Below are 131,734 nucleotides of genomic sequence, written 5' to 3' on the forward strand. Positions count from 1 at the left end.
AGGCCAGTGGGACGGGCTGTTTTTACAGCTGTGCTGAACTCCAACCTGAGAGCCCTCCATCCCACTCCTCACACACTCGGGCAACTCCAGCAAAGAGGGAAAGGACGTAAATCATGCCCTCCCACATGTGTTCCGAGCTCATTTGTCTCTGAGCCTCACCCAAGGGCCTCTTAAGTCCTGACTGTTAAGGAGTGAGCCAACACTGCCAGGAAAGGTGACTCTCCAGCATAACAGTGAGGCCTACCCCATGGGCAAATGGACCCTGGAGTCTACAGGTGTGCCTTGCTTTACACAATAGAGGCACTGACAAAACCCTAGACTGATGGGACCACACACTGGTCAGGGCCACCACCTCATCTGAGGGAAAAGGAGACTGCTTTTCTCATAAGTTTAGTGAACTAGATGGTCTCCACAACTCCTGCGGTTTTGACAGTCGTGATTCTATGAAGATGTATAGATATCAGATTTTTAAAATGCACTGTGGGAGTTTACCAGTAATAATAGAACTAACATTTCTTGTGTTCTTTCTGGACTCCAGACACAGTGCAAAGTGCTTGTCTTGTGTTCTTTTGTTTAGTCTTCAGAATCGCCTTTAGGGTCTCAGGTATTCCTTTTCCCCCGGGTCACCAATTAGCAATTGATTAGAAGAGCTGCCATGCTGCGCGGCAGAGCAAACTAGATGGCAGTTCCTGGAAACAAGCAAAGCCCAGCACCTCATACCTGGAGAGGTGAAGGGTCCCAGCTCACAAGGCGGCATGCTGTTCCCAGACTTTCTCTTGTGGGGACTTGTGCTCTGAGGCTACATGCTGTCTTGATTTCTCTTTGAAATCTGTGGCGGCCTTGCAGCATCTGCTGCTTCTTTTGTGAACTGTGGCCGAAAGGAGTCCCCGCAGAGGCCCAACATCTTCTCCCAGCACTCTGGTGTTCCTGTTTTGATCATCTGCTGCCCTGATAAGCCTTGCAGAGATCTCAGTTGCCCACCAGTACGCGGCCGTCTGTCTGGTGTCTGTCTGCTCTCTTTAACCAGGGCCATACAGAGTGGGAATACTCCTGCAGATAGCAAACGCACCAACGCCTCACTCACGTCTCAGTCATCTGGATCAAGAGCCCTAAATTCAAATACATTCATGAACATGGCATGTGGCCTGATGAGTGGGGCCCACTAGGTGGGCCCTTGGTGGTGCCACTCAGCTCCAGCCTGTTTGTTGCAAAAATTAAGCAGGAACCACAGGCCCAATGTTAACAGATCTTTGGGGGAGGGGTGAAATCTCTTCATTTTTATGAGTTGGCAACTATTTTATTTTTAAATCTTAAAAAACCATGTAGCCTAAGCTAAACATACCTATGGGCTAGGCTCAGTCCTCAAGTACCCGATTCACAACTTTCGATCTAGGTTTTGACTTGAGTGTTTTTTTTTGTTTGTTTTTGTTTTCTTTTTTTGTGGTATGCGGGCCTCTCACTGTTGTGGCCTCTCCCGCTGCGGAGCACAGGCTCTGGACGCGCAGGCCCAGCGGCCATGGCTCACGGGCCCAGCCGATCCGCGGCATGTGGGATCTTCCCGGACTCTGGCACGAACCCGTGTCCCCTGCATCGGCAGGTGGCCTCCCAACCACTGCACCACCAGGGAAGCCCTTGAGTGGCTTTTGTCTGGGAATTATCCAGGAAATCACCTAATTCTTCACTGTGCTTGGTGTGTGTATGGATGCAGCCCTTGCTCTTGAAATTATAACTGCCCCAGTGTTTGCTGAGCTGGGTTTGCTCAGATTACTGAGTGACTGGGTTGCACTGACAAGACCAATAGTAGAGAATCATCAGAGCTGGGTTCCAGTCTTATTCTACAAGAAACCGACTATGTGACATCACTCACATGAATCTCCTGGTTTGAACATCCTCATTTATGAAACGAAATCTTTGGTGGGAGGTTCCTTCTAGTTCCAAAATTCCATAAATCTATGGCTGTAATTTACATGATTGAATTACTTTCTTTTGTTTGTATCTAAAATATGTAGACTAGGTGCTTAGAGACTCAGGTTTATGGCACACTGTAGAAATAGATCTGATTTACTAGAGTAATGGGGACCTTTGAAGTATACTTTTTCCAATGGCTTCCCTGAAAAGAGAGGCTAAGTAAGGCTTCTCTCTAAAATGAAGTGCCACTTCACTTCCCCAGTGGCAAAAGTCATTTAGAATTTCACTGAAATCTGGGGAGAGTTGATGGAGGAAGGAGGACAAACATATCAATCAAGAATAGTAAGAATAGGGCTTCCCTGGTGGCGCAGTGGTTGAGAGTCCGCCTGTCGATGCAGGGGACACGGGTTCGTGCCCCGGTCCGGGAGGATCCCACATGCCGTGGAGCGGCTGCACCCGTGAGCCATGGCCGCTGGGCCTGCGTGTCTGGAGCCTGTGCTCCGCAGCGGGAGAGGCCACAACAGTGAGAGGCTTGCGTACCGCAAAAAAAAAAAAAAAAAAAGAATAGTAAGAATAGCCAAGGATGTAGAGGAATTGCAGCTCTTATTCATCACAGGTGGGCATATAAAATGGCACAGACACTTTAGAAAACAGTGTGGCAGTTCCTCAAAATATTAAACATAGAGTTACCGTGTGACCCAGTAATCCACTCCTATATATATAACTAAGAGAAAGGAAAACTTACATCTACCAAAAAAACCTTATACATGAATGTTCATAGCAGCATTATTCATAATAGCCCCAGAGTGGAAACAACCCGCATATTGATTAAAAATTTAATTAATTAATTAATCTTTGACAAATAAAAATTATATATACTTAAGACGTACAATGTGATATTTTGATATATGTATACATTGTGAAATGATTACAACAATCAAACTAACATATCTATCACCACCAATAGTTACCTTTTTTGGTGGTAATAACACTTGAGATCTATCTTCTCAGCAAATTTCAACTGTATAATACATTATTATTAGCTATATTCATCATGCTGTATATTAGGCCTCTAGAACTTATTTATCTTATAACTAAGATACCCTTTGATCAATATATCCTCTTTTCCCTATCCACCAGCCTCTGGTAACCACTATTCTACTCTGTTACTATGAACTTGACTTAAAAAAAATTCCACGTATTAGTGAGATCATGTGATATTTATTTTTCTGTGTCTGGTTTATTTCACCTAACATAATGTCCTTCAGATTCATCCATGTCTCAAGTGGGAGCACTTCCTTCTTTTTTGAAGACTGAATAATATTCTATTGTGTGTATATACCACATTTTCTTGAACCATTCATTCGTCAATGGATGCTTAGATTGTTTGATATCTTGTCTATTATGAACAATGCTATAATGAACAATGCTATAATAAACATGGGAGTGAAGATTTTCTTTGAGATTGTGATTTTATTTCTTTTGGCTATACACCCAGAAGTGAGATTGCTGGATCACATGGTAGTTCTATTTTTAACTTTTTGAGGAACCTTCACACTATTTTCCAAAATGGCTGTAACAATTTACATTCCTACCAACAGGGTACAAAGGTGCCCTTTTCTCTATATCTTTGCCAACATTTGTTATCTTTTTAATTTTTTAAAATCATAGCCATCATAACAGGTGTGAGGTGATATCTCATTGTAGTTTTGTTTTGTATTTTCCTGATGATTAGTAATATTGAATACCTTTTCATATATCTGTTGGCTATTTGTATGTCTTCTTTGGAAAAATCTCTATTCAGGTCCTTTGCCCAATTTTTAATTGGATTATGATGATGATGATGATGATGATGGTGATGCTCCTGCTGCTGCTGCTATTGGTTTGTATGAGTTTCTTATATATCCCAAATGTCCATTTGAATGGATAAATAAAATGTGGCATATCCACACAATGGAATATTATTCTGCAATAAAAAGGAATGAAGCACTGATAAGTGCTACAAAATGGATGAACATTGAAAGCATCATGCTAAATGAAAGAAGCCAGACACAAAAGATGTCATATTGTGTGATTTCATTTATATGAAATGCTCAGCAGAGGCAACTCTACTAAGACAGAAAACAGATTAGTGGTCTCCCAGGGCTGGGGAAAATGGGAGAAATGAGGACTGATGCTAAAAGATAAGAGGTTTCTTTTTGGGGTGATGAAAATGTTCTGGAATTAGATAGTGTTGACGGTTGCACAGCTCTGTGAATATACTAAAAACCACTTATTTGTACACATTAAATGGGTGAATTGTATTGTATGTGAATTATATCTCAATAAAACTGTTTTAAAAAAGAATAGTAAGGATAAACATATTTAAATGAAGGAATGGATGAGTAAAGAGTTAAACAAAGTTTGATGAGAAACAGGGGAAAAGAATGTTATATGACTAGGTTAAGTTACTAATACATCTCTTTAGAGATTCTCATTTTATTCTAAGAGGGGGCTGCTTTTGGAAGGCAAATTATGATTAGGGAAAGGGATGGTCAACAGTCAGAAATTGTGATTTTCACTCCTGGCTATGGTCTTAAGCACAAAATTGTTCTTCTGGTATTTTTAGGCAGTGCTTTGAAGCTCAGGCAGCGTGTTATTGTATTTTTCAACTCCATTTGTTTGAGTTTAACTGATTTGAGTTAGTAATGAGGATGCATTATGGCAAAAGGGACACTCATAACATCAGCACCAACAGGGCTGCCAAAACCCTGGAGGCCTTGCCAAGCCCCAATGAGCTGCCTCACACCTTACAAAATCCAAATCACAAAACAGGAAGAGAGGGGGACTTGCTTGTTTGTGCTAAGTTTGGGGGAGTCTATGTTTAAGTGCCAAAGGTGAAAACATTCTAGCAAGAAGTAGTTGATTCAACTCAATTACCAGGGCAATTTCAGTGGAGTGGAAATTCAGTCCGTGCTTTGTCAAATTCTCTAGGAGAAGGAACCACAAACTGGGATGTGTACAGAGGCCTAGCAGGTAAAACAGAAAAGACAACGTGGTCAAATGGAGGGCTCCCTGTCCCATCTCAAGGGAGTAGCCCCTGCTCCATTCATGCTGGTGTTGCTGAAACAACCAGCAACAAGAAGGAAGGACCAGTGTGGCTAAAACCAAACTTCTGATCTTCCAGAAGAAACTGAAGATGTGGATTCTTATTTTTATTTATTTTTTAATGAATTTACATACTTTGTTTTTTGGCCGCTGTGCCACATGGCTTGTGGGATCTTAGTTCCCCCACCAGGGATCAAACCCGGCCCTCGTCAGTGGAAGTGTGGAGTCCTAACCACTGGACAACCAGGGAATTCCCAAGATGTGGATTTTTAAATAGCGAACATGTCCTTTTTAAATGTTGCTGTCTCATTAGAATAAAAAAAGCAACGACCCACAGAATGGGAGAAAATATTTCTAAGTCATATATCTGATGAGGGACTTCCATCTAGAATATATAAAGAATGCTTACAACTCAATAATAATAATCCAATTTAAAAATGGGCAAAGCATCTGAATAGATATTTCTCCATCGAAGATATACAAATGGCCAAAAAAGCACATGAAATGCAGCTCAACATCATTAACTACCAGGGAAATGCAAATCAAAACCACAGTCAGATACCACTTCATATCCACTAAAATGGCCAGAATCAATAAGAAAAATAATAACGCATGTTGGTGGGGATCTGGAGAAACTGAAATCCTCATACACTGCTGTTAGGAATGTAAAATGCGTAGCCACATTGGAAAACAGTTCAGCAGTTTCTCAAAATGTTGAACATAGACTGATCATATGACTCAATATTTCCATAGGTATATAATCATGAGAAATGAAAACATATGTCTACAAAAAAACTTATACATGAATGTTCATAGCAGCATTATTCACAATATCCCCAAAGTGGAAACAACCCATGTGTGCATCAACTAAAGAATGGATAAACATTATAGGGAATATTATTTGGCAATAAAAAGGAATCAAGTTGATACATACGACACCATGGATAAACCTTGAAAGCAATATGCTAAGTGAAAGAGGCCAATCACAAAAGACCATATATTATGATTCCATTTATATGACATGTCCAGAAGAGGCAAATCTACAGAGACAGAAAGTGGATTCGTGCTTGCCTAGAATGGAGAGGATGAAGGGAATTGGGGAGTGATGCTAAAGGGTGTAGGTTTCTTTTTGGTGTGATGAAAATGTTCTAAAATTGATTGTGGTGATGGATGCACAACTCTATGACTATACTAAAGAACTGCGTATTTTCAAGAGGTGAATTGTATGGTATGTGAATTATATACCCATAAAACTATTATGAAAAAAGAATACAGTGAGGACCACACAACACTTATCTGCCAGGCTGCCAACTTCAAGTCCTCTTATTAAGGCTTGATCAAATGCATAGCAGGTCTGGAAGGGGCTGGTCCAAGCCAAATTCTTAGGAAACCAGAGAAGAGGGTGCTCTGCTAGTTCTAAAGTCACATGACCTTTCAATGGCTGAGCCAGGGCCAGAACTTGTCTCTTGACCTTGACCTCTAGGCCATGCTACCTCTATCCAAAGCCTAGGTTTTAGGGCATAGCCAGGAAGGGACTGTGAGAAGTCAACATCAGGAACAGCTGGATATACTCTCTTTCTTTTGCTACATTTTACAAAGGTCCCTCAAAGACTTCTTGAGAAAGGGATAAAATATGGTAAAAAGGAATCCTCTTTAAGGGAAGAGACAAACATAGTGCTTCCCTGAGTGCTAAGTTTTTTGTATAGCATGGGAGGGGGTGTGTGTTTTAGATTCCCTTACTCTGTATGTTTCTGATTCATTTACACTTAGCTCATCAATATGTTGTTTGTGCAAGAAACTTTTGATGTCCAAGAAAACCTCTGGGCCTCCTGAGGTTTTTTTTTTTTTTTTTTTGAACCAGAGAACTGAACTTTGCCAAGAGTAAATGGAACTCAGATATCAAGGGTCTGAGTTCAGTTTTCATTGAATACAAAGGGTGAGTGGATTCTGAACTGAGCCAAATGCATTCTCCCACCCTTAATTTACAGTACATTGTTTTGGCAGACTCCACAATCCTGAAAGTTGGCTTTTCTTCTCTGATTCCTTTCTAGGGTGTAACCACAAGCCTATCTTTCAGTTAACTTTACAGAAAATAAGACCATATTATAACCATTTATGAGAGCCTCACTCATCACTGTTCCTGTAACTATCAATTTTATTAGAACAAATTGAAATGTTTGAAAAGGTTAAAACCATCCTCTGAAGTTTGTAATTGTGTTTGATAGCTTACAGGAATCTCTCTTTTTTCAGTCCTCTCATCTGGGTGTTTACGAAAAAGGATGTTGCCCCTCGCCGCAATCATTGGTCCGGGCATCAACCAGTTATCAAGTTGAATATTGAAGGACTACTATTGCTTGCGGTGCTCAGATTTGAAGGATGGAACAGGCTCCCCATTCTCTCGTCAAAGGTGAAAAGCTCAGAGAAATGATTAGTACTTTGAATTTCTTTTAAATTAAAAAATAAATCTCACAAAAAACCAAAGCAGCAGAGCAAAATTAAGATCATCCCAAATTCTGCCACCTTGAGATAAGCATTATTAATATTTTGTGGATCGTCTTCTTTTTATTCTAAAAAATAAATCTATATCAGTATAGACATATTTATATAAAATTATAAAAATGGGATAGTCCATTGTTTTACAATCTATCAATACTTGTTCCATTTCTTAGTTTAAAATGATCAATATTAATACAATTATATCTACTTCATGCATAAAATCCAGTTGTATAGATGAAACCTAATTTACTTAAATGATTCAGTGAGGAGTCTTTTGATTGCAAGTGACAGAAAATCCATATCAAACTGACTTAAACACAAAAGGAAATTTTTTGGCTGACATCTGAAAAGTCTAGTGGGAGATCTGGTTTAAGGCATGGCAGGATTCAGGGATCAAATGATGTTATGAGGTTTCCGCTTCTCTTTCTCTCTGCTCTGCTTTCGGCTGCTTTGGTGCCATCCACATGCTGCACATAGAGGCAGCAGTTCCAGAGTGGATACATCCAGGTTTTTGCCTGGCAGAGGTGAACAGGGCTCTCTTCCAGCACTCACCATGGAAATTATGTTGCACCGGTCCCAAAGCAATTTCTGAGCCTATCCCTGTGGCTTGTGCCTGGAATCCAAGTGTTTCACCAAATAACACAGACTGAGAATGAGAGAGGGAGGGATGGAAGAAAAGATGGGTCCTTAGAGGGAAATAGGAGGAGGGTTACCAGAAGAATAATGGATGAATGTTGTGTGGCCAAAATAACAGTTCTGCAATTCATACACTTGAACATTTAGAAGTCATCTTGTATTGTTTCCTACGGCTTTTGTAACAAACTACCACAAACGAGGTGGCTCAAACAGAAATTTATGGTCTCACAGCTCTGGAGGCTGGAAGTCCAAGATCAGGGTATCCTCAGTGTTGGTTCCTTCTGAGGGCCAGGATGGAAAATCTGTTTCATGTCTCTCTCCTAGCTTCTGGTGGTTTGCTGGCAGCCTTTGGAGTTCTTTGGCTTGTAGATGCATTGCCCTGATTTTTGTTTTCATCTTCACATGGCATTTTCTCTCCAAATTCCCTCTTTTTATAAGGACATCAGTAATTTGGATTAGGGGTCCACTCTGCCCCAGTACAACCTTATCTTTACTAATTACATCTACAACAACCCTATTTCCAAATAGTGTCACATTTTGAGGTATAGGGGGTTGAGGCTTCAACATATGAATTTTGGGAGGACACAATTCAACCCATAACATGTTTCCACACAATGTTTCTGGCTACATTTAAACCCCATCCAGTCTGAGTTTGAATGATGAATCCAGTTGCCTCCCGTTTTCCACTGTGTAGACTAGGAGGTTGGATGAGGTGACCTCTAGGGTCCCTTCCATATAATTTAGTGATGATTAAGTGTTTGGGGGCTAGGAATCCATCCTGCTGCCTGAATGTATACAACACTCCAACCACTTACTAGCTTGCGGACTTTGGACAAGTGACTCAGCCACTGTAAATCTGTCTCCTCAACCAGTAAAATGAGGATTACAGTCCTTTGCTCATTGGGTTGTTGTGGGCTAGGCACATAGCACTCAGTAAATGTTAGTGTGACTGTTCCACCTCTTCAAACATGTGAGGACTGCAGAGATAGGAGAAAAGCCCGACATAACCTCAGTGTTCTCACCCTCTGCTGATAATTCGGCTCAATAATTTCTCCCTGAGGCTCTCCTGAAAGAAATTCAAGAAGGGGAGGGATGCTTTGTTATCCTGCAAACAGAAATTCAAATCCAGTTCAGAGAACACAAAGTATTTCTCTTTCTCGCCTAAAGCCAGATGCGATAAATCTTGAGCAGCCTCCTCTTAGGCGATGTGATTAGGAAATACCTGTTACCTTTAGGTCCCACTTATCTGTCTCTCAGATATCTCCTTTCTTTCCGTACAACTTGATCTTTCCCACCATCTTTTAGATGTGGGCTGGAACCAGTCAGTATATTTACATTCTTTTTTTTTTTTTTTTGGCTCCATAAATTTGGGGAAATGAAGCAGACGGTCTGCTGCTTTCCAAGGTGCCACATCTTTTAGTTCTTTTATACTTTTTCTACAGGGTCTAATTTAGCTTGTCTAAATGTTGATTGAATAACAACTAGAACTCTAAGCTCTTGCAGGCAGCATAACCTACTTGTGATACAGGTGTATCAGGGGTTCACCAAGGTCAAAGCAAGAGGTGCAGATAGCTTTTAAAAATGTGGTCACTTTCATTTAGCAAATATTTCTGAAGTGCTGACTCTGTTCTGGGAGCTGTTCTAAGCACCAGGGTCCTAACAATGAACAAGAGAGCGACCATCCCTACCCTTGAGTACTGCACATTCCGGGGACATTCACTGATGCAGAAAATATGTAATGAGAACTTACAGCATGTCAGGTATTGTTCATCATTAAACAACACAGATACCATTCCTGCACTGATGGCTATGGTGTGTGTGTGTGTGTGTGTGTGAAGTGTGTGTGTGTGTGTGTGTAAAGTAGGGGGCAGAATACAATACATATAAATACATTTTTTAAATCATGTTAAATGATAATAAGTGCTACAGTAAAAAACTGAACAGGTTAAGGGGGATTAGGAATGTTGGGGGTGGTTTACAATTTTAAATAGGGTGATCAGGGTAGGTCTGTTGAGAAGGTGATACTTTGAGCAAAGATTAGAAGGCAAGGGGAGGGAAAGGTGAGGAAGGGACCCTGGATTTGGGGGAAGAGCAAGTCCAAGGGCCCTGGGGCATGAGTGTGCCTGGCTTTTTCAAGGAAAGCAAGGAGGTCAGATTCACTGGAGCAGAGTGATCAGTGTGAGAACAGCAGGAAATGGTTAGGGGCAAATCAAGCAGAGATTTTAGCCTGAGTGAAATGAGGAACCATCAGAAAGTGCTAAGCAGAGCAGGGACAAGATCTCAGAGTTCAAAGGACTGAGCTGGCTGCTGTGCTTAGACTAGACTGTGCAGGTGCCCGTGGCACTAGGGAAGCCTGAGTAATCAATCACAAGGGTGAGAAGGTAGTGACGCAGACCTAGAGGGGGGACAGGTGTGGGTAGTGAGGAGCGGTTGGATTAGGGATCTGTTTTGAAGACATGGCCGACACGATTTTCGGACAGACTGAACGTGAGGTGTGAAAGAGGAGGCAGGGATGACTCCAAGATCTAGCCACTGATGTTTGGTGGAGCACAGTTTTGTTTTGGTGCATTGGGCCAGGAGTGCCGTTCGGACATTGTAAGTTTGAAGAGCCTATTGGCTATCCAAGTGGAGTGAGCAGCTGGATTTTGCCTGTGTAAGTGATCTGGGGGGTATAGTAAAGCTTCAGGAAGTGAGGTCGTGCTGAGGTACTTCCAGAACCGGCCACGTCCTCCTAAAAGCTAGAACATCCCTGAAGGGCAGCTCATCGAGCCGCAGCCCCTTTAGCCGACAAAGCCCTTCTTTTTCCTCCCTGGGGAATGGCGAGAAAAATGAACAGAACTGACGCGCCGCGGCACAGCCTCCACTCTCTCGCTCGCCGCAAGGAAAGACGCGATGCGGGTTGGGATGGGAACGCAGACGGGTCCCGGGGGGTGGGGCGGTCTGGGGGGCGGGTGGGGGGGGCTGTGGGTGGGCGGGGCCGCGGCGCGGGTGCACGTCACGGAGGGGGCGTGGCCGGCCTCCTTCCCTCCCGCAGGTCCACGGGAGATCAGCTGGTCTGCGCTGCCGTGACGTGGGCCGGGCACGTCACCGCCGAATGGCAGCCTCCAGAAAGGCACCGCGAGTAAGGTGAGGGCACTCTGCCGCGGAGCCGGTGTCCGGGCAGCGCGCGCCACCCCCGGCCCCGAGCGCGCATGTTGCACTCGGGAGGGCAGGGACGAGCGGGTGAGGAGCGGCGGGCTGCCCACCGCAGTCGGGCGCCGGCCGGGGCTGACCGGAGTCCAGCGAGCGAGGCCACGGGGAGGGAGCCATGCAGCCGGGCAAGTTCCGGTTCGTTTCCGGCGGGGTCGCGGGCACCCCCGGGCAGCCCGAGCCTGGTCCCCGGACGAGTGTGTGTGCGGAGATGCGGCGCTCGGCCTGAGGGGGCAGTGGCCATCGCCGCCCCCTCCCCGGCCCGGCCAGAGGCCCCGCTGTGGCAGGAAGTGAACCCCTCCTGGCCCCTCCCGGGGTTCGGGGAGGCCGGCGAGCCCCTGCCCTCGCCCCTCTACCCTGGGAATCTAATTCTCAAATTACAGTATGACAGTATGACACCTGCAGTTCGTCTTCCTGATCTGTCACTAGGATCGGCAGCCGCGGCCCTTCCCACCCAGATGGTTTCAGAGGCTGTGCACGGGAATACTTGGGCATAATCTCCAGGAAGATCCCACCAGTAACCTGCCCTGGGTTCTCCCTGGATTCAGGGAGGTGAGAAGGATAATCCCCTGGTTTCACATTAAACAGCGTTCAGCCTGTGCTTCCGCCACAACCAGGGTATACTTACCAGAGCAGCTGACAAAATGGGAGACTGAGAGATACGTTGAGAGGTCACAAAGGCCAGAAGCCAAACTCCCTGGCAATCCACACGGAATCAGCTGTCCTCTGACCAGTTGCAGCTTGAATGAAGAGGCTGGACAGCGTGGCCAGACTCACTTGCTGAACACAGACCATGGCTTGTGCTTGTGTTTGTGAGTGGACAGATCCCAAGCTGACCTTGACTTGGACTTGGCCTTGCCACAGCATTTTGGGGATGAGTAGAGGACCTTCCCGCTCGGTGGAAGGGTGTCTGATGTGCGGCTAACCTGCATGGGGAAGGAGCTGCCTATGTGTTAAGTGCTGGAAGTGGGGTCTGGCAAGTGGATAATGAGTTCTCTTTCTAGAAACTTCTAGGCCGAGAAGGAGCCTTTGAGGACCAAGTTGGTCTTTGCTGGATTCATAGAATCACAACATTTTAAGGGTAGAAGGGTCTTTCAGCATCAGCTGAGAGAGCCTCCTTACCTCACACAAGAGGCAATTGAGAGGCTGAGAGAAGGGAGGCCATTTGCCCCAGGCACCTCCCATAATGGCAGGATTTGAGTGCCATTCAGTGTAAACATGACTTAGTTTAGGTGATGGAAACTAAACTCAAATTGACTTATGTAAGGGGGTGAGCTGGCTTCTAGTGCAGCTGAGTCCACGAGACCACACTGGCATCAGACTTGGCTTCTCTCTTACACCTCTTGGCTCTGATTTCTTCAGTGTTGGCTTCATTCTCAGGCAGACTTTCTCCTTTGGCAGGTTATGACAGTTCTAGTCTGACAGCCCCCGCAAAAATAGGGCCCTTTTACCCAATGGTTGGAGCAGAAATTCCAGATGTGATCCTCACTGGACTGATTTGATCCTTATGTCCATCCCTGAACCGATCATTGTGATTTGGAGGGATGGATTGAGCAGGTCTGGATCCCAGTACTTGGTGGGTGAGTGGGTGAGACTCATTCTAACTCTGTGGACTGAAAGTGGAGAAGAGACGTTCTCGGAAGGAAAACCTAGGTGCTCTGATCAAAAGAAGGAGGGTTGGATTCTGGGTAGGCAAAATAACATTGCCCACTTCTTCATCCTAGAACTTGTTCCATTCTACCCTTGTCTCACCTCACAGGGCATGATTGAGCATTTTGGTCCTTGTTTTGCCCCATCCTGAATGATATACATGTACGATTCTCATCATGGACTGGGGGAAGGGGGAGAGTAACAACACTGCTGGGATTTCTTTAAAAAGAGAGAGGGAGAAAAATGTGCCATAACCATCTTATAGAAAGATTGAATAGGAAGTTCTCTGCATGCTTTTCTTTTTTCTTACCCATCTCATGGCACATCATGACACTGAGAAGGTGTAGGCTGAAGAAGTCCTGGGCAGAAGAGCACTGAGCTGGACGTTGGGAGGCCTGGACTCCAGTTCTAGCTGTGTCATCCTATAGCCCTGAGGCCTTGAGCTAATTGTTTGATCTCTGTTTCTCAGTTTCTTTCTAGAGGGGGGAGCTGAGCTGGATCATCCCTGAGGTATATTCTAGCTCTAACATTTAATGATAGCCCTGCTTTGACTGAGAGTCTGAGAATGTGTCTGTCCAAGTCAGTGAAGGGTAGATGGATCTTGGACTCTACAGAGACCAGGGTATGACAGGAGCGTGACCATTTTAATGTTTAGCTGCTTTGTGGCTCTTTTGATCCTTACAGGCAGGTGGAGGTGGTGATGCTGACAGAGAGAGCTTAAACTCAAGTTCTCTGTGACCATCAGCTGTCAGACCTGATTTCTGGTCTTGGCTTTGCAGCTCCTGATGTGTATGGCCTGTGGCAAGTTATCTTTGTTTCTTCTCTTGTGAAGTGAATGAATAGGGTTACTTCTGAATAACCTCCCTCCAGCTCTCTTGTCCTGTGTCTGAACCAGTCACTGGCACCAGTTAAATTTGAATAGATAGAGAAATTGACTTCCTTGGCTCACCATCTTGTAAATGTGCCATCTTGTAAATGTGCCTAAGTCAAGGGAGATCAGGTGAGAATGTGACTTGTATCGCTGTCCAAGAAAAGGAGGTTTCTTACTTTGTAAAATATAACAGCTTTATTGAGATATAATTCATGTACCACACAATTCACCAATTAAAAAGTACAATTCAGTGGTTTTGAGAATATTCCCAGAGTTGTACAGCCATTACCATGGTCAATTTTTAGAGCATTTGAATCCTTCCCAGAAGAAACCCTGTACACATTGCAGTCACTCCTCATTTCCCCAACTCCACCGCAGCCCTAGGCAACCATTAATCTACTTTCTGTCTCTATGGATTTGCCCATTCTGGACACTGAATATGGAATCAAACAATATATGGTCTTCTTTGACTGGCTTTTTTCCACTTAGCATAAAATGTTTTTCAGGTTTACTGTGATGTAGCATGTATCAGTGATTATTCCTTTTTATTGCCAAATAATATTCCATTGTGTGTTTAGACCAGTTTTATTTATCCATCAATTGCTGGACGTTTGGGTTGTTTCTACTTTTTGGCCATTATGAATAATGCTTCTATGAACATTTGTGTGTAAGCTTTTTTTTTTAAATTTTCATTTTTGGCATTTTAACATGGAGACAAAAGTGGTAACAATAGCAAAGCAAAAAAAAATAATAATAAAAAAGACCAATATTTAACTTTCCCATCACCCAAGTCTCACACTGAAGTTCTATTTCCGTGTCCCCCATAAGCACCACTGAACTGAAAAGTCTATTTTAAAGCACCCAAACCAGTCCAGACCCTCTCGAAACCAAGAGCCCCAGCCAGAGCTGTAGCCTCTCTTGGGTCCAAGCGAGAGGAAGGTTCCGGGAAAGGCACCTCATAACTCACGCAGCGCAACACCAGGGACGGGTTCAGGCACAGGGCACTTGGCGGGGAGCTGGGGTGGCAGTCACAGCCTCTGTGCTGACACGCAGGGAAGGGGACTTCTTCCGTGATCCCAACTATTTGGTTACACAGCCAAGCAAACGTGACTAGAGAGTTGGGTTAGCGGAACAGGAACCCGGGCCTCAGAAACACACCGGGCCCCTTCCAGCAGGATCCAGTGGGGGGAAGGGGGTTGGAATACAGACAGAAGCACAAAGGCGATAAAGGCTGGTTGTGTGTAAGCTTTTATGTGGACTTAGTTTTCTTCGGTATGCACTTAGGAGTGGAATTGCTGGGTCATAGGCTAATTCTGTTTTTAATCTTTTCAGGAATGCTAGACAGTTTCCCAAAGCTATTATACCATTTTACATTCCCACCAGCAATGTCTGGGTGTTCCAGTTTTTCCACATCCTTGCCCATACTTGTTACTGTCTGTTTTTTTTTTGTTGTTGTTGTTTGTTTTTAATTATAATCTTCCTAGTGGATGTGAAGTGGTATCTCATTGTGGTTTTGATTTTCATTTCTCTAATGAATGATGGTGTTGAAAATCTTTTCATGTGATTATTGGCCATTTGTATATCTTCTTAGGAGAAATAACTATTAAAACCTTTGACCATTTAAAAATTGTAATATTTGTCTTTTTATTTTTGAGTTGTAATAGTTCTTTATATACTCTGGATACTAGAATCTTATCATATATATGAGTTGCAAATATTTTCTCTCATTTTATGGGTTGTCTTTTCACTTTCTTTATGGTATCCTTTGAAGCATAAAAGTCTTTAGTGAAGTCCAGTCTATTTATTTTTCTTTTGGGGCATGTGCTTTTGATGTCATATCTAAGAAAGCATTGCCTAACTCAAGGTCAGGCAGATTTATGCCTGTGTTTTCTTCTAAAAAAACATTTATGTCTGTGTGATCCATTTTGAGTTAATTTTTGTATACAGTGTGAGGATAGACGTTCAACTTGGTTCTTTTACACGTGAATATCCAGGTGTCCCATCATCATTTGTTGAAGAGACTATATTTTTCTCCGTTGAATGGTACCCTTGTAAAAAATTGACAGTAAATGTGACGGTTTATTTCTGAATTCCATTTCTTTGATCTATAAGTCTATCCTTTTGCCAGTACCACACTGTCTTGATTACTGTAGTTTTATTAGTTTTGAAATCAGGAAGGGTGAATCCTTCAACTTTGTTCTTTTTCATGATTGTTTTGGTTATTCTGGATTCCTTGCATTTCCATATGAATTTAGGATCTGCTTGTAAATTTCTACATAGAAGCTAGCCGGAATTTGATAGGAATTGCATTGCATCTGTAGATTATTTGGGGGAGTATTGCCATTTTAACAATATTGTCTTCCAACCCGTGAACATGGAAAGTCTTTCCATTTATTTAGGTCCTCTTTAATTTCTTCCAAAATGCTTTGTAGTTTTCAGAGTATAGGTTTTTTACCTCTTCTGTTAAATTTATTCCTAGGTATTTATTGGTTTGATGCTGTCAAAAATGAACTTTTCTTAATTTCATTTTTGCATTGTCCATTGCAAGTAGGTAGAAATACAATTGATTTTTGTAGATTGATTTAGTGTACTGCATTCTTCTTCTTCGTTTTTTTTTGGCCACGTTACATGACATGCGGGATCTTAGTTCCCCAACTAGGGATCGAACCCGTGCCCCTGCAGTGGAAGCGTGGAGTCCTAACCCCTGGACCACCAGGGAATGCCCTGTATCCTGCATTCTTGATGAGCTTTTTTGCTAGTTCTGACTTTTTGTATGGATTCTTTAGGATTTTCTATATTGAAGATAATGCCATTTGCAGTAGAGATAGTTTTACTTCTTTTTTGCTAATCTGGATGCCTTTTGTTTTAGTTTCTTGCCTTACTGCCCTGGATAGGACCTCCAGCACAATCTTGACTAGAGGTAGCAAGAGTGGACATCTCTATTTTGTTCCTGATCTTAGGGAGAAAGCATTCAGCCTTTTGACATTAAGGTTGATGTTAGCCATGGCTTTTGTAGTATTCTTGATCACACTGAGGAACTTCTCCTTTTCTAGTTTGTTGAGTACTTTCATCATGAAGGGGTGTTGGATTTTGTCAAATGCTTTTGCTGTGTCTATTGAGGTGATTTTGTAGTTTTTGTTCTTTATTCTATTGACATTGTGTATTACATTAATTTTTTTTTTTTTTTTTTTTTTTTTGCGGTACGCGGGCCTCTCACTGTTGTGGCCTCACCCGTTGCGGAGCACAGGCTCCGGACGCGCAGGCTCAGCGGCCATGGCTCACGGGCCCAGCCACTCAGCGGCATGTGGGATCTTCCCGGGCCGGGGCACAAACCCGTGTCCCCTGCATCGGCAGGCGGACTCTCAACCACTGCGCCACCAGGGAAGCCCGACATTAATTTTTATATGTTGAACCAATCTTGCATACCTGGGATAAATTCCACTTGGTGATGGTGTATGATCCTTTTATATCTTACTGGATTCAGTTTGCTAGTATTTTGTTGAGGATATTTGCATTTGTATTTGTAAGAAATATTTAGGTACCTTACTTTTTTAATGAAAGAATATACGGTTCCCCCAGTAAAGGACACCTCATTCTGTCCAAGGAAATTAAAGTAGCAGCCATCTAAGAGCAGGCCTGGAGTGACTGGTGAAAATGTCTGGCTGTGTGGTGGACTAAGCACATAGAAATGTGGTAAAATTATAACAAAGCTATTTTTAGGTTCATAGCTGAATAAAATCTAAAACCCTTTCTATAGCCAACAACAGGCTCCTTGTTGCCTCTGATCTTGTCTCCTAACCACTTACCTCCCTGTCCCCCAACACACACATCAATACCACACTGGCCTCCTTGCTTTCCTTCAGGTATACCATGCCTTAGGGCCCTTGCACTTGCTGTTCCCCTTTTCTGGAGTGTTCTTCCCCTAGACATCCACATGGCTCCATCCCTCACTTTGTTTTAGGTCTCTGCTAAAATGTCATCTGTTAGTAAAGAGGCCTTGCCTGGCAACCCCATCTAAAATAACCTTTCCTCTTACCTCTCTGACACTGTCTTCCCCTTGCCCTGCTTGACTTTTTTTTCACAGAACACATACTCACTGCCTGATAGACCGTTTTCTTGTGTCTGTTGCCTCTCCTCCTATATCCTCCCCTTCTAGGATCCTCCCGCTTTCCCCTGCCCCACCATGTAAACCTCTTGAGGTCAGAGGTGTTGTCTGTTTTGTTCACTGTTGTGTCTAGAATAGGGCCTGGATTATAGAAGATTTTCAGTAATTCAGTAAATATTTGTTGACTGAATGGGCTTGAAAGAAAGAGAAATCCTCAGGTGCCAGAAATGTAGGGGAGCTTAAAGCCTGCATGGCAGCTGGTAAGCTGAGCCTTGAGGGATTATACATGCTGTAGGCCTTCGTAGTTGGGGTCCACGGCACCAGACTATCCTTGTATGAGGACAGGACACTTGTATGTAAATCTCCTTGCTAAGAAGTTAAAGTGAAAATTAATCTCAGAAGCAAACAGCAGTGACAGCAGTGCTTGTGCAATCCAGGATACGTCCATTCACGTAGATAAAATAGTCTGTGAGTCTCTAAGAAAAAGAATGACCCACCAAGAGGGAGCCAGCAGACGGAGCAAACTTGAGGATTACTATTGAGGGTCTGAAATGAACTTTAAAAGAAGGGCCCCAAATAATTAAAGCTAAGAGAAGGAATAGAAACCATAGTGAAGGAATATGACAGCATGAAGAAAGGACAGGCAAATTTGAAAAAGAACCAAACAGAACTGTACATGTGAAAAATATAGTCATTGCAAATAAAATATTTTTAGACTAGTTAAATAGGAGATTAGACATAGCTGAAGAGAGTTCATGAATTAGAGATTGGGACTGAGAAGGTTTACCTGCCAATGGTGTTGTATCTGCAAGTTTTATCTGAAACTTATTTATTTCATCACTGATACTGGGGTGAGAGTCTTTCTGACTCAGGAAGGAAAACGGCTGAGTCAAGTTGATGTTCCTCTCTGACTAAGCCTTGCCACGTTTACTAAGGTCAAAGTCTGCAATATCCTGTTCTTTCTCTTCCTTAGGGCAAACTACCAGGATTTTCAGCTGAAAAATCTAAGAATAATTGAACCTAACGAGGCGACACACTCAGGAGACCCAGGTGTAGAAACAGGTAATAATTTTGTCTCTTACTGAGATGGAACATCTCAAAAGGATTTTGGGTTCCCTCACCCCGACACCAAGTTGGGAGAGAAGAGAGGGTAAGGGATTAATAATTGATCATGAGTGGGGATGAAGGGATATATATCTGGAAATTAAAAACCATTTTGTCTTTTGGTTTCCCGGGTTGTTGGTTATTGTTTGTGTGTGTGTGTGTGTGTGTGTGTGTATAGCTATTTTTCAGTAGAAAGTTAGAGTTATGGTTTTTGCATTTCCTGTTCTTGGGATGGTGGTGATGGTGGTGGTAGTGGTAGAGACAGGTTGTTATTGAAAAAGTCCTATTCTGATTTTTCTAATGTCTAATATAATCCTTTATTGACCACCTTAGAGATTAGCTTTCAGTTTTCATCATAAGACTATGAAATAAGAAAAGTTTATGGTGTATTATTGTGCTTTATAAATTAAATGGGCATTCAGGAAAATCTTTTTGGGAAAATTTTCTGGAACCATATCCTCTTCCCAGGGCTGGTTAGTTATATTATTGGGTTGCCAGAAACCTGAATTCTGAAAAGTGGTGTATTTCTATATTTCTGGCCCATGTAAACTGGTGCTTTTCTGTGGACTACCCAGGAGAACTATAGTGTTTCCTTCTAGTTGACTGAAAAAATCAATCCGTGAAGCACATTAGAAACCATAACAGGTCTCTCTTTGGAAGGTCAATGCTGCAACTACATGCAATTTTAGGTCCTTTTTCTTTAAAAATGTAGATGTATCCAACACATTTTGGGCCGTGTTAGGAGGGAGGAGAGGAAGGAATGGGGAAAAGAGGAAGTAGGAAAGGGAAAAGTGATAGAATAATTGAATTTAGAGTTTGAAGAGAACTTACCTTTCTTTTTATTACATTTGAAGAAATAGAGGTTCAGGGAGCTTCAGTTGTCTGAGGTTGTAAATCCCAGCTGGAAACTGGAACCCACTTGTTTCGATTCCTTTGGTCTTAGAATGCTTTAAGAGAGCCTCTGTTATGTTCCCTAGATAATATGATCTAATAGAGCATGCACTTGGTAATTGGATAGAGCTTGGGTCCTGGTCCTGATGACCCAGTTGATTTGGGCAAGGATTTAACTCCTGTTTATTTATCTGTAAAATGGGAATAGTGAAATCTCCCTGGGGGGGATTATTGTGAGAATTAACCACTAATGTATGTAAAGCCCTTGGCCCTTGCTCAGCAGTGGGACAGAGAAACAAACCACCATCTCTAAATGCTGGAAAAGCAGCTCGGCATCTGTGCAAATGTTAAGATGCTGAAATTGGAGTAAACTAGTCCCTTCTCTTCTTATAACAAGGCATGTAGGAATCCCAGCTGGCGCTTCAGATTCAGATTCAAATAATGTTTCTTGAGCTTCTACAATGTATCAGATGCTGTGCATGGAGCTTTCACACATGCTGTTATGTTAAATTCTTCTAGCCACCCAGTGAGGTAAATAGGGTGTGCTCTTCATATGCTTCCAAGCAGTGAAAAGTCTTCTGTTTGTGATAAAGGCTGAAGGTTTAGGAGCTTATGTCTAAAAGCAGACCCACATATGCAAGAGACTTTCAAATGAGTCATTCTTTTTAAAGCATGATTTAAAAATACCTGGCAATGTATGGGCTAATTTTACATCATGGCCTAGGTTTGTTGTTCTTGGCTCCCCCCTTCCCTGCACACCCTGATTAGCTCTTGGCTGCTTCTAACGTTTCTGAAAAGTAATGGGATATGGAATGAGCAGATGCTATTATACAGCATCTTCTAGGATCCTAGCTTTCTTTCACTGAAGATTCGTTACTGTTATGCTGAGTCTGAAAAGATCATAGACACAAAGTTGTGATATTCATTCAGCCATCTTTGAGTGAGTGTATGCGTATGTTAGGTGCTTGGCTAGATACCTGGATTCAGAGATGACGATGACATGGTCCCTGCCTTAAGGGGAAGCAATATATACACCTAATGCACCATTTATCACATTGCTTTCATAGTTAGTTAATTGTGTATCTACCTCTAGTAATTGCAAACACCACGTTTACTATATGCCAGGCACTGTTTCTAAGTGCTTTGTATATAGTAGCCCATTTAATCCTCATAAACATTACCCTGTGAGGATCACCAGCCATAATTTTCACCTCCGCCATCTTGACTCATTAACTGCTGCCACCCCAGTGGCTGGGTCTTATAATTACACCTGCTTTGTCTCCTCCTCAGCTCTAGCTGCTCAGCCATTCAGTCACTTTTAAGGTCTGTTGGCCTTTGGCCGCCTCTCCCTCAGCCGCCTTTGCCCATTGTATCCTCCTCCTTGATAGGTGCTTCCACTGCCACAGCCCATTCGTTGCCTCAGCCACTGCCCCTTATCACATCTTACCTGTTGGTTGTGGTATTGGGAGTTCTTTCATTGGGTCTGATATAGGTGACAAGTGGCTGCATTAGACTCAGGACACCGACCAAATATGAAGGGTATGAAGGATGAGGAAGGAAGGCGCAGGAGAGATGTGAATAGTGATGAGGAGGGCAGGTGGCATTGTGGAGGGAAGTGTGAAGATGCCACTGTAGTGGAGTGAAACTGAGGATGCTGGTGATTCCGGGGAGGCCAGTCAAGAGGAGGCATGTAATGATGAGGCAAGAGATGGTGATGAAGGTCAGAATGTGGTGTTGAGGAGGCCGGTTGTGGTGACCAGGAAGCAGAGGTTATCTTTGACCGGCTCCATTTTGCCTTTGATGGTTTTCAGTTTGTAATTGAGGATTTTGTGCTTGCCATTAGTTCTGTTGACTTTATTGATGAAGTCAGTAACATAATACTGATCCATACTACAGTCAGGGCTATAAACACCCAGTCGGTGCCATCAAAATCTGCACGTCAGGATGTGCCCAGATAGAAGCCAAATTCTATGAGGAAATCAATGATCTTGAAAGAAAATATACTGGCTACTGTCATATAGTTGCTTTTTAAAATTCCAGATGCTCAGGCTGTACTCCAGACTAATTAAATAAGTTCCCCAGGTAGTTCTCATGTGCAGCCAAGGTTGGAATACTGCTCCAAAGGATGTCTACGTTTTTGCTTGACTTTTAAAAATGTTAGATTGCTCAGAAATATGGCTCGGAAACACAGATTTATTCTGAAGCTCCTGAAAGACGTCATAATAAAGTTTTCAGATGCCGGCAAGCTTATGAGGTCATAATAGGCTTCATTTTGAACCCAGTGGAGGTATTGACATATAAATTTAGGTCAGATTAGATACTTCGGATCCCTCTTTTTCAAGTACATGAGAAATTATAGGCTCAGTAGGTCAGATAAAAGGAAAGGATGCCCCTCTGAAAAGTATTCAAAAGCATCTGTAATGCAGGGATCATGGACATGTTTGAATCATGAATAGGACCATTTCCATTGTCTCTCTCTTTGAGTACTTCTGTCTTTCGGAGACTTCTGAGTGGGAGCCCTGAGGCCAGCAGCTGAAGCTGCCCTTGCAGATTATGAATAAAATGGGGCACTTTTTCAGTGAGTCCCAAGAGTAGTAGTATGGTACCTCATAGGGGAATCTATTGGAGATAACCATAAAGACTGAGGCTTTTATAGCCTAAGGTGCTGGTGATGATGGAGAAGCAGCAGATAAAAATGCTAAAGAAAAAAAACAAAAAAAGGATCTATACCTAGCAGAGTACAAGCCACAGTGAGCCAGAGTGTAAATTCTTGAAGATAACCTGTAGTACAATAGCCTCAACGTAAATTACTTACAACATTGTACATTAGGATGTTTTTGGTTAAGTCAAGTATTTTTTATTTGTTTAAAAAAAGGGTTGGCAAAATCCAAAAGTCTGACAACACCAAATGGTGGCTAGGATGTGGACCAGCAGGAACTTGCATTCATTAATGGTGGGAATGCAAAATGGTACAGCCACTTTAGAAGACATTTTGGTAGTTTCTTACAAAACCAAATATACTCTTACCATATGATCCAGCAATCATGTGCCTTGGTATTTATCCAAAGGGATTGAAAACTTACGTCTACAGAAAAACCTGCAACATGGATGTTTTATTTCTATTCATAATCACCAAAACTTGGGAGCAACCAAGGTGTCCTTCAGTTTGTGAATGAATAAACAAACTGTGGTACATCCAGACAATGCAATATTATTCAGCAATGAAAAGAGATGAACTATTAATCCATGAAGAGACATGGAGGAATCTTAAATGCATATTGCTAAGTGAAAGAAGCCTATCTGAAAAGGCTATATACTGTAAGATTACAACACTATGACTTTCTGGAAAAGGCAAAACTACGGAGACAGTAAAAAGATTAGTCATACCAATGGATTGGGGGGAGGGGAAAGACGGATGAATAGACTGAGCAGAGAGGATTTTTAGGGCAATGAAAACTATTAAACTATTAAATCGTAATGATGGATACGTGTCATTATACATTTGTCAAAACCCATAGAGTATGCAGCACCAACAGTGAACCCTAATGTAAACTGTGGACTTTGGGGGATCATGATGTGTCAATATAGATCATCAGTTATAACAAATGTACCACTCTGGTACTTAACTAGTCATTGAGTGGCGTGGAGCAGTCTGGTTTTGGTACAAACTCTCCTGTTGTTGCAGACAGCAGAATGCCTCCAAAGGTAACTTCGGAGCTGCTTCGGCAGCTGAGACAAGCCATGAGGAACCTGGAGTATGTGACAGAGCCAATCCAGGCCTACATCATCCCGTCGGGAGATGCCCACCAGGTACTGAATGGAGATGGGCTGGTGATGGAACTCGTCAGCCCCTCGTTTCTTTTTATTCCTTTCCCTCAGCCCCAATGTGTTTGTAGGATTCAAGTTGTCAACCCACATCTAAGCATGTTCTCCAGGGCTAAGCACAGGGACCGGTGTCCAGTAGAGTCTCACTGAATGCTTATTGATTTGGCCCTGGCTTCCTTATTTCCAATGTAGATAGCTAGCTTTCCATAAATTGTGGAAGAATTAGGAGATAAATGAACGGGCAGAAGTCTGGACCTTTCTGTTGCTGACGCACTTTACCCCATCTCCTTTGCCACACCACGTCCCCAGCAGAATTGTCTGTCCTGCCTCCCTTCTCCCCATCCAGACTGTCCTGTCCCACTGGCACAGCCAGAAGGGCAGCCAGAAATTCATCGTGGATCTCCACTCTAGCAGGTTTTAGGGATGATTCTGTATATTACCCCCATCACCCCCCCCCAGCCACCACCTTTGGTGGAAGCATTTCAATAAGTGCCCTCTATATCTGAGAACACGAGTGATTTAATTATGGGAGAGCCAGGTTTAGAGAGGTGGAGACTGCATGTGATGGGGCTGAAAAGCAGAGGACGAAAGGATTCTAGGATTTACTTTTTTAGGTCATTGACTCGGCAGGTATTTGGATGCCTACACCATGGTCATGGTACTGCAGGGTTACAAAGACGAATTTAAATTTGAATTCCTGCCCTCCCCGTGTTTACGGTTTAGTAGAGACCTGAGACGGTATACAAAGTGCTATTCTTCCATAGAGTCATCTACACATATACTTTTTATAGCCTTTGTTTATGTGCACTGCCTTAGGTCTGGCACATGACACAAAGATGAGAATGGTCCTGGTCTCAAGAAGCAGACAGTTTAGTATTGGAGTTAAGATATGCATACACATGTCTATATTGCAAGGTGGAATGTGGACGTGCCATCAAGAAAACCTGGGCAGAGGGCTGTGGATGTTTGAGGGTGAGAGGGGAGGGTGATGGAAGGCTTCATGGGCAGGGGAGGCATGTGAACTTGGCCTTGAAGGACGCATAGAGTTGGGTAAATAGAGAAGGGGGAAGGGATTCTAGATAGAAGGATTAGTAGGAGCAAAGGCAGAGAAGCAGGGAAGCTTAGAGTGCTTTTCAGAAACAAGGTGGTAAGTTCCTCTGGCAAAAGCCTAAGGAAGTAAAAAGCAATAGTCAGAAATACTGGTGTTCTACAATTCTTTAGTTGCAGGCAATAGAAACCACCTTGAAGTACTTTGAGCAATAAAAATGATGTTTTATAAGGATTTAGGGGCAGGGCCACTGTACTGGCACAACTCCAGGTTGTGAATGGTACTCTCTGGAGTTGTGCCTCAGGTAGGATGTCCCGTGGAACCTGAGGGCAAGGTGCAGCTGGCCCTCTAGGAGGACTGGAATGGGAGGGGTTTCAGCTCTTGCTGCAGATAAGTTTCTTTCTGTCTCAGGCAACAAGGTAGATAGTGAATAGATGGCCACCCCACAGTTTCTGCATATATATCTCTTTATCTGTTACTTTCAAGATACCAGATTGAGCCAGAACCTTAATTCCAAATCCGGAGTCCTGGGTGAGAACTTGATTGGTGTAGTAGCTTGGTGTTTACCCTTGGTCACTGTGAGTGTATAAGTACGTATGTGTGCGTGTGTGCTTGCTCACGTGAGATCACGTGTGGCACTGACATGACTGATGAGGGTCTGCCATGATGGAGGGGGTGACAGATAAGGGTGTTACTGTAAGCTGAAGCAAAGTTCCCAAAAGAGGTCTACGCTAGCTGACCTCCTTTCTGCCCCTCCTCCAACGGTGGCAAACCATATGGTCATGACAATATCAAGCCAGTGTTAACCTGGGGACAGCGTCAAGATTGGACCCCTGCTTGGAGGCACAGGAGATTTCCTGGCCTCAGGAGCAAATGAAGGGCTGAAATGAATAACCAAAGGGATTGGATGATTTGAGGCAACGGCATGACATTCAGGATATTTTGATGTTTAGAACAGAGTTTCCCAAACCATATTTTACAGCATTCCTGTTGTGTTTTGTAAGCTGTTCTGCAAAAATGTAGTCAGGGGTCAAGAAAATAGTGAAATGAGCTGAACAGTTTCTTTTTTTTTTATTGTGGTAAAAAAACTTAACATTTAACCATTTTTCACACCCCTGTACAATGCATCAGTGTTAACTGTGTGCACATAATTGTACAGCAGATCTCTAGAACTTTTTCATCTTGCAAACCTGAAACTACAGCCACTGAACACCTCTCCCTGTCCCCGCCAACTGCCATCCTACTTTCTAAGAATTTGACCACCTTAGGTGCCTCATCTAAGTGGAATCATGCAGTATTGTCTTTTGGTAACTGGCTTAATTTCACTTAGTGTAATGTCCTCAAGGTTCATCCATGTTGTAGCTTATGATGGGATTTCCTTCTTTTTTAAGGCTAAATAATAATCCATTGTATGCATATACTACATTTTCTTCATTCATTTGTTTATGAACATTCAGGTTGCTTCCACCTCTTGGCTCCTGTGAATAATGCTGCACTGAACATGGATCTGTAAATGTCTCTTTGAAATCTTGTTCAATTCTTTTGGATATATACCTGAAGTGGGATTGCTGGATCCTATAGTAATTCTATTTTTAATTTTTTCAGGAACCTCCATACTGTTTCCCACGGTGGCCATGCCATTTTACATTTACCCCAACAGTGCACAAGAATTCCAATTTCTTTACATCCTTGCCGACACTTGTTATTTCTTTTTTTTGATGGTGGTGTCCTAATGGATATGAGGTAATATCTCGTGGTTTTGACTTGTATTTCCCTGATGATTAGTGATGTTGAGCATCTTTTCATATGCTTGTTGGCCATTTGTGTATCTTCTTTGGAGAAGTGTCTATTCAAGTCCTTTGCCCATTTGAACAGTTTCTTAACTGTAGGATTTCTCAGGGCCTTTAATATATGAGTGTGCACTGTACAACTCTAAGGAACAGATGAAGTATTCAGCACTTTTCAGATTTAAATGTCCATGGAATTTCCACAGTCATCTCAGGAGTGGGGTAGGGGACTCTGTTCCATGGAATTCCTTAGTCTGTTGATCTTCAGTAGCACTTTTTGTACCACAGTGGGTTTGAACTTGCTCCTTGAAGACGTGAGAGGAAGGGGAGGTGTAAAGAGGAGAGGCCCCTGAAGATGAGGGTTTGGCAAGTGGAAGTGGTTGAAGGGGTGAAGGGGGGAGGTGGGAGAACAATGTGTAAGTGTAGGAGAAACAGCAGATCAGGCCGGAAAGGGGCTGTTGGCACGTGAGAAAGCCGAGGTGGCCGTGTACTGTAATGTTAAATTTAGTAGGCGGGGGAGGTAAGGAGAGACTGGTGGCGTTTAGGGTGGGGCTTTGGTAACACAATTCTTCCATTCACTTCTGTTCTCTAGATGAACAAGGTTCACCAACTTCATAGGAACCAAAGTTTCATCTTGACTAAGGGCTGGATGAGTAGGTAGGGTAGCCAACATAGCTTGGACCTGAGGAGGTGTAAGTAGCAGAGGAGCTGGGCATCCCACCATTTAAGAAGGGCAGACCTTGGCCTTGTCTTCAAGGAACTCCTTTTTTCTTCTCCTGCCTGGGTACCTCTGATGGGCTCTTCCTTGCCTCCTGTCAGGCCCAGGCTTCAGCCTTTGGACTTGGGCTTCCTGTCACATGGATTCTCTGCTGGATTCACCAGTGGTGTTTTTCATTCTCTGCCTTTCAACTGATTGGATGCAGCCCATGTGTATCGGTGAGGGCGATCTTTATTGGGTCTACCAATAAAAATGTTAATCTTTTCCAGAAACAACCTCACAGACACACCGAGAAATAATGTTTTACCAGCTGGCTATCTGGGAATCCCTTAGCAAGTCAAGTTGACACATAACATTAACCCTCATAGCACTAGCACACTGTTGTCCGAAACTGGGTCTCTCCTTTGAAAGGGTCTCACAGGCTGTCGTGGAGCAGCAGCCAAACTCCTACTAGTTCTGCTTTATTTATGAACCTTCACCTCCAGGTGAGGCCTCATTGTATGGAAAGATTTGACCTGTGAGTATTACTTGCAGTAACCTTTGAAGGTTTCCAGTTAAGGGTGTGCTGGAAGCTTTGTAGTGTTGGTATTTTAGTTTCAGTTTTCTTTTGCCTGGAGTTAGGATAAAATCTGTGTTTACTGGTAGGGGACGTTCTTGTAGCCAAGCCAAGTTTATCTTGATGTTCTTGGTCCTGGGTGCTGTTCCTGAGCCAACTTTTTTTGGTATCATAATGCTGGTTTTTGGTCTAATACCCTGATGGATTTTTTAAAATTCTGTCTTTGACATTAGGTGTGACCTAATAGACCCAAAGCAATTTCTTATTCAGCTTTGGGAATGGCAGCGACACTGGCCAAACCCCAGTGATGTTCCAGGTTTTCCCTCAGTGTTTCACCTCCTGCTAATGGATCTGGAATATCAGAATTGGATGGCTCCTCCCTAAATGAGGAAGTTGAAGCTCTAATCCTGGAAAAATGTGTTTTCCAGCAACATCCTGAAAACACAAAAAGTTAAGCCTGCTTGATATGAGCTGTCACTTTTATTGCAGAAGTCCTATTTGTTTAGGCTTCACAAACTTACATTCTTGTACTCTTGCTGTCCTCTTCTCTCTCACCTCCCTCCCCACTACCCCCCTCCCCATTTTTCTTTTATAATCTTTGGTTATCATTTCTATTGCTGTAGCTTAGCCATCTGCCTTACAAGGCGGGAGAAGTTGTGTTTTGCTTGTCTGGTGCATATTTCCTGGCTACCATATCAGGGCTAAGTATTGGGACAAATGTAAAAGGCAAGCAGTTAGCATATAGGTAAGCGTATGGGCTCTAGAAACTGTCTGGGTTCAGGTGGCAGATTTGCCACTTAACTAAGCTGCTTGACCTCAAGTAAGTTACCTCAAACTCCTAAGTGTCAGGTAAACTCTCTGCGTCTCAGTTTCCCCACCAGCAAAAATGGGACAGTGACGTATCTATCTCTTAGGGCTGTTGTTAGGATCAAATGAGTTAATAGATATAAATGCTTAAAGTATGTCTGTCACCTAATAAGTCTCATTATATTAGCTGCTATTTCTGTTGTTGTTATTATTACTATTATAGAAATACATGAGGGAAAATATTCCCTTAAAGAGGTTAAAGAGTAGATAGCCCCAGTCACAAATCTAACACAAAATGCGACTAGTAAATGTCATAGGAAAGAACTTAATCAGCACTGTCCAGTAGAAATATCTATGAGGCACATATGTAGTTTTAACTATTCTAATAGCCATAGTAAAAAAAAAAAAGTAAAAAGAAACAGTGAAATTATTTTTAATAATACATTTTTTTTTTTTGCGGTACTCAGGCCTCTCACTGTTGTGGCCTCTCCCGTTGCGGAGCACAGGCTCCGGATGCGCAGGCTCAGCGGCCATGGCTCAGGGGCCTAGCCGCTCTGCGGCATGTGGGATCTTACCGGACCGGGGCACGAACCCTTGTCCCTTGCATCAGCAGGCGGAGTCCCAACCGCTGTGCCACCAGGGAAGCCCAATAATATATTTTATTTACCCCAGTATGTCCAAAATATTATCATTTCATCACATCATCAGTATTAAAAATCATTAATGAGATAGTTTACATTTCTTTTTTTATACTGAGTCTTCAATTCTGGTATGTATTTCATTACAAAACATCTCAAGTTGAATGTGGAATGTTTGTTGGAAATATTTGATCTGTATTTAGATTTCATAAAATTTACAGTTGAAGAAGTGGCCTTACATACCAGAGTTGTTCTAAACATATTTAAAAAGTTTTGTAATAACTGAGCCTTGAGCATCAGTTTTAAAATTTATATTTAAATTAGTTGAAATAAAATCAGACATTTAGTTTCTCAGTCACATTGGCCACATTTCAAGTGCTTGGTAGCTACATGTGTCTGGTGGCTACTCTAATGCTAAGCGCAGATTTAAAGTGTGGACTGAACCCATAGGTGAAAGGGAATATTTTAAGCTGGCAGGGTCAAGGAAGGCTTCATGATGGAAATGTATTTAAATTGGAATGTGAACAGGTAGAATTTGGGTGCTTATAGGTAGAGAGGTGCAAGAAATACCATGGGCAAATCCATGGAAGTAGGAGAACATGAATAATGATAACCCTAAAGAAGAAAGAATAATAGGGTCTGGTCAAGGCCACTCAGGAGCTACCAGAGTCAGGAGTTTAGGTTTCTGTTAGACAGCAGGGACCCACTGAAGGTCTTTGAATAAGAGAGTGACCCGATCAGTCAACGGGAGCAGTGTTCAGCGTGGATTGGAGAAGGGAGACACTGGGAACTGAGAAGCCTGTTCCGAGGCCAGTGCAGGATCCCAGAGTCGGGGTACAGAGAGCCTGGACTTGGGTGCTGGACTTAGGAGCAGAGAAGAAGGGAAGGATTTGGAGGAGAAGCGGTAGATAGATTGAGCGAGGACCTTGCAGGCAGGTGACCGAGGGTACTGGGAAGTTAGGAAGCTGAGAGGGTTTGTGGCGCCATCCACAGAAAGAAATGAGAAGCCCCACGTTCCTTGTTTCAGCTCCTGTGGAGAGCAGGGCCCTCGTTGGGCTGACTGTTAAGTGGGACTCTGGGTCCTTGCCAGGGCTGTGAGGACAGGGAGGAAGTGCTGGCTTTGTGTGTGACCTGCCGCAGGAGCCTCCTCCCTCAGTAATAGAGAGGCTGCTGTGCTCTGGGGCTCTTGTTCCTGTTTCGTTTCAGGCTGGATTCAGGGTTGATGGAATTTCTCCTACGGGTTGGGGAGGGAGGGTGTTAGTGTACTTTGTGTACTTTCCAAAGCACAAACACACACACCCACACACTGTTGCATGCTGGAGACAACACGCACCCCGGATATGTAATTGTGCGAGGACTTGGCGCTCCAGGGGTCTGCTCCTCTCTGTCCTTTTCCACTCTAAGGGTTTTTTTCTTTTAAACTCAGAACAACGGTTGTAGTATTAATGAGTTTGGGCCCGGGGGCACTTTTTCAGCGAGGAAGTGTCCATTCTCTCTTGTAATCTGGGTGTTTTCTTGTACCTTCTAAGCCAAATGTTGGGATTTGCGGGCACGACTGGCCCCAAACCAGGAGAATCATTGGCTGGGGCCAGAACTGCACTGGCCCCACCTTTGAGAAATCCGAACTCTTCATCCTCCCCTTCTGTGAGGCCCCTCATCTGCTTTTGGGCTCCGCTTAGTCCACAGATCCCATCCTTGTGGGAGCGGCTCCGCCACCTTGAGCTTTTGGCTGTGTTTATGGTTCCTCCGTCTGGAAGACATGACTCCGATTTTCCGAAACTCTTTTTGATGCTACTCCCATTCCTCCAGGAGCTGGCTTCCTGTTTTTATTTCTTAAATAGGCTTTCTCCTGGGGTGGCGGTAGTGATTTTTATCCCGGAGTGATTTTCTTCACCGTATTAATTAGAGTAACGCTAGCTGTGGTAACACATCTCAAAGTTTCAGTGACTCTGTATTGCAGAGCCTTATTTCTTGTTCATGTAGCAGTCCAGAGTGTGTGTTCCTGGTTGGTGGCTGACTTTCTTCCACTAGGAAGAAGAGTGATTCAGGGATCCAGGCACTTTCCATCCTGATGCCACCATTCCAGCTGGCGGAAGGGAAGGAGTATGGAGAGGGTGCGTCCATCTTTAACTGCCCTGACTCAGATATCACTTCCCACCCACTTTCCGTTGGTGAGAACTAGTCATGTGATCCCACCTAGATGCAAGGGGGCCTGGGAAGTGAAGACCTGGATGGGAAACCGACCGCTCTTCAGTGACTTTACAGTAAGGAAAGGGTGTGAATTTTTGGGCAGCTATCTGTTTTTCCCACATACCTTGACTTGGTTTCATTTAAGAGACAAGAAAGCCAGTAAGTAGGGGAGCCAGGCTTGAACACAGGTTTGATTCCTGCATGTAGGAGACATCTGTCATGTGGTTGATGAAGGTAGAGGTGAACGGGGGGCAGTTGCTTGGCAGTGTGGCAAAGGCATGGGCTTTTGGAAGTCAGACCTGAGATCAGATCTCAGCTCTGCCATTTAGAGCAGTGGTGTCTTGGTTGCAGGGTGGTGGTAAGTAAGTAATTTACTTCTCTGAGCTGCCGATTCGTCTTCTTCTTCTTCTTCTTCTTTTTTTAATCTGTAAATGGGAAGGATGCTACCTTCCAGAGCTGCTGTTGGGGTTAGAATTAGGGGAAATGAAGATAGTTATTGGCAAGTAGTCAGTCCTAGCCAGTATTATTTGTTATCATCACCCAGGTGGGGAGCATGGATAAGTGCCATTATGGATGGTTTGGTAAAATTCAGAGGTGTGGGAGATCTCTGAAAGCTGGATGGGTCAGAAAGCTTTGTGGAAGAGGGCATGTTTGAGCTGGATTTTGAGACATGGCTGAGGCTTTTTTTTTTTCTGTAGTTTACTGATATGCTTTATTTGGCTGTGTGTTATTTAAATTGTTTGAATTAGATGCCAACGTTTAAAAATTGAGTGACCTCTCACGAACATACATATATTTAGTTTTTCCTGAAATATTGAAGGTTGGCAACACGTGGTTCACATTCCAGCATGACAGGAATCAGAGCTGAGTGGGAGCTGCTCTCTCTAGAAGAGACAGCCTCTTGTCCTGCTTTACTCATTTAGTTTACCTGCCTGTACCCTAGGGCTTTTGAGTTTGAAACCCCAGTTATAATCCCTTCTGGCCTTTTTCCTGTTGGATAAAGCATTAGTTTCCTGTTGCTGCTGTGACAAACTTAGTGGCTTACAACCACACAAATTTATTATCTTACGGTTCTGGAGGGCTGGAGCCTGCAGTGGTCAGCAGGGCTAAAGTGACTTCTGGAGGCTCTGGGGAGAATCCATTTCCTTGTCTTTTCCGGTTTCTAGAGGGCACCTGCATTTCTTGGCTTGTAGCCCTTTCTCTGTCTTCAAAGAGGTGGCTGAGGTCTTAACTACCGAGAAAGGTTCATCTCTCCTCCTGCTGTTCCTTTATTCTGCAAGTATTGGTTGCGGGCCTAGTGTGTGTCACCTGTGCCCTGTACAGGGACAGTGACAAACAAGACAGACAAACACCCTGATCTCATGGGACTTACATTCTGGGGAGCAGGACAATAACGGTGTAAAAGAGTCATTAAGAAGAGAAACATCTAGAAAAATGCACTGTACAGAGAGGTAGAAGAGGCTGAGTGGCTACTGTAGCTGGATAGTCTAGGCAAGCCTCTCTGGGGAGGTGACATCTGACCTGAAACATAATGATGGGAAGGAGCCTGCCATGCTACGACCAGAGGGAGACTTTTATAGGCACAAGGAAAAACATGTGCAAAGGCCTTGAAGCAGGAATGAGATTGGCAAGCGCAAGGAGCAGAAAGCAGGCGGTGTGGCTGGAGCACTGTGAGTGGGAGGACTGTGGGAGGAGAGCAGGGCCGGACCAGGCTATGCCTTGGGGACTGGCCTGGGGTTTGGATTCTATCCTAAGTGTGATGGGAAGTCACTGGAGGATTTTAAGCTGGATGCTAACATGATATATACACATTTTGAAAAGCTCACTCTGAGTGTGTGTGAAGAGTGGATTGTAGGGACAGTGGTCCAGGTAGAGATGGGGGAGGCTTGGATGGGGACAATTAGAGATGGAGAGAAATGGACAGTTCTGGAGAAAAAAGCCAATGGCTGTGTTTCTTTGCGGCTTTTTCCTAGTATGCCAAGACTTTGGCTTGTTTTAGGCCTTTTGCTGTTCTCTAGGGAGAATGTTCCCGGGCTTTTCCAGCTTCATGGCTGGGGGAAGAGTGGGAGGCCCGGGCCCAGTGCTTGTCTGGCCTCTGCTTAGCCTGTTGATGTGGAGGTGACAGCTTTGGTCAGTGATGTCTTTCTGGCATGTTGACCACTTAGGTCATGTCTAGACGTTCTTGCTCCACCCTCATCTCGATCCCAAACCAAACACATCCACCTGCTGTTAATTCCATCTCCCTTTGGAGAAACTCTTCTCCTGCCTTCGCTGAGAGGCAGCTCCAGGTAACCCCTGTGGGGACGTGAGCCTCGGCCCCGGCTTCCCCAGGTAGGGGTGGGGCACTCCTCGAGAGCTGTGTCCCTGCGTGCCAGAGCCCAACCAGGCCGAGCCCGTCCCCTGCCTCCCCACTGTGCGTCGGGTGGGAGAGCACCCAGCCAGGGGGACCTCCTTGTTGGTCCAGAGTGCCCCCTCTGTATTTTCCCCGTTGTGTACTCTGATTTTTAGCACAAGGTGTTTTTTTGTTAGCTGCTTTTTCACCACTCAGGAGGAAGAGATTAATATCGTCTCTTCTGTTGCCTATACGCAGCACTCCCAGGTTTCTGGTGAGTTGTTTTGAACATTCACTTACTGTTCCTCACAACAGAACTAGGAGAAGGGTAGGAACAGACTCTCCCCCATTTTGGCCTTTTTCTTTTTCAGTCTTGCACCATTAGTTCCTGGGTCATGAACAAGGGGAGGGCTCTACAGTTCATAAGTGATGCTGGAGGCCACTTCTTTTTATGTCCTTAGTGCTGTCTGGTCAATGTTCCCTTGTGTTTTCGGGATCAAACATTTGCTTGCCATTGCGGTCAGCCATCTGAAATGACCTGTTGTAGAAATGAGGAACTGAGGCTGAGAGAGGCGAGGAGACTCGTTGCAGACCACGTAGCTGGGCCTGCTAGAGGGCAGGTGCGACCCAGAGCTCTCAGAGCGCCTTCATCCTGCCGTCATGATTCTTTCTGCTGACCCTTCCAGCACCTCTGTGGGTCATGGTCTTGTGACTGGTCTGAGGCTGCGATTGTGGCTGCCTTGGTGAAAGGGGCAGCTCTCATCCACGTGGCAGGACTAGAACCTGGGAGCCGTTTTCCCCTACGTCGTGTTGACTGTCCCAAAATGCCTTGGGGTCCAGCCAGCAGCCCCCTTCTCTATCCTAAGCATTCTTAACCCTGCCAAGTCCTTTAGCTCAGGATAAACCTGCTTAACAGGAGAAGGAGCAGTGGCTCTGGTCTCAAGTAGACCAGATCCTGTCCCTGCTATTGACGTGTTAGTTACTTAAAGATTCTGTGTTTGAACCTCAGTTTTCTCATTTGCAATTGGTCTTATCCTGGAGAGTTATTTTGAGGATGGGATACGATGTGTTTTATGGGGGCAGCATGACACAGGGCTTCAGAGTTGAGGCTCTGAAACCGCCCAGGTTCAAATCCTGCCTCTGCTACTTATTAGCTGTGTGACTTTGGACAAGTTACTTGGCTCTCTGTGCCCCACTGGCGATTACCAGAAGTTACACAATGTGGCCTCGTACCCTTTCCCCAGGAATGGGAACCTCTTACCTTCTTAGCCCTAATCCCATTCCATTCAGAGGCAAGGGATTATCGGCTGGGAAGGACCTGGATTTGAACATGATGTTTTATTTTGCTGAAGCCTCCTGGGTTAGAGGAAGCATTTCCCTTTGTTCCCTAACAGGAAGGGACAGGGTCTGCGTGGGAGAGATTGGTGACACTGCCTTGGATGGGGGATACAAACAGGAAGTTCAGAAATAAGCTGATATCTAAAGAGACTTAAGTTCGAGAATTATTGGCACATAAAACAGAAATTCGGGCTTTTGAGAAAAATAACAGATGCCTAAATGTCAGTGGCAAGGAAGGGAGAAGGCTATTGGTTTGTTTTCTGAGTAACATCTCCGTGAGGAAAGAGCAGTTTTGATCTGTTTCTCTTGACTTGCTTTGTTCTCCAGATGAAAAAATTGAGATTAGGAACAGCCCTTTAGCCTGTAATTAAATAGGGTCTTCTGTAGTGTGCGCTAATTAAAAAAAAAAAATGTTCAGCTTGCCTTTTCAGCTAGATTGGCAGTTCCTTGAAGGCAGGTGCCCAGCTTTTGCCAGCCTTTGCAGTCCTGCTGGGCTGAGCAGGAGTCGGCATGTGACTGATCAAGGTCCAATTCCTTGTCCTTTTTGTTTTCCAGAGCGAGTACATTGCTCCGTGTGATTGTCGGCGGGCCTTTGTCTCTGGATTTGATGGCTCTGCAGGTGAGTTTCTGAATTCTCTCTTTGTTCTTTTGGTACTTTTGCTTGCCTCTCAAAAATAACTAGACCCAGTTTCAGCCTGTGATATAGAACCAAAAAAAAAAAAATGCAAACCAGACGTCCCCACTGAGCCTCTGCAGAGGGGATGTGGTCCCGGCATCCCCAGCTCCTAAGCTTACATTTTAGTGTCTCTTTTCTCTATGCCTTTGCTTTTCAAATCTTAAAAAATGTTGCTTAAAAAATATTTTTGAACTTTTTATTAACTGTGACATACATACAGAAAAGTGTATCAATTAACCTGAATACCCCTGTGTAACTAGCACTCCAAATAAGAAGTGGGACACTAATAGCATCCTTAAAAACCCTCTCCTTAGCCTATTGGTCCTGTGTAATTGTCTAAGCGCTTGACTTTTGGTTTCTCTGTTTTCAGTTTCAGCTTAAATAACAAAGATGAATGTTGAGCTACATTGTTGCCCTGCCCTAACTTTCCCAAAGCTGTTGTGCCCTTGAGTTTTAGGATGGGTTCCCCGCTTCAGACTCCCATCCTTCAAGCTGCTAGACTTGGTGCGAGCCCCTCTCCTCGCAGTTAGCGCACTGCTTCCGTTGATGTAAAAGGCACTTTAGGATTGGTTTTGGCTGACACCTCTGCTGAAAGCCCTGAGTTCTGCTGGGCCTGTGGGAACTGAGGGCAGATAGAGGTGGGAGGCATAAACTCCCGGCTGGTGACTAACTGCTGCATCACAGTGAACACTGACAGCATCCAGGTGGTCTCTCTTGGGGAAGGTGAAACACCTCCTTTAGGGTGTCTGGTGGGGCAGATGGCTGTGATCACTGAGCAGATCCACCACTATCTTGTTAATTACGAGACCCTTGTGGCCGCAGGTCCACAGACCTCTTTCTACTGGCCATGACTCATGCCGTACAAGCGGGGTCCTTTCTGTGCAGGGACCAATACCCAGGCTGACTCAGGACTGTTTCTCTCAGAGCTTGGCCCACAGCTGGTTTTCAGTGGTATCATCTTCTCTTGCCTGGAGGTTCTCTTGGAGTTAAAGGCCCCGCTGCCCCACCAGAGGCCCCACCGGAGCGGTGGTGAGGCCACACGGGATCTGGTGCCCCACACCGTGCTTGCCTGCCTGCTGCCGTTTTGTGCAGCTTCTAGGTGGCGCTCAGAAACCTTTCTCATCTCTTTGCTCCCCTGCTGTAGGCACAGCCATCGTCACAGAAGAACATGCGGCCATGTGGACTGATGGGCGCTACTTCCTCCAGGCTGCCAAGCAGATGGACAGCAACTGGACGCTCATGAAGATGGGTGCGTAGAGGCACAGCCACCTCACCTTTAGTTGGCCAGCTCTGGCAGGGGACCCTAGGGCTCCTCAGGGCTTCTGGATCTTACCCCTTCCATGGGGCCACGGGCCCCTTTTAGAATCCAAGGTGTCTTAGTCTGCTCAGGCTACCAAAACAAAATACCATAGACTGGGTGGCTTAAGCAACAGAAATTTACTTTTTCATTTCTGGTGGCTGGAGGTCTGAAATCAGGGTGTATTGTGGTCAGGTTCTGGTGAGAGCTCTCTTCCTGGCGTGCAGACAGCCTCCTTCTCACTGTATCCTTACATGGCTATCTCTCTCTGTTCCTCTGCTTAGAAGGCCACCAGTCCTCCTGGGTTAGAATTCTACCTTATGACTTCGTTTAACCTTCATTACCTCCTAAACCCCCTGTCTCCAAATATAGTTACATTCAATGTATGAATTTTGAGGGGACACAGTCCAGTTCATGGCACAAGGAAAACCAAGAAAATGACGTGCTGATATACACATACCATTACGCGCTCAATTTTGGAAGATCCTGGTTCAGGATACTCATTTCAGTGAAGAGAAACTGAGGGCCAGAGAGGACAGTTGCTTTGCTGCAGCTCACATAGCTTGCTGTGCATTTGATTCATGCACTGGGGCCTTTCCATTGCTCCTTGCTGCCTCATGATTCAAAGTGAGATAAAGGTAAGGGGCCACTGGCAACTGAAGCTGGGAAGCTCTCCCTCTGAGGATCCTGACTTGGTTCTGGCAGCTCAGCCATAGGGCAAGAGCATGGGTCTGGAACTTTCCTGGGCAAGTTGCTTCACCTTCAGTGCTTTAGTTTCCTCATATGTAAGGTGGAATAGTAATAGTAAGTACCACATAAAATGGTGAGGGTTAAAGAAATAATATATGGGAAGCATAGAGCTCAGTGTTTATTGGATAATAATTGTGTGTGTGTGTGTGTGTGTACACTCTTGTTTTTTCATTTAATTTTGTGCTGTATGTTTCCTTGTCACTATAATAGTCTTTTGAAACATGATTTTAGTGGTTGTACAAAGGTCTCTCTGCTGAATTTTCAACTTGGACAATAGAAGGAGGGAAAAGGGGCTACCAGGGCTGAGTGAGGAAGAGAAGATGAGGCCAAATCCCTGATATTTCTTCTTTGTAGTTGGAAGTAACGAGGAAATCAGGTTGTTACCAGACACGTGGTTCACAGAACAGAGGGCTGTTGACACTGAGTTGAGTCGAGTTGACTCCAAGATCCAAGCAGTTAGCCTACTGAGGTTGTGTGTGTGTGTGTGTGTGTGTGTGTGTGTGTGTGTGTGTGTGTGTATGTATGTGTGTTTCACATACTCTCCACATATATAAGTGTTGTTTGTCTTAGGGAGGGAGGAATTAGGGACGTTTTTATCCTGGCAGTGGATTTATTTTAAATTTCCGTTTCTCAAAAGTCTTTTTAAAAATATAGAAACATCAGGGCTTCCCTGGTGGTGCAGTGGTTGAGAGTCCGCCTGCCGATGCAGGGGACACGGGTTCGTGCCCCGGTCCGGGAGGATCCCACATGCCACGGAGCGGCTGGGCCCGTGAGCCATGGCCGCTGAGCCTGTGCGTCCAGAGCCTGTGCTCCGCAACGGGAGAGGCCACAGCAGTGAGAGGCCCGCGTACCGAAAAAAAAAAAAAAAAAAAAAAATATATATATATATATATATAGACATCAAAGCTACAGGTGGTTGCCCCAGTTCTCCCTCTTCTCTCTCTCTCTCTCTCTCTCTCTCTCTCACACACACACACACACACATACACGCGCGCACACACACACACACATACACAGAGGCACTTGGGGTTGTAGGGCCATTATAAATGGATAGGCCACTAGGCCTTTAAACTTTTTGATTACATGCCTCTGTTGACGGTATATGCACCCAGTCCATCTGTATTTCAAATACAAGCAAAGATTAATATCTTATTTTTTAAGAAAAATTACAAATGGAAGTCCTAATACTTTTTGCTTGTACCCCAGTGGATCATTCAGTGTGCCTCTGGGGTGTGGGTATCTCTCTTTGGGGCCTAAACTCCAGCTGTTAGATAAGTCAGCGCTTTGGGGGTCAGAGTGTCAGAGGAGCGAATACTGTCTGCCTGTCCTCTAGAACAGCCCCAGCAGATGAGTCCTTCTCCCTTCCAAGCCCCTCTCTAGTTTCTGCCCTAAGCCCACCTCCTCACTGTCTCTCCTGTGTAGGGAGATTCTGGTGGGTGTAGTTGGGGAGTGGTTCATCCCTGGGATTTTTGCCAAACATCTGTCTTCTAGGAGATGATATGACTTCATCCTGTGAAAGTTATACTAGAGGCATTAAAGAAACTTTGTTAGTGAGTGGCTTGTTTAGCGGTTTGAAAAAAATAGGAAAGAATCAAATAGCAAAATAACAGCTCAGTGCCAGCTTCTAGGCAGTTTTTTAGAACAGATTCATGAGCTCATTTCTTTTTCTTTTTTTAAAAAATATTTATTTATTTGTTTGCTTTTTATGGCTGCATTGGGTCTTAGTTGCGGCATGCGGGCTCTTTGTTGCGGCATGCGGGCTCTTTGTTGCAGCGTGCGGGCTTCTCTAGTTGTGGCGCTCAGGCTCCAAAGCGTGTGGGCTCTGTAGTTTGCGGCACACAGTTTCTCTAGTTGAGGCGTGCGGGCTTGGTGGTTGTGGCGCTTGGGCTTAGTTGGCATCGAGGTGGTTGAGGCACGTGGGATCTTAGTTCCCAGACCGGGGATCGAACCCATGTCCCCTGCATTGGAAGGCGGATTCTTAACCACTGGACCACCAGGGAAGTCCCATGAGATCATTTCTTTACAAACCTTTGAACTTCCCTTCTGTGGTTATGTGTTTTTCAGTACTCGCTAGGGAGAATAGTAAAACAGTACTATTTCAGAATATGTGAACTCTCACTCTTAATATTTTACCAAAATGTTAGTTGTTTAGCAAAAATTTGATGAAAAAAGTATACATCTGAAACATACAGGATATTCGGTCGAATTAAAGAAAAACGGGGATATAAAAATAACTTTAGTTCCTTTTTTTTTTGCTGTACGCGGGCCTCTCACTGTTGTGGCCTCTCCCGTTGCGGAGCACAGGCTCCGGACGCGCAGGCCCAGTGGCCATGGCTCACGGGCCCAGCCGCTCCGCGGCATATGGGATCCTCCCAGACCGGGGCACGAACCCGTATCCCCTGCATCGGCAGGTGGACTCTCAACCACTGCGCCACCAGGGAGGCCCTTTAGTTCCTTTTTTGAAGCTTATTTGGTGTCCTATGACTGTTTGCTCTTGGTAGTTGGCAAGCCCAGGGAGCCAGTTAAAGACACGATGTTGGGTTCCTGTGTGTCCCTCTTACAGTCTTTGCATACGTTTCTCTGCTGCCAGTCAGGCCTGGTTGTCTGGCGGCGGCCTTCACTCTGCAATGCTGCCCTACAGATAAGGGGAGTGCACTGTGGTGTGTGTTCCCCTTAGCTGGTGTGCGATGTAAGGGAGGCTCCCAGCTCCAGCCTTCACCATATCACCACCCACCCTCTCATCAGTGGTAAAGTGACCGAAGGCTGATACAAGACGACCTTCACGATGGCACCATGTACCTGTATTGCAGCGATTCCTGGGATGCCTTTACCAGGGGTCTGATGAAAATCCTGTTCCTTTTTTTTCCCTGTCCCACCCGTTCCTTATACACCATCTCACGTTCAGTTTTCCTTTTATAGCGTCTTGCACTTTTCATCGCCTTCCAGGCTTAAGGCAAGTTCAGATTTTCCAAGTGCTGGCAATTCTCTGTGAAGAAGGTGCTGAATAAAGACCCTGCTCTCACGATGTTGGTGAATTGCCTCCTTCTGGATAGGACAGTGAGCTCGGGTCCCCCTGGGAATTGCTTCTCATCAGTTCTTCCCTCTGTAGGTCTGAAGGACACACCGACTCAGGAAGACTGGCTGGTGAGCGTACTTCCTGAAGGATCCAGGGTTGGTGTGGACCCACTGATCATTCCTACAGGTGAGTAAGCATAGGCCCTTTCACCTTGGGTGAGGAAGTGAGTTCTAGAGGCCTCTCCATCCTCCCTGTTTGCTTGTGGGTTGTGGAACATCTGGGGGCTCAGCATGATTTGATGTCACAACAAAGGTCAAGGTGAGCAGAAGAGTTAGCACAGGGCCGCGGGTTAGCCTTTCAGAAGGTGCCAGGCTCTCAAAGCCCTGCTGCCTGTAAAGGGTGTTCAGTTCATAGCTAGACCACGTGTGTTTCCCCTCAGATTACTGGAAGAAGATGGCCAAGGTTCTGAGAAGCGCTGGCCACCACCTCATTCCTGTCAAGGAGAACCTTGTGGACAAGATCTGGACAGACCGTCCTGAGCGTCCGTGCAAGCCCCTCATCACACTGGGCCTGGATTACACAGGTCAGAACCACGGCTGTGCCCAGAAGGCCCCTGACCATTGGCCCCTTCACCGAAACGAAAGTCCTCTGAATCCAGGTCGAGCTTGAGCTGATTGGAGGATTTTGCCCCGCCCTGGCACATGGGGCATTTGACGCAGCAGGAGTTCAGTTTGTTTCCACAGTTGCCACCTACTTGCCACCTACTTTGGCATAGTTTATTCTTGCAAAGCTCTTCTGGGCAGACCTGTGGGTGCTGCTGAGATGGCTTTTTTACCGTTCAGTTGCTAACTGCCCCTCTTAACATGTCTAATATTGGAAACAGACTAGAGGTTTCTTTTCTTTTTTTGATTTAGTCACCTTGAGAGTTTTATTTCTTCATTTAAATTTTTTTTCCTTCTCACACATTTTTTAATCCACAATCAGTGTCAACAGCTGGTCGGGTTGTATACACACCCCAGCCTTAGCAGATTGTCTTTTGTTTTGTTTTTTAAATTAATTTTTATTGGACTGTAGTGAGCCTAGAGGTTTCTAGATTCCATTTCCTTTTCTTCTGTCAGCATTTGTAGGTTTACCTTCCCAGGCGCCCTCCTTCTGTCTGTCCTCTGCTTTAGTAGCTTTGGGGTGTGGGTGGGTTTCTTTGGCTTGTGTGATAGTGGTGAGTGAGGAGCAAGTTCTGTGAACGTTTTGTGGGAGATGAAAGTGTGATTTATGCCAGAGTGAGGAGTGCAGAGGGAAAGGCCTAGGAGGTGGGGCTGCAGGGGAGGGAGCCTTGCTGTGGAAACGGCAGAGGAGAGGTGCAGGGGGGATGTCTGGAATGTAGGCACATTGCCCAGAGGGGTCCTGGGAAGAAAGCAGTACAGCCCAGACTCTCAGTCAAGTTTTAAACAGCATTCCCGAGCTGGTCTTCAAAGCAGCGTTTAGTTGTGGGGACAGCCCCCAGCTTGCTTTCCTTGTGACACCCTCACCTGAGGGTATGACAGATCAGGGGGATGGGTCCAGTGAGTGGCCCAGGGTCAGCTAAACATTTTCCATCAACGTGTTTTGAGTTTTGTTCAACTGAAGCAGAGGCTCTGACCTATTGCTTATAGAAGGGGGGAGAGCAGGTGTGGCTGGTAAAACTTCTGTTCAGCAGACACATGAGTGCCTGCTGTGTACAGGACACTGCTAGGTGCTGGGCGAATAAGACAGATGCCTGCCATGTTCACAGGTGGCTGTGCCCTGCGTTACATGTGCTGTTTCATGGTTGTTTTTGTTGTTGGTGGTGGTGATGGGGTGAGCTCCTCTAGGACCCCAGTTTCATCCTGGGGAGAGCAGGGAGGCCGTGGCTGTGTCTGACAGTGCAAGTGTGATTTGGAAGTGGTTGTCACACTGAGTCAGACTGTAGAGAATTCCTCGGTCTTAGCACTGAAAGGCAAGTCTCGTATCTCCAGGAATGTAAAGTGGTAGGTGATATTCCCCTGACTTCTAAGACTCGGTGAGTTCTCTCTGCTGGGTAGTGTGTTCTCAAAGCTCCCTGTACAGAAGTGTAACTAATTGCTTGTTTTTTGGGGTTTTTTAAAAAAATTATTTATTTTATTTTTGGCTGTGTTGGATCTTCGTTGCCTTGTGCAGGCTTTCTCTAGTTGCGGCGAGCGGGGGCTACTCTTCATTGCGGTGCGCAGGCTTCTCATTGCAGTGGCTTCTTTTGTTGTAGAGCACGGGCTCTAGGTGTGCGGGCTGCATTAGTTGTGGCACATGGGCTCAGTAGTTGTGGCTCGCGGGCTTAGTTGCTCCAAGGCATGTGGCATCTTCCGCAGACCAGGGAACGAACCCATGTCCCCTGCATTGGCAGGTGGATTCTTAACCACTGTGCCACCAGGGAAGTCCCACTAATTGCTGGTTTAATTGTCTGTCTTCCCTTCTAGATTGTAAGCCCCATGAACGCAAGGACTGCATGTAGCTCAGAGCTGTAACCACAGTGACCAGCATGGTATCTATGCCTGGGAAGTGTAGATGCTTCATAGACATTTGTTGGATGAACAAATTAATTACTTTTTCTTTGAGGTAGTCAGGGCTCTTGACAGTCAACTAGCTTACAGTCACTTCTCATGGATGGGGCTTGAATCTGGGCCTTCTGTCTGCTCAGATAACATGCTCCCTGGGATATGGTGCTGGTTAAAAATGTTTGGAATGGGTTCTTTCACTTGGCTTCTGCAGGTCCCTGGGACCAGACCAGGGCTGAAGTCGCAAGTACGTTTGTTTCTTGCAGGCATCTCCTGGAAGGACAAGGTTGTAGATCTTCGGTTGAAAATGGCCGAGAGGAACGTCGTGTGGTTTGTGGTCACTGCCCTGGATGAGATTGCATGTGAGTGCTCTGGTTTCACTGTTGGGGTGTGTTACCCAGTCTCTGCATTGGTTCTCTGGGAATCTGTGTGTTCATGCAATTCAGCTTTCAGAGTGGCCAGGGAATAAGCAAAAGACTGTCACCAGTGGGGTATATGATATGCCGAGTAGGATGGAGAAGTAATTATAGGGAGTCGGGGAGGGGAATGTAGCTTGGTCTGGAGCTGTATTACAGCCAGGGGCTGATGTTAAATCTGTGATGATGTCCCCCTCTGGCCAGTCTACTCAGGACTGTGACACCTCTGAGGAGGGACATTTCCAACAAACTTTTGGTGCCTGTCAACATTCATGTGTCTCTATGGGTATAGAAATAAGATCATAGGAGATATTTTTTTCTTTATCCTTTTCCTGTATATCCCCAAGTTCTTCACAATGAGGATGCTCTAGAAATATTTCTACTTCAGAAAACTCAGGACCTGAAAGTTCTTCAACAAGCCTTTTGGTACAATAGCAGTTTTTTAATCTTTAGACCTTAAACTATCCCCATGGAACTGTTCAGTGCCTTCTAGAGCCTGAAGGAATCTTCTTATTGTCTGCTATTTTCTGACTGGATTTGACCCAGGGTACCTGAGACAAGGCACTGCCTTATCCTTTGATTTTTCTCACTAGGGAAAGAAAGCTTACTGCACAGTGTCCTAGCTCTCTAATCCCCAGGTCCAAACTTTGTCAAGAGTGTCAGTGATTTATATCCCTAGTTAACTAAATAACTTTAACGTCAGAGAAAATAACATATAAAGCTAATTTCTCTCCTTTATTATTAAAAAGACACACATTTCCATTGCGGAAAACCTGGAAAGTGCAGAGGAAGTAGAAAGAAGAAAAAAAATCACCTATAATTTTCTTACACACAGAGAATTACAGTTAACATTCTGCACATATGTAATTTTGTAGCTAGATTTTTTTCCAGTGTATCGGGATACTCTAAGCATACATAAGCATAATTTTAAGTGAATATGAAATATCTCATCATATGGTTGTATCATAATTTACTTAGCCATTCCCCTACATATGCCCTTTGAGTAATTTCCAATTTTCTCGTGATTTTGTTACATCCATCAAAGTCTTGGTGCATCACAATCCATGTCTTAGTTTCTGATAATTTTCTTCCAACTTCTGGTTGGCTTTAGAGGTGGTGTTATGGATTAGAGGGTGTATGCATGGCAGGGCTTTTGACCATTTTGCCATGTACCTGCCGGAAAGGTTGCACAGCGGTGTATGAGTACACCCCTCTCGCCACACCCTCGCCAGCCCCAGGTGCTGTCATTTTGAAAGAGTGCTAGTTTGGTCTGATAGGTAAAACATGTTGCCTCATTGCTTTACTTTGCGAAGCCATGATTTTAAAACAGAGGCAGTGCTTTTTACGCCAGGGTCTTCTCTGCACTCTGATCCTCAGTAGAGCAAGCATTAGGCAGCTGGAAGTCCTCGGACGAGAGCTGTGCTCTCTGCTGGTCCCTCTAGTTTCTCCAACACTCTGTGACCTCACTAGACCCCCTGACACTGGCCAAGGCAGGTCCTCCACCCAGCCGTGGTTCCGGGTGGGCCGCAGGCTCGGGTTTCATTTGTGGGCCGGAGCACCGCTGACTCACTGCTTTTGTTCCTCTGCTGGGGAGCCCCGCCTTCCTGGGGCTCTTGACCCTCGCACAGAGGGCCTCATCTGGCCTCCCTCATGGGTGGGTCTCAGTTTTTCTACTCTAGGTCGTTCCCCTCAGAAGGGAGCGAGTGCTTGGCTCCCTCCCCTGTATTTGGGAGTGCCAGAGCGTTTTTCTGTGGCACGTCAGGCCTGCTAGGCCTGGCAGGTCACTGCCAGGTGGACCATTTCAACTCTTGTCTGGAGGGCATTTGTTGGGTTTTCTGACTAATAACTCTTCCATCCCCTTCTCGGGATGGTGATGCGGTAGGCATAAGAAACAGTTCTGGTGCCATCATTTGGCGGATATGAGCAACTGCAGCTCAGAGGTGGGACCAGGAAGTGAGGCTCCCAGCTTCTCTGAGAGATGCCACCCAGTCCTTCCCTAGCGAGTGGAAGCTCTTCCCTTGCTCTACAACCTACCCCTTAAACTCTCACTCAGGCAGGTGACAGGCTTTTTTTTTTTTTCAGGGCTGTTCAATCTCCGAGGATCAGATGTGGAGCACAATCCAGTATTTTTCTCCTATGCAATCATAGGACTAGAGACCATCATGTGAGTGCTGGCCCTGCGCCTGAAAGTCCTTCCCCACAGCTCCTCGGAGCCCCAGTCGCCCCCTTCTGGCCCGGGCCCGCCAGTCTCGGCCTGACGTGCGCTAGTACGCTGCTTTTCTCCTGCCCTTTCCCTTTCCTGCCTCTCTTCCTTCCCCTTCTTGTCTTCCTTAACAATAGATATTTATTTATATCCTGCCTCTCTTTTAATCCTGAAAATGATTTGAAATCTCTGAAAGTCTCTGTAGTACTAGGAGATAAAAAAAATAGGTGGTCGAGGACATCAGAACAAAACTGGAGAGAGTGAGGCTAGTTCACAGAATTCCTGCTGCAAAGTCTTGTTCAGGCCGTACATTTGATTCCAGGTTTCCTAGCAGCCAATGCCAAGGGGAATATGGGCTCTGTTATACAATCCTGGGTCCATGATGCAAATAGCCCAGTCATTTGGAAGGTCAGAAGTGACACAGAAAACCCCCCTGAGCTGTGCCTTGTCAGTTTATCTTTTAAACTGCTGCTTGTGGCCGTGCTGCCATTGCTCTTCTTATTTGGATGGCTTTCTGCATTCAGACAACATATTTATTGAGTGCCTGTTATGTGCTGGGGTCTCTGTTAGGTGTTGGGGTGAATGAGACAGACAGGGTCCTGGGTTAGAGTTGCAGAGATGAGAGGTTTCCTGAGGGCATTTGGGCACATAATGGGCACTAACTTGTCATTGGGGTGGGTACGGGTGTTATTGGAGGGGTCTGACCTGGTCAGAGGAGGCTTTTGGGGAAAGTAATATTGAGTCAGAGATTAAGGGTGCATGTGGGTTAGCTAGGTGAGTGGGGGGCGAGGAGGAAGAGGAATGGTGATCTAAGCAGGGGAAGCAGCATTTTCAGAGGCTCTGGGCAGGAGAGAGCACAGTGTGCGTGGAGGACCCAGAGTGGTCCAGTGTGGTTGGAACCTGGAGCGGGAAGCCGGCCGGTGGGCAGGGCCCCCATAAGGAAGGCCTTGTGAGCCAGGTTCAGGAGCTTGGGGCTCTTGTCCTGAGGATGCTGCAGAGCTATTGAATGAGTTTTTCACACGGAACTACATGGTCAGGCTTGTAAATCATAAAGGATGTTATGATTGGAGTGAAATTACGGGGTGAATTATGATTGCTGCAAAAGATAAGGTGGATAGGGAAGACTGGAGGCAGGGAGGCCAGTTAGGAGGCTGTGGCACTGATCCAAGTGAGAGACGGTAGTGACCTGAACCTGGGCAGCGACTGGGCCAGGCTACAGTGAAAGCTGGAGAGGTTTGAGGGGTGTTTAGGCTATAGGTTCAAAGATCTCAGTGGAGGAGGGAAGGAGGAGCCTCAAGGAGGACAGTGCCCAGGTCCTGGCTTGGGGGGTGGGGTGGAAGGTGACAGCATGCACAGGGCAGGGAACGCAGTTTGGGGAGCAGGAGTTGGGAAAGGCATGGAGGAAAGAGAAACTGCTTGGTTTGGATGCCGGGAGGTAGAGCCTGTTGCTTGTGTGTGGGTCCGTGTTCTCGTCCTCTCACTCCCGTGCCTGCCTTTCCTGTCACCTCACCTGTGGCCCCTCTGCAGGCTCTTCATTGATGGCGACCGCACAGACGCCCCCAGCGTGAAGGAGCACCTGCTGCTTGACTTGGGCCTGGAAGCTGAGTACAGAATCCAGGTGCTTCCCTACAAGTCCATCCTGAGCGAGCTCAAGACCCTGTGCGCCAGCCTCTCCCCGAGGGAGAAGGTGTGGGTCAGCGACAAGGCCAGCTATGCCGTGAGCGAGGCCATCCCCAAGGTTGGTAGCCCCAGAGACCCATCTAAACCTGCCGCTCCAGCTGCCAGGCCCTTTCCAGTCCTGGCATCGTGCAGCTTGTCTTTGAAGCAGAGGTTGTTCAGGCAGATTTCCAGGACTGGCTGTTGGGTCAGAGGTGTCGTCTCCCTGGATGGGCCCTTTGGGCTGGAGTGTGAGGCTTTTAGAACCCATTGAGTTCTGTGTTTTCCAAAACGTGACATGAGAGATGATTTTAGGTGGTACACATTCATACTTAGGTTTATTTAAATGTCTCTGTTTTAAAAGCGTTTTAACAGTTACAGAGAATGAACTAGTGGTTACCAGTGGGGAGAGGGAAGAGGGTAGGGGCAAGACAGGGATATGGGATTAAGAGGTACAGACTACTATGTATAACATAAATAAGCTACAAGGATATATTGTATAGCGCAGGGAATATAGCCAGTATTTTATAATAACTTTGAATGGAATTTAACCTTTAAAAATTATGAATCACTATGTTGTATACCTTGCACTTATATAATACTCTATATCAACTATAAAAAAGTGTTTTAGTGTGTACTAGAAAAAAATATGATTAGCATATGAGACCATATATTATAAAAATGGTTTCTTAAGAGAGAGTTGAGTTCAGTAACCTATGTTGATTCAAAGATAGTCTAAAGAAAAGTCTTAGTAAATAAGGGTCCAGGGGGTAGCAGCTAGGGTAAGACCTGTGCAGGTGGTATGAGAGGATCTGAAGTTTGGGAGACACTACTCTACACCCACCTCTCCCACCACATTTCATAGTTAAGGACACCTGAGGCCCGGGGAGGCTTTGGGAGTTGGGGATTTGTCAAAGATCAAATGATACTGATAGTCCTGCCCTTGACTGAGCCCCTGCTGGGCGGTGCTAAGCAGCTGACACCTTCCCACTCATTTTAACTGAGGCCTGGCACAGGAGTTCAAGGCACCTTAGTTGTAGCCTTTTTTTTTTTTTTTTTAAACATCTTTATTGGAGTATAATTTCTTTACAGTGGTGTGTTAGTTTCTGCTTTATAACAAAGTGAATCAGTTATACATATACATATGTTACCACATCTCTTCCCTCTTGTATCTCCCTCCCTCCCACCCTCCCTATCCCACCCCTCTAGGTGGTCACAAAGCACCTAGCTGATCTCCCTGTGCTACGCGGCTGCTTCCCACTAGCTATCTATTTTACGTTTGGTAGTGTATATATGTCCATGCCACTCTCTCACTTTGTCACAGCTTACCCTTGCCCCTCCATGTTCTAGTAGGTCTGTGTCTTTATTCCCATCTTACCCCTAGGTACTTCATGACCTTTTTTTTTTCCCTTAGATTCCATATATATGTGTTAGCATATGGTATTTGATTTTCTCTTTCTGACTTACTTCACTCTGTATGACAGACTCTAGGTCCATCCACCTCACTACAAATAACTCAATTTCATTTCTTTTTATGGCTGAATAATATTCCATTGTATATATGTGCCACATCTTCTTTATACATTCATCTGTTGATGGACACTTAGGTTGCTTCCATGTCCTGGCTATTGTAAATAGAGCTGCAATGAACATTTTGGTACATGACTTTTTTTTTTTTTTTTTTTACCCTTCCCCCTCCCCATATCCTCAAGTCCATTCTCTAGTAGGTCTGTGTCTTTATTCCTGTCTTACCCCTATGTTCTTCATGACATTTTTTTTTCTTAAATTCCATATATATGTGTCAGCATACAGTATTTGTCTTTCTCTTTCTGACTTACTTCACTCTGTATGACAGACTCTAGGTCCATCCACCTCATTACAAATAGCTCAATTTCGTTTCTTTTTATGGCTGAGTAATATTCCATTGTATATATGTGCCACATCTTCTTTACCCATTCATCCGATGATGGACACTTAGGTTGTTTCCACCTCCGGGCTATTGTAAATAGGGCTGCTATGAACATTTTGGTACATGTCTCTTTTTGAATTATGGTTTTCTCAGGGTACATGCCCAGTAGTGGGATTGCTGGGTCATATGGTAGTTCTATTTGTAGTTTTTTAAGGAACCTCCATACCGTTCTCCATAGTGGCTGTACCAATTCACATTCCCACCAGCAGTGCAAGAGTGTTCCCTTTTTTCCACACCCTCTCCAGCATTTATTGTTTCTAGATTTTTTGATGATGGCCATTCTGACTGGTGTGAGATGATATCTCATTGTAGTTTTGATTTGCATTTCTCTAATGAGTAAAGATGTTGAGCATCCTTTCATGTGTTTGTTGGCAGTCTGTATATCTTCTGTGGAGAAATGTCTATTTAGGTCTTCTGCCCATTTTTGGATTGGGTTGTTTGTTTTTTTGTTATTGAGCTGCATGAGCTGCTTATAAATTTTGGAGATTAATCCTTTGTCAGTTGCTTCATTTGCAAATATTTTCTCCCATTCTGAGGGTTGTCTTTCGGTCTTGTTTATGGTTTCCTTTGCTGTGCAAAAGCTTTTAAGTTTCATTAGGTCCCATGTGTTTATTTTTGTCTTTATTTCCATTTCTCTAGGAGATGGGTCAAAAAGGATCTTGCTGTGATTTATGTCATGGAGTGTTCTGCCTATGTTTTCCTCTAAGAGTTTGATAGTGTCTGGCCTTACATTTAGGTCTTTAATCCATTTTGAGCTTATTTTTGTGTATGGTGTTAGGGAGTGATCTAATCTCATACTTTTACATGTCCCTGTCCAGTTTTCCCAGCACCACTTATTGAAGAGACTGTCCTTTCTCCACTGTACATTCCTGCCTCCTTTATCAAAGATAAGGTGACCATATGTCCGTGGGTTTATCTCGGGGCTTTCTATCCTGTTCTATTGATCTATCTTTCTGTTTTTGTGCCAGTACCATACTGTCTTGATTACTGTAGCTTTGTAGTATAGTCTGAAGTCAGGGAGCCTGATTCCTCCAGCTCCATTTTTCGTTCTCAAGATTGCTTTGGCTATTCGGGGTCTTTTGTGTTTCCATACAAATTGTGAAATTTTTTGTTCTAGTTCTGTGAAAAATGCCAGTGGTAGTTTGATAGGGATTGCATTGAATCTGTAGATTGCTTTGGGTAGTAGAGTCATTTTCAGAATGTTGATTCTTCCAATCCAAGAACATGGTATATCTCTCCATCTGTTTGTGTCATCTTTAATTTCTTTCATCAGTGTCTTATAATTTTCTGCATACAGGTCTTTTGTCTCCTTAGGTAGGTTTATTCCTAGATATTTTATTCTTTTTGTTGCAATGGTAAATGGGAGTGTTTCCTTGATTTCACTTTCAGATTTTTCATCATTAGTATATAGGAATGCCAGAGATTTCTGTGCATTAATTTTGTATCCTGCAACTTTACCAAATTCATTGATTAGCTCTAGTAGTTTTCTGGTAGCATCTTTAGGATTCTCTATGTATAGTATCATGTCATCTGCAAACAGTGACAGCTTTACTTCTTCTTTTCCGATTTGGATTCCTTTTATTTCCTTTTCTTCTCTGATGGCTGTGGCTAAAACTTCCAAAACTATGTTGAATAAGAGTGGTGAGAGTGGGCAGCCTTGTCTTGTTCCTGATCTTAGTGGAAATGGTTTCAGTTTTTCACCATTGAGGACGATGCTGGCTGTGGGTTTGTCATATATGGCCTTTATTATGTTGAGGAAAGTTCCCTCTATGCCTACTTTCTGCAGGGTTTTTATCATAAATGGGTGTTGAATTTTGTCGAAAGCTTTCTCTGCATCTATTGAGATGATCATATGGTTTTTCTCCTTCAATTTGTTAATATGGTGTATCACGTTGATTGATTTGCATATATTGAAGAATCCTTGCATTCCTGGAATAAACCCCACTTGATCATGGTGTATGATCCTTTGGATGTGCTGTTGGATTCTGTTTGCTAGTATTTTGTTGAGGATTTTTGCATCTATGTTCATCAGTGATATTGGCCTGTAGTTTTGTTTCTTTGTGACATCCTTGTCTGGTTTTGGTATCAAGGTGATGGTGGCCTCGTAGAATGAGTTTGGGAGTGTTCCTCCCTCTGCTATATTTTGGAAGAGTTTGAGAAGGATAGGTGTTAGCTCTTCTCTAAATGCTTGATAGAATTCGCCTGTGAAGCCATCTGGTCCTGGGCTTTTGTTTGTTGGAAGATTTTTAATCACAGTTTCAATTTCAGTGCTTGTGATTGGTCTGTTCATATTTTCTATTTCTTCCTGATTCAGTCTTGGCAGGTTGTGCATTTCTAAGAATTTGTCCATTTCTTCCAGGTTGTCCATTTTATTGGCATAGAGTTGCTTGTAGTAATCTCTCATGATCTTTTGTATTTCTGCAGTGTCAGTTGTTACTTCTCCTTTTTCATTTCTAATTCTATTGATTTGAGTCTTCTCCCTTTTTTTCTTGATGAGTCTGGCTAATGGTTTATCAATTTTGTTTATCTTCTCAAAGAACCAGCTTTTAGTTTTATTGATCTTTGCTATCATTTCCTTCATTTCTTTTTCATTTATTTCTGATCTGATTTTTATGATTTCTTTCCTTCTGCTAACTTTGGGATGTTTTTGTTCTTCTTTCTCTAATTGCTTTAGGTGCAAGGTTAGGTTGTTTATTCGAGATGTTTCCTGTTTCTTAAGGTGGGATTGTATTGCTATAAACTTCCCTCTTAGAACTGCTTTTGCTGCATCCCATAGGTTTTGGGTCGTCGTGTCTCCATTGTCATTTGTTTCTAGGTATTTTTTACTTTCCTCTTTGATTTCTTCAGGGATCACTTCGTTATTAAGTAGTGTATTGTTTAGCCTCCATGTGTTTGTATTTTTTACAGCTCTTTTCCTGTAATTGATATCTAGTCTCATAGCATTGTGGTCGGAAAAGATACTTGATACAATTTCAATTTTCTTAAATTTACCAAGGCTTGATTTGTGACCCAAGATATGATCTATCCTGGAGAATGTTCCATGAGCACTTGAGAAAAATGTGTATTCTGTTGTTTTTGGATGGAATGTCCTATAGATATCAATTAAGTCCATCTCGTTTAATGTATCATTTAAAGCTTGTGTTTCCTTATTTATTTTCATTTTGGATGATCTGTCCATTGGTGAAAGTGGGGTATTAAAGTCCCCTACTATGAGTGTGTTACTGTCGATTTCTCCTTTTATGGCTGTTAGTATTTGCCTTATGTATTGAGGTGCTCCTATGTTTGGTGCATAAATATTTACAATTGTTATATCTTCTTCTTGGATCGATCCCTTGATCATTATGTAGTGTCCTTCTTTGTCTCTTCTAGTAGTCTTTATTTTAAAGTCTCTTTTGTCTGATATGAGAATTGCTACTCCAGCTTTCTTTTGGTTTCCATTTGCATGGAATATCTTTTTCCATCCCCTTACTTTCAGTCTGTATGTGTCTCTAGGTCTGAAGTGGGTCTCTTGTAGACAGCATATATATGGGTCTTGTTTTTGTATCCATTCAGCCAATCTGTGTCTTTTGGTGGGAGCATTTAGTCCATTTACATTTAAGGTAATTATCGATATGTATGTTCCTATTCCCATTTTGTTAATTGTTTTGGGTTCGTTATTGTAGGTCTTTTCCTTCTGTTGTGTTTCCTGCCTAGAGAAGTTCCTTTAGCATTTGTTGTAAAGCTGGTTTGGTGGTGCTGAACTCTCTCAGCTTTTGCTTGTCTGTAAACATTTTAATTTCTCCATCAAATCTGAATGAGATCCTTGCTGGGTAGAGTAATCTTGGTTGCAGGTTTTTCTCCTTCATCACTTTAATTATGTCCTGCCACTCCCTTCTGGCTTGTAGAGTTTCTGCTGAGAGATCAGCTGTTAACCTGATGGGGATTCCCTTGTGTGTTATTTGTTGTTTTTGGCTTGCTGCTTTTAATATGATTTCTTTGTGCTTAATTTTTGACAGTTTGATTAATATGTGTCTTGGCGTATTTCTCCTTGGATTTATTCTGTATGGGACTCTCTGTGCCTCCTGGACTTGATTAACTATTTCCTTTCCCATATTAGGGAAGTTTTCAACTATAATCTCTTCAAATATTTTCTCAGTCCCTTTCTTTTTCTCTTCTTCTTCTGGAACCCCTATAATTCGAATGTTGGTGCATTTAATGTTGTCCCAGAGGTCTCTGAGACTGTCCTCTGTTCTTTTCATTCTTTTTTCTTTATTTTGCTCTGCAGCAGTTATTTCCACTATTTTATCTTTCACCTCACTTATCCGTTCTTCTGCCTCAGTTATTCTGCTATTGATCCCATCTAGAGTATTTTTTATTTCATTTATTGTGTTTTTAATCGATGCTTGGTTCATCTTTAGTTCTTCTAGGTCCTTGTTAACTGTTTCTTGCATTTTGTCTATTCTATTTCCAAGATTTTGGATCTTGGAAATAGAATCTTGGATCATCTTTACTATCATTATTCTGAATTCTTTTTCAGGTAGACTGCCTATTACCTCTTCATTTGTTAGGTCTGGTGGGTTTTTATCTTGCTCCTTCACCTGCTGTGTGTTTTTCTGTCTTCTCATTTTGCTTATGTTACTGTGTTTGGGGTCTCCTTTTTGCAGGCTGCAGGTTTGAGTTCCCGTTGTTTTTGGTGTCTGTCCCCAGTGGCTAAGGTTGGTTTAGTGGGTTGTGTAGGCTTCCTGGTGGAGGGGACTTGTGCCTGTGTTCTGGTGGATGAGGCTGGATCTTGTCTTTCTGGTGGGCAGGTCCACGTCTGGTGGTGTGTTTTGGGGTGTCTGTGGACTTTTTATGATTTTAGGCAGCCTCTCTGCTAATGCGTGGCGTTGTGTTCCTGTCTTGCTAGTTGTTTGGCATAGGGTGTCCAGCACTGTAGCTTGCTGGTCGTTGAGTGAAGCTGGGTGCTGGTGTTGAGATGGAGATCTCTGGAAGATTTTCGCCGTTTGATATTATGTGGAGCTGGGAGGTCTCTTGTGGACCAGTGTCCTGAAGTTGGCTCTCCCATCTCAGAGGCACAGCACTGACTCTGGCTCCTCAATTTGGGATGATTTGTTGTCTATTCATGTATTCCACAGATGCAGGGTACATCAAGTTGATTGTGGAGCTTTAATCCGCTGCTTCTGAGGCTGCTGGGAGGTTTCCCTTTCTCTTCTTTGTTCTCACAGCTCCTGGGTCTCAGCTTTGGATTTGGCCCCACCTCTGCGTGTAGGTTGCCGGAGGGCGTCTGTTCTTCGCTCAAACAGGATGGGGTTAAAGGAGCAGCCTCTTCAGGGACTCTGGCTCACTCAGGCCGGGCGGGAGGGAGGGGCACGGAGTGCGGGGCGAGCCTGCAGTGGCAGAGGCTGGCGTGACGTTGCACCAGCCCGAGGCGCGCCGTGTGTTCTCCCAGGGAAGCCGCCCCTGGATCCTGGGACCCCGGCAGTGGCGGGCTGCACAGGCTCCCGGAAGGGCGGTGTGGACAGTGACCTGCGCTCGCACACAGGCTTCTTGGCGGCGGCAGCAACAGCCCCAGCGTCCCACGCCCGTCTCTGATGACTTTTTGAATTAAGGTTTTCTCAGGGTATATGACCAGTAGTGGGATTGCTGGGTTATATGGTAGTTCTATTTGTAGATTTTTAAGGAACCTCCATACTGTTCTCCATAGTGGCTGTATCAATTTACATTCTCAACAACAGTGCAAGAGTGTTCCCTTTTCTCCACACCCTCTCCAGCATTTATTGTTTCTAGATTTTTTGATGACGGCCATTCTGACCGGTGTGAGATGATATCTCACTGTAGTTTTGATTTGCATTTCTCTAATGTTTAATGATGTTGAACATTCTTTCATGGGTTTGTTGGCAATCTGTATATCTTCTTTGGAGAAATGTCTATTTAGGTCTTCTGCCCATTTTTGGATTGGGTTGTTTGTTTTTTTGTTATTGAGCTGCATGAGCTGCTTATAAATTTTGGAGATTAATCCTTTGTCAGTTGCTTCATTTGCAAATATTTTCTCCCATTCTGAGGGTTGTCTTTTGGTCTTGTTTATGGTTTCCTTTGCTGTGCAAAAGCTTTTAAGTTTCATTAGGTCCCATTTGTTTATTTTTGTTTTTACTTCCATTTCTCTAGGAGATGGGTCAAAAAGGATCTTGCTGTGATTTATGTCATAGAGCGTTCTGCCTATGTTTTCCTCTAAGAGTTTGATAGTGTCTGGCCTTACATTTAGGTCTTTAATCCATTTTGAGTTTATTTTTGTGCATGGTGTTAGGGAGTGTTCTAATTTCATACTTTTACATGTACCTGTCCAGTTTTCCCAGCACCACTTATTGAAGAGGCTGTCTTTTCTCCACTGTATATTCTTGCCTCCTTTATCAAAGATAAGGTGACCATATGTGCGTGGGTTTATCTCTGGGCTTTCTATCCTGTTCCATTGATCTATATTTCTGTTTTTGTGCCAGTACCATACTGTCTTGATTACTGTAGCTTTGTAATATAGTCTGAAGTCAGGGAGCCTGATTCCTCCAGCTCCATTTTTTGTTCTCAAGATTGCTTTGGCTATTTGGGGTCTCTTGTGTTTCCATACAAATTGTGAAATTTTTTGTTCTAGTTCTGTGAAAAATGCCAGTGGTAGTTTGATAGGGATTGCATTGAATCTGTAGATTGCTTTGGGTAGTAGAGTCATTTTCACAATGTTGATTCTTGCAATCCAAGAACATGGTATATCTCTCCATCTGTTTGTGTCATCTTTAATTTCTTTCATCAGTGTCTTATAATTTTCTGCATACAGGTCGATGACATGATAATATACATAGAGAATCCTAAATATGCTACCAGAAAACTACTAGAGCTAATCAATGAATTTTGTAAAGTAGCAGGACACAAAATTAATGCACAGAAATCTCTGGCATTCTTATACACTAATGATGAAAAATCTGAAAGTGAAATTAAGAAAACACTCCCAGTTACCATTGCAACAAAAAGAATAAAATATCTAGGAATAAACCTACCTAAGGAGTTGTAGCTTTTTTGACTGTCCTACCCCGGGCCTCTCTCCTCCACTAAGCAGTGGGCCATCCTGGGAGGAACCCAGGCCTGGCCTGCCATTGCACCCATCACTGTCACACTGCATGACATAGTTGCTCAGAGCTTTACCTCCTTGGGGGTCATGCCTGCCTTTGTCTCATGATGGGTAGGTATCTCAGAGAGAGGGAGCAAGGAGAGTGGAGAGAGAGAAAGCCCTTTGAGAAGCTCTGTGCTAGTGCAAGTGCAAGGTGGTGCAAAATCCCTCCCCCCTTCCCTGTAACACAGGGCTGGATTCTAACTTGTTTTCAAATTGGGAAGGCTCTTCCCCGGCCCTTTAAGATCAGACCTTTAACAGTAGCTGATCCCTGAGCCAGGAGGCGGGAAGGAGCAGGAGCCTCCCCTCCCCCCTCATCTGTCATGTGCGTCCCTAGACAGTGGGAAAAAGCCTCCTTTGTGCAGCCAGAAAGGGGTTGTTTCGGTCAAGCTTTGATCTGTTAGTGAACTCTGACCATGACCTTGGAGGCTTGAAAAGCCGTATCTCTCTGATGGCTGGCAGCCAGCAGTCTCAAAAAGCTACGGGGTGGGGGATAGACGAGAAATAACTTGTTTTATATTTTTACTTTATGCTTTTGGATGAGCTCAAGCACCTTTTGCCATGTTCAGAGTCACCAACCAAAAAGGGCAGGTCTTCGGGCCCCAGGGGACAGCTGGGTGGGTCCTGAGTGGGAGCTGTTCCAATGATTTGTCTTAAGTGTGCTGTGCTGGGTGGAGAGGCGATAGCCTTGGTCTTGGGTGAGTGGAGCCAGACTCGATTTCCCATATGACTGCCTTTCGCCCCAGGATCATCGCTGCTGTATGCCTTACACCCCCATCTGCATCGCCAAAGCTGTGAAGAATTCTGCTGAATCAGAAGGCATGAGGAGAGCTCACGTGAGTAAAGCAGCCTGTGCAGAAGAGAGGATGCATGGTGGTCAGAAGGCCTAGCTCCCTCACCTGCTGTGTGGCCTTGAGCCTGGCACAAGGTGGGAACTTCTCTGAGCTTTCTAGAGTTAATGAGAGAATGAAATACAATACTGGATGGGCTAGATCTTTACATAATATAACATAAAACACAAAAGGAGATTGATGATGATAGTGTAGGTGATGGTGATGATGAAGGTGAAGCCTCTGAAGAGGCCTAGGTTTGTGTTTCAAGGCTGGCAGTAGATCTAGAAAGATTTGGGGCCCAGAGACGGCTTTTGACAGTGGCCTGTCTTTCCTGCTCCAGTAGTACAGGAATGACCCCTCTGAGGGTGCTCCTGTGTGCTCTGAGGTGGGCCCCTTCCTGATTGTGCCTGAACTAATCAACAGCAAGGGAGCCCTTTCCCCCATAGTGGAAATTGCTGCACACTTGTTCACAGGAAATGCCTGCATGTAAAGCCCTGATTGCTGATGGTTTGTAGCCCTATAAGTGCAGCCCTCTCAGTATCACATTAGGGCTGGGCTTTGAATCTGCCCATCTGATTTTCAGTAATAACTTTAAAAAATGTCTCTGTTATTTGCACAGATTAAAGATGCTGTTGCCCTCTGTGAACTCTTTAACTGGCTGGAGAAAGAGGTTGGTTCTTAGTCTTTGTTTAACACATGGATATAGATTATTCAGAAATTATCTACATGTGATTCGAACTGTGGCTCTGGTTGACCACGAGGTCTAAGATCTTGATCTAATTTTAGTACTCTGTTTTAATAGTTCTTTGTGGAAATTTGGTGTGTGTGTATTTAAAAATTCTTTAATTATAGACAGTAGTAACAAAGATGAAGAACGAAATTCCTTAACAGAATGGATCCTTTCTGGTTAAGGAATTATCTTATAACTAAGTGGAGTTTCATTATAAGAAAAAATGACTCTTACGATATTACAGGCAAGCTGGCTGTGTTAAGAGAAAAAAGATCTTTGTGTATGTTTTGAACTTTAAGCCATAAAACTTTTTATATTAAATTGATTCCTGGGCATTAGTTTCTTGCCCTTTCACTCCTTGTAGTTGACAGGAAGGTGATCGCTTTGTGCTCTTATTAAACAATATCATATTCCCTTTAAATATTATATAAACAACTCTTTTAAAGTAGCTTACATTGGAAGAAGAAAATAGCGCCCTAATTCCCACTGGTGTAACAGTTTTTTCCTCTTTGGCAATTGTTCATCTGTGTACATTGTTTTTTCAACATAAATCATTTTTACATGTCTCTCACTGTACAGCTACGATTTTGTATTTTGTTTATTGTATTTACTTATCATAGTGTGAGCATTTTCCATGTGCTTTGAGGTCTTTAAAAAAATGATTCAAATAGAGACTGTTTAATAGCTAGACTGATTTATTTACCCATTCCTTCTATTTTCAAATGTCTTAGATTGTTTTAAATTTTTTTTGCACTTACCAGACACCTTGTAATAATATCTTTGCATTTATCTTTTTTATTTATTTAGGATCACTTTCTTAGGATGATATCCTAGGTGGGGATGCTTTTTAATTTTTAAATTTAGGCATATTAAGTTTTGGGAGTTTTCAGGATATAACACTGAGGGAAATAGTTGAGTGAAAAATTAAATGTATAGAAACGCTTCTACTTTTAGATGGCTTTGGTAAGAGCCTTTGGAAATTCCCTCCTTGTAAAGATGAGACATATGCTGTGTCCTATAGATTGGACAGTTGGGACATGGGGATTGAGGAAAAAGTAAGCTTTTAATGCACCTCCTATAATATGTAGGAGACGGATGAATTTATCACACCCCAGTGGTTTATAAGCAACTTCCTTATAGGTGCCCAAAGGTGGCGTGACGGAGATCTCAGCTGCTGACAAAGCTGAGGAATTCCGCAGGTAAGGATCACTTTGGGGGCCCACGAACCTTGTGCTCATTTCCTTGGCAAGTTAAATGAAGCCGGGAGGGCCCTGATTCTTGGCACAGTAAAAACCTTTAAGCCACTCTGCTCTTGTGTGTCTTTCTGTTCCAGGCAGCAGGCTGACTTTGTGGACCTGAGCTTCCCAACAATTTCCAGTACGGGACCCAACGGCGCCATCATTCACTACGCGTAAGGCATGCGGAGGAGCACGCTGCCCGGCTTTGCTGCTGCTTCTGCACAGGAGCCTGAGCAGGGGAGAGACATTATTCTACCAGAGGCCCTGGCGCCCACCTCCGTGTGTCTGTTGAGATTGTTCTTATATGGGAAATAGGACCTTGGAGGTCTTATTTTCTCTTCTTTGCTCTAAATCCCCAAGCCTCTGCGTGTTGGGAGCCAACTCTTAGGCACAGAGGTTTCGCATTGACATTCTCACAATGTCAGATGGGTTGTCCCTCTTTCCTTTGAGCCTGCAGTATCTGTATTCATAATCCCTGAATCTTAGTAGTTAGAATTTTTAGTGTTTTTCTTTTCTGACAGTGGCAGCCTTCTTGATGCACTAGTCCAAACGTCCTGTGAGCTCCATCACCTCCATACCAAAAAAGCTTATCACTAGGCTGTGGAGCACCCTGCTATGGTTGAAGAGATAACCTGTAACCTCTCTTTCCTCCCCAGCCTATGGGGATTTGTACCACATGACCTACAAGAGCCCATGGACCCACAGAGCTGCGCATCCCTGCACTGTGAGACAAAGGGGCGCTGATGAATTTAGGACTGCTAGACCTGACTGTAGAGATGGTGGGAAGTGGGGCTCCAGCTTCAGCTTCGCCTGGCTTACACGGTTCTGCCTCGTGTGGGCATCTTGAGTCCTTTACTCTCCACCTGTGATGTGCATAGTGAAGGAACACTTGGCTGTCTCACTGTGCTGCAGTGCTGTACGTGGGCACAAATTCCTACCCCCCGCCTTTTTAATCACTTCTAGAGTTTTTAGTCTTGGGACAAATTTTGAAGCTGTTGTGTGGGAGACAGTCACAGATATGTGACTGTACAGTTCTCTCACATTAATGCCTCTGTTCCAACATTAAAATAGCAAAAGGACTTCAGTTTTGTCTTATATTTAATGCAGGTGATGAATTTCCTGGCTGGATACTACTCTAGAATTTTGCATATAATTAACACAATAAATAATTTCAGACCAAGGGGGGAGAATTTTGCTTCTCCTTTGGTGTCTCTTCGTTGTGGCTGTTGGAAGCCTGTTGACAGGAGGGTGCTGAAACTGGGCCCATGTCTGGTTGTCTTTTCTGCCAGTTGGGCTCGAGTGCCCACTTTCACCCTCATTGCCTGGAAGTGAAGGAGAACCTCTCTGAGAACCTCTCTCGGCTGCAGGACGGAGACTTGGAATGCTCATGTCCCTTTTAGCTTTTCCCAGTGCAGCATATTGTCTGGAAAAAGGCATGGAGAAATCAGATCACTTTAAAAAATACCTGATGTTCATTTGAAAAAAGCTCTAGCATAAGAGCATCATGGTCCATTCCTTTCCCCAGCAAAAATCCCGTTAGGTTTTCTCACAGACTGAGACACTGACCTTCTGCCTGTCTGGTGGTCTAGGAAGCAAGTGGGGAGGCACCTGATGGGATTAGGACTGAGGGAGGGAAGTGGAGGCTGAGGCAGGGGCCTGGACTGCCTCCCCCCGCACCCCCCCAAAAAAGACAAATGATTGCGGCTGCTCTCTTCCCACTTCCCAGCTTGGTCCTATTGCTTCTATTGATTATTATTTTTGTAGCTTTTACAATTATCTGATGAACACTTGTTTTCTTCCAGTCACAAATGGAGGAAGATACAAAGAAATATGTTATTTCCTTCTCCTGAGCTCTTTATATGTTGGGGAGATAGGTTGACTGGGTCTTTGAATAGTAGAAGGTTAATATTAGTTGAAATAATTAACCTATTGGGTAACTTTAGTGTGATATAATTTAAGGCTTACATAAATTGTTCGCACAGTACAAAGAACTCTTGTATTCCTTCCTCCCAGATTCAGGAAGCATTTACATTTGTGGAATAATTAATTTTTAATTAACTTTCTTAGGCCCGTCCCCGAGACGAATAGGACCTTGTCTCTGGATGAGGTGTACCTCATTGACTCGGGCGCTCAATACAAGTAAGTGAATCGGGGCTGTGTAGAGCCTGACTCCACTGAATCAAGGCAGTTGAGTAGGTGGACAAGCCAGGCTCCAGCCGAGATTGCTCAGCTGGTCATCTCATTCTGCGCCAGCCACTGATGGAATTGTTTCCATGTCTTGTCCTTTTTTTCACCCCTTGTTGAAATAGCCCAGTTGTGATCCTGTTCCCACAAAAGACTGTTTGATAGAAATGTTTAGTCCTTGGCTGGAAGCTGTTAAACACTAAATAAATAACTGAAAGTCAGCTTTCAGCACCATTGGGAAGTCTTCTGCTCCAGCCCATACAACCACCTGGCAGCTCCCCAGGGCCTTGTGAAGTGAGGGTTTAATTTTGAATGAATGAACGAGAAACGAGGGTTGTCCCTGAATTTCCTTCTTCATGCCTTGCTGCTTTTGCAGTCATCATCTAGAATAGTTTCTCAGAGAAACCAAAATTTGGTTGGGTCTTGATGTGGAACCCACGAGGAGGAGCAGGAATAGGTGTTGTCTGCACTGAGAGAGCACGAGCAAGGCCTTTTACTACTCCTTGCTCCACTGAAGTTGGGACTTTGGCTGGTGGAGATGGAAGCCACAACCTAGCCTTGGGACGTGTGGGTTGGAGTTAATAAAAGCCTAGAGCTAAGGGTATTTGGATTTCTTGGGTAATGGTGTAACTTTGGTTCACTTCTATATTTTAGCAGGATTCTAGAAGTTACTCTTTCTGTGTTAAGGGGTGGATTAGGGTGTTCTAAAAGATGCATTTGAGTATTTCTAGGGTCCAGTAAACCGCTTGCCATCCTGACAGGAGGAATTAGAGTTTGACCTTCTTTTGCTAGAAACAGGTTCCTATTTACTTTGTCCACCTCCCTTTCATCCATAATCCCAGGGATGGTGTCTTCTGTGAAACAGTCCTCACATTGTAGACCCAAGAGTGTGTGTGTCAGGGCCTGACTGAGTTTACTCCCACTACACTGGGCCATCCTTGCATTCACACTTTGTCTCTCTCTCTCTTTTTTTTTTTTTTAACAATTTCATTAAAATATAATTCAGCTTACTCATTTGAAGTGTACAATTAATGGTTTTTAGTTTATTCATGGAATTGTACAACTGTCACCACAATCAATTTTAGAATATTTTCAACACCTCAAAAAAGAAACACCATTCCTGTTAGCAGTCACTTCCCACTTTCCCCTACCCAGGGAACCACTAGTATACTTTCTGTCTGTATGGATTTGCCTATTCTGGACATTTCATATAAATGGAATTATAGGGCCTCAGTGGCTGAATTCCGTCACTTAGTGTAATGTCTTCCAGGTTCATCCAGGTTATAGTGTGTATCAGTACTTCATTCCTTTTTATTGCTGAATAGTATTTCATTGTACGTGTATACTACATTTTGTTTACTCATCAGTTGATGGACATTTAGGTTGTTTCTACGTTTTGGGTATTATGAGTAATGCTGCTATGAACATTTCGTGTACAAGTTTTTGTGTGGACATACGTTTTCGGTTCTCTTGGGGGTTTACCTAGGAGTGGAATTGCTGGGTCCTAGGGTAGCTCCACGTTTAACCTTTTAAGGAACTGTAAACTGTTTTCCAAAGTGGCTCTACTATTTTATATGTCTACCAGCAGTGCATGAGGGTTCTAATTTCTCCACATCCTCATCTGTCTCACATTTGAGCAAAAGCTTATTCTGAGTGAAAACTAATTTGTCCTTCCTTTCGGAAAGGGATGGAACCACAGATGTGACTCGTACCATGCATTTTGGAACCCCTACGGCCTATGAGAAGGTAAGAGAAAACTCGAGAGGCCCTCTCTGCTCTTTGACAGTTCTCTCTTGTGAAAAGGATTGTATACGTAAGTAAAAATTATATGTGGGACAGTAAAATAGCTCATTACTGTGGAATCAGGCTTATCTGCTTTATGACATCCATTTAATTAATTATTGGAGAGATTTTAAAAGCATTCTGTCTTCTAAGGTCAGAGTGGCTCAGATTCAAGTTTTAATAGCTTTGGCCTTCTCTTCAGTCAGGAAGTTTCTTTGGGGAAGGGAGTGGGGTAGTGAAATATATGCCTTTTTACGAACAGTGTCTAGATTTCATTCTGAAAGCTACCCCCGTTCTTTTTTCAAGTTCAGCATTCCTATTTATAGGCTCAACTCTCTAGGAACCCTCTGAAATGACATGCACTGCTCAGTTTCTGGTCTGTCTGGCATGGAAAAGAGGAAACAGCTGTAAGGTAGAGAGATGTGTACCATGAGTTTGGAGACTGGGCTTCAGATCTTCTCTGCTGTTTACAGACTCCATGACCTTAACCTCAACACTTAGACCATCCATAAAAACGGCAAGAAGAGTACTCACCTCCAAGGCTGGCTGTGAAGGTTCCGTGAGCCCAGCAGGTTCTTGGATGATAGTCACTGCTTGGCAAATACTGGTTGAATCTCTGAGTATACCTCTTTTTCCAGGGAGCTCCTTCAGGAAGCTTGTCCAGGGAAGAGGGCTTTATGGGATAGAGCAGGGCAGATTTCCCAGTGTTGGTCCCTTGTGTCATTCATTTGTAGGCACCAGCAAATGAAGAAGGGTTTGACCTTGGGTCCAGATACCTACCTTTGGTGTGACTCCTCTTGTACTGTGTTCAATCCAGACCAGATTGAACAGTGTGGGGTTTAGTCCTGACTCTCCACCTTACTGGCAAGCCACTACCCTTCCAAACAGCACTTTTCTTGTCCAGGCAGTAGGGACTAAACCCTGAGTATAGATGGTGGTGAGGTGCACAGAGGTCGAAGCAGGACTGCCTGGCTCCAAGGCCACATGCTGCCACTTATGAACTGCGCGACCTGGCATTCATCTCTCTATGAAGTGGGGATGGTGAGAGTGCCTCCCACAGGAAGTGTGGGATTAAACCTACAGTGCTGTACGTATCACGCCTGGCACAGAGGAGTAGCTCAGTAAGCGTTAGCTAGTGTCATCAGTGCTTTCCCCCAGTCTTTCTGAGGCTCAGATGGCAGAGACTATGGCAGAATGTTCATTACAAGGGTAAGACTGGTGGGGTCATCTCTCAGTCAGTTCTCTTTTATTAAATCGAATTTCAAGATTTTCTGGAAAATTGGTACCAAGGCCAAGGTTTTTCTCCACCACCAGATTTTTTTCCTTTTTCCTCTGATTTTCTCTGTGGTATTGCTACAAAACCTTCAGAGGCAAGGTTTTCAGAACTACCTGAAAACTATAGGATTAAAACGTCTGTGCCAGTGCTGAACATGCCCTCTGGGTTTTCTTTGGCAGGAATGCTTCACATGTGTCCTCAAGGGCCACATAGCTGTGAGTGCAGCTGTTTTCCCGACTGGAACCAAAGGTAGGTGATTCCTTCAATCATATGGCAGGCTTTTTCTTGTTCAGGCATCAGACGTGTCTAAGTTTGGGTGGAAGAACACGTCCTTCCCTCGCTGTACCAGCCCCCAGCCTACTTCAGGCCCATCCTGGGCAAATGGGGGTGCTGCATGGACTGAGCTGAGAGGACCTCCAGGGAGCCAGGCTTCGGACTGGGCCCAGGGTCAGGTGTGAACCTCCCTCCTGACCAATTATGGTGTCGGGTGACCCACGTGGGTGGCTCCCAGGAGAGGGCAGCAGGGCATGAAGGCCTCAGGGCCCCAGTGGAAGTCGGCGCAGCCTCCTGTCTGCCCTTCAGTGCTGGGCCGGTGCCTCCTTTCAGGACCCTCATTGGGATTTATTTTACTGAGAACCTGACTTGAGACATATACCTTTTTGCATGCGGATGGGTGGGTGGGCCGTTGCACGGGGAGTTGACAAGACCTGGGCCTTGAGTCTGCTTAGGCTGGGCCAGCACTCATCTCCCTGGGCACCACTTTCCTCATGCTTGCAGTCTGGTTAGAATCTTAACTTGTAATTCTGAAACTGTAGGGTCCCAGTGCTAGGAAGGGAGCGTCCATGTCATCTACTGCAGCCCTTACCTGCTACAGGTGACCATTCCTCACCAGCATCCTCCAGCTTCAGACTGAGCTCTCACTGGTGGGGGAGCTGCCCTCCTCAGGAGCTCTGACTGTTAGAAAGTTCTTCTTTGTGTTGGGCTGAAACCTGACTCCTCCAGTAACTTTTACCCGCTGGTTTCTGTTTCACCTTCTGGAGCCAAACATAACAAATGTAATCTCCAAAGTGCTTTGCAAGTTGAAAAGTACTGTACAAAATCACCAAGTGGTTCTTAATATGTCTTTCAGGCCACCTTCTTGACTCCTTTGCCCGCTCAGCTTTATGGGATTCTGGCCTGGATTACCTGCATGGGACGGGACACGGTGTTGGGTCTTTTCTGAATGTTCACGAGGGTCCTTGTGGCATCAGTTATAAAACATTCTCTGATGAGCCCTTGGAGGCCGGCATGATTGTCACTGATGGTAGGTGTCCCTCACTTAGAGGGTGTGCGTGGGTCCTCTGGCCTTTGTGAAAGCTCTTTGTTGTTTCTTATATTTTCATTATTATAAAGTAAGTTGGAAATAATTTCCCCTTCCTGAATTCAACAACAACAACAACAACAACAACCAACAACTTTTTTGGTTATAAAAGTGATAAATATTCATTGTAGAAGAAGTGAGACTATGGAACGGTATAAAGAAGAAAATGAAAATCATTTGTAATCCAGATACCCAGGGGAAACATGGCTTAATATTTTGCTATGTTAGCTTCTTGTCTTTTCCCATATCGATACCACATTTTTGTGAATGTACTTTACTGCCTGCATCATTGTGTCTTATGGATATGCCCCATAATTTATTTGGCGGATCCTCTGTTACTGTACTCCCTACCCTGCAGCCAGTTCTCAGGAACTTCTGAGCCTTTCTCTGGACCTCAAGTGCCTATTAAAAGTGCCCCGCGGGAGGAGGCGTCTCTGGGCTCTTACACCCAGATTGAGTGGCCCTTCATCTGTTTCTTGGGAAGCGCTCTCATCCCAGGAGTGCAAGCTTCTCTGTGCTTATCTTCATGGTGGGCTGCTTCTCATTTTGGGGTTTGGTTTGTTTAGAGCCAGGGTATTATGAAGACGGGGCTTTCGGAATTCGCATTGAGAATGTTGTCCTGGTGGTGCCTGTGAAGACCAAGGTGAGTAATTACGTTTTTGTTTTTAAAATTCCCTTATTCCTTAATGGGGGAGGATGAGGACTTTTGTCCTGGGAACCAAGAGCATGTCATTCTGGGGCCAGAATGGAGCCTCCTTCCCCTGATAGTGGTGTCTCTCCTGGAATTCATTCTCCTCTGCAAAGCCAGAAGGAAAATCCTTAGTGAACTGGGACCCTGAATTGGACCTCACGGAGCCCCAGGCAGCCCCCTGCTTGTTGTTAGTTGGGGCTCCGAGTTTACTGGAGGCAGCTTCTTGTCGTGAAGCCTCCTCTGCTGTGGGGGAGGGGTGCTCGCTTAAAGGCCCCTTCCAGAAACTGAAGCAGAATCTCCAGGGCTGGGGCCTGGGAACTATTTTCAACAAATACCCCAGATGATTTTTATCAGGTAAAGCTGAGGAGGCCCGAGTTACCCCCTGGGTCGGGCCCCACAGGTGTGGTGCCCTGTGGAAGACAGGTGTGACACCCTCTCCCCATCACGTTACCAAGAGGTCGCAGGCTTTAGGTGCTGGGCTTGACCTAGAAGACCTGTTTGCTTCTCCTCCATGGGTAATTTTGGAAATGGAACTGTTGGGGGGAGGTGGCTTCCTAAGTCTTCAGGGAAGCTGACTGCAGGGTCTCCTCTCTGCTTGCACACTGATGTCACTCTTCTTGAGAGTGGCCTCTCCCCTCAGTCCCACAGGCCCCGCCAGGAACAGAGACCGAGCGTGCCCTGTGTGCCCCGGCCATTCCATGCCACGTGCACTGGACAGACCTGTTACCTGTCACCTGATGTGCCTGGCTGGGTCAAGGCAGGCTGCATGGTTGATGTCAAAAAAAGGGATCTGCTGGGGGACTTACGCCTTAGCAGAGGCTCGAGAACCAAAACCAGAGATGCCCCTGCTTCCAGACACCCTCTGTGCCTCTTCTCCATCACAGCAGGCAGGAGTCCTGTGGACCTGCTGCTGGGAGCCCCTCAGCACTCTTTGGCTTTTCCTGATGGCACAGGCTGTTGTTTGCACAGTGGAGCAGCTCTTGGAAAGTGGCATCCGCTGTGTTCATCGTGTCTCCTGTGTCTGTTAAAAATGGTGACCAGCTAACCACGTCTCGATTCCTAGTTACACCTGGCTCTGAGGGACAGTCCTGTCTGGTGGGAGTGACCTCGTGGCGGGTCATTGTGGTAAAGAGGATTAAAAGCTTCTGTTTTCTTCCTTCTCCCATAGTATAACTTCAGTAACCGGGGAAGCCTGACCTTTGACCCTCTAACTTTGGTTCCGATACAGACCAAAATGATAGATGTGGATTCTCTTACAGACAAAGAGGTAACGAGGAAGCCTTGGGGGAGGGCAGAAGCGTGTGGGGTGGAGAGCTGCCCTACGTTCTCCCCTCCGCCGTCACTTTTTTTGTTGTTGACAGTTTGCTTTATTTATTTATTTATTTATGGCTGTGTTGGGTCTTCGTTTCTGTGTGAGGGCTTTCTCTAGTTGTGGCAAGCGGGGGCCACTCTTTATCGCGGTGCGCGGGCCTCTCACTATCACGGCCTCTCTTGTCGCGGAGCACAGGCTCTAGACGCGCAGGCTCAGTAATTGTGGCTCACGGGCCCAGTTGCTCCGCGGCATGTGGGATCTTCCCACACCAGGGCTCGAACCCGTGTCCCCTGCATTGGCAGGTGGACTCTCAACCGCTGCGCCACCAGGGAAGCCCCGCTATCACTTTTAAGTTAGAGCCTAGGCCAGCTGAGTTGGAGAATCCTAGGTCTCCTGAGGACTGGAGGTGCTTTTCCTGTATTTTTGGGTCTCGAGGTAGATATAGCCCTGCTCTCCTCACTGTTGGGGATGGTAGGGCTTCACAGGTGGGAATGAATAGTGTGCTGTTGCTTTCCAGGAGGGCCAGAGCCATAGCTGCCCTGAGGGGTGTTTAGCAAACATGGGCATGTGTCTTCCCTGCATTTTTGTGGGTGGGTGGGGCCACTGCACACGCCAGATTGTTTTCTTGTGTTGCGTGAAACGTTAAGGAACTGAGAAGCAAACGCTATTACCCTATGCCGAGTTTTGTCCCAGGCAGGGAGAGAGGTTGTTGCTCTGGGCTCTGAAACCCGTCACAGAGCAGACGCACAGCAGTGCTCACCTGTCAGGCTCAGAGGGTGACAGGTCTTGGAGCCCCTGCAAATCCCAGCACGGCTCCCCGGGCTCACGAGGCCAGGTGAGACGGCAGACCCGGGAACCTGGAGCGAGGCTGGAGGGACCAGGCAGGTGAGCAGGGTCAGAGCAGGGACAAGGGTCAGAACAGGGTGGAGACGACACCACCCTGTCTGTCTGCTGTGACGTGGTCGGGCCCAAGCCAGGAAGCCAGAAGCCAGAAGGACACAAATTCCAGAGCAAGGCAGGCAGGCAGAAGTCCAGCAGAAAGCACATGCCTAGCAGAAGCCAAAGGCAGGACAAGCGTGGCGCATCACTCGAGGAATAAGAAGTGTTTGTTCCCAGAGGCAGCCGCTGGCCTCATCCCAGGGGCTTTTGAGGCAGAAGCGTACCCTCAGTGGAGCCTGCGTGGGCCCTGTGCTTGGCACTAGAGGAAAGCGCCTCTGAGGGCTGAGGAGCCCCCTTCTGCAGGGCCGTGGAACGGGCTCCTTCCAGCCAGAAGCTCCCTCTCTGCCCCATCCAGCTCACAGATGGGTGACAGAGGAAGGTCATCCACTTGCTGCTTCGACTGCCTCCGTGCTTGGGCACCTCATCTTGACCGCCAGTGCCGCGATTCAGCCACATGTTCCCGCTCACAGCACCCAAACAAGCTCTGCTGATGCTAGTTTATTCAGGCTGTAGATGGATACAGAACAGGCAGCAGCCTGTCAGCAGCACAGTGTCAGGTGTGTCTTTTCAGCGGGAAGAGTCTCTCCTGCAGCCCTGGGCCTCTTCTCCGGTCCCCACAGGGCTGGCTTAGGTGAGAGGGGAAGACAGCACAGAAGTGAGCATGGCAGCCACCCTGCTTACAGCCCTCTGCCCAAGGAACCAGTCTCTTCTTGCGGCCCTCGAGCACAGCTTCCAGGGTCTTAGCAAGGGACCCTCTACTAATAAGTCACTTTGCCCTCTTGGAAGCCCAAGGCTGTGGCTTCTGCCAAGTGATTCCAGGTCACGTGGGCCTTGCTGTCCGCATGAAGTGTACCAGTCAGGAGCCATTTCTCCCACGTGACTTTCCACTTTATCCAGGGAAATAGTGCATGAGGAAGGTTTAGCGAGGCCATTTTTCCTTGAGGGAGAGTGTCTTCTTAACCTGTGACTCCCCCATGACACTGGACAAAGACCAGTGCTCTCTGCCTGGTCCAGTCTTCACTACTATACCTTACATACCCCAATCACTGAACTGTTCTTTTAGCCAATTAGTTTTTATAGGACAGATAATTATCTTCTTACCTTGGAATCATTAGCAAGTTTCCACAAATTACAAGTAGAGGACAGTATTTAATATTCCAAGCAGAGTGTATTTATTATCTCTTTTAGCAAAAGTCTTCATTTCCCATATAGCACTCAGTAAATCTGGGGCTTCATTCTGTCTTAAGGCATAGTAATACCCCACAGCAAGACGCTGTCCATTGGGCTTTTAAAGTACCAGTCGTTGCCCTTTACCGTCTCCCAGTCTTAGTAGAAACTTTAGGGAGTTTTGGGGTTAGGTCTGCATTCCCATCGATTTGTCACCAGGTGGCAGCAGAGGACTTTGGTTGGACATGAATGTGGGTGCTGCAGGCTGCCAAGGCCTTTGTGACGTTGCTCCAGCCCCCTGCGGGTGCCCCAGCTTGCCCCAACCAAAAGGGTCTTGGGAGTGTCTCTGTGGCCCCAGGCTTGCTCCTGTCTGCACTGTTGAGCTGCTTTGGACGGCAGGCTGCCTTACAGCCCTGCTTGGCCTTGCTGCTGACATGCGGCCGTTTGCTTGCGTTTGATATCCCACCCCTCTTCCCCACCTCCCAGAAAGACTAGGAGGCTTTTATCAGTGGGCACAGGAGCACCAGTTGGGTCAAAGTCATCGGCAACACACCCCGTCTGTCTGATGTGATGTGGTCAGGCCCCCTTCGGGGCAGTGGAGAGCGTGGGTTGTCGTCCTCTTGGCAGAATGTGCTTCCCTCCAGCCCTCATCCTCCCTCCCTCCTCACTCGGAGGAGACTGGCAGAACCCTTGTCATCAGGTTCAGCGCATCAGTGCCCCCCACCCCGTCCCAACAGACAGACACAGACACACAGACACACACACCCCAAGTCCCATCAGCCTCCATACTTTTACCTCTTTTTTATCTCCTGGTGTGGTGGCCCCATTCCTTTGAGCCTCTGAAAGTCAAGCTTACTCCCAACCCCACCCTGCAGCAGCGCAGGCATTGACCTCCAAAGGCTTTGGGCGCATCTAGACGGCCACACTCACAAGACCCTCACTGGCTTGACTGATCCTAGTTTATTCAGCTTTGTAGGCGGATACGGGATAGGAAACTCAGCGCATTGGCAGGACAGCCTCAGGTGTGTCTTCACAGCAGTTGAGGCAACCAGGGTGGGTGCAGGAGCTGTGAGACCCCTGCCCCCACTCTCTCGTCATGGCTTCCAGGGGTGCTGTCGAGGGGGACACCAGGTTACAAGTTACTCTGCATTCAGGGGAGCCCAGAGCCACGGCTTGCTGTCAGGCACTCGTGGTTCCCTCACAGTCACTCCAGTCCACATGCAGTAGATGGTTCCAGGAGCATTTTCACCATCGGCCGTGTGGCCTCGTCCCATCTATTTCCAGGGAGGTAGGACACATGGACATGCTTGTCCATGAGCAGGGAGAAAGGGTTTTGTGCTCCTTTACTCTCATCCTGTGATCTCAGCACATGGGGCCTCACTGCTCGCCGCGCAGCCTTTGGTGAAGGTGTGATGGTGAGACCACGTCTGTATTCCTTCCCTCTTGCAGTGCGACTGGCTCAACAACTACCACCTGACCTGCAGGGACGTGATCGGGAAGGAACTGCAAAAACAGGGCCGCCAGGAAGCCCTCGAGTGGCTCATCAGAGAGACGCAGCCCATCTCCAAACAGCATTAATACCTCCCGGTTTTGTTTTGTTTTTCAAAACGCTCTGGGGAAAGGAAGAAGCCTGGCCCACCCCTGACATCTTTTCCCTTTCTCTCCTTCTTCCTTACCTTCCCGTTTTACTTTTAGACTGAGAAGAACTGAAAATCTTCTTATCCTCTTTGATATTTTCTTGCAAACACTCGATCTTTTATGAATTTTTAAAAAATTGTTGAGAATGAGCCAAGAATAAATTGCTGCCCCAGAAGGAGGATCGCCACAAAGCCCAAAGCTTGATCGGGGGTGCGCCCCGCCCACCCCGGGCAGCTGCAGGGAGTCCTCCGGCCAGTGATGGTGAAGCGGTGAGCGCTCTGTGACAGTCACGTTCCAGGTGCTAGTCCCTTGTTCATGACCCCCTTCATGCGCACGAGACTGTATTTATGACCAGTGAATAAAATGTCAGAACGTGCTTCATCTCCGCCGTCTCTCTTCTTCCGGCACCATCCACCCAGTGTGTGGGGTGGGCTCACGTCCAGGGCACGTTTTCTAGGTGGAAGGACCCCTTTGAGGAGAGATTCCCTGGCCTCCCTGCATATTTTCTGACTTAATTTCAAGCCTCTTAAGTCTTTTCTCTAGAAAACCTAATATTTTGTTGAGTATTCTTATAAGTTTTTCTTTCCTGATTTTAAAATGTCATTGATATTAAAAAAAAAAACAAAAAATCATGTCGAAAGTGGCAGTCTACTATGCTCTACCCTACAGTGGACGGTGCAGGCGTCTCATTGTCTCACTACTTATAGACAGTGGCCTTTGGCAGGTGTCTGCTACTCCCTATCCTCGGGCTTTCTCTGGACTTGCACACGTGGGGCAGCCTGAAGGGCCGGCAGAGCTAATGCCTCTGAGGCCTCAGACCATGATGGCTGGGCATGGGAAAACGGACTCCTCTTCCCTTGGCTGGGATGTCCGAGGCGTGGTCTGCATTGCCCCCTGGGGTTTCTCAGTGGGACTGAGCCCTCCTTGCCCACTGTGGGAACTTGTTCAATAACACACCCTTTATTTTCTTCCTTCCCTCTGCGTCTTACTTTCCCTTTTTCCCACCAGTGTTTCCTGGAGCCATCTCCCATTAAACCACTTACATGCAAATCCTTGTCTTTGGGTCTGCTTCTTTAGGAACCCGAGTCATACCCCACAGGTATAACCACTATTTGCTGTGTATTTTTGCCAATTTCTTTCTTTGTATTTAGCATTCAGTAATATATAGAAAAAGTATGTGTGCGTGGATAAAAGAATATTTATGCACACATACACATCATATGCACAGACATTGGGCCATTCTGTACATATGCAATTTCCATTTTTAACTTGGCAATATATCCAAGTTATTTTTTCATATTGATACCTATAGATCCAATTATTTTTAATGACTGTAGACTATTCTATTGCATGACTGTCTTCTTTTTAAAACCAGTCTCATTAAATCTCAAACTACATCTTTGATTTGGATGGCTGTGAAAGGTAAGTAGAAGCATACTTTGGCCTTTCACCAAAGCACGGTTGGCAAGGTTCAATGCTCATTACTTTCTCCACCTGGGGAGCAGCAAATGAAGTGAACTAATCTGTATTTACCATTCAGATCCAGGGTAGCAGCAAAGAAAACTTTACTGGTAGGGTGAGCCTAAATTGACAAGAGTACCTAAAAATGGACTTGTCAACATTTATACCGCCCCTCCTGCCTTCTTTCAGGGATCATTGATTCCAGCTTGCTATGTGGGAGGAAGCAGGAGAGACAGCTAGTACTCAGGTTATATTTGTAACAAGGCCAGGAAAACATAGGAGCAGTGCCTCACAATAACATGTATTTTGATCCACCAAAGATCAATCCGTGAATGCCTTTGGTTCACCCTTGCTTATATTTCTAATGTGTTCCCTAAGATTGGACTTAAAAGAGACATTTCTCCTCAGATGGTAGAACTTACTAATCATGTTTCTTATCCATCAACTCTCTAAAAGGCAGAGGCCCTCCCCTTGCGGACTCAGACCGTCTTCTCCTGTGACATCCGGAAGCTTCCCCTTTCTCAGGAAATGGGAGCCGTGAATTGCAGCTGACCTGGAGTTTAAACAGACTGTAACTCAAGTGTGACGGCAACTCCAGTGTTTGTTCACCAGGCTGTTAATCCTGTCATTTCCCAAGGCAGCCTCAGAGCAAAGTTTGATTTAATTGGCTCAAGCTCGAAAAGCAAAGTTTCCTGGTGCCGAAGCTTCCTGCCTGGACTTGCATGTCTTGGCATGAGGTCCAAGAGCCCTGAACTAGGTGAGATGGCCCCAGAAAGACCGAGGACCAAAATAAAACTGTAATGTGCAAGAGCTCAGGGGATGATGGGGAGATACAAATGTGGATCAAAAGAATCACTTTTTTTTTTTTTTTTTTTTGCGATACGCGGGCCTCTCACTGTTGTGGCCTCTCCCATTGCAGAGCACAGGCTCCGGAGGCAAGGGCTCAGCGGCCATGGCTCACGGGCCTAGCCGCTTCATGGCATGTGGGATCTTCCCGGACCGGGGCACAAACCCATGTCCCCTGCATCGGCAGGCGGATTCTCAACCACTGCGCCACCAGGGAAGCCCCTCACTCTTCTTTAAGTAAATGATAAAAAAAAAAAAAGTTTGGGTGCAAAAGCACGCATTATGCTAAATTTGTGGAGGAATTCCAGGGAAGCTGCTCTTGTGTCTTTGTCTTGCTTACTTTATCCTCTCTTGAAGTTTCATGTACAAGATAGGATTCAAAAAAGGGTACGGATGTGGAGCCTCTACCGTGAATACCCCAGGTGCTGACTTCCAGAAGCTTGCTCACCCTCTGGTAAGAAATCCATCTGTGTCGCTTGTCCTGTGATGAGAGGGGCCTGTCCCACCATCCTCGCTCTCAGCCCTTGTCTGGCCTGAGGGCCGTGCCCGGCATCTAAGCCACCCAGCAATAGCAATCATTTCTTATCAGATAGGAGGGGTGGTTGTGAAAGGAGCCATCCTTGTACTCACAAGCTGCGAGGGAGGGTTTGCCCTTGGTGTTTCCCAGCAGCTGGGGATTTATACCAGCAATGACATGAAGACTCACATGCAGCCCTTTGTGACACCTTTCAAGTGACATCTTTCAAGCAACAGCTTGAGCACTGTTGGCTCCTAGGGGGAGACAGAAGCAGGTAAAGGGAGGGCTGGGAGAGGGCAGGAGGGGTGCTTGGCAATGTTAATGCCTGTACCGTGGTTGCTGGTTCCTGAAAGCAGTTGGGAGTGCACAGAGTGAGAAATACATAGGATCAGAATTTGAAAACAAAATGCAGAATCTGGCAAGGTGGTGGCCGTTGTCATAGCTTTTGAATCTCTTCAAATCACTCCATAAAAACACAGAGAAGCCGGGATAGCAAACTAAAACTCATGGATGAGGTTTATACCAAATATAGGGGACAAGTATCCATTCCCACAAACTCTTAATGTGAGCCGGTCCAAGGTATGACTGTGTTGTCAGCAGCTGTGCAGGAGGAAACTAAAGGAAGCAATGGGGTGTGTGATGGACCTGAGAACCCCAAAATAAGCATCAGAAAAAATTATTGTACTTTAAAGGAAAAAATCCTTTAGTAGTCAGGATAGTAGAAAAAGTATAAGATTGTTATTCGTTTTTATAGCAACATTTCAGGGCAGAAGAAATGGAATAACAAGAGGCTGTGGTTACAAGTGTGTTTGTTATAGTTCATTAAAGCCTCGAATTTCTTTCATGTGTTTTGTATCCGTGCTAGATTTAACAATAATTAAGTTAAAAAAAAACTAACAGTGGCCAGGTGGGCAAGGTTAGAGCTGATGGGATTGGACCATGATGGTGGGGGAAGGGAGAGGCGGTACCATCTACAGCTGATTGGCCATGTGATGAAGGCTCTCAGGAGGAGTGTTAAAACATGATTTTAAAGAGGAGCTGAAACTTGTGTGTGTGTGTTGTGTGTGTGACATATTCTAGTTTTTAAACATTCATAACCAAAGTAACGCAAAACAAACCAAAACAACAAAGATGGTAGGTCAAGCATAACACATGTGAGCTGAATTTGGTTCTTGGACAGCAGCTTTGTCTTCCTGGACTGTTAGCTCCTTGAGGACAGGCATGTAGTCTCGACCGGCAGCCTTGAGGCCAGGTGACCACTGCTGAATGAGGGGATGACTGCCTACTGTATGCACCATGAACTCGCTGTGCATCCTCAGGCAAGAACACAACTTCTCTGAGCCCCCACTTCCCTCTCTGTAAAGTGAAGTTAGTGGTGGCATCTCCCTGTCATTTGGTTGTGAAGCCTGAACGAGAAAGCTCCTGCAGAGTGTGTCCCCAAACGTTAACTCAGCGTGTACACCCATGTCTTCCAACCCAACTGCTTTTTTTAAGTGGCAGTTTTATTGAGATACAGTTCACATGCCATACAATTCACCTACTGAAAGGGAGACATGTTGGTGCTGGTGCTTTCTTGATCTCTCCAGAGGTGTCAGAGAAGGTCTTCACACAGAGACATTGTGACTGTAAGATGCATCCTCATTTCTGAGTTGTTAGAATGTGAAACTCCATGTGGATTCTATCCTCTGCAACAGGAAGTATCAATATATGGATAAGGGTTCTCTTCTACAGTGCTGTTTCCTTTTTAAACAAAGGCTTTGTGCTGTGAGATCGCTAGAGGTTTATGTTCACTCGGACCCCAGAATCTTTTTCTGACCTCACCACGTGTTGTGCTTTGTACTCTGTAGCCTCAGGTACTCTGTTAGTTTAGTGGTTTGGAGCTCAGCACGGATAAGATCAAATTCCTTTGTTGCAACCCCAGGTGAGCCAGTGGATTTCCTTTGTTCCATGATCGTAGCCAATACCTTTAACCTTGTCGCCACTGTCACGGTGTCCTGGCTTCTCTGCCCCGTCCCCATCCCTTCAGTTCAAAAATGAGGTCCTTTAGCCACTACCTCCAGGGCCAGCCCACCCAGAATCTAGGACCAGGCCCATCCTCAGTCAAGCTAAATATTGAGGCGATTCCAAATCCTTTTTCTGCCAGTCCTGTTTCTCCTTTGTGTCCACTTCTGAGGCAGGGCCTCAGCTTCTGAATGATTCTCCCTGCCCGAGATCCAGCTTTTGCGCTCCTATCTGAGAGGCAATATCTCCCTTCATTGCTACCCACCGCCGTCTCCTGCACTCCCAACCCCCACCTCTGCTCCCATGCTGCTCTCATGTAGCCAGCTGACGTTTGCAGATTTGGACACACTCCTTGCACGAGCTGGATGTTGTGGGAAGGCTCGGGGAGCTGGGGGGAACACTCTTGGTGATTCTGTTATGGACAAAATTGTATTTGCCACAATCAAGGGTCAAGGAATAGCATCTGCAGACACAGATGTAGATGTTCCAGCTGTCCTTTGGCAGGAAGATGACAAAACATGAGGTACCAGTGGGTGTACAAATCCATGTGCATAAAGAGAAGGGGAGGTCATTGTTCTCCACCCCCCTAGCCCAGTGTGCAAGGGCAGAATTAGAAGACATATGTGTAGAGACAGACCTGATGCTAACTGGCAGAAATGCTCTGCCTTATGAAGCAAGTCACTAATTAAAACAATGTTCACTGTGACTTTAATATTAAATACCTAAGACATAATTTCTCATGAGACAGACATGAAGTAGAGTTATTTATATTCTTTCACTTTAGTATGTTAACTTACTGTATTATTTAAAACCAAATCCACTCTAGGAGATTTAAGGTGCTTCTACTTGGCCTCTTTTCAGCGAACTTCATACTGTTTTGATACTTTGACTTGTGAGATCATCTATTCTCTTTGTCTTTTTTGACAGTGTCACTCAGCCCTTTCACTGAGCATCTATTTCATTGGTGGAACGGGAAGGGATAAGAGAACATGCCTCTACTACTGAAGAACCTGTATTGGAGTTAGAGTTTATTAGGTGGAGATGGGGTCACATTAAACATGTGATAGAAACTGTACCAGCTAGATTCTCGTTTGCAAGAATCAGAAACTTTGCCCATATTTAGGAAAAAATGTGGAAGGGAGAGGGATTCAGGGAAGGTTGCTGATAGCATTGGTGTTGAGGCATCAGGAACAGTTGGTGTCAGAAGGCTGCAGTCACTGCCGAATCTGCCCTTCCACTGCCCCTCCAACTTGGTGACACTTGGCCCAGGGTCAAGGTCCCAGGCATGAACATGTGACTGGTCTAGCCTGGGTCAGGGGATAGTAAAGAAATGATGTGGCCTCTTGACAGGTCCTGGTAGAGGAGGCAGTGCGAGGTGGCAGGGACCAGGACTTAACTTCTGTCAAGATCTTGCACGTGGGGAATTCTCCCAAACAAGCTAACGGAAATAGTGGGGAGGGCTGAAGGCCGGACAGCCCAAAACAAAACGAAACTGTCCTCTGGGGAAACAATGGCAAAACCCACCAATTATAGGGAGATGCTGGTATATATCTTGCTTTATGCAAAATACAAGGTTTAAAAAAAATTATGTTTATAAGGAATCCTAGGTCAGACGGGCCAGGATACCACCAATTAAAAGACACTCTTGGTGCATCCGTTTGCAAAGTTGTGATGCAACTAGGCTCAGGTTGATTTAGTTCTAGGTGGAATTGGCCTATAAAGGATTGTTCCAAAGGAGATGCAGCTACATATGGAACGGCACACGTTTAGGAAAGGGAGATCTGAGTTTCTCCTTGATGGTCTCTCTCCTTGAATCGATCTTGATGGAAAATTTCATCACAGACACCATAATCTCACCAGACAATTATTTCTTAAGAACTGGGAGCACTGGGATTTTCTTACTTTTCTTATTTCATGTTTATCTTTTTGCCTCCATGGCTCCTTCAGGGCAGGGGATGAGTCTGAGTAATTTTTCTTTTGAGGTTTCTCCATAGGGTAAACGTTGAATGGATGCTGGTACAGATGGACTCAAACTCCATCACAAGTGGTATGTTCACAGCAACCCAGGCAATTTTTCTTACCTTGTGCCCCAGAAGTCAGTGCAACATGCTTTTTTTTTTTTTTTTTAAACTGAGTGCCTGCCGTGAGGCACTGCAGTCTCCTCAAAGTCCTGCTTCAGCTCTGAGGGCCTGAGGACATGGCCCACAGCCCATGCTCTTCTTCTCTGAATTCCTGAGTTGAGGACTCAGATTTGAATTGAAGCTTTCTTGCTCTGTTTTCTGGTCCTGTCCTGTAAGTGGGTTACAGACTTCTTTGCTGCCTGAAAAAACCCCATCTAGTCTTTTTTAAAGGGAAGTTGAAACTATTGTTTACTGTCACTGTGTGGATGCAGTATGGGGGGGGGGGCTACAAACCTCCCCCACTTCTCTCTCCTCTCAAGAAAAGTCAAATGTTTTAGTTCTGCAGCTTCCCAGGCCCCGCTGAGAGTCTATGGACTTCATTCCTTTCACACTCAGCCATCAAAGGGGGCTCTGATCAGAAAGCTGAGACTCAAATCTCTGCCCAGTACATCATGGCACCCAGAACGCTGGAGCTCAATCAGACCAGCAGGGCCCATGGTTGGGGATTTCCTGGCCCAAATTTCAAGCCAATATAATTTAGAGAGAGAATTTGCTGAACAGGGACAAACCCAAATGTATCAACAATAAAACAAACAAAAAAACAACCAAACTTCCAGGACATTATTACAAAATAGATAGACAAATATCATCTCAGAATAAAGGACTGTCATTTAACTTAAACATATTTTAACTCACTGTAAAACTCATGGTATTCTTTTTTTTTTTTTTTTTGCATTTTTGGGGACTAGATTCTTGCAAACATCCTCATTACACACAGCACCATGGATGATGCTGAATGGAAGAAACCAGGCACAAAATAGGGGACACTCTAGAAGTCATATAGAGGCAGGATGAGCACAGGTGAGGCTGATGTATGTGGCCCGAGCTCAGGATCTGTTTACTCTGGGTGGGGAGGTAGCAACTGGAAGGAAGCATGAGGGGCTTTGGAGCTGCCGGTGATGCTCTGTTTCTTCATCTGGGTGTTGGTTTCATAGCACGTCCAGTTTGTGAAAAGAGAACTGTGCACTTATGAAACATGCACTTTTCTGTATGTATTATACTGGAATTGTGTTTAAAACGCACAGTTCATCATTGTCTACCCTGAGCCTTTAGCCCTTTGGGACCTGCTGATCAAGTTCAACCCCACATTTGACAGAGGAGGAAACCGAACCCCCCAAGAAGGGAGGCACCTGTTCTGGATGACAAAGTAAGTCATTGGCCAAACTGGGACAGGCTCTCCAGTCTGAGGCTTAGCTCGGGGACCCCTCACTGCTTCAGGCTTCCTGGTCATTTAGTAAACGCAGTGCTGGCAGCTGTGCTAGCAGGAAGGGTCCCGGCTGCCTTGGGGGGGCGGTGGTGGCCTGCTCAGTTGATGGGTGAAACGTGGAGTGGGTGTTGCTGATACCCTGTCCTCACCCTGAGGCTCTTCAATTCCCTCTGCTGAAGAGATGTCTTCTTCCAACCTGCAAGTCCTTTGCTCACAACAGCTTCATTTTATTACTTCTTTAGAGAAGAAAGTTCTTCTCCTCCCTTTCAAGGCAAACTCTTCTCCCACTTACACCCTTGAGGCTATCCAACCTGCTTTATTGTATTAATTCCTCTTGTATTTGCATCTTTTATCTTTTTTTCCCCCATAGGGTCTTATCTTTCTGACTACAGTTATACCCAGTCTTTTTCCCTCCTGAAAACAATCCTTTTCCTGGTCCTGATTAATGAATGAGTCAGTACATATTTGGGAAGTGCCTATGCTGGACACTGTACCAGGTGCTGGATGGACACTGTCTCTGCTCACAGACATGCAGGTCTGGCTGCCTCGCAAGTTATTTCCAATGTCTTCAGACTTTTTGAGGAAGGTGAGTCCATCTTCGTTCTTCCCAGCTCATGTCCTATTTCTCTTCCACTTGCTGTTATCTGACTCCATCCTCACTACCATTTTATTTTGTTGTTTAATTAATTCATTTCATTAGATTTTATACAACCAACGTCCTTTGAGTCGGATGAACACACGCGTAGGTTGCCTGGGACAGTCCCATGGTACCCGAGCTCTTATGACTAGCACCCCGTTTCGCTCTCTGAAGTGTTCTGATTTGGATGAGAAGCTATCCGGTCACACTACCTCTTAGTAGTCATATACAGTGGTCTCTTCTTTTGCTCATTTGTGTTGAACCTTGTGTCAGTTTTGGCCAAGTATTGGGTTAAGAGCTCAGGCGTGAGTTTAAATCCCAGAACCTCATCTGTGCACAAGCTCTGAGCTTCAGTTTATCTGTAATTGGAGGAATAGGTAATCGTAGGTAATCGTACCTACTTCATAGGGCAGCTGCTGGCTTCAGGGAGGGAAGCGTTTAAAGTGCTTGGTGTGCCTCTGGGCACGGGGTGAGTGCTTGGTAAGTAGCTTCTGGAAGCTCCCCCCTCTCTTGATGTCTGGACTCCCCAGGGTCTCCTCCAGCTCTCTGATGCTTTCTAGAATCTTCTCTGGCTTTTCAGCCTCTCCTGCCCTAACCTGCCGGAATTCACGGCTCCCCGATTTCTGGGATACAAGCCTAGTCTTGTAATGAAGAGTGTGGGCCATGGCGACAGATGCCCTGGTTCAAATCCTTGCACTGACACTTAACCAGCTGAGTGTGCTTGGGCATGCTGTGTAACCTCTTGGTGCCTCAGTGACCACACCTATAAAATGGGGCTGCCTACCTCGTAGGGTGGTTATGAGGATCCTGTGGGCTAAGACTTGCACAAAGGGCTCAGCACAATGCCCAGCCTCCCAGGTGTCCCTACTGATCCCTTCTTCTCCCGTACCCTGTCTGGTGCAATTTTGTCCATTCTGCCCCTGGGAACCCCTCAAAACTGTCTCCTCTCCCTTCCCATTGCTGCTGCCCTAGTTGTTTCAGAACCTGTTCCTTCTTTCTGACCTCTTCATACCAGCATCCCTGCTACAATTCCCTTCCCTTTCCAGTCCATTTTCCATGTAAATAGCAGCTGAATGTTTTCTGAAGCACATTTCCGATTGCATCACTCTTCTGTGCTAAAACCTCCTACGGTCCACAAGACTAGATCTCAAATCCCGTTTCACGGTTCAGGCTCTGCCATCTGGACCCCACCTACCTAACCAACTTCATTCCTCAGCTTCATCCTTCCTGTGCCTGAAGATCCAGCTCAATGGACTTGATCTTTCTCTCACGTCCTCCCTGTGATTACCCACCTCAGAGCACTGTCCCTGCTGTCCTTCTGGGACACCCACACCCTCCCACATTCCCAACTTCTGCCATCCTTCAAAGCCCAGAGGAAATGTTGCTTTCTGTTTGTAGCCTGTCCTGATTTTTCCTACACCCCACATTGGAAGGATTCTCTAGAACTTGTCTGAATCTCTCCAATGACTGCCCCACTTTCTACGCTGCATTTTGTCTGAATATAATTTATCCACCACAGGTCATAGGCCACTGTTTCTGTGTCTTCTTGTCTCTTGCCTGCTGTCATTAGCCTTGGCCGTCTCCCTCAGCATGTCCTGGACAGTAGCTACTTAATGTCACTGTGGGCAGGGCCTGTGTGCAGGCTCTGAGGTGGGTGCTGTGTGAAGACCACCCGAGTCTCCTTCCCTGCTGTGAGGGAAGAGAAAGTTGAGTTGGGGGAAGGACGCGTGCACCTGTGTGCACACACACACACGCACGCATGCACATGTCTTAGGAACGTTCTCAGCAGCACAGCACATAAGCTGGGGCAGACTGAGGTGGCGCCCCAGAGAACCGGTGAGTCCTGAGAGGCTGCAGAGCGGGAAGGACTTGCCTCGTGGGTAATGGGGGAGCCTTGGCAGAGCAGGGAGCTTGCACAGAGACTGGAAGGCAGGGAGGCACAAGGCTTGGCTGGCAGGAGGTGGGGACCCTGGGCAGGGGGCAGTCTGATCTGTTTCCTCACTGGCCTGAGCGACAATTCCTGTCCCAGCTGTGAGACCTCTCTGAGTCTCCGTTTCCTCATCTGCCTACATCATGGTCTAGTGACCAAGATCACAGGCTTGGTTATCACAGTGACCGGGTTTACATCCTGGATCTCCTAATTGTTGACCGAGTGACTTTGGGAAAGTCATCTGAGCCTGGGTTTTCTCATCGTGCCAGGATTGCAGGAGGTAGAATGACATAGTGAATCTAAGTGCCTGGATGATCATAAATGCTCGAAACAGCCTAGGATGCAATTCCAGAGCCTCAAGCTCTTTTTGCCTTCTCTGGGGAATGTTGCAAGCTAGGCTCTGTAAGGGCTGGGTACACAGTGCTTAACTAAATCACAGGTTAACATCCCGAAGCAAGATGGGTCTAAGGTTAAGTGATGCAATATGCCAAAATGTGTGAGCATTATAGACATAATTATGACCACGGCCCCCATTCTCACGGGGCTTGTAGCCTGTTTAGGGGGATTAAGCCACCTTGAGCCAGTCTGTTGAGCACCTTGATTTATTGGTCAGAGAAGACAGACCAGGAAGGTGAAGCAGCTGGGAAACTTAGAGAAGTTTTAGCAGGAAGGTTAGGGTCTTCAGCGTCTCAGAAGACTCCGCAGAGTGAAGACTCATTCATTCAACAGATATTTATTGAGTGCTACTCTGTGGCAGGCTCCATTCTAGACACTGGGGTTACAAGAAGTAAAAAGAAAAGACAAAAATTCCTCCCAAAAAGGAAATGAATTTTTTCCCACAGGAGGAAGTTGCGGCAAAAACAAGCTCGGTATCAGGGTGACCTTCCTACAGCCACTGATTCATAAACAAAACAAAATGTGATAGACCTAGGACTCTAAGTCATGGCTTGGAGTTCTTGCAGGGTGAGGTGGCATGTGGCCAGTGGGCCCATCGTGACTGAGGTCCTCATTCAGTCACGGTCATCCTGGGTCAGGCAGAGTGACAATACCCACGTGGTGGCCTCTGAACTCACCTCCCGCTGAAGCTGAATGAGTTAATGAATGACCACCAGGAGGTGCACCATACTTCCATACGTCTGGCCACAGACATGCCTTTCCCCCCATTATCGCCGTTAGTATCTCTGAAGGACAAAGGGCCAGTACAGGAGGCTGGGTTGTCATGGATCTACTTGGAGATGACTTCAAAATGACTATTCCTCTAGGAACAGATGTGTCAGCTTAGCGCCGAGAGTAAAGCTCAATCATGAAAGCATATTGTTACTACTAAACTTCTGGTTAATATGTCCCTTTCACCAGGCAGTTCCTCCTTTTGTAGCGGTAATTTTTATACTGGCTTTGAAACCCAAATCCAATGATGTTAATGCTTTGCTTAAACTCCTCCAATGACTCCCCTGGCTCCCAGAATAAAGACCCTGGAACGTGGGGTTAGGGGCCTGCATGATCTGAAGCCATCCTTCCTCTCTAACGTATCCCTTGCCACCCGCTCCCTAACTCTCTTCCCTCCAGCCCTACGACCCTACTTCCAGCCCCTGGCAACTTCCAAATTCCTTCCCCCGGGCCTTTGCACACTCACTGCCTGAAATGCTCATCTCCTCTGTCTGCACCTGTCACCTCCCACTCATGAGTCAGATCTTAGCTAAAGCTTCATACTCTCAGGGAAGTGTTCCCTGATCTTCTGACCAGATCAGGGCTTCCACCATAAGCCCTCTCACCACCGCACAGCCCGCTCCTTCTAGCCCTTATTGGTGTCTGTGAGCCAACATTTATTTTAGCGTGATGTGACTGAGGGCCTATCTCCCCCACTAGACTGTGAACTCCACACTCTAAGAGGCCGTATTTTTTCTTTTCACTTCATCTCTAGCATATAGCACCATACCTCACACATGGTAGCGAAGTTTCACAGTTAATTTTCTATTCATTCAGCAAATATTTATTGAGCATCCACTATGCGATTCTAGTGATTATTGTACAAAGTGAGAAAGGAAAAAAACCCCAAAAGATAATGGTGGTGGAATCACCAGAGAAAGGAAAGTTGCGGAGGCAACATGATTTAAAGAGGCAAATGAATAAAATACAGTAGTTAGTAAACTGTGTTTCTCAGTGTCCGACAAAGGCTCTTGGCTTTCCACACTTCAACTCATGGCTACTACCAGGTATTTGTGGTTTCCCAGGATTATAAACTTACTGATGTAGCCTGCACTGCCCATGAGACATCAAAACAGTAGTGAGGAGTTGTTCAGAACTCTGGGAAATTCAACTGAGAATTTTTATTTCATTTAGCAAATAGTATAAATACTTAGGCAGAGTCTCTGATGGGGTAGCTCTTACATGTTAGGAGCAGCGGGAAGAGTCTCACCCCTTCAGACATGATTCAGTCACAAGGCAGAATGTACTTTGGTGACTGTAGGAAAGAGCTAGAGCCTAGATTTTTTTTAAGTCAGCTAAGACGAACCTAGAGAATACCATTTTTCAGAATGGAAATCAAATCCTGGAGATGAAGAACTGGTTTTTTTTTTTTTTTTTGGTGGTACACGGGCCTCTCACTGTTGCGGCCTCTCCCGTTGCAGAGCACAGCCTCCGGACACGCAGGCTCAGCAGCCATGGCTCACGGGCCCAGCCGCTACGCGGCATGTGAGATCTTCCCGGACCGGGGCATGAACCCGTGTCCCCTGCATTGGCAGGCGGACTCCCAACCACTGTGCCACCAAGGAAGCCTGAAGAACTGTTTTTTAAGGGACGTTTGTTTGCACTGACACGATCACTTGATAGCATCAGTTTGAGTCTTTGTATCCAGAATTTACTGAACTGTAGAATGAACATACTACATATCATCTGCCTTAGGCATTGTATTGTAAATATTTCTTGGCTTTAAATATATGCCATGATTAGGTATGTGTTTTAGTAGTCAAGTGAATAAGGGTTTAAAGCAATGAAATGAAAATATTTCCTTTCAGTTCAGCATATATTCATCTGGGGGCTTTAAAAACATGTCACAGAGAAAATTCTACTCAAAGCTGAGGTTCTCCTGGTGATAGCAGAACTGAGGATGGGAAAAAGATCCCGAGTCTTGGTCTTTAGTGTTCCCATTTTTTATAGAAGAAAATTCCCTAAAAATGCTCATAAATGTCTTCAGCTATTTCACAAATTTGTTTTGGTATTAGATAATATTACTCCAAAAGCCAGTTTTTAAAAACATTAGTCAATAAAGATGGGGAAGAGGGTTTTACTGTTGAAGTGGCCTTGAAATCAAATGAACAAATAAATAACATTCAACAAATCTTATTGAGCACGTACTATATATTGAGCTGTTTATTATCCAATTTGAGATGACACTTAGCAGCTCCTGGCACCTCAGAGATCAAGTTAAGATTTATTTGAACCCCTAAATCCATGTCTTGTGAAAGTACATATTCCTCTAGCCTTAAAGGAATGTACCATTTAAGTGGGGAAGTAAGGCAGGTTCAGCAGTAATTATAGGAAGAAGTAAAATCTACAGAGGGGAAAGAGGCAAGTGTTTAGGGAGAAAGAGAGAGGAACACTTCCAGCTGGAAGAATCAGAGAACGCTTGGAACTATGGAGATGGGTTTAGATGAACAGAAAGGATACAATTTTGGATCAAGGATATAGTGTGAGTGAGGACATGGTGGCAGGAACGTGTAGGCAGGTACAGGGAAGACTCATCCTTTGATCTGACTGGAGTAAATGGTACATGATGGGGAGAAGTGAGGATTAGGCTGGAAAGGCAAGAGAAGACCGGATTGGGGTGGACTTTGGAAGTTAAGGATTTTACCCTTTAACCTGTAATCCAAGAAGAAATTATCCAGATGTCCTGTTCTTATCCCCTGACACTAAGGACATTCGTGTATGATTTGAGTACCTATTTTCAATTCTTTTGTGCAAATACCCAGAGGTGGGCAAACTCTGTTCTTAATCCTGACCTGATGGACAATCCCATTCCATTTTCACAGCTTGGTCCCAGATCCATCCCTCCTGAGGAACTCAAAAGCACCATTTCCCTGCTTTGATTTAAATAGGTCTTATCTTCTCTTTGTTGGAAGGCAGTGTGGGATAGGATAAGGGACACAGGATTAGAAGCCAGGAGACCTGCAGCCTAGGACCAGACCTATCAGTTGGTTAGCTAACTGTGTGTCCTTCAGCTTTGTTAAACCTCAGTTCACTCAGCTCTACCCTTTATTCCTCTCAAGCCTGTGATTAGCACTGAGACAACTGGAGTTTTGTAGAGTATTTTCCAAATATGAACAATTGCTCCATGTAGGTAGGTACTAGGTTCTTAAAATTTCAAGCCAGAAAGGACTTTTAGAGATTAACTGCTGCAAAATGTTGTCATCTCACAGATCTGAGGCCCAGAGGGTTGGGCTATTTAGGGGCTGAGTTAGGGGTAAACTCCAGACCTTCTGACTCGAGGTCTTGGCCCTTTCAACCTCAGCAGAGCCAGACCTCCTTCTGAGGCTCAGTCAGATCCTTTGTCCTTTCTCCTCTTACAGGGAAAAAGCAAGAGCAAAAACTGTCCCTCTGAGTCATCCATTGAATCGTTTCAGCTCAGATTTATCTCTGAAGTCTGGCTGCTTTGTGACCTTTCCTGAATTCCATTCTCCAGCAGTGGGAGGGAAGTCAGTCCTTCCCCGGCCCCCCTGCTTAGTATCATTGGGAATTCTCTTATTTATATTCCTGTCAGTGCCACATTTAATGCACCAAAGCCAGCGTTTAAAGCAATAACCAGCCTGAAGTTTGTGAAATAAAAGATTGATATCAGCTTCATGAAACTAGGCAAAGGCAATATCTTTTCTATATCTTGCTATGCCTTTAACTCCAGGAACCTTCGTATTTGGTGGTCACAGAAAAATGAAATAGCAATAGTAATAACGACAATAATGAAAAAAAGGAGATGTCGCCTAAGAACTAGTTTTGAGTAATGTTGTTTTTAATTTCTTTATTGATTTAATGACAAGGGAAGATTAGACCTACTACTTTCTTCAGTTTCCAAGTACATTTTCACTTTTAAAAGAAATATCAGGGACTTCCCTAGTGGCGCAGTGGTTAAGAATCTGCCTGCCTTGGGCTTCCCTGGTGGCGCAGTGGTTGAGAATCTGCTTGCCAATGCAGGGGACGCGGGTTCGAGCCCTGGTCTGGGAAGATCGCACATGCCGCGGAGCAACTAGACTACTGAGCCTGCGCGTCTGGAGCCTGTGTTCCACAACAAGAGAGGCCACGACAGTGAGAGGCCCGCGCACCGTGATGAAGAGCGGCCCCCACTCGCCGCATCTAGAGAAAGCCCTCACGCAGAAACGAAGACCCAACACAGCCAAAAATAAATAAATAAATAAAATTTAAAAAAGAAATCCTGAATGCTAAAAATAACTTAAAAAAAATTTGCCTGCCAATGCAGGGGACACGGGTTCGAGCCCTGGTCCGGGAAGATCCCACATGCCGCAGAGCAACTAAGCCTGTGTGCCAACTAAGCCTGTGTGCCACAACTGCTGAGCCTGCACTCTAGAGCCCGCGAGCCACAACTACTGAGCCCGCAAGCCACAACTACTGAGTCCCACGCACCTAGAGCCTGTGCTGCACAACAAGAGAAGCCACTGCAATGAGAAGCCCGTGTACCACAATGGAGAGTAGCCCCCGCTTGCTGCAACCAGAGAAAGCCTGCGCGCAGCAACAAAGACCCAACGCAACCAAAAGTAAGTAAGTAAATAAATTTATTAAAAAATATAAAAGAAAGATCATATAGCATGTAGCTTAAAGATTCACATTTTGTCACCTGGCCTGTTTATGCACTGGGGCTTGGGCAGCTGAAATGCATGACCAAGGCCACGCTGTTTCCTCATGAGGAAAGAAAAAACCAGGAGATGGGAGAAAATATTTGCTTTTCTTATGAAAAATATTCTGGAAAGTAAGTCAGCTTTATACCTGTTCTCCCGGAAGGTCATTCCATTTCACAGGGTGGACTATTTATTTGCACGCGGAAGGCACAAGTGACTGTAGTAAGTATAGGTTTTGACATCTATGACACAACATAATTTGGCTTCATCAAACGTCCCAGGCTTATCTCTTGTTACTTACCTTTCCAAATCTAATGACTTCGTTAAACTGGACATTTGCCATTTCCCACGTGATTCTTTTCTTTTCTTTTTTTTTAGTTTTACAAGATATTTTTATTTTATTATTTTATGTTTTTTCCCCTCCTGTTTTTTTTCTCTTTCTTTCCTTTCTTTCTTTCTTTTCTTCTTTTTCTTCCTTCCTTTCTTTCTCTTCCTCTTCTTCTTTCCTTTCTTTCCTTCTTTCTCTCTCCCTCTTTCCCTCCCTTCCTTCCTCCCTCCCTCCCTTCCTTTAATTGAAGTATAGTTGATGTACATTATATAAATTACAGGTGTACAATATAGTGATCCACAATTTTTAAAGGTTATGCTCCGTATATAGTTATTATAAAATATTGGCTATTTTCCCTGTATTGTACAATATATCCTTGTAGCTTATTTTGTACATAATAGTTTGTACCTCTTAATCCCCTACTCCTATATTGCCCCTCCTCCCCTCTCCACTGGTAGCTACTAAAAAAAAATACAACGAACTAGTGAATATAACAAAAAAGCAGACCCACATGATTATTTTCAATTTTATTCAGTCAGACATCATCTACCCTTTAACTGGAGGGTTTCATCTACTTACTGTCAGCTGGATTTGAGTCTAGTATCTTTTTTTTTTTTTTTTTTTGCAGTACGTGGGCCTCTCACTGCTGTGGCCTCTCCCGTCGCGGAGCACAGGCTCCGGACGCGCAGGCTCAGCGGCCATGGCACATGGGCCCAGTCGCTCAGTGGCATGTGGGATCTTCCCGGACCGGGGCACGAACCCGTGTCCCCTGCATCGGCAGGCGGACTCTCAACCACTGCGCCACCAGGGAAGCCCTGAGTCTAGTATCTTGCTGTTTGTTTTCTATTTGGGCCATCTACTCTTTGTTCCTTTTTACCTCCTTTCCTGCGTTCTTTAAGATAAACTGAAAATTATTTAGGGTGTTATTTTATCTCCTGTAATGGCTGTTTTAAAGCCCTTTCTGCTACTGCCATCATCCATTTCATTTCTGTATCTGTTTGTGTTGACTGATTTCTCTCTTGGATATGGGTCACATTTTCATGCTATTTCATATGACTAGAAAGTTTTGATGGTATGCTGGATGCCATGGTGTGATTATCTGTATTTCCTTGTCTCCCTTGACAGCAGTGTTAAGTTGTGTTCTGGCAGGCAGTAAATTTACCTGTGGATCAGGTGATCATTTCAAGGACTGTTTTATGCACATAGTGAAACAAAAAATATTTAGGGGATAAATCACCTAGGATTTTGTAGACATCAGTGCAAAATCTGGATTTTACTGTAAGTAAACAAGAAGCCATTAGAAAAGTTTCAGCAAAAGAGCAATATAGTCTGGTTTATCTTTTTAAAAAGATTACTTCATTAAATAAACCCTTATTGAAGCCCCATTAAGAGCCAGGACAAATGACAGGCACTGGAAGCAAGACCATGCATGAATATATAGGATGTTCCTGCCCTTGAAAAGCTCACAGCATGACTGGGGCTATTATGTGTAAATGTTAAATGGAGGCAAACTCAGGGAAGGACTGGGAGCAGAGCTGGTGCCTCAGAGAAGGGGCCCCGCAGGGAGTTACTCTCAGCCATCTCTCCAAAAATGCTAAGGCTTATCCAGATGAAAAGAGGAGAGGCGTCAGAGGCAGGCAGAATGCCTTAATTAAAGATGTGAAGGTGTGTCTTTCTGGTTCAGGTGTTTAAAGAGACTCGCAGAGGGGACTTCCCTGGCGGTCCAGTAGTTAAGACTTCGCCTGCCCATGCAGGGCGGTGGGGGGGGGGGCGTGGGTTCAATCCCTGGTCAGGGAGCTAAGATCCCACATGCCTCGCGGCCAAAAAAAAAAACATAAAACAGAAGCAATATTGTTACAAATTCAGTAAAGACTTTAAAAATGGTCCACATCAAAAAAAATCTTTAAAGAGACTCACAGAAACTCCAGTGTCATGGGAGGGACAATAATTAGCCCATCTTAGTTCAGCTCACCTTGGAGGTCTTATTAGTCCATCTTGGTGTTCACTGGATACCACCGTGGTCCAATCAGCTGTGACCCAACCAAGGGTACCTTGGTTTCTTTGACATGGGGATGGGGAGACAGTGGGGCTGAGCAGGAAACCTGAAAACTATCCGCTTCAGCGCTTGATAAGACACTGTCTTGGATTATTCTTTAATTGACATAATAATTATATTGACTTTCCCATAAGCTTCCCAACGGAAGTGACACCATCTTTTCCATCTTTTGTGCTTTACTCTCACTGCTCACATTCAACAATCCCATGGCTGGTTAGTTTATCAACTGATCGGGATTGGAGCAGGAAACACTTTATTGAGAGAACTGCTATGTCCTAATAGTGGGCAGGGCATATTACTAGATGTATTAACATCTCAAAAATTTTCACAAAGACACAGCTGTGGTATCATGGAGAGATACTTGGTCTTTGTCCCTGTTTTCTAGGGCAAAGCTCCTAAAACCCTTGATAAGTGTGATAGGATGCTCTTTTGTTTTAACGAGGTGACTCTTGGTGGACCCTTAGATAGCTTCAGGATGGGGGCTTGGTCCAGAAAGACCAACCCTTGATTAGAAGCTTAGGACTTTCAGCCCTACTCCCCAAACTTCGGGGAGGTTAGGGGGCTGGAGTTGAGTTTAATCAATCATGCCTACATAAACCCTCCATAAAACTTCCCTAATGATGGGGTTTAGAAAGCTTCTGGGTTGGTGAACACATTGAGGTGTTGGGAGGGTGACACACCTGAAAAGGGCATGGAAAAATCTGTGTACACCTCCCCCCAGTCCCATTCCCTGTGCATGTCTTCCACTTGGCTGTTCCTCAGTCATATCCTTTATAATAAATTGGTAATAGTAAGTAAAGGGCTTTCCTGAGTTCTGTCAGTTGTCCTAGCAAATTATTGACCCTGAGGAAAGGGTTGAGGGAGCCTCTGATTTATAGCCATTTGGTCAGAAGTATGGGAGGCCAGGATTGTGACCGGCATCTGAAATGGGAGCCGTCTTGTGGGACCGAGCCCTTCACCTGTGGGGTCTGTGCTAACTCTGAGTAGTTTGTGTCCGAATTGAATTGAATTACTGTATACCCAGTTGGTGTCTGGAGAATCAGAGAATTGGTGGTTGGTGTCAGAAAACACCCTAGAACGGCCAAAGGGAAAAGTCCAGCACCAAGGAGGTAGAGAGATTCTCGGAACAACTGAGCTTAATAGAACACACTAGTACCCAGTGGGTTAACTGTTCATACTGCATGAGGGGAAAAATAACACCTCTCTAAATTACCCTGGGAAGTTAGAAACTGGCGGTACCACCAGGGCAAGTAGCAAAGCAAGATACTGCAATTTTCCAGATGGTACTCAGCTCAGGGTGACCAGCTGGTGGAGATATACAGCCTGGTCTCAGCATCTTCCAAAAGTCTCGCCTCAGGAGCACTGGGCCATGTAGAATGAGGCTTTAACTCTAAGCTTCTCTTTCCATCCCAATTTTGACCTTCCCTGTGAATCCACACTCCCTGTCATAGGAGAAAAGCACCTTAGGGTGCTTAAAGGGGCTCACAGAGGGCCTCTGAGGGCACTGCCCCCAGCGGAGCTTGCCCTTAGAGGAGGCACCCTGTTCTATTTAGCTTCACATACGTCATGGCTCCTGGCAAAAGCCTGGGCACACTGCAGCCATTCCCAAGGTTTGCTTTGCATGCCCTGATTCCAGGTGAACCTTAGGCCTCAGCTTTGTTCAGCTCCAGTGAACTGTGACCCAGGGCTGGGCTCACAGGAGGAGGAGGACTCTGGCTGCCAAGGCCTAAATGAATTGTGCTGTGAAAAGCTTCGTTCTCTATGAATGAAATGTCAAGCTTTGTTAGACAGCATTAGAGAACACTTCTTCATTTTCACCAAGAACTAGCACTGTCTGGGTGTCCACCGGTGCTGTCTTCAGGCAAATGTGGCCTGCATCCTCTGTGTCTGCAGGAAAAGTGTTCACCTCCTGCACTAATGACAATGGTGGCTTCTTAAAAATACTGGAAACAGATCAACCAGAATGGCTACTTCAAACCTTGCCATGTTTTGACAAGCCACACAAAAACGCTGGAAGGTACAGCTATATGCCCTAGTGAGAGGAGAATGATAAACAGCACTAAAAGGCAATTCAGTCAACTAATAAACATTTACTGAGCACCTACTCCATTCCAAAGACTAACACGGGTAACAAGATGTTAGAATCAAATAAAACATGGTGCCCTCTCCAATACAAGCTAAGGATTTCTTTACACACAGGCTTATCTTTTTTTCTTTTTAAATAATTATTCCCAGCACTGCTCGTCTACTGTTTGTTAGGGATAAAAAAGTGATTAAAAATAAAAAAGGAGTGGCAACTAGAACTTCTGACCAGACTTCAAACAAAGCTTGTTTTTCAAAGAACTGCCGCAGCTTACAACTCTTTTCCTTTTGGCTCCAGCCTCCTAACTCTCGCCTCTCCAGCCTGGGCTAGAAACATAGGCAAAAGCTCCATGTTCTGAGAAAGAACGTTTGACTCCTGAGCGGGCCTCCTTCTTTCCTCAGGAACCCTAACCCGATGAGCCTCAGGTATGGGCTGGCGGTTGTAGAAACAACTTGGATATGAAGTTTCAGAGTCAACTGCAGGGATGCTGAGTGATGGATCCCTGCTGAGTAATGGATCCCTACCGAGTAAGCCAGGATCAAACCAAAGTGTAATGAGAATATGAAAAAGAATGTGTATAGATGTATAACTGAATCACTTCGCTATACAGCAGAAATTAACAAAACATTGTAAATCAACTGTACTTCAATAAAATAAATTAAAAAACAAACAAAGAAAAAACCAAATCATAATGACTTCCTTGACTACAGCTCCTCAGACCACGGTCCCTCTGACACCCATCTTCTCCTCAATACACATGCAGAAGCATCCTTTATTCTCATTGTTTCTCACATCTTCAATTCTGGTGGAAAAGTTACCATGTGATATTTATACTGCAAGTTTTAAAGTTCAGTAACCTTAAAGGCAATTCTTCCATTTGGAAGTTCCTGTCTTCTCTTTCTTGTTTTCCATGTTAGTAGGTCACAAATAGCGAGGTGAGGCAGGGAGAGAGAGTGGGAATAATCTTTCTTTGAAGAGATCACTGGCCTATCTATCTATCTATCTTGCACGTTTGCTTTCATTCAGTTTTTAAAAAATATATATTTATTGGAGAATAATTGCTTTACAATGTTGTGCTAGTTTCTGTTGTACAACAAAGTGAATCAGCTATAAGTATACATATATCCCCATATCCCTGCCCTCTTGAGCCTCTCTCCCACCCTCCCTATCCCACCCCTCTAGGTCCTCACAAAGCATCGAGCTGATCTCCCTGTGCTATGCAGCAGCTTCCCACTAGCCATTTTACATTTGATAGTGTATATATGTCAATGCTGCTCTCTCACTTCGTCCCAGCTTCCCCTTCCCCGCCGTGTCCTCAAGTCCGTTCTCTATGTCTACGACTTTATTCCTGCCCTGCCGTTAGGTTCATCAGTACCGTTGTTTTTTAGATTCCATATATGTGCGTTAGCATACGGTATTTGTTTTTCTCTTTCTGACTTACTTCACTCTGTATGACAGACTCTAGGTCCATCCACCTCATTACAAATAACTCAAGTTCATTCCTTTTTATGGCTGAGTAATATTCTTTGTATATATGTGCCACATCTTATTTATCCATTCATCTGTTGATGGACATTTAGGTTGCTTCAGGAACAGGACAAGGGTGCCCGCTCTCACCACTGTTATTCAACATAGTTTTGGAAGTTTCAGCCATGGCAGTCAGAGAAGAAAAAGAAATAAGAGGAATCCAAATTGGAAAAGAAGAAATAAAACTGTCACTGTTTGTAGATGACATGATACTATACATAGAGAATCCTAAAGATGCCACCAGAAAACTACTAGAGCTATCAGTGAATTTGGTAAAGTAGCAGGATACAAAATTAATGCACAGAAATCTCTTGGATTCCTATACACTAGCAACGGAAAATCAGAAAGAGAAATCAAGGAGACACTCCCATTTACCATTTCATTCAGTTTGACAATGTTGAACTTTACCTGAGCCCTGTGCTCCCAGAAAACAGTGATAGTTAAGAAATTCCCCCGACCTCTGTGTCCCAACAGACAGCTTACCACAAAGAACTACCCTTCCTCATGTGACTCAGATGAGGCTTAAAGTGCACTCTTTCTCACGGTTCTCACAAGGCTTGGGCGGGGGGGGTGGCTCCCTTATTTACCTGTGACAAGGCCAAGCACAGACCTTTGCCTTTTGTCTGAGCCTGCGGACAAGGCAGCCCCTCCAACTTCCTGGTCTTTGTCTCATGACTGATCAGCTGAGGTTAGACCGTTTGTCCCCCTGAAACTAGCTAACCGCAGAGAAAAACATTTCCTGATCTGACAACTGATTGAGACTTGTCCTGCTTGCAAAACAACCCTGACTGTAAATCACCTCATCTGTAACTTATTTATTCTCTTTCCCTTCCCATTAAAAGTTAAAGAAAAACCACCCTGTGGAGACATTCTGATCTTGGGATCTTTTTATTGCAATAGCCTGAATACAATCAATCTTCTTATTCATTTGTTTTTTGCCTCCCCCCTCCAGCTTTACTGAGATACGATTGACTGGTTTTTGCCTTTGACAAGCTGCCCAGGATTTACTGAACCTCTAACGTACATGTGGGAGGGGGGACAGAGATAACTCTGACACTCTCTCTTCTCTCAGAGCTCTTCATGGAATCGAGAAAAGATCCGTGAACCTAAGGAATCCTTGTACCTGGCAGGCTGTAAAAAGTGCTCGGGTAGGTGAAGAGTGCCAGGGTAACTGTGGAGATGGAGAGAGGAATTCTACCTGGGGAATTTGAAATTTAAATGGGTACAGAAGAGCAAAGCAGGCCCCCAGTGACGGGTCTCCTGCTAGTGGTACTGAGGCCTGAACTGGGAGAGTTCTCATTACACCTTGCATCAGCTCTCCCCAAGCTATCTAGAGTAAACACACAATCGAAGTAAACCCAGTGTCCTTGATATGCAAATATGATAGCATGAAAAAAAAGTCTTCTGGCGCCTATTCCAACCAGATTGCTTCTTTCTGTAGAGAAAATCAGTGGCAGATGCTGTCTGCTTTCTAGAGTCTGAAAGTTACCAGAGCAGCCAGAACGAGACCAACTGACCTGAGGCAGAGGGATGTAGTATCCACCCAGCCTCAGAGAAGTGATAAAGGGACTGATTTGCTGAACTGATTGTTGCATGAAGGTAATTCACACAAACCCAATCTGGTCCTGCCAGTGGAAAGTGGATTGAATGGAATTATCAATTAGTAGTTCATCATGGCTTCAGCTTTGCCTTAGTATGCCTGGGCTCAGATGGCAGCAAGTGGGTTGGTCTCCCTCCCTTTCAAGATTGAGGATGGGGGAAAAGGGGAGATAAATGCCCAAACAAAACCAGATTGCAGAGGGCAGTCTATCACAGCTTCCAAGGAATCATAAAGGGCACTGTCTTTATCATAAATCACAAAGGTGCATGAACTTAAATGCACATTACAGTAGCTGAAGCCTGGTCTAAACTGGTACATTTTGTTTCAATAGCGTTTGATTATTCTTGTGATGTTATTACTATGATCATAACTATTGCAATTTGCCAGTATATAGAGACGGCCTGTCCAAAGAGAGACAGCTTGAAATCAAGAATAACATAGATGATTTGCTGTGAGCACCCATTTGGAGGGCAAATGGGCAGGCAGCATTCCATTTCAGGAAGCTCACTCAGTGTGTTTGGGGGAGCCTGGTCACTTACCACTGGGGAGAAAGATGCCATGGAAGGAGAACTATCCTTAAAGACAAGTCTTGAGCAGTGGTAGAACCTTGGATCCAAGTCACTTGGCCCCTGCCCCTTCTGTGAAGTTCTGTGAACACACTGTACTGCAAATCAATGCTGCCATTTCTTTGCATACCCTGTTGCTCTCATCTCTTTTTCTCAAAGGTTCGTCCACTTGGTGAGCTGTCTTCCTTCAAAAACAGCCTCCCTTCATTAGACCTTCCCCTGGTCTCTCCAGGTGGAGCAAATGACTAAGGACAACCATCCACATTTATTAACACCACGCATGTAAGACAGTCTGGCTGCAGTAGGGCTCACTTATCACAGAGTTATACTTATGTGTCCACTTGCTGCCTGCCTATCACACTCTATGAAGTGTCCTAAAAACAGGAAGTGTGTGTGGTTCTACTTTATATCCACTGCACAGTGATGGCACTTGAGGACTCCGTAAATATTGGCTGAATAAGTTTCTTCCTCAGTATAATAAAAATTCTCACAGAATTGTGGCAAGGATCAAGCAAAATTGTAAGTATTTAAAGTCCTGGTAATGAACTATACACAAACATTTTCGTAATCTCCCAACTGGGCAAGAAGAATCTGGGTGAGAAATCACACAGCTGCTTGTAAACTCAGCTGGTGTCTGTCAATCCCAGTCTTTGAGAGTCCAGGGCTCCTACCTCAGTGGCTTGGCAGAAAAAGAAAATCCCATTTCATGAGTCAGAAAGGGAAAGGTGTTGCCATTTATAAAAAGCAGAACATGGAGAGATACAGTGAACGGCAAGGTAGAGGGATGCTTTGAAACAAAACCTACCTGTCAAAAATTGTGTTTGTCAGCATTGGTTCTGCCACACTCTTTGACACTACATGGCTGGCTGGCCTCTGAAATCCAGGGTCTTCTCCTTCTTAGAAGGTCCAGGGGATGAGCTGGGTTGCTCCATGGTGCTCACTCCTTCAACAGGATGGAGGGAAATATGGGTTATCACGAAGAACAGAGAAAGGGGTTTGGTCACAGAGGGAGTCAGGAGAGGAAGCTTGGCTGGGACACCCCGGGCTGCCCTCTGCTACTGCTGGTTGGGATGGCTCACCTTACTCTCCATCCTGCCCTCACATGGCCACAGGTGGCAGGCAGAGGAGAGGACGCAGCACTCAGAAACAAGGGGAAAAAAGTCCTCAGGACACACAAAGCCGCTGCTTTTGGCACCAGGACCTGTTCTCCCAAAGTTAGCCAGTGGCCTCATCAGCAGCAGGCAAATATTTACCCAAATGATTCAGTTTTAGAACTTCAGTTCCATTGTTTGTTGTGGGTACATTTTATGGGAGTGGGGGCAGGACCAGAAAGCGATGGTTATTTTCTCTTGCCAGGGAAACTGGGCAGAGCAACCCAGCTACTGGGTGTGGGCAGAACTGATCATTCTGTCATTGAAACTCCTGCTGGGGTGAGGGCCAGGAGGAGGATGTACGTGTACCTCGTGTCAGGTGAATGTACGTCAATTCTCGCTGCCTTCCTGCTAGACTAGAGTGTAAGCTCCCTGAGGGGAGAGGCAATGGCTGGCTCACTTAGTTCTGCATTCAACATGCATAGAATAAGAGTGGAGGAATGAATGACGGAATGAATGAATGAGCTCTTAAGCACCACCCATGAAGAGAGAAGGGTACCTGGCTCTACTGTGGGGGAGTGTTGCAGGAAGGTGGAGACAGGGGTGGGGAGCCATGAGACCTGGCTTCTAGAGGAGGACCAGGCACCATGAACCCAGGGACTGAGTTCTCCCCAGAAACAGCCGCCAGTTAATCTATCTTCACCCAAAGGCCAGGCTGGAGCAAGTGGGGTCAGGCAGGTTCCTTTCTCTTGTAGGTCAGAGGAGAGGTTCTGGAAAAGGTGAAAGGGGAACCCAGCTTGGGCTCTACCCATAGACACGGCACGGCCTGGACAAGCCCCTTTCATTTCCTGGGTCCCCTCTTCGTCATCACAGAATTGACAAGGAGGTGATTCACTCTGTGCTCCTCTTATGTTCCACTGGGGTCCACCTGGTAGCAGGGGAGAGAGAAAGCCTGTGGGCTTGGAGCACAGCTGAAAGCAGCTACTGCAATCAATAAACTTTTTGACAATACCACTCTAAAAAATCCAGGCAATGGGACTTCCCTGGTGGCGCGCAGTGGTTAAGAATCTGCCTGCCAAGGCAGGGAACACGAGTTCGAGCCCTGGTCCGGGAAGATCCCACATGCTGCAAAGCAACTAAGCACATGCGCCACAACTACTGAGCCTGTTCTCTAGAGCCCGTGAGCCACAAGAGAAGCCACTGCAGTGAGAAGCCCGTGCACTGCAATAAGAGTAGCTCCCGCTCGCCGCAACTAGAGAAAGCCCATGTGCAGCAACACAGACCCAACACAGCCGAAAATAAATAAATAAAAATTCAGGCAAATTGCTCATTTGACTGAATAGTGTTGATATATCTGTGTTTGTTTTAATGTAGAATGTGTATGCAGAAAACCTCAGTGCACAGAACTATCTTGGAAGCTGAGCCATATTTGCCTTTGACTCCTAGTTCTCACAGGCATTACCACCTCATTCCTTGAGTGTTGGGAACCTCAGAACTAGATGCTCTAGGTCCCTTCTAACTCCCAAACTTCATAATTTTTAAACAAAGTTGAAACAGATGGCTCCTTTCATGCCTCCCCCCCCCACCGCCTGCACCAACAAACCCATATTCCCTTTCCCTGTTTCACAATATTCTGATCTGAATGTCGTTCTTTGATGAGAAAGTTGAGGGTACAGCAAACTTCTATGGAATTCTTCAGTAAACCCTTGAATTCAGTGAAGTATCCTTCACTAACTGGTTTATTTCTTCCTGGCCACCATGGCTCTCAACATCCCTGATACATTTAAGTGGAAAACAGTCATGAAAAATTCCTTTCCAGATATGTTTCTTCTCTAAAAGCACGCCATAACCCTCTCCATGGATGCCAGCTAAGCTACTTGCTTCTTGATAACAACTTGGTGAAAAAACTGCAGGGAGAATACTTATTCACTATTTGTTTTTTTTTTTTGCGGGGACATCTTAGTAATTAGTTTTATAATTGCTAGACCTCTGCTGGCTCCAGTAAACAACTGCTTGCCATTTTAAAGCATTCATGAGCTAGAGAGATTACTAGATGTTGACAGCGCGAGAATTACGTGGCAACAGTAATATACAGCGTCTCTGGTGTCCCTGTGCACAATTTGCCAGCTCTCCCTGCTCAGTCCTAGCAAACTCAGTGAAGGACGGCTTACTGCTGGGGCCAAAGAGCAAGTCTCCCTTGATTACAGCCATTGGGGGAACACACTGGTTATGCTGACAAGGAAATTACTCAGTCCTTAAATCAGAATGCCATCTTCATCCCCTGGGGTAGGAAGGCAGGGGCTGCCATCCTTCCAACTTTCATAGCCATGAGACCCATTTAAAGGTCCATCACAAGGACATCTCTCGGGCATTGCTTGTGACAGTTAGATGTCACTAAAAGGAAACTGTCTGCTCGGAACATGGGCTTATCAGCACATTCAGCACTCTGTCCTTTGGGAGGACCAATTCCATGTGAAAAATGGGGAGTAATCTGAAGGGGAATGAGTACTGTTGCCCCTGCAGCTGACTCTTCATTTTTGTGTTTTTTAAAAACCAACTTTATTGAGATTTAATTTATCTACAATCAAATGCACTCATTTTAAGTGGATGGTTTAACATTTTGGCAAATATATGCGCCCATGTAACCATCACCATGATCAATATATAGAACATTTTTATCACCCTCCCAAACGCTTTCACGCCCCTTTCCACTCAATGCCCCTCACCCCTAGCTCCAGGAAACCTCTGTTTTTTGTTACTACAGATTAGGTTTACTTATTCAGAATTTTTAAATGAATGGAACAATATGGCATGTACTCTTTTGTTTCTGGCTTCTTTTGCTCAGTGTATGGTTTCTGAAATTCTTCCATATTGCTGTGCATCTCAGTAGTCTTTTCATTTTTGAGTAGTATTCCATGGTATAAATATACCATAATTTGTTTATCCATTTACCTGTTGATGGACATTGGGTTGTTCTCAGTTTTTGGCTATTATGAATAAAGTTCTATGAACAGAAGTCTTTTTTGTAGACACACATTTTCACTCTGAATATCTAGGACTAGAACTACTGGATCATCTGGTAAGTGTAGATTTAAATTTTTAACAAATGGCCAAATGATCTCTAAAGTGATTGTACTAATTTATGTTTCCATTAGCAACACATGAGAATGCTAGTTGCTCTGTACCCCCACCAACACATAGTATCCTCAGTCTTTTAATTTTAGTCATTTTAGTGTATGCGAAGTGGTAATCTCATTGTGGTTTTATTTGCATTTTCCTGGTGACTAATAATGTTGAGCATCTTTTCATATGCTTATTGTCCATTCACATATCTTCTTTTGTGAAATGTCTGCTCAAATATTTGGTCAGTTTTTATTATTTGTTTTCTTGTTATTTTGTAAGTTTAAAAAATTTTTAGATTTTGTCAGATGTATGTAGTGTAAATATTTTCTCCTAGTCTGTTGCTTGCATTTTTATTTTTAATACGCAGAAGTCTTAAATCTTAAATTTTTCTTCTTCTTTCTTCCTTCCTCCCCGTCCTTTTTTTCTTCTTCTTCCTCTCCCTCCCCCTCCTCCTTCTTCTTTTCTTTCTTCTCCTTCTCCTCCTTCTCCTTCTTCTTCTTTCCTCCCTCTCTTTCTCTTTTTTCTATGGCTCATGATTTTTGTATCCTAACTGAGAAATCATTGCCCATTCCAGGTCTCAAAGATCTTTTCTGATTTTTTATTTTTTTCCTGGAAGTTTTAACTTTTCCATAGAAGTCTATGATCCATGTCAAGTTAATTTTTACATATGGTGTGAGGTAGAGACAAGGTATATTATATTTATGTCTAGTCATTCCAACAGAAATGTTGAAAAGGATATCATTTCCTCAACTGAAGTACCTTGGCATGTTGCCAAAAATCAATTGACTATAAATGTATGGGTCTATTTCTGCATTTTCTGTTCTGTCCCATTAATTTGTATGTTTGTGTTTGTGTTTATGCCAACACCACATAATTTAATTACTAAGTCTTTAGTAATTAGAAATCAAGTAGTGTAGGTCTTCTGTATTTATTCTTTTTCAAAATTGTTTAGACTATTTCAGTCTTTTGCATTTTCATATAAATTTTGGAGTTGGCTTTAAAATATACTGGCAAACCCCTTTGGGTTTTAACAGGGATTACATTGTATCTATAGATTAGTATGGGTATATCTTTCATTTATTTAGAACTCCTTTAATTTTCTCTTAGCAATGTTTTATGGTTTCCATTCTCTAGGTCATGCATATATTTTTATGGATTTATCTCAGTATTTCATGGCTTTTGATACTACTAAAGGTAGTATTTTTTTTTTAATTTCACTTTCCACTTTGTATATAGACATAAGATTGATCTATGTACGCTGACTTTGTGTCCAACAAACTTGTTAGACTTACTTGTCAGTTCTGGTAGCTTTTTGTGAATTCCTTAGGATTTTCTCCATACACAATTATGTCATCTGTGAGTAAAGACAATTTTACTTCTTTTTCTATCTGTATGCCTTTTATTTCTTCTTTCCTTCTTTCTTGCTTATTTCATTAGGTAGATCCTCTAGTACAATGTTGAATAGCAGTGGTGAGGGTGGACATCCTTGTCTTGTTCCCAATCTTAGGGACAAAGCATTAAACCTTTCATCATTTAGTATGATGTTAGCAGTAGGATTTTCAGACACTCTTTTACCAGGTTGAGGAAATTCTCCTCTATTCCTAGTTTGTTAAGAGTTATTATTACGAATGGTTGTTGAATTTGGTAAAACACTTTACACATCCAAGTAAATGATCATACAACTTTTCTCCTTTATTCTGCTAATATGATGAATTGTATTGATTTATTTTTAAATGTTAACCCTAACTTGCATTCCTGTGACACCTCCCACTTGGTCATAATTTTTTGGCTTTTTAAATATATTGCTGGATTCACTTTCTTAATTTTTAAAAAATAATTAAAAAAAAATCCATGTTCACAAGGGATGTCAGCCTGTAGTTGTCTTTTCTTATAATATCTTTGTCATACACTGATTTTTATGTTTATCATTTTTTTAAATGTAAGCATTCAAAGTTACAACTTTTCCTACAGACACTTTTTATTTTATTATTTATTTAAATTGAGGTATAGTTGAGATACAATATTATGTAAGTTTCAGGTGTATAACATAGTGATTCGCAATTTTTAAAGGTTGTATTCCATTTATAGTTATTATAAAATATTGGCTATATTCCCTGTGCTGTACATGGATATATTGCAGACACTTCTTTAATTGCATCATATGTATTTTGATATGCTGTGTTTTAATTTTCATGAATTCAACATTTTTTCTCATTTCTTTTGTGATTTCTTCTTTGACACATAGGCTATTTAGAAATATGTTAATTTTTAAATATTTGGAGATCTTTAAGACATCATTTTGTTATTAATATCTAATTTAGTTGTATTTTGGTCAGAGAACATACTTTCTTTGATTTCAATTTTTAAAAACGTATTGATTCTTGTTTTATCGCTTAGCATCTGGTCTGTTATGGCGAGTGTTAGATGTGAAATTGAAAACAATGTGCATTCAGCAGTTTGGGGTAGAATGTTCTATAGATATCCATTAGGTCAAGTTGGCTATAGAATAAAAGATAGGATGTTATAGCTATTCTATTATGGCCAGGAGCAAAATCCCCTTCCTTTACATTTGAATGTACATCCTATAATTAAACCAGATTGAAACAGGTCCCCAAATCCATCTTGAATCAAATGTAACACTCATCCATATTTAGAGATTGTTCCTGATCCACTGCTTTCAGCTGGTTCCTTTCTAAAAAGAATGGCTTCTTGGTATCAACATAATTTTTTTCCCACTGAAAGCAAGTAAAACAAGAGGTCCAAATTATTAACTCTGGCTCCATCACCACGTAGAACTGTGTATTTAAAAAATGACCAAAGAGAAGTTTACAACTTCTAGATAATATTACATTTTGTAGATAGAGAAGTTAATTTTATTAATGGATATAATTCAGAAATTATTTACTATATGATAAAGGAATTGAAAATTATGGTTAAGATAAGGAGTTTCTTACCTCCACCTATATCCAGAATCCCATTAAAAATAACTCTGTCAGGACTTCCCTGGTGGCGCAGTGGTTAAGAATCCGCCTGCCAAGGCAGGGGACACGGGTTCAAGCCCTGGTCTGGGAGGATCCCACATGCTGCAGAGCAGCTAGGCCTGTGTGCCACAACTACTGAGCCTGTGCTCTGGAGCCCACGAGCCAACTACTGAGCCCGCATGCCACAACTGCTGAAGCTCGCGCGCCTAGAGCCCGTGCTCCACAACAAGAGAAGCCACCGCAATGAGAAGCCCGTGCACCGCAACGAAGAGTGGCCCGTACTCGCTGCAACTAGAGAAAGCCTGCACACAGCAACGAAGACCCAACGCAGCCAAAAATACATAAATATGTTAAAATAAATAAATAAATAAGAACTCTGTCAATTACATTTTAAGAACCTGTCAATTAAATTTGACTTGTAATCAAGTTCATTGACTAAGTAAAATATATTCTGCAATAAATGATATGGTGGTAATGGTGGCTGAGAAAAAGGAAGGAAGAAGAGAAATAGGAGATAGGGGATAAAAATCTATTCAGTTTTTTTAAAATAAAAAATTTACTTCTGTTTAACTGCTCTAAATGACACATGCTTGTTTAAAGCAAAAATAGTAACAATGTTTTGTGTGTTTATAGCATACATAAAATTAAAATACATGACAATGATAGCACAAAGGACAGGAAGGAGTAATTGAAGGTACACAGTGAAAAGGTCCTTAACAAGTATAGTTCAACTATATTTCCACTCACTACTTTTATTATGAATACTAATGTGTATTTTACCACAATAAAAAATTGGAAAAAGATAGGCTATTTCGAAAATTATATGTGGATAAATATAAATCCTACAAAATCTTACATCATCTTAGAATGTGTGGAGGGGAAACAGAATTTTTACTGTTGTTTTATTGGTTGCACTGACATTCTTATGCCTTTCTTCAGTTTTTCCAAAGGGCAGTACTTCTCAATGTTCAGTCTTTCTTTAAGGGGGAGCAGAAAGCTGAGTACATAGTTGGTTATCCAAAATCACTGTCTAAAAGATTCTTAATGTATTATTGAAGTAGTGTGGAGTAGTCGAAAAAAATCATTTGACTTCAAGTCAAGAAATTTGATCTTGATATATAGTTCGTCACCCTTTTCCAAAACGCTGTGGATCTTAATTCATAAAGAAAGTGTGCTGGACTAGAAATTCAATGGGTTCTTTTCAGCCCTAAAAAATCTGTAACTCTGATTGATCTATGTTGCTGTGGAGATCAACTTGGGAAACTAGACTTCTAAGTTTGCCAGTGGTATAATATCAGTTAGTACAATTCCTGCTGCAAGTAACAGAAAACAAAAACCAATGCCCACCCCAATCACCTTAAGCCAAAGAGGTGAGCTCTGTGAACATGGATGCTTACTTCACCAGCTTAGCCAGATGGGAACAGCATCCCACCACCTTTGCCATATTCTATTAATTAGAAGCAGATGTCAGGTCCTGCCTACCGTCAGGGGGTAGTGGTGAGTCTTGTTAAAATCCTTATTGAGGTCTGCCTTCAGTAGGGCATTAATTCCATGTTCACAAGTTTTCTTCCTTTACTCTTTGCCATCCTTAAGGTCAAGTTTTTGCAGTTTTTGATGGTCCTTGGAAATGGCAGAGAACCAGTCAGCTGCAGAAGACAGAAAGGCCCTGCTCAAGGCATTGTGTGGGTTTACCTTGCTTGATCTTCCAATTAAACCTAATCAGCAGTAAGTTATTGTTACTCCAACACACTGCTTTCTCAATGCCCAGGGGAAGACCCCTAGGCACCCTGGGGGTGTAAGGAGGCCAGGAAAAGAGGGTCTGCAAAGAGAACAGGCAGAATGAATCTCGTTTTCAGGGATCAGGTGAGTTCCTTCAACCCAAAGACACCAAGTTGAAATTAATTTGCATCCTTGTTTCCCCATGAACGAAAAATGCTTGAAAGTAGATAAGCAGCTACTTTCATCTGGGTCACTGATTAAAACACCATGTTTATAATGTCCTGTCTATTTGAGGGTGTAGGTTTTTGGTCTGACATATATAGAGGCTGCATTCAGCATCTAAAACTTATCACCTGCATGTTTCTAGGCTGAGGCTGCCCCAAACCCCTGAGAAGGGCAACGTGGTAGAATGGGAAGAATCCAGGGCTTTGGAGACAGATCGGGGATTGTGTTCCAGCCTGCCCTTGCTACCTCTGTGTCATTCACTGAGCAGATTATTTCCCCCTTTTTGAGCTTCAGATCCTTCATTTGTATACTGGACTTAATAATACCCAAATTGAAGATCAAAAGAGTGGATACTAGTGAAAGAGTTTATAAAGTACAAGTGCTCTAAGTATGAGGTACTATCTCATTATCAAATCATGGTAGATTTTTCATTGAAGTCTTGGGTCAAGTAAAGGTATATGTTTATCTGACGATGCCAAGATGGAAAACCATAGCATCTCTGCTTGGACACGAGTGCTAGGTGGTAAGGACACTGATATGCCCCAATATAGTAATGACTATATTTCATATATTTTGAGTTTGAAAAGGCTTCTGCAATGCTCTGTAAGGCTGTATAAAAAAATAAATGGACTTCAGAGAAATTGCCATAAACATGTAATGGGAAAACGTGTGCTGTTCGGAGAATAAAGTTTTACTTGTTGATGGACAAAAATTATATGCAGATACTGCAGGAAGCTATGTATAACATAGTAGTTTTTACCATGAAATGTTAGCAGAACTTACCCTCCTGGTTCCAGAGAATTTTTTCTTTGATCACAGAATCAAGAACAGGCCAAGAATGAGAGTTCTACATTGATTTTCTCCCATGGGACCAGACAGTTTCTTGATAGTTGAAAAAGGGATTCTTTAATATCTCCTTTCCCTGCTTTTGTTCTAGTTTCTGATGAATTTGGTCATAGGAAAGTAGTGAATCTTGCTGTCTTAGGATATAACTGATTTCAGCATGAGTTAAAGGATTCAGCCTAGAGAAAAAGTAAAATGAGGAGAGAAAAATCCTATTAGGATCATTTTCTTCATTCCAGTACAGCTGAGACTGGGGCCTTCCTGCCAGCACATCCTTGGTTTCTTTGTCCAGCTGATTGTTAAATAACTCAGGTGATTGGCCTCATTATTTTTCTTGGGAACTCAATCTACCATGTAACAGAGCTGACTCTGAGGAAGTTCTTCTTGACAGAATATTGTGTGTACAGTTTCTTCATACGTCTTCCCTTTACTCAATTCCATTCTGTAAGGAAATCAATAAGCATAAACCAAGAGAAAAGAAAGTAGTTAGGAGATAGACAGGGTAGGGGAACAGGAGTTGTTGGCCGGTAGGATGAGGGAGAGGAAGCAGGCTGTGCCCAGAGTCACCAAAAGAAAGGATGCGTGGAGGGAAAATGGCCCTCAGGGTGGACCGGAAAAGGCAGCAGGGGCTCAGGAGCAACAGCAAATATCCTTCTTAATTTTGAGCTCTCCCTAAACTGAGGTGTGCCTCAAGACGCTGATTTCAGTAATCTCTATGAATTTGGTCAATTTTTTGGTTGCTACTTCAAACTGATATAATTATTTTCAAAACTCCATAGCTATTCACGTTAGCTGGCATAACCCAAGGTTTGAACACGTGTCCCAGGAGGGCTGGGGAGTGAGGTTGAGGAAGATCCAGTTACCCTCCTCCACCGGGTAACTTAGCCGCTGGTTTTCCCACAGACCCGACCCACGCCCTGCTCCCTAGTTCACCTCCCTCGTTACTCCATGGTTGAACTCTGGCTCACAAAGGAGTGGATTTCTGAAGGAAACACAGGAGGGCAGACGTGCAGCACACAAGAGGGCTCTGTCTCCAGAGCCAAATCAAAACTGGGCTCCCCCCATCTGGGCAGTCAAAAGCAGAGATTCCATGCAGGTGTTGAGAGGATAAAAGCCTCACATGACATTCTTAAGGTTTCCTTGTAAAAAGACATACACAAATTTGAGAGATATTCAAGGACTACTTCATATCAGTCAGAGGCAAGCATGCTTCCAACAGTCAAGCCTTGTTCTACTCTTCATAGTTACTGGACCACAAGTCCAACCACTTAACACACCCCAGTGACTTGCCATTGCTCTTGGAATGAAATTCAAGATTGTCCATGTGAGCCACAAGACCCTGCCTGAGCCGGTCCTTGTTTGGCTCTCTGGCCCCATGTCTGGCCAGTCTTGTCTATATTCTAGCCACACTGATCACCGTCTGGTTTCCTCAAATGTGTCACCCTCTCTGTGCTAATGGACCTCCAGATGCTGCTTCCCCTTCCCCAGTTAATCCCCACCCACCCCTATACCCTTGCTTAATCACCCCATCTTCAGGGAAACCCCTGTCTCTCACCTGAACTTTCACAGAGCTCTGCCTCCAGAGTAGCTATAATTAGACAATCACACAGGTACACGTGTAAGTGCGTCCATTGCGCTGGACTGTAAACTCCATGAGGACAGAGACCTTGTCTGCTTTGCTCACTACTGTATCCCCTGGACTTCCAATGCCTTGTCCTTACCGGAAACTTACTCATTTCTGTAGGAAAAATGACTGTGTAGGTTACAGCCCATGTTCAGAGACAAGCCCATTTATAGTAAGGAGTGACCCATCTGGAAATGGCCAGAGATCAACCACCAGGATCCAGAGACCTGTGGGGTGGTTGGTCAAAGTGATTAGAACAATTAACACTGACTGTCTAAACTAAGTAAAGGAAACCTTTTCCATTTGGGAACTAGTTTGCTGCCAGTTTAAGTCATCAAAGCAACACTCCAAGCGTCTCACAAGCACCTTCCAGTGGGTTCGCAGGTTTATTAAACACATGTTCAAAAACACACACCCCGCCATGCATCTCAAACATTCTTACAAAGTAATTAACAATCTCTTAGTATTTTGTCTCCTTTCCCGTTGTGCTTTCCCTGACTTCTAAGATTATATATATATATATATATATATATATTTTTTTTTCTTTCTCTAATTGGTAATTCACTGAAACTCACCTCTGTTTCTTCACAGCAACCAGTGCACTGTTAGATAACACTTACAATAATACTTAAGGATAACAACCACAGAGTATGTCTTGGGAAAAATAAGAGGCTTTTAGAGAACCTTTTATTTTTCTTATATTGTGGGTAGCTCACGGGGATATTTTAAGTCCCAGTTAAATGTGTATTAGAAGAGTGAAGAGATTCACTGATGTTACATAGGTGAGCACAGATCATCAATTATCCAGAAGCTGCATCATTCAAAGATATGAAGAAAGGGAACTGGTGAAGAGAAACCCCCGTGGCTGCAGGAGTCACCCAAGCACATGAATGAGCTAATAATTTCGGGAGAAAGGAGACTGTTCCAGAGGCGTCGTCGGGGAAAGGGACAATGAAGATTTGGAGACACGGGGATGAAGAGTGCTAAGGGCCCTGTGAGGAAGACATGGGGCTTGAAAAGTGTATTAGCAGGACCATGATACCGTCATCACCGTATTGTGTTTATTTGTTTTATTTATTTTTTTTTGCAGTACGCGGGCCTCTCACTGTTGTGGCCTCTCCCGTTGCGGAGCACAGGCTCCGGACGCGCAGGCTCAGCGGCCATGGCTCATGGGCCCAGTCGCTCCACGGCATGTGGGATCCTCCCGGGCCGGGGCTCAAACCCATGTCCCCTGCATCGGCAGGCGGACTCTCAACCACTGTGCCACCAGGGAAGCCCCTGTATTGTGTCAAGGCTGAGTTGGTGAAGAGCTTGCCATGCAGCCTTGGCCAGTGCTGGGAACACGAGGAGGTGGCACAGGAGCTGGAGCTCATGTTCCCAACTTTCGTATCCGTCCTGAGGAGGAACACAAAGAGGGCAATAATGGATGACGCTACGATGGCCCCAAAAGAACCATCAAGGTTAAGACCCACAGGCCCAAGAGGAGGTGGTCAGGAAAGGGGAGAGAGTCAGGACCTCCTCTCTAAGTCCTTCACCTCCACCCCTAGGGGTCTTTCCTCAGCCGGACTCCTGCTGTTCTCACTGCTGTTTCACCCACTGGCACTGAGGTTTGATGTTGCTGGCAGTCGGTATCATTAGTGTGGCGCTGCCATGTCTCTCCGGTTAGATCAAGGAGACCATGGTCCATCTCCTGCCACCGTGTTGGTCACCTCAGGGCATGGTGCTAAGACAGATGCTGCATAGCTCTAACAGCTGAAAAAACAGTCTTGCATCCAAGTCACACGTGTAGAAATCACTGGGTCCATCCTACTGATGTTTCCTGACATCTTTTGGTCTTAATGCTGACCTCCCAACAGAAGAGCTCTGTATTTTCAAGCCCGGCTGCTTGTTGCAGATCCCCTCTGATAGAACATCAAAGAAACTGGAGCATGTCTCTCTTTGAATCAACTACAATAGTGGAATTTTCTTTTTTTTTCCTTCTCTCAGTGCTACAATTGTTCAAACACTGGTTATTGATGATGCAGGTGCTCCAGCTTCATTCCCTTCTGTGTGCTTTAATTTGCCTCCTTTCTGGGTCGTGTTGTTGGCCTCCTTCTGGGTGTCACTGGACACAGGACCATGTGGGTGGTCTTGTGTTTCCTTACTGGATTCTGCAAAGATTATTGTTTTTAGTTGTTTTGCTCTTGCTGCTCTCTGAATACATCCATAATCATGTCTATTCTATTATCCTCTGATTTAAGAACTTAGGTGCATGACCTGGAGCCAAGATTAAGTGGGAAGAGAAACCAGATTCTTTCCTTATTTTTTTAGCTAAAAACTTTGCAGGAGAAAAGCGTGGTGTCTTCAATTTCAGCTGTTAGGTAGGATAACAGAGTGGAAGATGGATTAGAATAGATTTTATTCTGTGCTTTGCCACCACCTCGCCAAATGACCTTGAACCAGTCATCTCAACTTTTGTGGACACTATTTTTTTCATCTAAAAAATAAAACGATTTCATAGAGTGGACCACTTCTAAGGCCCTTTTTCTGGCTCTAACATTCTAGAGAGACATGGTACACAAACCTCAAAGGCTTAAGGAATGTATCTGTTCTAGTACAGTGGGGGATTTGAACATGACTAATATAAGGATCATTAGAAACTGGAAAGTCACAAGGTGATGCCTTTCATTTTCCCCTCTGAAAATGACCCTCATCCATGGGGCTCCTATGTGCAATGATATTACATAAGGCAAGTAAAAAAGATAACAGCAGGAGAGACAAAAAGTACTTCATAGAGTAAGCACAAATCATTTTATTAAAATTTTCACAAGTGGGCTTCCCTGGTGGCGCAGTGGTTGAGAGTCCACCTGCCGATGCAGGGGACACGGGTTCGTGTCCCGGTCGGGGAGGATCCCACGTGCCGCGGAGTGGCTAGGCCCATGAGCCATGGCCGCTGAGCCTGCGCGTCCGGAGCCTGTGCTCCGCAACGGGAGAGGCCACAACAGTGAGAAGCCCGCATACCGAAAAAAAAATTTTTTTTCACAATAACTCGTTAGGTAGACATTATTATTATTATTATTATTGGAGAACAACACTAGAATGACCTTTAATGTGCTTAAAACGAATCACTTTACAAAAAGCACGAACACTTTTTAAAATGTAACTCTGGACAGAGTACACAAATTAAAATAATAGTATCAAAAACCACAGTCGCATGGTCTGATCCTCTAAAATGGACTTCAGGAATCTCTGAGCAATTTACTAGGAGTCTAAATGTTCATCCAATGAGCCTAGCTATGTTTCTACAGATTTGAATGTTGCACTGAGAACAGCTGCTCAAAGATGAGTTCCCTCTGTCAATCTCCACAGTTTTTCAAGGTCAAGTTACCTGTGAGCCCATTTGCATCCTCACTCCTTAAAAGTGTGCTATGAAATAAACCAGCAGGATGTACTGGGCAGAAACTGATTCCCAGAACACGTATGGATAAGCAAGTCAAACATTAAACATTTTATTTGAAAGAGAAAAAAGCAAAGAAAGATGTACCAATACACATCGTTCAAGGAATAGGAGTTTCTACTAAAAGACAAAAGTTGCGCAGCAGCAGTTATGACTTTTAATGGCATTTTGTTACATGGAAAGACATATCCTACCAGATATCTTGCAGGGAAAACTTTCAAGAGAGGTCATACCTAATCTATCCCATATACTTAAAAATGGCCAAGTTGTTTTGGAGATGAGGGAACAGGGCCACAGAAGTTAGGGGCCATCGTTCATGGCCATCTGGAGTCAACATTTTATTCACTAAGCCCCTGGGTGAAGCACTCTATCCTTTACTGCAGGACTTCTTGCTAAAAACCCACACCAGCAAATGTCCCCCTGTTCTAATCACAAAGTGGTCTGCAATGTTAGCCACCTGCTCCTTAGTTTTCCTTGAGGCCAGATTATCACCAGCCAGGACGTCTGTATAAGGACCTTCCCCACACTTGAAGTGGTGTATTAATTAAGTCAACCGCAGGCCAAGTTCTTTAACGTTTTCTCTCTTGGGATAATTTCTCTGCCCTGGATGAGCATCTGCTCTGCACCTCTCGGGCTGGGCAGTCCTGGATGTGCTATGGAGTCCCTCACCTCCATTCCTAACCCACCTGCTACCTGCCATCTAAACTACGGGAGGGAGCTGAGACAGAACACTGGTTGGATGACTAGTCCTAAGTGTAGGATACAACAATTTTACCCCACCTACTAGAAGTGGGGGACTTCTCTCATTGCTCACATGGCAAACCTTGTTTGCTTTTTTTTTCATGTGTGCACATATTGTAAAGGTGCAGTCTGCTGGTTCTAGTTCAGTTGTCTATTATAGATAGTTGATGCCACCTGCAAAGCCCACTTAAATCTACAAAGTAAATTACTCTTTTACTCACATTTCTGCACCTAAACCAATGTGCTGGTTCTTTTTTTGATTTTTTAAATTTATTTTATTGAAGTATAGTTGATTTACAATGTTGTGTTAATTTCTACCGTAGAGCAAAGTGATTCAGATATACACACACACACACACACACACACACATTCTTTTCCATTATGGTTTATCACAGGATATTGAATATAGTTCCCTGTGCTATACAGTAGGACCCTGTTGTAAGACTGTCTTTCCTGTACTACATTTACTATTTTAGATCATAAAGGAAGAATGCTTCCCAATTTTTTTCATTAAAGTAATATAACACTGATTTCCAAACTGAAAAAGACATAGTTACAGGGCAACTGATTTTCTTCACACAACCACGTACCCAGCCATGAGCAGAGGGCAATGTGCTGGTTCTGGACGGAGAAAGAAAGACTTAGTGAGCGCTTACTTATCACTTATCATCAGCTGGTAGAGTGTGCACACGGAGGTGGCTCTGCAGCAACAGGGGGCTGTGCGCTGAGTTACACACTCGCTCTACGGTGGTCCCCTGTCACAGGCTCTACTTGTGGAAGTCATGGGTTCCTCACATCAGCATGTTTATCCAAAAGCACCTTACATAGAACTTCAGAACCCGGAGAGGTCCAAGTGATAATCTGGTCCAGCACCAGACTGGCTGGGGCTGGGGCACTGGACCATACAAGGATTTGTACATGACTTTGGTCTCAGGTATATCATGTTCTTCTGAAATAGTTGAGACTATTTGATTTCAAGTAACTGGAAACCACTTAAGCTAGTGTAAAGTGAAAATGGGAATTTATCATAAAGATAGGGGAAAGGGGACTCATAGAGGCAAAGGAAAACAGCTGAGCCTCAGGAGCTGGAACTGGGAAAGTGCAAAGTGACAGGAACCCAGGGAACCCTTGGTGCCTCTCATACCTCTGCTTTGTTCTGTTCATTTGTCTATGTCTGGCTCTCTTAGCAGATAACCACATGGCAGAAAGGATCTGGATTAGATCCACAGAGGTAACTTCTATTCTCCATCCCCATGAAAAGGATTCTCATTAATCCACCTTGCGTTAGATGCTGTGTTAATTACATTATTGGTTCCAATTCTTTACTGCCCTTTCAAGGAATTATATTTCTATAATCACTGCATGGTCTCTTGGTGAACAGACGGCAGTGAGAAAACTCTTATAGGATGCTGGAAGAATGGCAACCCATGTTATGTACTGGTAAATATTTTGTGAAACTATTGCCTGTGGCAGTCTGGAAAACAGAGTATTCTTGACTTGAGCATTGGGTTAGTAAGTTTTAAAGCAGAATTTGAAAATTTGAGCTGGTTGCTACTAGCCTTTTTTGATAAGGTAGTACAAGAAAGGGATGTGCTCAGGGAAGAAAGTTTGCAAACAGATTCAGATAGATATAGAGAGCCCAGGGATTCTGGGACTCTCAGGGTTGGAAAATGAAACTGCTTCTAACCATCTCAAGGTGTGGCCATCAAAGCACAGCCTTAGGACCGAGACCAAATCCAGAGCACAGCCACTAAGACAAAATCTCAGAGCAAACAAATGTCACCGTCTTTGTTAACTCTTCTGAAAAGGCTAAGATATTACCGAGTAGATCCTTTTACCAAGACAAAAGTGTTGTTAGAAACACTAGGGATGTGGTCCCACCTAAGCCCAGGTGGCAGATGCTCCTGGTGCCCCACCCAGACTCCCTTCACCAGGTTGAGGCCCTCATCCCCCAGCTGCCGCTAGTGGCTCTCACCTGCCATCTCTTCCACATGATGACCCCTAACTGACTAGAACTGTCCCAACCTCCCGCTGGCTTATGGTCTTTGTCTCTTCATTCAGTGGCCTTTTCACAAAGAATTTCCAATGACTGCAAACTTAAAACAAGAAGGCAGAGTCTAAAATGGAAACCTAGAGCAGCTCTAGAAGTTAACTCATCAGTGAGGGTGTGGGACAGTGACTCTGCTTTATATATTTACTTAATATGTGAGATCCCAGAAAGACAATCCCACAGCATTTAAGCAACTTTCCTCCATGTGATGTAGATAAAAATAATACCCGAGTCACAGGCAGCATCCTTTTTTCCCCATTTTCCCTGATAATTTTGCTGAAGTTTAAAAGAGAATAGGAAAATGCAGAATATTATATAGAACACATCACAAAGCCAGCTCACAAAGCCTCAGTGACTGTAACAAAAGGCAACTGATGGGCTTCCCTGGTGGCGCAGTGGTTGAGAGTCCGCCTGCCGATGCAGGGGACACGGGTTCGTGCCCCGGTCTGGGAAGATCCCACATGCCGCAGAGCGGCTGGGCCCGTGAGCCATGGCTGCTGAGCCTGCGCATCCGGAGCCTGTGCTCTGCAAGGGGAGAGGCCACAACAGTGAGAGGCCCGCCTACCACAAAAAAAAAAAAAAAAAAAAAAAAAAAAAAAAAAGGCAACTGATATGAATAGTAAGAAAAGGGAATCATTACTACCCAGAATATCTTTTTTTTTTAACGTCTTCAGTGGAGTATAATTGCTTTACAATGGTATGTTAGTTTCTGCTTTATAACAAAGTGAATCAGTTATATATATACATATGTTCCCATATCTCTTCCCTCTTGCGTCTCCCTCCCTCCCACCCTCCCTATCCCACCCCTCTAGGTGGTCACAAACCACCGAGCTGATCTCCCTGTGCTATGCGGCTGCTTCCCACTAGCTATCTGTTTTATGTTTGGTAGTGGATATATGTCCATGCCACTCTCTCACTTTGTCCCAGCTTACCCTTCCCCCTTCCCATATCCTCAAGTCCATGCTCTAGTAGGTCTGTGTCTTTATTCCAGTCTTACCCCTAGGTTCTTCATGACTTTTTTTTCCCTTAGATTCCATATATATGTGTTAGCATATGGTATTTGTTTTTCTCTTTCTGACTTACTTCACTCTGTATGACAGACTCTAGGTCCATCCACCTCACTACAAATAACTCAATTTCGTTTCTTTTTATGGCTGAGTAATATTCCATTGTATATATGTGCCACATCTTCTTTATCCATTCGTCTGTCGATTGACACTCAGGTTGCTTCCATGTCCTGGCTATTGTAAATAGAGCTGCAATGAACATTTTGGTACATGACTCTTTTTGAATTATGGTTTTCTCAGGGTATATGCCCAGTAGTGGGATTGCTGGGTCGTATGGTAGTTCTATTTCATCTCACACTGGTCAGAATGGCCATCATCAAAAAATCTAGAAACAATAAATGCTGGAGAGGGTGTGGAGAAAAGGGAACACTCTTGCACTGTTGGTGGAAATGTAAATTGATACAGCCACTATGGAGAACAGTATGGAGGTTCCTTAAAAAACTACCCAGAATATCTTGACAGGTGAATGCGGCTGACCTTCTGATGCAGAGTCCTGAAAATTGTAAAAGGGGAAACAGTCTCCTGAAAAACTGTGCTGCTCTGTTCAGTGTAAAGCAGTGGTTCTCTTTAGCTCTGATTGTGTCAAAGGTTCTGTGGCTCTGTCACCACTCTTCTCCTAGTAGCAACTGATGTGGAGAAAGGCCACTGCTCCCAGGAACCCACTGAGCAAGGACTGTCCAGGGCCTTCTCAGTCTGGCCCCCCGTCTAAGCTCTCTAGCCTCCTTTCTCACGACACTTCCCCTCCCTAGGAACCACTTTCACTCCTACCTTGGTTCACTTCTAAATGGGCAATGAATGCATATATCATGCCATTCATCCATCTCCTCTCTGGTTAAATCATTCTTTAGGTCCAAAGATACCTAATTTAGAGGAAGGGGGTGAGGGGATGAGTGGATAGCTGAGGGTAATTAAGAGGTACAAACTTCTAGTTGCAAAATAAATGAGTCATGGGGATGAGATGTACAGTGTGGGGAATACAGTCAATAATTATGTAATATCTTTGTATGGTGACGAAAGCAGCCACTTATAGAAGATAAATAAGTACTAGGGATGTAATGTAATACAACATGATTAATATAATTAACACTGCTATATGTTGTATATGAAAGTTATTATGAGAATAAGTCCTAAAGTTCTGATTACAAGGAAAAAATAGTTTTTCTTTTTCTTTTCTTTTGTATCTATATGAAATGACAAATGTTCATTAAACTTACTGTGGTAATCATTTCATGATGTATGTAAGTCAAATCATTATGTTGAACACCTTAAACTTATACAGTACTGTATGTCAATTATGTATCAATAAAACTGGAAGAAAAAAAACAACAAAGATACTTAACTTAATTCTTCAAGTGGAGCAGCGTGGTCCTTCCTCCAAGCTCTGTCAGAATGTTGCATACAGCTTTTCTGATGACTTTGCATTGCATATAGGACAAAATCCAAAGTCTCTTCCATGGCTTGCAGTGTCCTGAATAATCTACTTTGATTCCTTTTTATGCATCACCTCGTGTCTCACAAGTCTGTAGCCACACTGGCTTCTTCTAATTCCTCAGAAGCAGGGAAGCCACAGGGCCTTTGTTTATTCTGTTCTTTCAACCCAGAACAGGTTTCTCCCTACTGCTCATTTATCCAGTTTCTACTCATCCCTCTGATGGCTTAATGACACTTAAAAGCAGCTTTGCAGAGTGGTCAGTAGTGTGTGCTGCACAGGCAGAATGCCTGGATTCCCATCTGATTTCTACCACTTACAATATTTGAAATTGGGAAATCTGCTTAACCTCTCCAGGTTCTGGTTGCCTCATCTATATCATAGGAATAATAATGGTAAGTACCTCAGAGGGTTGTTAAAAGGCTTAAACAGATAACCCAAGGGAGTCTGGAATAATGGCAGTGGTGGCATTATTTTGTCATTTCGCCAAGTACAGCTGTAAAATTAAGCAGAGCAATTAGGTAGGAAAAACTCCAACTCCCCCAAGTTTATAGTCAACATCTACAAAAAAGCTAGTTGACCAAATATCTTCATAGACAGTAAGTATGAGTAAGTGGCGCCAAACCACCAACAGCTCCAAGACCTGAACTGTATTCACAACTGCGCCGGGGAAAGCAAAGGAAAGCAGTGAGGCATCTGACGTATGCCACAATCTCCCAAACAAGCAGACAGGTGTTCACTGGAAGCTGGAGGGCCAACCTGAGAACAACTGGTGAGACCAGGAGTTTTTCAGACTCTGCCAGCCTGTGTGCAAGTGGTGAGCTCTCAAGGGCCTGGCATTCAGGGCCCCACGAACTCTCAAAGCTAACCAGACAAAATTCCTTCTAAGACCACACCCCACAGTGACTTACTGCCGGGAATAAGATCCAAAGTGAGCAGCACGGGGTTAACAGAGGCAAAAGGAGGAAAGAAAGTCCAGATGAAAGGAGGGGAGACCAGAGTGCGATTTTCAGTAAGGAAGGCAACATATCATGAACATTTCACAAAAACAGCAGAAGAGGGAGCTCTAGAGCCATGAAGTTAGGAAGGAAAACAACCAATTCCATATAAAAATGAATGACAAAAAGATCGAGATCAAGTTTCATATACAGGTGTTAAAATAAAAAGGGAATAAGGAGCAGAATAAGATTCCTACAGTTAAAGCATGCCAGAGGAGTATGTTTACAAAGCTAATGGGAACACATTCTCAGGTGTAGAGAGAAAACGGAGGAGGAGCTCATCAGTAGGGCAATGGCACCTGCTAGAGAAGGCTCTGGGGAAGGGATGGTGGAGGAAGTTGTGGGCGTCTTCTTTTTTTTTTTTTTTTTGCGGTACGCGGGCCTCTCACTGTTGTGGCCTCTCCCATTGCGGAGCACAGGCTCCGGACGCGCAGGCTCAGCGGCCATGGCTCATGGGCCCAGCCGCTCTGCGGCACATGGGATCTTCCTGGACCAGGGCACGAACCCGTGTCCCCTGCATCGGCAGGCGGACTCTCAACCACTGCGCCACCAGGGAAAGCCCCGGGCGTCTTCTAATCCTCTCCCTTGTGGAGAACCAGGCAGAGCCAGTGGGGTACCATGTCAGCCAGAGGCTTAGTTCCAAAAAGCTAACTGGGGCAGTGGTTACCATCCGAGAGAATCCAGAGCAGAAGGCATGATCTTGCATGGATAAAGGAACCAAGAATCTAGACCAGAGCAAAGAGGGTAAGAGCCCAGCAGAGTCCCACAGGGTGAGAAATCAAGCAGAGTTACAGCAGCAGGAAGTGCTGTGGGAAGGCGTTCACAAAAGGCTTTGGAGCCTGCCCAGCGGCCACTTAATGGTCAATGTGTAGGCAGCCTACAGGCACGTCAAGCTGGTTTACAGTTCCAGAGTGGGTAACAACATCCACGGATGGACGGGTGCCGCAAACGGAGGAAGGATATTTTGGAACAGAGCAATACCACCAGCATAGCAAAGGCTGGGATTTGGAACGCGTAAGGTCTCTGCCCGTTAAATCCACTCTCTGACAACCGTCTTCCATGCTTCCATCTCGCCTACTTGGGATCTCCCATGTGACCAATCACATAACCTCATTGTACTTTCAGCCCTCTTACGCTATCACGTTTCCCCTATTCTCACTGCTCCCGGGTCCTTTTTACCCTCTTGCTCAGTCAGGCTCCATGGTTCTACAAGCTCACTCACTTGCAAACACTGATGTCATCCCCTTCCTCCACTGTCCTCAAGTAGCAACCCTGGTAAACCAAGCTATAGATCAATAATGGCACAATATCTTTTTCCAGCTCTGACCTTCCCTAGCAAGTCCAGGTCTAAAAGCCTTGAAATTTAACTTACGGAAACAGCATCGATTTCCCTCACTTCCCTACTCCTATCAATCTTCCTCATGTCAGTAAACAATGCCGCATTTACTGGTTACTCAAGTCAAAAGCTAGTTCTCTTTCCCTCAAACATCACATTCAATCTATGCATACGTCGTTGGTACCTTCTTCCCAAACATACGCTGAATCCATTTACACCTCTGCACCTCCACTAAATACCTCTGGTACAACTCACTATATATCCCCATCACAATAGCGTTCCAACGAATCTCCCTGCTTCTAAGGTTGCTTCCTATCTCTATCCATTTCCACCCAGTAGCTGGAGTAATCATTTACAATATGAATCCACTCCACTGCCTAAAACCCGCAGTGTTTTCTGAATGCCCTTAGACTAAAATCCTGAATTAAGCTTTCATGGGCCTGGTTTATTTGCCTCTCTAACCTACTCAGCCATCCTGCCCACTATACCCTAGCCACGCTGGTCTTCTTTAGGTAGCCAGAAACTGTCAAGCTTGTTGTGATCTGAGGCCTTCAGGACAAAGAAGAAATGGAGGGGTGGTGCATGGTACTGGGGAGTCTCTGATAGGGAGGCCTGTCGTTGTCTTAGGAGGCAGGGAGGATTTCCCTGAAGGAGTGACATTTGTCCTGGGATATAAAGGCTAATCTGGACTATTAACTATGTGAAGAGTGGCAGAAGAGAGCTCCATATAGAAGAGCACGTGCAGGGCTTCCCTGGTGGCGCAGTGGTTGAGAGTCCGCCTGCCGATGCAGGGGACACGGGTTCGTGCCCTGGTCCGGGAGGATCCCACATGCCACAGAGCGGCTGGGCCCGTGAGCCATGGCTGCTGAGCTTGCGCGTCCGGAGCCTGTGCTCTGCAACGGGAGAGGCCGCAACGGTGAGAGGCCCGTGTACCGCAAAAAAAAAAAAAAAAAAAGAAGAGCATGTGCAAAGGCCCTGGGACTGATGAGATGGTGGTATGTTTGAGGAGAGAGACAAATATCACAAATGGATATAAGTCGACCTGGGCAGAGGCTGGATCCTTCAGTGTCTATAGGTCACATCAAGAGTGGTTTGCCTGGGGCCCAGCCTACTCATAAGGCTGGCTATTACTAAAATCCCACTCTTAGCAATTCATTCTTTCAGACTTAGGGCTTGGTCTCAGTTAAAATGTAAAAACACAGAGGAGAAGAAATTCCACTGATATCTTGGTGGAAATGATGTCTCTGTGAGCAGGTTGTATTAGGGGAGGAGTGGATGTTTTTTCTTCTGGGAGTCCTGAACGAAAGAACAAAGAATACTGGCGGGATACTTCTCACTTCAGTCCATAAAGGTCCTTATAGTATGCCTCAGTGGGAGCAGGAGAGGGAAATATCTCCCAGCTGCTCCTATTGGCCAAAGCCTTCCTCCTCTCCAGAGGGCCTGACAGGACCTGTGTGGCCTGAGGAACCAGCTGGAGCACAGGCCAGTGGGACATGAACGTCTGCCGAGCTGCTCTGGTGTCTGGGTTTTTCCATTTCCATAAATTACAGGGACAGGAAGCAGGTACTTCTTAGAACTCCTGAGCATTTGAAAATGAGAATCACATTAGATTTGGGCCAAGTCTGCCAGACTGCTGAGCAATTCTAGGCATATTACGGTTCTAGGTTTCCACTTCCTCTTGCTCCCTTTGATTCTCTAATGAGTAAAGAATTCACTTCCATTTTTCTTCTGTGGCGACTTCTGTCCTTCACTTGCTCTCCTGTTTTCCCTTCAGTCTCCCTCTTGCCCTTTCCTCTTATTTTGCAAGTGGATTAGATAAGCCAATGCTCATCGTATGTCTCTGTAGCCTCAGCCTGACCACCAGCCTTCAATCTCAAGATCTCATTTCTGGCCACACATAGAATACTTGATTCCTGCGTGCCTCCCCATCACCTGCAGGAATAGCTGAGAGCTTGTCCCTTTAAGATAGACCTGATGAAGTGTAGACCCCTCTTCCTCTCCTATTTTCCCCTATATGAAACTATTTTCCAAACCCTGCCTCGTTTACAGGTCTTAAAGCCTCAGAGACAATGACAAAATTCCTGTCTGTGCCCTAAAAGCTAGTGGCAGAGAAAGGCAGTACCAGGTGTCCTTGGCCCAGACCCTTCATTTCAGCGTGATGCACTGATAGGAGTTCGGAGGCCAACGGCTCACCTGAATGGGCAGGATGTATTTTCTAGTGATTGATCTCTTCCTCCACAAATTATGGATATGCATCTCTGCTGAGGCTGGTGACTTACTGAGAATCTCTTTAAGCAGTAAATCCCCTCTCTCTCCATTCTCTGGGCAGCAATGGCATTGCTCAAGTCACAGAGAAAGACAGGGCTGCCCTTTGAAAGGCGCTTTCTTAAAAAGCAAATTTTCACTTGTTAAAGCCTCAGCAGGGAGACTTTTGGGAGAAGATCAGCAACTTTAGCCTGGGCAGCCTCACTTCCCTCAGTTCTCTTAGCAAGGAGGCCTGGCTGGGAGCAGGGCGCAGATTTGTATGAATCAAAATGCATAGCTTTGGGTTTGTTGTTGTTATTATTATTTGGGGGCAAAAGAAAATCTATCTGTGGGCTGATACAGGAGAGCAGGTATCAGAGGGAAAGGAATGCCTCCCGCCTCACCCCACCCCACCCAGAGAAGGGACCGTGAAAGAGAAGGGCCGGGAAGGTCCCTGTCCCATCCACCAGAGCAATCTGCCTATTTCCCCACAAAGATCCATAGGATCAGCCTCATTCATTTCTCTTATCAAATCAACCTCTCTGCTGGGCCAGTCCAGATTTCATACCAAAGATGTGCAGACACCCAATAATTTGATTTAAAATCTCCCATGAGTGGATGACCAGATCTCACACTGGTGCACGCTCCCTCTACCGCTCTCCACATCATACCCCTCGAAGCCCATCACTTCCTCTCTCACTATTCCGATCCTCATCCTCCACAGAGGCCACCTTCCCTTTTCTCTACCACTGGCCTTCTCTATGTTCTATCCCCGACTCACACCTCATTTCCTTTATTCAGCTGCATAAATTTTGAAAGTGGACCCTATTTTTCCACTTCTTCCCATTCTTATCTATTCTCTATTAGTCTTCTTATACAAGTAAATGAGATTTTTCTACAGAGGAGATATGAAGATACCACTCAATGAAATCAGGAGGTTCATGAGGAAATAGTCCTAGGTTTAAAGAATTAATTCACCACCAGGGGCTCTAGGAGTATAACTCTTTTCCAGGACAAAAGATCAACTAGAACCTTGAAGGAGATGTTCCCAGAAATTACTGTTAACTCAAGGGGCTGGACTGTAGTGGATGCTATGGTGCACCCCAGCCCTGTCCACTCCCACACTGAGGCCTGAGAGAGTCCTTCTCCCAGTTGCTGACGTTGCTGGCAGCTGACAGTTCTCAGCTGAGTTGCTCTCTGAGAACTGCCCTTAGCTAAAGAGAGCTACCTCACCCAAGTTCACACTCCCTCCCTGTGGGAATCAGCTGAGGACACTGTCGTGACAGTACCATGGTTCAATCCCTCCTTCTTCGTAATTCTACTTGTTTTCCCCTATAGGTTATGTCTTGATAACATCCTCCAATAAATCTCCTGGATGCAAATCTGCATCTCAGAGCCTATCACCTGAGGAGCCTAACCCATGACGTATAATATCTATGAAAGCATCCCAGAGTTTTCACAACATTGCTCGGTCACTCTTATATCCTCTGTTACTTCTTGACAAGACCTGCTTACTGCCCTCATAGCATTCTCTTATATCCTCAAACGGCAATGTTCTTTCAGTGTTCTTTTCTTCAGTTTAATGTTAAGCTCACCTCTTACTTCTTGCTCATTACCTTAATTATGTGACTGCTCAGTGGTTGCAAAAATAAATTACACACATCGATTACACTTTGGTTATGCATCTGTGAAGAATGGTCACCGGTATCCCCGAGTGCCCTTGTTGGGAAATGTGGTAGATCATACACTGGTCACTAGGAAATGTTACTCTGCTCTAGTTTCCTCATTATGTCAGCAGTGAGCTTATTTTCACTGGACATGTTAAAGCAGAGACAAAGAAGGAAGGGGAAAGAGAACAAATATTTATTAGCTACCTGCTGTGTGTTCACTAGCCGAGGACTTCTATACACGTTATCTCATTTTATTCCCCCAAACAACCTTATTTACAAAGTGCCATTAAGCCCATATACAAGTGAAGATTTTGAGGCTCAAGGAGGTTAAGAAATTCCTGGGACTTCCTTGGTGGCACAGTGGTTAAGAATCCGCCTGCCAATGCAGGAGACATGGGTTTGATCCCTGGTCCGGGAAGATACCACATGCCACAGAGCAACTAAGCCTGTGAGCTACAACTACTGGGCCTGCGCTCTAGAGCCCGCGAGCCACAGCTACTGAGCCCTTGCGCCACAGCTACTGAAGTCCACACGCCTGGAGCCCGTGCTCCACAACAAGAGAAGCCACCGCAGTGAGAAGCCTGTGCACCTCAACAAAGAGTAGCCCCCGCTCGCCACAACTAGAGAAAGTTCACGTGCAGCCACGGAGACCCAACACAGTCAAAAAAGTAAGTAAGTAAATAAATAAATAGAGCTTCCCTGGTGGAACAGTGGTTAAGAATCCACCTGCCAATGCAGGGGACACGGGTTCGAGCTCTGGTCTGGGAAGATCCCACATGCCGTGGAGCAACTAAGCCCGTGCGCCACAACTACTGAGCCTGCGCTCTAGAGCCCACGAGCCACAACTACTGAGCCCGTGTGCCACAACTACTGAGCCCACTCACCTAGAGCCCGTGCTGTACAAGAGAATCCACCGCAATGTGAAGCCCGCGCACCAGAACGAAGAGTAGCCCCCGCTCACCGGAACCAGAGAAAGCCTGCACGCAGCAACGGAGACCCAATGCAGCCAAAAATAAATAAATAAAATAATAAACTAAAAAAAGAAATTCCCAAGTAACATACTAAGAAAATGGAGGATTTAAAATTCCAACTAGAATTTACCTGACTCTAAATCCCACGCTTTTTCTCTTAAAACATACTTTTATCCAGAAGTATAAAGTGAATCGTTTGTGTGTGTCTCTTTTACAAGAAAGTGGCACCTCAGTGGATGATTTATGCATGAAGGTAGCTGCATGGCTGTGTGGACAAATGATAAAGAGTGATGATTCCGGCGTCAAATTGCCTGGACTAGTTGTGTATCGCTGGGTGAATTTCTTAATTCCTTTATGTTGCACTTTCCCCAACTGTAAAAAAGCAATAATGTCAATAGTAATACCTAAGTCATAGGGTTACTTTAAGCAATCTGAGATACAGAATCAGGACAGGGGGCCTGGTACATCATTAGTAGTCAATAAATGTAAGCTGTTTTAAAAGTTATTAATAAGTGAAGATTGGATGAGTGGTTCAAAATCTGCAGTGTGCACTTACATCACTTGGCACTAAAAAAAATTATCCAGGCCCCAACTACAGAGAATCTCAGAGAGTATATCTTAGATCCAGCCCCAGCATTTGTATTTTAAAAGAAAGAGTCTTCCCAGATGGGTCTACTACAAATCAGTGGGTAAGGACAATTCAATCAGCAGAACAATACGCTTCCTTATATTTCTGAGATTCTTCTATTCTAAAGGTGAGTATGGGCTGTTCAGAGGAAACATGTAGACCATTCATTCTCAATAGAGGTGATATTGCCCTTATGGGGGCAAAAATTGATTCTTGCCAGAGTGGGATGGTGAAAAAAACCTTACTCTTTTACTACATATATATATATATATACACACACAATACATAAACAGATACATAGTATACCTATGATATTAAAATTTCGTTGGGGCCTCCCTGGTGGCGCAGTGGTTGAGAGTCCGCCTGCCGATGCAGGGGATACGGGTTCGTGCCCCGGTCTGGGAGGATCCCATATGCCGCGGAGCGGCTGGGCCCGTGAGCCATGGCCGATGGGCCTGCGCATCCGGAGCCTGTGCTCCGCAACGGGAGAGGCCACAACAGTGAGAGGCCCGCATACCGCAAAAAGACAAAAAAAAAAAAAAAAAAAAAATTTCGTTGGAGGAGCGTGATTAGGAAAAATTGTCTAAAAGGGCTCTTTTGAGGGATAATAATGAAAAAAAGTTTGAGAAACACTGTTGTAAAGGAGTGGGTTTGATTTTAAGGTTAAAGCAAAGATACAGATTTCCCACCTGCCTTTGAGTTTGACTAATTCATACAGATGCCACTATTGAGTTGTGAGTAGGAAAAACAGAGTTAACTGGTAGTTCAGAGATCAAGAAAAAGAACCTTAAGAAATTTGAAGATCTCTGTGGGCTAAGGTTTAAAGCAGACCTTTCATATTTAAGAGTTGTTTGGTTTTTCTTTGTCTTGTTTGTTTTTTAAGCCTGATAATCCTTTTACTCTTTTGGTAACCTGACTGCTCTCTGTGTGACCTAGAAAGTAGTAGTGGACATAGGAGACAAACAGAAATACTATTTGAGAAATACTCAAAGCCAGAGAAAATAGTATTTCCTCTGAGGCCTTGCATTAGAGTTTGCAGAGGTAAGCTGCAGAGCGGTTGGGCATAAATGATGTAGGAAATGCTCATTAATCAAGACTTGACTGCCTATTCCTCAAACAGCTTAGTGACAATATAGTTGGAATTTTCTTTTTCCACCAAAATCTCTCACATTAAGCATCTTGAATGAGACTTTACGGGCATCTCTCCTGTAGATTTACTGCTTTTCCTGCAAGAACATCTTCCTCCTCAAATGCTAGGCAGAGGGAACTTAGGCTGTGAACAGGTGTGCCTGCTTGTCAAGGATCATAGCAAAGACAAAGAATCAAATGCCAGATGTGCTGTTCTCTGGAAACCATTTCTGTCAGACTATGCTTCGTGTCAGCACATGAACTTTGAATTTTCATACTGCACATATTTATTTTAGAAAGAATCGTTCCAATCCTCTCACCCCACTTCTAAAATAAATCCATACACAAATAGATACATCACCTTTAATGAAGTAAAAACTAAATAATAAATGGAAAAATACTTGCAACTTCCATAAGAGGAAATAGTTACTATTATTAATATTAATAAAAATTACAAATTTCAAAATTATGTACTCATAAGTCACAAATAAAGAAATGCCAAGACCCATAAAATTGTTCTAAATGTCACTCCTCACTAATAATTTAAGATATATAAATTTAAAAATTAAAATGTACTCATCTACTTATTTCCTCAAAAAATTAAAATAGAATTACTATGCAATCTAGCAATTCCAATTCTCAGAGTATACCCAAAAGAACTGAAAGCAGGGGCTTTAACAGATATATGTATACCCATGTTCATAGCAGTGTTATTTACCACAGCCAAAATATAAAGGCAACCAAGTGTCCCCGGTTGGATGAACGGATAAACAAAATGTGGTAAATGCTTACAATGGATTGCACACATTAAACATGTGTAGTTCTTTGTATATTAACAATACTAAATAAATACACAGGGGACTCATATAAACCGTAAGCCAAAAACCCAAATAATCCAATTAAAAGTGAGCAAAGGAACTGAATAGACACTTTCCCAAAGAAGACATACAAATGACCAATAGTTTTATTAAAAAATGCTTAACATCACTAATCATTAGGGAAATTCAAATCAAAACCCAATGAAATATTGCCTCACACCTGTCAGAATGGTTATCACCAAAAAGACATGAAATAACAAATGCGGGAGAGGATGAGGAAAAAAAGGAACCCTTATACACTGATGGTGGGAATGTAAATTGGTGCAACCAGTATGGAAAACCGTAGGGTGGTGTTTCAAAAAAATTAAAAAAAACCTACCATATGATCCAGCAATTCTACTTTTGAAAGTATATCCAAAGGAATTGTAATCCCATCTTGAAGAGATATCTGCACCTCCTTGTTCAGTACAGCATTACTCAGAATAGCCAAGACACAGAGGCAACCTACATGTCCATCAATGAATGGCTGAATGGCTGAATGAATAAAGAAAATATGGTATATATGTACAACGGAATGTGCTTCAGCCTTAAAAATGAAGGAAATCTTGCCATTTGGGACAAGATGGTTGAATCTGGACAGGGGTACATTATCTTAAGTGAAATAAACTATACACAGAAGGCAAAATGCTACGTGATACCATCACGAAGATTCTAATATAGTCAAACTCATAGAAGCAGAGAACAGAATGGACTGCCAGGGGCTGGAAGACAGGGTAGGTGGGGAAGTATTAGTTAAAGGGTACAAAGTTTCAGGTATACAAGATGAATAAGTCCTAGAGAGTGATGGTACAGCATAGAGGCTATAGTTAACAATACTGTATTGTATACTTAACAATTTTCTAAGAATATGGTTCTCATGTTAAACATTCGTTTTACACACTAAAAATAATAAAGAGAACAGGAGAAAAAAAAGAAAGAAGCCTCCAACTTCAGATATTAAATCATGAAACGTTAAAAAAAGCACACTAGGGCTTCCCTGGTGGCACAGTGGTTGAGAGTCTGCCTGCCGATGCAGGGGACACAGGTTCGTGCCCCGGTCCGGGAAGATCCCACATGCCGCGGAGCGGCTGGGCCCGTGAGCCATGGCCACTGAGCCTGTGTGTCCGGAGCCTGTGCTCCGCAACGGGAGAGGCCACAACAGTGAGAGGCCCACGTACCGCAAAAAAAAAAAAAAAAAAAAAAAAAGCACACTAACCTTTTGAGTTTTCTTTTAAATGTAGAAAAATTTTTAAACTTTTTCAGCTTGTTTGTTATGTTTTCTATCTAGCAGAGCCCAAAGGTATGGCTAACCTAAAATATAATAGTAATAAAAGGAAAAGTATATGAGGCAAACAATAAAATTTACCTTGAAAGACATTTCAGAATAGAATTTTTCAGTAAACAGTAGGGTCATCTGCTCTAAGAGAAGAAGCAACGCTAGTAGACAAAGGGACAAATGCAGTTTAATAGACACCATCTAGCAATACTTGGTGTGAGAAGACTTACATCTCTGGTTAAAGAATTATGGGATGAGATAAAAAGTAAATGTGATTCTTTCATAACAACATTCCATAGCCACATTTTATTAGCAATTAGCATTTGTGAAAACCTGAACCTACCTCTATAGTAAATGGAAACATAACCAGATAATTCATACCTCCCCTGGAGAGCTACATTCCATGTTGTGCGTATTAATTCCAGCAGAGTGGGAATCAGGCTGAGCTGTTTTACATGACACTGACCACTGAGCAAGGCATGAAGCATACTGATTAATAGTGTTGCTTTGTCAAAGGAAACTACAAACAAGACAAGACATCCCTCAGAATGGGAGAAAATATTTGTAAACGAATCAACAGACAAAGGATTAATCTTCAAAATATATAAACAGCTCATGCAGCTCAATATTAAAAAAACAAATAACCCAATCCAAAAATGGGCAGAAGACCTAAACAGACATTTCTGCAAAGAAGACATACAGGGCCAAGAAGCACATGAAAAGCTAGTCAACATCACTAATTATTAGAGAAATGCAAATCAAAACTACAATGAGGTATCACCTCACACCAGTTAGAATGGGCATCATCAGAAAATCTACAAACAACAAATGCTGGAGAGGGTGTGGAGAAAAGGGAACCCTCTTGCACTGTTGGTGGGAATGTAAATTGATACAGCCACTATGGAGAACAGTATGGAGGCTCCTTAAAAAACTAAAAATAGAATTACAATATGACCCAGCAATCCCACTACTGGGCATATACCCACAGAAAACCATAATTCAAAAAGACACATGCACCCCAATGTTCACTGCAGCACTGTTTACAATAGCCAGGTCATGGAAGCAACCAAAATGCCCATCAACAGACGAATGGATAAAGAAGATGTGGTACATATATACAATGGAGTATTATTCAGCCATAAAAAGGAATGAAATTGGGTCATTTGTAGAGACGTGGATGGATCTAGAGACTGTCATACAGAGTGAAGTAAGTCAGAAAGAGAAAAACAAATATCATATATTAACGCATATATGTGGAACCCAGAAAAACGGTACAGATGAACCGGTTTACAGGGCAGAAATTGAGACACAGATGCAGAGAACAAACATACGGACACCAAGGGGGGAAAGCGGCAGCGGGGCTGGTGGTGGTGGTGTGATGAATCGGGAGATTGGGATTGACATGTATACACTAATATGTATAAAATGGATGACTAATAAGAACCTGCTGTATAAAAAAATAAATAAAATAAAATTCAAAAATTCAAAAAAAAAAAAAAAAGAATAGTGTTGCTTTGTAATCCTGGGTCTGAGGAGTTTCAGGGCTGGGTGCCAGCACTCTTTACGCATAACAGTGAGACTGACAACTTGCATCTGGTCTCAGTGAGACTCCTGGAGGGCTCTGCTGTTGAGGCTGGTCACTTAGCAGAAGGATGCCTACATGACTAGGAAGATATAAAAATGTCCAGCTGAGACAGCATTTTGGACCCCCTGGTTCCAAGGTGTTCTCTGCACACATCAGTGGTTCCTGATCTTTTTGAGAAAGTATATTCTGCCAGGGCCTTACAGTAGGGGCAAAGGCAGCTTTCACCTGGGAGCTCCAGATCCCCTGCTGTGAGATAGCCTTTGGCTGTGATTGCACATCCTTATTTAATGCCCTTGCTATACTGAGTATGCATTATCTGTAATGAACTGTGGATTTGTAAGCATCGTCATTTTGGGTCCTGTGAGTCTTCTTTAGCAATCCAATCTTGTTTAACTACCACCATCATGCAAAATCACACACAGTAACACACTGAAGTTTCCTAATGTAAATTTAAAAGCCTGAAAAGTCTTTTACAGTTTCTTCAAATATATAAATCAGAGGCTTAGAAAAATTTATTAGTTATACTTTGGTTCAGAATTCTGTATTACTTACTAGCTATTCCAATAAATAATATGAAGAACCAGATTAAAATTATACTCTATCAAAAAAATGGCAGGAAATTCTGACATGCTATAACGTGGATGAACCTTAAAGACGTTATGCTAAGTGAAATAAGCCAGTCACAAAAAGACAAAGAATGCCTGATTCTATTTATATGGGGTAACTCATGTAGTCAAATTCACGGAGACAGAAAGTAGAATCGTGGTTGCTAGGGACTGAGGGGAAGGGGAATGGGGAGTTAGTGTCTCATAGGTATGAAGTTTCAGTTAGGAAGATGAGAAAAGTTCTGGACGTTGATGGTGGTTAGGTTGCAATACAATGTGAATGTCCTGAAGACCTCTGAACTGTACACTTAAAAATAGTTGCAATGGTAAATTTTATGTTATGCATATTTTACCACAATTTAAAAAATGTTTTCACTTATATTAGCAAAGTGCCTTTTTTTCCGCCAATGATTACACACTGTGAGTTTGCGAACATATTTTAAAAAAATTTTTAATTGAAGTATAGTTGATTTACAATGTGCCAATGTACTTTTTTTTTTTTTGCGGTACGTGGGCCTCTCACTGTTGTGGCCTCTCCCGTTGCGGAGCACAGGCTCCGGACGTGCAGGCTCAGCAGCCATGGCTCACGGGCCCAGCTGCTCCGCGGCATGTGGGATCTTCCCAGACCGGGGCACAAACCCGTGTCCCCTGCATCGGCAGGCAGACTCTCAACCACTGAGCCACCAGGGAAGCCCCCAATGTACTTTTGATAGGACAATAAGTTGGTACAATCTTTTGAGAAAGCAATTTGTTGATATGTTTCAATGACCCTAAAAATGTATATATATCTCTTTGACCCAATTTTCCCTCCTAGGAGAGTATCATGGTTATACTCAAAGACTGTTCTATTAAGAAATGCATTGAAGCATTGTTTGTATTTTTTTTTTTTAAAGCAAACAGTCTGAAGTTTCAAAAATTCGTTAAGTAAATAATGATGCATTTCTACTATGGGACACTAAACAAGCATTAATATTATTTATGTGAATATTTAAAGGTATAGAAAAAAAGTTGCTAGGACATAAATTAGTAAAAACGTCTACATACAATTATGAAACTATAATAAACTCCATTTGTTTTGTTAAAAAGCAGCTGGCTAGCTAGCTAGAGAAAATATTACTATCTACTATTATCTATTGTTACATATGCACATATAGAAAGATTTATAAGAGAATATACTATCCTTTTGTGGCAGGATTATGGTTCATTTTTATTTTCATCTGACAGCTTTTTCCCCCATGTAGTTTCTAAACATTCTGCCCTAAATATCTATTCCCTTGCTAATCATAGTCAAGTAATAAGAGTTGTTAAACATACAAAGTATTTTTCCAGGCCATTTTTCCT

The 131,734-nt window shown here is 44.2% G+C and overlaps 1 protein-coding gene across 3 annotated transcripts; it reads left to right on the forward strand.

The window, feature by feature from the left end:
• The first annotated feature begins 11,161 nt into the window (after positions 1-11,161).
• Positions 11,162-72,360, forward strand: XPNPEP1 (X-prolyl aminopeptidase 1). Of its 3 annotated transcripts, none has more exons than XM_081252907.1 (21): positions 11,162-11,253; positions 18,916-19,004; positions 23,623-23,747; positions 35,732-35,795; positions 36,997-37,101; positions 41,009-41,101; positions 41,355-41,498; positions 43,725-43,820; positions 45,957-46,038; positions 47,605-47,815; positions 57,581-57,670; positions 58,287-58,337; positions 59,538-59,596; positions 59,731-59,808; positions 61,703-61,774; positions 63,505-63,565; positions 65,057-65,126; positions 66,007-66,180; positions 66,804-66,880; positions 68,097-68,195; positions 71,796-72,360. In XM_081252907.1, exons 1-21 carry the CDS (start codon positions 11,222-11,224, stop codon positions 71,922-71,924), a joined length of 2,001 nt encoding a protein of 666 aa, XP_081109033.1. In that variant the 5' UTR covers positions 11,162-11,221; the 3' UTR covers positions 71,925-72,360. The 3 variants fall into 3 exon arrangements, with proteins under 3 accessions (XP_081109033.1, XP_081109034.1, XP_081109035.1); XM_081252909.1 differs by lacking the exon at positions 11,162-11,253 and adding an exon at positions 11,777-11,868; XM_081252908.1 differs by lacking the exons at positions 11,162-11,253; positions 43,725-43,820 and adding an exon at positions 11,770-11,868.
• The last annotated feature ends 59,374 nt before the right edge of the window (positions 72,361-131,734 follow it).

Source organism: Mesoplodon bidens (assembly GCF_964165515.1).
Source record: "Mesoplodon bidens genome assembly, chromosome: 1".
Lineage (NCBI taxonomy): Eukaryota > Metazoa > Chordata > Mammalia > Artiodactyla > Ziphiidae > Mesoplodon > Mesoplodon bidens.

Excerpts from the sequence above, each read along its gene's own strand:
- XPNPEP1 (XM_081252907.1), top strand. The coding sequence starts at position 11,222 with ATGGCAGCCTCCAGAAAGGCACCGCGAGTAAG. Across the intron at positions 11,254-18,915 it reads AGAAAGGCACCGCGAGTAAG|GGCAAACTACCAGGATTTTC; the intron begins GTGAGGGCACTC and ends TCTCTTCCTTAG. Across the intron at positions 63,566-65,056 it reads CCCCTACGGCCTATGAGAAG|GAATGCTTCACATGTGTCCT; the intron begins GTAAGAGAAAAC and ends TTTCTTTGGCAG.